This window comes from Atractosteus spatula, chromosome 6, assembly GCF_055471065.1.
Source record: "Atractosteus spatula isolate fAtrSpa1 chromosome 6, fAtrSpa1.hap1, whole genome shotgun sequence".
NCBI lineage: Eukaryota > Metazoa > Chordata > Actinopteri > Semionotiformes > Lepisosteidae > Atractosteus > Atractosteus spatula.
This window is the reverse complement of record NC_142711.1, coordinates 982,728-1,107,469: the sequence shown is the minus strand read 5'-3', so window position 1 is coordinate 1,107,469 and position 124,742 is coordinate 982,728. Positions and strand designations below refer to the sequence as shown.

The window sequence follows — 124,742 nt, the reverse complement described above, 5'->3', positions numbered from 1 at the left end:
AACACAGAGTTTCTTCTTCTGCAGTCAGTCTGCAGTAGATCTGCTTGTATGTCGAGGATCATAAGATTATGGCATATTAACACATCACTGTCCTTTCAGTAGCAGAGCCCAAGATGTAATCAGCCTTCTTTTCCTCTGGTGGGTTTTTTAGGGACTTGTGTGCGGGTTTAGTACTCAGACTGGCTTGTGTTTTCAGATAGATACTTTATTGATGCTGTGAGGGAAATTTCACCAACTTTTCCGCAGCTTGTGGTCTTCTGACCACCCCCTTAGAATATAGGAACTATACTGTTGATGTATCCTTGCTCTCTCTGACTGCAGAGCTGCAGCTCACCAGAAGTATGAATGAGAAGTTGCTGGAACTAACATTATGGATGCTGTGCAGTTTCTATGGTAATGCCAGATTTAGAAAGGCATAACCATTGCCTATGATTGCAATTTCATGACGTTCACAGTCTAGCCTGAATCTCACGTTTAACAGAGGAAAATAAGGAAAAAAAACCAGTGGTTCTGAATGTTAGAGTTACAAAAAATGGGAGAAGGTCTTACTAGCTACAAGATTAGGTACAGGGAGACCCATTATTGATTATCAGTTTTCAAAGTACAGGACAGAAAAAAATTCTCAAGTGATAAATAACATCAAGTGAAATAACATCAAGGAAGGCAAAACAGTCTGGGAATTTGTTGACTAGATCCAAACCATATTTTAACTACGTATAAAAACATGCTCGTGAATAACTGGTTTAGTGTTTCAAACAACTGATGCCAAAGTTCTCTCTCCCCATTTTGCCTGAGCATAGACATGACATATCTAACTTTTTTGGAGTAACTGCCAGGTAATGACCTAGATTTAAAGTTATCTGTGAACAAACTTCTTATTTGTTGAATTGAAGAGACCGAGATTTTAACATTGGACAGCAGTATGGAGTAGTGGTTAGGGCTCTGAACTCATACCTGGAAGATTCTGGGCTCAAATAATGGATGGGATGATTACTCTTGTAAGATTACTCTGGCCCCGATGCTATCCCCGGCCGTGTTCTGAAGGCATGTGCAGACCAGCTGGCAGATGTCTTCTCAGACATATTCAATCATTCTCTAGCTCAGTCTATAGTTCCTTCCTGCTTTAAGAAAACCACTATTGTCCCTGTTCCTAAGAAACCCAGAGTCAGCTGCCTGAATGACTACTGCCCTGTTGCACTCACATCAGTTATCATGAAGTGCTTTGAATGGTTGGTCAAAGCATACATCACTGCCTCACTGCCTAACACCCTAGACCCACTGCAATTTGAGTGTCGCCAGAACAGGTCAACAGAAGATGCTAAGATGCTATAGCCATTGCCCTCCATACTCCCCTCTCACACCTGGATAAGAAAGGAACATATGTGAGAATGCTGTTTGTTGATTACAGCTCAGCATTCAATACCATAGTGCCCTCAAAGCTTGTCATCAAGCTCCAGGACCTGGGACTGAACACCTCCCTCTGTAATTGGATCCTGGACTTCTTGACGGAACGTCCGCGGGTGGTAAGGGTAGGCACCAACATATCCTCTACCCTGACTCTAAGCACTGGGGCCCCCCAAGATTGTGTGCTTAGCCCTCTCCTCTACTCCTTATTTACCCATGATTGTGTCACCAGGCATAACTCAAACTCCATCATTAAGTTTACAACAGTCATCAGCCTGATCACAGATGGTGAAGAGTCTGCATACAGGGAGGAGGTTGAAACCCTGGTAGCATGGTGCCAGGAGAACTACCTCTCTCTGAACATTAGTAAGACTAAGGAGATGATTGTGGACTATAGGAAACACCAGGGAGTAGATCACACACCTTTCCATAAAAATGAGACTGCAGTGGAGAGGGTCAACAGTTTTAAGTTCCTGGGAGTTAACATCACAGAGGACTTAACCTGGACCCACCACACCAACATCGTGGTCAAAACAGCACGGCAGCGCCTATTCTTTCTCCGCATACTAAAGAAGTTAGGCATGCCGTCACATATCCAGGCCATCTTCTACAGGTGCAGTATTGAGAGCATCCTGACTGTTGGCATCACTGCCTGGTATGGGAGCTGCTCCACCTGGGATCGCAAAGTACTGCAGAGGGTGGTGAAGTCAGCGCAGCTCATTACCGGCTGTGAGCTACCAAACATCGAGGATATCTACTCAGCTACTTTGATTGAATGATCGATTGAGCAAGATACTTCACTTGAATTGCTTCAGTATGATGCCTTATGTCCAGATGTACATTTTCTTGGATAAAAGTGTCAAATTATTAAATTAGTGGTAGGAGTACAATATATAGCTTTCTTAGTATTTAGAGTGTTTTACTAATTAATTTAGATCACCCTGAAGTCCATCTAATCAGACAAATCAAGAAATTTGTTAAAATGGCTTAAAAGTTTAGGCAAAAGTAAATCTGTTTCCCCCCTCCACCATGTGATTTTTCTTCAGTATTTTTGTTACAGCTTATAAGCATTTATATCATCACAACAGCTCTTTGTGCTAAAATGATACAGTCCTCTTCCTAACAATGCACAGGAACTGGCCTATTATTCAGGAAGGTTTTAAAGATTTCTGTTTTTTTCTGGTTGACATTCATTTCATATGAAATATTTTAACTATAAGAAATCAACCTTTCTAAATTATGCAAACTAATTTTTTTGGATGCTAAAAAATTGAATTTTATGATCTTTCAGAAAATAGAAAAAAAAATATTTGCAACTGCATAGTGTTAAAATATGTATAATAAACTGCACATGCATTAATATCACAATTGCAGTTGAAATACTTCATATTTTTATTAATTAAATACCCCCCACTCTATTAGAATGCAAGAGGTTATTTTCTGCCATGCATATTTGCTGTTATACATGATAATAACTCATCACACCCTCATTGTGAAGCATGTTACCTTATCTGTGACATCACTGTTCTTTGGCTTCTGGCTATGCAAATTACTGTTGAAATCATGCTAATTCTTAAAGTCATAGCAATGTAAGAGAGCTGTAACATTGTTGCTTTATTCTTGGCACACTTCAGTTGAGGAAACACTGGTATAAGCATACTTTTTTTGTTGGCAACACCTTGCACTTGTATTGTTTATGTAATCTAATTGAGAATCAGTTTGATGTTGTTAATCTTCTTAAACCTTTTAACCAGGTCACAAGTAATACATCTTCACTTTCACACCAGTATGTGAATGAATCCTTATTATCATGGAGTGAACATTGTATCATATGTATTACACACATATCAGGAGTATGCAGGGTTCTGATAATGAATGTCCCTAATTGAATCCAAATTTTGGGGAGACCACCCAGATGGACATTGATGAGGTGGGGAGCAGACGTGAAGAGCAATAATTCTTGTACAGCAGAAAAATAAGTGGGGAGGTTTGAGTAGTATGCTCTGGGTAGGAGTGTCGAATAGCTACAGAGCTCCACATGTTGTGCTGGATGTAAACCTGTCTGCACAGTGCTACAATTATCAAGTTCTGGGCCTTCACTTGTCCTTCCTGCTGTAATAACATTCCAAAATGACGACTCATATTCTTTTTCTGCTCAAATAGCAAGATATTTCTTGGAAAATATGAATGTGACGGTTATACCCTATTGCACATATACTATGTGGTATAGCCTGAAATGATGCATGTCATCAAGGGCTCAGAGACCAGGGAACAAGCACATGTTTTACTCAGCTCCACTAGAGGAATGGGATGAAGTCCCACAACACAGCATGTGCAACCTCATGCAAAACAAGTGTCAAAGATGTCCAATTTGTTTTGCTTCTAGTGGTGCTTATTCTGACTTTTACAGTGAACCCCCTGCTGATGGCAAATATTAATCATCATAAAACAATGTACCTATGTCATGTCTGCTCCCTAAAATATCAGTTCACCTGCTACACAATATTTTGTAAATTTCCTGACAAGGGCTTTGTAAATTTCTTGAAGTTACGAGGGATATGTTTATGTTGATATCAGTATAATTTTCTAATGTTTATGGAAAAACACACATCCACTTTTTACAAAAAAACAGCACACATTGAAAAAAATTAAACATCCATATCAACAAAGTTTTACAACAACAGTAGGTCAAAATCTGGTCATTTTTGGAAAGTTTCCAAAGTTAGAGCTGTGCAATACTTAGTGAACACTTAGTTTGTATTTTGGAAGAAATGTCATGAGGCAGAATGCAGTTCAGCATGAAGACTCTGTGCTGTGCTGTAAGTTGCTGTGCTGTGTCTGTGTTGTACTGTAAGTAGCACTTTCAACCTGAAACAGGCAGTTTAATACGATGAAGACAGAGCCACTGTTTTCAAGCTTCATCCTCTGCTCGATGAATTAAAGTGTCTCTCCCTTCTCTAGCCTGGAGAATGAGTCCCTACAGGGGACTTCACTCGTGATGAGAATGCAATGCATTTCCTCACCCTGACTGTGCAGCTCCTCATCCTCAGCAGGGAGAGTACGTTGCCCCCCAAAGAGAGGGAAATTGGAACTTTATGTTTCCCACAGCGGATCTTATAATTGAAGTAAGAATGATATTTTTATGCTTGAATTACAAGGAAATTGTAAGGAACCATAAAATGTATATCTGGGAATATTCATGCCTCAACACTCTGTTTGCTATCTTTATTGCAGTATTAAATCATGTTTTTTTTAATCTATTGCTCCCATTACCACAGTAAAATTTGCACATAATTTTCAATTTTTACTTGTGGTCTGTGCTTATTAGAACTAGTAATGTGTACAATACCTTTGCATTCATTGCAATCATTGATAAATATTAATGTTTAATACAGAAAACTGCTTTCAGTCTTCTGTCACTGAACTATAGGAGACTCAACTAAACACTTTGATCTCATGCAAACTAGGGCATCAAGAAACAAGATTCTAATGCATTCTCTATTAATCTGATCTGATCAATAATTAATAGAAACACTCCACAAGATAGTTTCATCTCTGAATTCTTGATTAGATGTGCCATGGATTATTGTAATTTGAAATGTGGCGATAAAGTTGTTAACGTTTTCGTGTTACTAAATCGGCTGTACGATTGCATCTAAAAAAAATCTAAAAAATGGTAATATTCACCAGAACTATATCTAGAATAAATTGCTAGGATAAGATAACTTTATTGGCCATATACAACTTCTTGTATTACGAATTTGTCTTTTCACATACCCCAGCTTGCCCTCCATGAGACGCACAAACAGGGAGAGAAGCTTGGAGTCAGAGAGCAGGCTCAGCCATTTATACGGCACCCCTGGAGCAGTTGGGGTTAAGGGCCTTGCTCAGGGGCCCAACAGAGTAGGATTCCTCTGCTGGCTGCAGGATACAAACCAGCAACCCTCCAGCCACAGGAGCAGATCCTGAGCCACAGAGCCACTGCTCCGGCCTATAAATGTATTCAATTTCCCTGTGCCAGCCGGGAATCGAACCCAAGTTGCAAGAATGGGAATCTTGTATGATACCACTACACCACTGGTGACAGATTGAGTAAAGAAACTTTTTTTGGATTTGCCATGTGTAATGTATAATGTGATATGAAGATAGTTTGTCCAAAAATTGTAATCCAAAAATATCATTAAAAAAGTAAGCAAATGCATGCAGTTTGACATTCACATTGAATTCAATGATTTAATTATGTTATTAAGGATAAACAACAGTTTGAAAAGTATCTTTATACCCAGTTTCAGCATATGTTCAGTGTGACATCCTGCACATTCAATCATATTCTGCAAGTGTGCAGATAATTTCTGCGTTACATTTGACAAATTGTGTCAGGTAAAACTGAAAGAATGCCTGTGTATGTTCAACACTGTGTAATATTACAGCTCTCCCAACAGGTAAAACTCTCAAAGATTGGAGATCTTAGGGTCAAGTAGCCAACCACACCGGTGATATAATTTCCTTTTCTTATCATATAGATATTTGTGCTCAACAGTAATTTAAAGATTAAAAAGAAAAAAAGTCTGAATGTAAACCTCATGGATTCCTTACTACAGTAAGAAACATGAATACATATTGAATATTATTATGGAATTAAATTGTTATTGCACAAATTTAAAAACATTTGTGTATTTTATAGAACTAAATTATGCAAAGCACAGAAACTGCTTCAAATAATGAAGGCATATTGCGGGTCAAATGGGCAATAAATCTGCCGGTCCTTTGAAACAATATGGTTTATTGCTTCCACATACTATTACTGAACTTCACTGCATGGGAAATTTCCTGGTTACCTGTGTTGCAGGGAGAGACCTGGAACATCGCCACTTCCTTTCCTTTGTCTGATGGCTTTGGACAACAGGGGTGAGGGAGCTTTCTGGGAGAAGCTTTCCAATCTCTCTTGGGGAAAAACAACATCAAAGCCAAACCTTTTTCTTTAGAAAATGGACTTCCACTCTCCTATGGTAGAGATTTTGGATAAAAAGTGGACTTAATTATCTTTTTAAAGTCTCCTTTAAAAACTGTACATTGTACTCTTAATATGTAAGTAAGGTTTAAACTTTTCTTTAAAATCCTGATTTTTCATCTGCTCATTAAAGCCCCTCACATTCATTTGCAATAGGTGTTGTCAGTAGTGGCCACACCTTTTTAGAAAGGATTTCATCAGATGTCTGAAATCCATAGAGAGCTTTGTTGAGTTTGAAAGTAAAAAGGTCACTTTCTCCACTTTGTTTTTAGTATTTTGTATTCAGACAGAGTTGAAAAGGAATTAAGAGTGTCCTAGACCAAGGATACTGTCTGTCGGATAAAGATGAATTGGTTATGGGCCATGAAACTCTATGTTGAACAGAGTTACAGAAAAGGAAGGAAAGGACTAGAGATCTACTAATTTGCAATCTCCTTTAGTGTCTGAATGATTGCCTTTCACATGAATTACAAAATAATCAAAGTGGAGAATTCTCCCTGAAGTTACTTTTTCTCGGCTTTGTTCCCATCTTTTCTCTCTGACTGAGCCCATTAGAAGACTATTTCACATAATTATTGACAATATAATGTATGTGAACATTTTCCCTCATAGTATTTTATTTTTCTCTTCCTTACATTCCCTTTCATCTGTAATCATTAATATCCCATGTTCCCCACATGTGCCGTGCACATGACTTGTTCTGGTGCCATGTATCTTCAGCTCAGGAGGCTTTTCACATGCTTTCTTACTTGCTTTTTAGCATTTTTTAATTTCAGTTTTGCAGACAGTGTTCCATAATTATATACTGTGCAGTATTCAGTATTTTACAAAAGTACTCCAGCTCAACTGAATAAATTCATACCTTGAATCTCATTCATAATTTTTCCCAAGGTCTTCAGCCAAAGCCTCTATTAACAGAATGGCCATTCTACCGAAAACTTTTATCTAGACCCACCAATCATCCTATACCACCATACTACCAACCACATAATGTACGCAACCTGTTTCTCCACAGTTCGAGTGGGAAAAATGCAAGTAATAGTTGTCATCCAAGAACTTTTTGCTTTGGCAGAAATGTGAGGATTGCCCCGAGGGTGTCATGATTCTCCAGCAATCTCATTTATTAACTTTCTTGCAGAAAATTGTCCTTCCATTTACACTGGGGAAATGGGAAAAAGACTGGCTAGGGAGCAGATCTTAATATTGAGAAGCAGAGGTTTGTGATCATGATTACATCTCAGTTTGAGAGCCCAAAATCATTCTTAGATTGGCATCGGACATTTCACAATCAACCTTTTTTAATTCTTCCCTTTCCCAGATTGTTACCTTCCACACTTATTCATCTGTTTCGTTCTTTACTCACTGTTCTCTTTTTCAGAACTTTCTAGCCATTCTCATCTTTTCTTCCTAATCATTACCCACTCCACCTCTCTATCACTTATTCCTTCTTTCTTCCTCTCTACTCACCACACTGTGTGTTTTATTCTTTCTTTTTACTTTCTACCAAGGAAATGTTACTACAGTTCCTGAAGCATCACTCTATTCTAAGCTCTGTATTGATTTTAGGGCTCTGTTATTTGTGGAATGGACGTTGCTGAATTCTGTTCCACTTACCTTTGCAAAGAGTGTTTAGATCAGGAAATTAAAAAGAGAGGGAAAAATGGAATATACTGTAACGCTTACGGCCGACAGGCACTGTGTAAGAGCCGGCGTACCAGAGCAGGTGATGTCACCGCCCTTCCCTGTGATAGCAGGACCACAGCTACTGGGTTGTGAAGAGATCTCTCTTAACTCACGGGGCTAGGTCGCTGCAGAGAGACGCGGAAGTCCCGGGTTCGAGCCTCAGTCGGGATGGGGCCAACCTAATGCGGCAAGGGTGCCCGCCTGAGCCCCCGTTGTGTTACATTGGTGTCAGAAGTGGGGTGGGATAGCCCTTCGCTGGGGATGGTGATTTAAGTGGGGGAGAGTGTAACGCTTACGGCCGACAGGCACTGTGTAAGAGCCGGCGTACCAGAGCAGGTGACGTCACCGCCCTTCCCTGTGATAGCAGGACCACAGCTACTGGGCTGTGGAGAGATCTCTCTTTAGCTCACGGGGCTAGGTCGCTGCAGAGAGACGCGGAAGTCCCGGGTTCGAGCCTCAGTCGGGATGGGGCCGACCTAATGCGGCAAGGGCGCCCGCCTGAGCCCCCGTTGCGTTACAATACATTATATACTGAGCATTGCAAGAAACACATCATGATGGAATATTCATTATACACTGGGCATTGAAAGAAATTAATGAATATTTATGCAAGTGTGTAGAAAAATAAGAATTTCAGATAGATTTTTTTGATTGATTGTCTATGACTGACCTTGAATCACTTGAGTGGCTTGGTTGCACAAACACTTAACTGAGGCTGATTAGGCACAGGGGATGAGGTGATCTAATCTGTTGAATTTCAAGTGTGGTAAAACAAAACACATACTGGAACCACAATGCCCTATTTATTACGAGTGCAATGTCCATTGTGTTCTTTCAACAACTGATTCATTTTATTATTTCCTCTGTGAAAATATCAAAGTCTGTACAAAATAATATATGTACTATAAGTCGTTTAGTCTTCATCAGCTTAGCTCTGTGCAAGGGCATGAAGGTTCTCAAGGAAAAAGATGCAGCAGTCATGACTCTCGAAATTCGATGGCTCAAATAACTGAAGGAAATCCCCCCCAGTGGAACTGGAGATTTTGGCTTTGAAAGCAATGCCTTGAATACTTATGGGGAAGTGAATGAAGTTTCCTAAATTATATTATTAACATACTGTATAATGAACCAAAGTTTTCCATCAATGATTTCAAACAGCCCTCTGTTGGTGGTCACAATTAATTTGTTTGCGTTATGACCCCAGGTGTCTAGAGGTAAAGGGATGTAACATTTAGCATGGATTTGCATGCAGGAGGGTTTCTGGTGAGGGACTCAAAGTTCGGTGTAAAAATTATTTATTTAAAAAAAGTGAAAAAGTGACTAGTACTTATACAGGACACAATAACATACAGGGGAAAGGAACCTGAGCAGTTCCAAAGGAAAGAAAATAACCAAACCAAATGGATCTAGCTAATACAGTGAAGTCTAACCTACAGTAACTAACCCAAACAAAAATAAAAGGGTCTTCGGGGTCTTCAAGCGCCCTAACTTCCCTACACTGAACTAACCAGAACCAAAATACACGAGTGGCACATACCCCTAACCTAGTTTGTCTAGACAGAAAACAAACCTACGTGTGCACAATGTAACCCGATGACCTTCCCTTTATCTTTTCCCCTGGTGTACAAGTTCACAGTTAACGAGTGAACTAATTGCACGATTGTGGGAAAACGGGTAATACTGAAGAAAATACACGAGCAAGGAATAGGGTAACAAATGAGCACAAGCAAGGTAAAAAGGAAAGTAACAAGTGCGGGCAAGGTAATAACAAAACACAGATAATCAAAACAAACAAACTAAACAGAAGCTAAAATGGACAAACACGAACACTAGCGAGAAAATGGGAACACGAGCCAAAGCAAACCGAAGTTGAGCAAAAAGCTGACCAAAGCCGAAAAGCTCATTGAGTTGAAACTTCTTCAGGTATTTGAACTGTAGATCTAGTTGCTGATTGGTCGGGAGTTGGTAGATGATAACATCACAACTGCTGCAATGGTGTTATGAAGGACAAATGGGGGAATCTGAATACAGGCAGTGGAAAAAACTATACAAAAATAGGGACACGCATGGGGACGTAACAGTTTGATTAACACATTTGCAGGCAATCTATAGCTTCATGATTTCATGTATTTTTTTGTCTTCATATCCATTTAAGAGTTCATTGCTGCACCACTAGGAAGACCATATACGGAACACAGTTTTGAACAAGTGAAAATTGTGCTGATAGTTTTTGCTATACACTTTACAATCTAAGGCAAAATGGATTGACCTTTTTGCACACACCGAGTATAAAAATAATCCAGAATGTAAGAGATGTCTATATTGCATTAATGTTATTTCACAGATGTTTGGAAGAAGCTCTCTAATCTCACACTTCTGCTGCCCTGCGTATAATTACCTGCTGGCTGCCCACAGCTCAGCATAACTTTACTAGTTCCCCTCCCTCTACCCCAACTTCATCTTAGCAACTGCCTCCCTCGTTCATTCCCTGTGAGGGGAGTTGTGACATCACTGATCTTCAGCCAGCGCAGTCAGTTAACACCAGAATATTAAATACACTAGCCCTTCGTGTATTATATTTGTCAACTTGTTACCTTGTCATTCGAATTTGATCAAACTACTGAGCCGTATTATAGTAAAATAATGATGGAATAGAGCTTGAGAGAATCTTTATGGAAATTTTGATTATTTTACTATTGAAGATAGTGTTAAAACCAATGTGTGGATCCATTGAATTCTCAATCAATTAGATTTAGGGAAGTATTATCTAACATATTACAGAGATAAACATTACATTTTAGTGGAAGGCCTCAATTTAATTTGTTTCTTTCTTAGTCAATTGTTAGGGAAAAATACAAAACATATATCAAAATATTTATATTTTAGGTGAAATTTCTTTGATTTTTAAATATTAGTTATGGCATATTTTATAACCAATTATTTATGCAAGAAAAAAAGAAGAGGTAGACATTCATTACTGCCTTTATTAGTAATTCTAGAACTTAAGGTATGCAATAATGAATAACAATAAATGTTTACAAAACATTATTTACTCCAAATTCGATCTACTCCAAAGCAAAATAAATTATTTTAATTTTGTTTAGCACCAAAGAGTAGATGTGCTTATCATTGTAAACTATGATCATTTTCACTGAGCAAAACAAAAATATATTCAGACATATTCCTATCAACATAAGTAAAGATTACAGGCCTTCATAATAATGATCTATCAGAAAGAACTAATATAAATAAAATACTGCAAATACAGAAAAGATAATCAGTTTAGGTGAATTTTATACAAATGTTTTTTGCAACAAAAGAGCTGTACAGGCAATAAATTGAAAAGGTGATAATTGTTTCAGTTACAGATTTTTAAGAGTTACTGAACTACATGAAAAATGTCTGATTAAAATGAAGTTAATCTAAATAATGCTAATAATTGCAAATGTGCTTGAAATGATGGCTTTTATTTTTTTATCAGTTTTGTCTGGAAATATTGGTGAGATATTCATTTTCCTTTGAAATTTTAGGCAGTGACTGTAGTTGCTTCAGGCATCTTTGTATTTAGCTTGGAGTGAGTCATTTATTTTTTATTCTTAGGTAATAGAATAATATAAAACTGGGAAACAGCTGAAACATTTCTCAGTACAGCTTCGAGCATAAATAAGAGTTGTCTCTGTAGGGTCTTTTCCATTTCTGTATTTTTTTAACCATTTCTGTGTGATTATGCAAACATTATTGATACCCTTCTCAAAAGTAATGAATTTTCAAAGAAGAATAAATTATACAGTGCTCTACTACAATACAATGTACAGTCCCCCATCATAATTTAGACTTACTGTGTATTTCACAAGTAACACCAGCACCCAAGAATTAAACATGAAAAATGTTGTAATTAAAAACTTAAAATAGCATTTAAATGGGCATAGTTATCTCAGGCTATTGCATTGTTTTAGGTGAGGCATGTTTATTATTTTTTTTATTTCCCTAAGACAAATTAAATGACAATATGACAGAAATACAGTGATGTACTATAAGTAAAGGCATCTATCAGCGTTTATGGGCTAGATGGACTGAATGGCCTCTTGTCTAAAGATGTTTAAGTTCTAAGGTTGTTGCTGTCAATGGTTTGCCCTGCTCTGCAGTTGTTGGAGCAGTGTCTGAACGCCCCAGTGTTTGGGGACTTTCCCTTAGGCAAAGGGATGACTATGCCTAAAGGTCCCTTTCTGTCCCAGCAGGAAGCCGCCCTCACACAAGGAATAAAGATGAAGTCTGCAGGGTGAGATCCCAGCACCCAGAGGGGGAACAGCTGGGAGAGAAACAAGAGGCCTAGCAAGGATCAGAGCTCATAGCAAGTGTTATTTTACATTTGAGCATGTGAGTTGATTTTCTTCAAAATGTTATTAGGATGTGCTGCTTCCTTCTGATATTAAGGCATGGGGGGCAAACTAAACTATTTTTTTAAACACCAGTATCTTTATTGGTCTGAGTTCTGATGAAAGACATCTGTATTGCTGATTGAAAGGCCTGACATCAGCAACATCATTCACAAATGGGCATTGTCTAACCAGCAAAACCCTTTGCTTCATTTCTGGCTTAATGTTTTTTAGGCGTTCATTTTAAAAGTAACTATCCATCCCTGTGATAAGCCAGGGGTTAATAAAACGTGGAGGACAGACATAGTTCGAGGCAATACGGTGTACAATAGAAGTCTTTCAATAAAACTATAAATACATTATTGGTCGGACCTGCTCTCCTCAGGCGTGTTGTGCTTTGTTTTCGCTCCAGGCAGGCATCACTTATGTTAAGCTATGCACTTGCCTCAGGCTAGAGCACAGGCTTAGTCGAATGCAATACTTCATCTATTCAAGCTCAGCCATGTGAATCAAAAAGGTGTTTCATTTTTTTCAATAAAGGGATAGATACAGTAGAATCTTGAAACTAGATATTATGAAAAAGGATTTCTAATGATTTAAATTATTTTTGTGGTCAGGTACCTAAAAGTAAGCTTTTCATACAATAACAGCTCATCACAAGCCTATTGGCTTTAGTCTACATTTTAATGGTGTAAGACATTTGTAACGTTTCTACTGTATTATACTAAAGATGTGAATTACAAAGGAAAATGTATCGATTTTAACTGATTTATTTACTTGTCATACTTAATTTAAAATAAAAAAGCAGTAGCCGTAGTAGTAGAAGACCTCCAAATCTAGGTTTCGTAAGAAATCTAACACTTCTGAAAGGTTAATGTCTGGAGTTCATAACCCTTCAATGCATGGATGAAATTCACCCACCTGATGATGAGTAATGTTCTTTAAATATCAGTAGTACCCAGAAGGGCTGGTTACTTCAGAGAATATGCATAGCCCGTTATTTGGCGATGTCTGCAACAGGCTCCTATAGTGGGTGCTTTAAAATGAGCTTCTGTTGCACGATTATCACAGAGATAAATAATGCATTTGAATTAACTCTAAGACAAAAACAGAAAAACATTATATTCATCTCTCTAGTTTCATAATCTGAAGTATTTGGTGTGCATCAAATATCCTTGTTTTGATTAAATGTGACAAGGGAACATTAGTCTGGCCTTCTGGAATACTACGTTGTCATGGTAGTAGTCTTACTCTTTGCATTCCCCAGAAAAGTAAAATTTTTCTGAATTAACACCTCACCTTTATTAATTCTATCAAATTCTTAGTTTTACAAATCAGAGAATGATCACCCGAAGGAGCTAGTAAATTGTAAAATCAACATACTGTAACAAAATCAGTTATAACACCAACACACTATTTTAAGTAGTTAGGAGCTACAAAATTTTTAATCCTATGGGTAGTTAAAAAAGTAGAATCAATAAGGCAGTAGAGATATTTGTAACATTATAAAATGTAGGCACTGTTCTGTATTCTAATATATAATTTATCTATAAATAAACATATAAATTAAACTACTGTTTAAGAGTAGCATACTTTGCACCAACTAAAATATAGAGTGGGATAATCAACACTCAAACATTTACAATCCTCAGTTGTCAAGAATATGCAGAGAATATACCCGAGTAGAAATATTGGTTATGCCTTGGTATTGGATTGCATCTCTACATTTTGGAGCCCTTGCTCTGACGGGAAATCGTGAGCTCCAACATGTACCAGGACATTCTGGCCAAAAACCTACTCACCTGTGCCAAAAGGCTCAGGTTTCGTGGACATTCCAGAAGACAACAATAGACATTCCCACATACTGTATGCATATATAACCCTGCCCTAATGCTTCCCAATACCAGGCAGTAGTGCTAGAATATCTTGACTTCCCCTGCTCGTGGATTTACATAAATTGGTGAGAGCTTGGTACTGAAACCGAGTAGTAGAGTTTGCGATGCTGCATTGCCTATAAGAACTACACTTCCCATAAACACAACGTCCTGAAGCATGTCCATGTTGGCCCTGGTGGCTTCACCGGTAATGGCCTATTGTGTCAGGAACGGGCTGAGAATCAACATCAAACTTATTTAAAGGGTTCTTTTCTAAAAAGAGAAAATATAATGGGAGGGTTTCCACGCATTTTCTCAGGATGGTGCAGGACACAGGTACTATTCCCCATATGTCACGTTCTCCAGTTTACAAACTTTCACATATACTATAATGCACAAGATCTTGACATAAAACAATAATTTATGACATTACAATTATATCACACTTGACTCGCATCAAATATTATCACCCTGACGGCTTAACATAACTAACCAACAGAGTTCAACATTCACGTGACCCCATCCACAGCCTCCCATCTGTACGTTTTTCACATCCAAAGCACATATAAACACTTAAACCTTAACCGATGAACCAGTGACATTGCCAAACATAAAATTACAGACATGTAAACAACTGGGCCTGAATAAACGGTCAGAAATTTTCCCTCAGAAGTGTGAAAGATTCATCCTACATGAAGCACAGTATCTTGTCAGGGTAATCGATGGAAGGAGGATTCACAAAATACAAAGTACAGGAGTATGAATAGAAATTGTCCCTTGTGTTTTCTGGACTTTATGACAGATAAAATACTTTGCTCTGTTGCTCTGTAATCCAATTAACATTTCTGTATAACATAATACCTGATCTATATATCTTTATGATATGGTATTTTTTCTCTCTGTTTAATTAGTGGTATGAATATATTTATAGGGCACTACATTTATACCTACATATAATATATGGCACTGATACAAAATCACTGCTCTCTAGCTCTATTTCAAAAACAACTGAGAGGTGCTTAAGCTATGGTGGCTGATATTTTCATCCATAACGTTCAGGAGTTTGGTTCTAATTTTGACAAAACAAGCCAACGCATATGAGGAGGTAGCGTACTTTGCCATGAATTCACCTGGCTGAGGAAATGACAGTGCTGGTCAATGATCAGCACTGGTACAACCTCTTAAAGGGATCCCTGAAGCACCAATGCAGATTTCAAAAATTGAGCTAAAGGAGAGTTGGTTTAGCTAGAATATCTCACAGGAACCAAGAGAGAAAGTGTGCATAGCATGGAATGAATGAGAAGTATATATGATGAGGTTTGAGCTCACTTGAATGACTAAGTTTGGATATGCAATGTTTTGGAGGAAGACCGATGGGAAAATGAAGTCAATGACAAGCATGTATGATGCAAAGTGGACTAAAAGTTAGCACTAGCAGTGGCTAGCTTGTCATAGGAACTCTGTGGTGGGCTGCAGAAGAGAAACAGAAGAGGACCCAGACATGGGATTAAGAAGAAAAGGGTAGAGAGTTACTGTTTGCTGAAGTTGAATTGAATGGATGAGGATGTATTACAAGCAGAATCACCACAGGAAGAAAAAAAAATTAGCAGCATTTGCAGGTGGAAACTTTGGGAGGGGATAAAGTTGAAGGCTACCACTGTACCAGTTGGACACCAACCAACTAAAAGGATGAGGGGAGAACCCATCACTGTTGCAGGCACGACAGGAGCTGCAATTTAGCACCAAGGGTTGGCAAGAGCCTTGAACAAGGAGGCCTGGACCCAGTGCAGACTGCTGCTATGTGCTTGCCCGAGAGGGTTTCTATGGGGACGTGGACAGGGACAGGGAAGAGGAGGACTGGGGAAAGGAAATGAAACAACAAGTATAGGCTGGGACCATAGGTGCAGTTGGATGGATGCTCAACTAGACATTAGATATTAGGATAACGGAAAGAAATAGTGTTCTAGACAGTTAAGGGGTATTTATATGTAGGGAGTGGAACTACAACACCTACAACACCATTATTCAAAATTATATTAACACAGCTGGACTGTACTTGTTTCATGCAGTTTCTAAGCTGCTAGGCATAACAATATAAAGTTACAAAAGAAAGGACATGTATAAGGCATCATCTGGTTCACTATACCATAATGATGTTAATCATGGGACTTCATCAGGTCATAAACACACAATAGGAATTTGCCATCAAAAAGTAACTCATTGGGATTTAGCAGTAAGGTTCTGATAGGAGACGTGTTTTCTTACTAAACTACTTTTTTCTTGGATTCATTAGTATGAACAGTCATTTACATTGTCACTATAATTCCAGAGACCGGGCAGAGAATAAATAGTGCTTCATATGTCCATTTGTTTTAAATTGATAAATTCACAAATCTTTTATGCAATTAAAGTTTAAAACATCTTCATTCATATAGTGGTCATTTAAGCATTTTATTAATACTGTACTATTTACTGCGAAGCAGAAAATAATAAAAATGGATACTACTTAATGAATCAAACACGACCAGGAGGATTAGGAGTTCTAACGGGCCAGGTTGTAGATTTTGAGGTGTTTCAGGCAAAAAAAAAACCTCCTTTTCTTGGCTCCTTATTGTATCTTCCTTATCAGTATCTTATTCCTCACTGGAACAAGACAATAAACATCTAAGAACTTCCTAAAACAAATCAGTTCACCCAAATTTACACAACCACTAACTGGATAACCATAAGCTCTTTTTATTTTTACCTTTCTTTATACCATCTCACCCAGTAAACCAGCTAGAACTGAAAAGCTTCGGTTGTTTTTTTATAACTTTGGATTTACAATAATTCCAGATCGATTCAGGAAATTTCTCATATGTACGCTCACTGTTTTGTTCCAGAAACTCATAATGTGTATATTTACAAAATAAATTCAGTATTGTATTCATTGACAAACTTTACTTTCAACTCTTGATCTCACTCTTCAGACCCTTTCGGGGAGATGGCCCTCCCTTGCCAAGAGCCTCCTTGCTCCCACTCACCTGTAGCCTTCTGCTCCCCCGTTGTCACACACTCCACAAGGGCTACGGCCACTATGCTCAGTCAGGCCTCAGACTTTCAAGGTCCTTCTCCAGTCGCCAACGTCGTCACCTGATGCCACCAGGCCGGCTGGTGTCTCACAATCACCAGTCTCCTGTGCCTCCCTCCTGCACTGAGACTTGAGCTCACTCAACACCAAGCCTCACATAGCACCTCCGTGCAGAGACTCAAAATACTTTCCCTATTAAAACTGCTCACACAACTGCTCCGACTTCTCACTCATGTGACCTAGATTGCGTACTCACAGGTGCTGGTGCACTGTTTCCTTGTGTCTGATCAACACTGCGCTTCTCCACCACACCATACAGCATCGGTAGCGCCCTCGCTGTCACCACAGCACACTCGCCACCAGAGGTTAGCAGCCAGATCTCTGCTGCATCTCACACTCTGGTACTTGCGCTAACAAACACACATGAACACTCATTCAGCAGACTTCCTGCACAGCCACTCAAAACAGCCTGCCCATCCCTTTAAATAAATGGATCTTAAGCTAAGTCCCTCTCTGAAGGCTCTCCTCCGCCCCTTTTCGAGGATTAGCTGCAGCCACTACTCTGCCTTCTCCTTCACTTTCATAAGGCAACCGCTCACCTTAAACTCGCACATCAGCAGCATCTCACACCCACTCTCCCCTGCAGCCAGCTCAGGACTGATGTCCTGGCTTGGGCTCCTCTGTGGGGAGTTTTGGCCTGCTCTAAAAGTCCTCCCACAGCTGAGCTGAGGCTCATCAGCACTCACTCCTCTCAGGTGAGGTTGCCAACGCAACATGTTGCTCTATCAAGAGCTCCACCTCCACACCAAACACACCCTGTGCGGTTCCACATCAATGTCCCATAGGAGAGGCTATATTAGGACATCGCAAAATACACCTGTTTTAAAAATAACAAAATTTGAATTGCTTTCATAACAGTTATTTTAACTTTTCTAAAAAACTTCTCATCAGAAAGTGTACACAGTGCCTCTGTCTTCTAGAAGGTAAAAATTGTGGGAAGTAGAGAAAGACACAAGTAAAAACTTGCAAATTTGTAAATTTTAGTACCACTGTTGCATTAAAAACAAAAGAATTTGATTATGTGTAATTCTGTTTCATGAATTATCCACACAAATACCGGCATGGAATTATTCTTAAATTACTCTGTGCTGAGAAAGAGTGACCTAAAAACAAAATTCTAGCTTAGATTAATAAAATCCTTTATTTTAATACAATATAAAACCATTTTAAGCCCATATGCTAGGCATATGTTACAAGTACCAAACTTATCATAGCTTAAGTGTAAAAACTAATAATTCAGAAATACAAAATGTATTGTATTGTTTCCAGTTGCTAGTAAAAGATTAACAAAATTTCCCTTACAACACTGCAAAGTTCCAGCAACCTTGACCTCTTCTATGTAAATATAAAAATATATTCAAGACTATTAATACAAATCAATATATTACTTCTGATTTTGTAGTTAAACTATGAAAACGGAACAGAAAAACATCATGATGATGTGCAGTACAGTTGTCTGTAGCAAAGGCAATATCTCTTGTAAAAAAATCTTAGAAAACAGTTTATTCAACACAAATTTTAAACCCCAAAATAGATTTCAAGTGCATACTTCAGTAATTGATAAACTGAAATTCATAAGACTAACAAAAAAAAAAATATCAGTTCTTGAATTAACAGTGAACAGCACAAACACCACCACTCCTGCGAACACAGACATACAAGAGTAGTCTTCCCTGACATGGAAGAAAAAACAACAAATAAAGTCTAGAAACACCCAGATTTGGTTTAAATAATTGTCAAAGTCTAGATATCATTTCAGGAAGTTGCTTAACATCTTAACATAACATTGCTAAACATCAAGCAGTTAACTTTTAACACGTTAAATGACATCATTCATAGTAATTAACAATGTTAATTTCACCTGGGTGAAAGTCTTTTCAAATATTCCTGCAGCACTTTCTCATGTGAGAAAAAAGGAACAAATTCAAATTAATTAAATCGCCACTGAAACGTTTTTGTTCTCGTACCTTATGTATATCCTTTATGGAAACACAAATAATTTGTCTTCCACTGCCCAAATGGGAGCCATAATTCAGAAATAATCTTAACCTTCATATAATCTCTATTTAACAGTGGGTCAAAATAAAAAACAAACGATGATTAAAATCCAAAAAAATCATGGGAAACAATCCTACAATTTATAATGAAATCGGTATCATTTTCTTTACAGTATATATGTAGTCTACTAATACTATGCAGGCACTGCTGAATTTCTTATTTTCTTTGACTCACAATACTTTTAAGTTGTAAAAATGGACAAAAATATTTTAACACTGATTTAAAAATCCTCCTTAAAGATATGTTCAGAAACAAAGGTCCAGATTATGACAGGAATCCTGATCATCTTGAACAATTAAAAAAAAATCAAATCTGAGATTCGAAATATTGATGTCTTGTAGAGCAAACTCCCCACTGCGAAAAGCACAAATTCTTTCAAAAAATCAGTGTTGCCTCCTCCTTATTTTACGACTGAAAACAAAAAAAAAGTATCTGAGTATTTCGAGAAAAGCAAAGCTTATACCTGCATAATACCGAATGGACTTGCTCTTCTGCATAGAGCAGATACAATCTTAGTTAAAAAAAAAGCTTTTTATCAAGTTACATGAATAGTATAGAAAACAAAGTGAAGTCATCTTGTACTTGAGACATATTCAAGATGGCAAAAGAACAACAGAAAAACAGCTGCAGACACTGTGCATATATTGCATGTAAACATTGTACAGCATACAAAATAACAACTGGAACTCGGAATAGTGCAACCCAGCTGTTTAGCTCCGTTGGCAGCAGCTGTGCTTGAAAGTTGCTACTTGAGCAAGGCACGGTAGAGGGTGAGTGAGTGCCGCAGTGATGGCTGTTGCTCCATGCAGAACAGGAGATCCCTGAGACTGGACCTTGTAGTTCGCTGAAGGAGCCAAGACTTTGGAACGGCAGACAGCCCGGAGGAGCCCTGGAGAAAGAGCAGACGCAGACAGGAGAACATTCAACCAGGCATAACAAAACGTGATTTGGACTCAAAACAAAAAAAGTGACTAATCATGAAAAACAAAACCCATTATACCACTGAAGTGAGCTACCTTATCCATTAGCAAATTCGAGCATCATCAGCGGACATTGCTTTCTTTCAACTCAATGCTCCACGCTATTCGATTATTATAACCAATGGAGACTCTCCCCCCTGAGAGCAGATGTTTGGTGAGTGTACTGGTGCACTCTGGCTGCCATCGCATCATCCAGGTGGGGCTGCACATTGGTGGCGGTGGTGGCATTTTCCATTACCTGTAAAGTGCTTTGAGTGGAGTGTCCAGAAAAGCTCTATATAAGTATAAGGAATTATTATTAAGACTTGTAGTATAAAATCCATTGACATTTCAGCAATACTTTAATAGATAGTCTTCTGGTTGCTTTTGCTGAGTAAGTGAACGTTCAAAGAAATCTTTCTTCTTGGACTCATTCATTATTCATCAATGTAGAGAACCGACTACCCTGAACGGTCAAAATACACAGACAAGAATTAGAAAACACAGCCAAATGTTGCACATGGAAGTACATAAGGCTTTATCTTTATCTTATCTGTTGTGTACAGTATACATGAATATAGCCTCTCATAAAAAATGAATTACCAACTTGTACACTTCCAAAGCATCTCAGTAAGTCTCTGTATCATTCATCAGTAAAAATGAAAGCCCACAGCAGCTGTGCTCGTTTCATGGCGTATTGAAATAGAATATCACACGGCTAGTTACATTCTCTCAGGAGTATTTTATCATTTGTACAAATTATTTCTTTTAAAAAATACTAACATTAAATTATGCATATATGACAAAGCGATAATTATATAATAATGTCGGCCCACACGTTAGCGTCCTGGTCCGAATATTTCACACATTCCAAATCGGAGCCCCCTTCAGTTTCTGCTTGGTAGTACAACTGTTTAAATCTATGATGCGGGACATGGACAAGATCAGCTGGGCTCCAGCTTTGTCCCAATGGAGCATGCAACTGAAGGCGATCCTGAGACAGTACTGTACTAGCTAGTACTCAGCTTCGTACGCAGCTCCGTACTAAATCGTAAAGTTCTTTGCAATTGACCCCGTTAATTTTAATTATGCTTCAAAAACAAATATCATACAGCTATTTCTTAACTCGAGACACAGTACAGTGTGCCTCAGTTATAAAGTACATCTTTTTTCTTCATCTTAGTGACAAAACCACATCGGTCGAGAGCAATACAGAACCTGCAGCTACCTCTTTCAAACTTTCAAACTGGCAGCACTTTCCGAGACCAGAATACCACCTTCCTGACGGCAGCAATTGGTACAGTTGTAACTCTCCGCTGTGAGAGGACGGGGCCCAAAGTGCTCCTCCTGCCTGCAGTCAGGCCTCTCACGCCTGCTCTGTCACAGACTGAAGCCCAGCCCGCAGCCTTCTGGGAAACGTATGCTTTAGCCTTCAGCACAAAAAAACGTTTGGGCACAAGTGCTGCAAAGCCATCTGGGTAATCTTGTTCAAAGGCTTTGGGTAATATTTGCAGTTTATATAGGCAAAAAGTAGTACTTAATTTCCATACCTACAAGCCTCAAGGAAATTTAAACCATTAATTAGAAACTAATTAAACTAAACTAATACAGAAAATTCCACATTTTTCTGCTTTTGTTTTCTTTACTCTTCAGATGCTTGATTTTTTTTCCTCCTATACATCACTGTCATAAATAATTTAAACCCGTATGGAAACAAATTAGCTCGCATGTGTTTTCTGGCTATCACAAATGCAAGAAATCCCAGTGAGAGGGTGACAACTATTAAAAAGACAAACTGAATTCAATACAAAGAGTTAAGAAGAACAGCTGTGTTTATTGAAAAATTGAGCTTATTATTTGCAGGCTTCCAAAGTTGTTTAACTTTTTTTTCAGAAATTAGATTTACCAGTTTTGGACACCCAGCAGCAATATGCAATAAAGACCATTCACACTTAGAGCCAATCATGGTAGAAACTGCATCAAGCAATCAGTTATAAAGATTGCTCAAATTAATACCAAAAACCAGTGAACCCCTTATATACGTAGTATTTCCATTTCCGATTTACTTATAAACTAATGTTTGTTCTTCATTTTGTTCCAAGTATTATCATGTGCCGACAGAGATTAAACCATTTTAATAATCACAGACCGTCTTGTAAAAGAGAAAGTAAATGAGAATCTTGCACTGCAGAAGTGCTGGAAATGTGCAAGCATCACCTTGTGATGCAATTAAGGACAGCCACAGAAGGCATATCCATGCAGCTCTAAGTGCATTTACACGTGCAGGAGAGAAAGACAAGGCATTCGAGTTCCAGATAAATATTCCACAGAAGGAGAACTTGAGTAGTTCTTTCTTAACCAAGCATGCCATCTTGATGGTTGCTTCCTTGATGCCTGAGGCTCCGTCTGATCATCCCTGCTGTGTACAAATGTGTCAAGACAAACCTGATCTGATCTAAGATCCTGACAGGCCATTCCAAGCTTCCCCTTGCCTTTTAAAACCGCTCACAAGGGACTGAAATATACAATTGAAAAGGCTTCATGTGTATTAATATTTCAATGTCAATGTTCAAATCCTTCTGTGTTTTCATTGGAAGCATGTCATGTATACAAACACTCAGAGTCGATACACTGAAGACACCACGTAGAAATAAAACAAAAGCACACTAAAAACTGATTTACATTAAATATATATATGCAAAACATAAAAATAAAAGTATCTAGATTCAGACAAATGGTCAGAATTACAACTGTCAGATTACATAATTGGAAAATGTGGAAAAATCTGTTTCTGAAGGTTGCTTTTTTTCTTACTGCATTCTACAAATAAATACTTCTCGGTGCACAAATTACATTCTTTGGCTGTGCCTAAATGGTGCAATACTCTCGCACTGCACATACACAGCACTCGGTACTGTCTCCCCAACAGACACACACGCAGAAAACATCCCTCCAGGGGCTGGGGGAAGGGGTTGCACACCGAAAGATGGGAACATTTCAGAGGGGATTAGAGCCACTTGGATGTGCCTTGTGTGCTGAGTGCTTCATTACACCCTTAAGGGCATATCTCACGATAACCTAACCCGTTCCTGCCCTACTACAAAAAACAATCCGTGTTAACGTGTAGGTTTTGCCTCTACCCAATCTTGCCCAATCGGAAATTTCAATCTTAAATGGTCTTTTGACACACGGTCCCCTTTGCATTGTTTATTTACTTCAGAAATGAACTAACCTGATGGAAGAATACATCCCTGGAATTCAACAGAGACTAACAGTCCTCAGAAGAGAATTATTCACTTTACTAATTAACACAAGTGGGGTCGCTGTGAAGATACACAACACCTAGGAATAACAATGTTTCTCTAAAGACAAGATACTGAAAGGGGGAAACGTGAGAAAAGATGATGGTGCCTCTACTTTGACGTTTTCAGCTCTTAACCCACCAGCAATAACCAAGACATCAACCTTAATCCATGAACCAAACCATCAACCTTGGCTTAAATTTATGAGTAAAGACTCTAAAACAGTTTATTAATACCATAATACTTTGCCTTCCAAGATTTCAAACATAATCCTATGATCTATGATTCCTATACTAACATTTTTAACCTTGTCTACAAACTCCAGCAGTACAGAAAGCAAACATTTTCCCCATGTTCAACCTTTTAAAGTGATGAGCTTTGATTATTTACAAAAAACATTACCTAGAAAAAATGTAGCATCTACATAAGCGGTTTTATGGCTTAATAAAATAAACCTTTATTTAACAAATTTAAGAACAAATTCTCATTTACAAAGATGGCCTGGATGCTACCCATGCAGAAAACAATTATTTTCTGTTTGGGGCATCAGAGTAATGTAGCCTGCAGAAGGACAGTAGTGCCCTACCTACAATTTGAACCAACAGCCTAGCAGTGTGGATTCAGGGTTTATTCAATGATAAATCTTAAATATCCAAATCTGTGCTACCAGATATGTTCGGGTGTTTCACCAGAATGACTATTAAACCAAAGTGCATGAACTACAGTATTTGCATCTATTATTAAAAGCATCAAAAATAAATCTCTGAAGCTTCACCAGGTGCTGTATTCTGTAACTGCAATGGTTAATGTCAGCAATATCACTTCACCACCTGACTAAAGAAAAGTACCACCGGACCTATTTGAGAATGTGAACAATGTAGTTAAAGATATATCTACTGCATAAATGAAGATTTCCATCAAGCTACAAAACAGAAAAATAAAAACCCATTGGCTTTTCGAAGGTTAACTCTGTGCCGGTGTGAAGACCACAAGAGAAGAGAGAAAACTTAATTTCAGAAATAAACTTTATAAGGGTATTGTTCCTATGGATGCATCTTGCCCGTGGCCTAGTTTCCACGGCCCAGGTCCACACAGTAGTTCCAAAGGCCCGCGGCCCGCGGACTCCAGCCCCAGTGTGCCTGATCCGGGCAGGTTCTCTGGGTTTCAGCTGAACCATCATGGGAGTCCAGTTCGCATCGTTCGATGTCTGGCTCCTCACCTACCACCAATTTTACCAAGGGTAACCCTACCAGGAGCACAAAGCCCCCTGCATCTCTCTCTCCGCTGGCCTGGGGGCTCCTGGGAGTCCCTCAGGAGGAGCTGGAGGAAGGGAAGTCAGGTCTGCGCTGCTCAGCCCGTTACCACTGAAACCCTCTGGTTAGAAAATGAATAGATGGATGTTTCTAGTTACTGTATAATGTATTTCAATAGGATGCATATAATGAAGAAAGTCAATAATTCAGTTGTGTGCTTGGAACCTGCTATCATCTCCAACACCATCTGAAACTCACCTTCTGCATGAAACTCTTTTAACACATGGTGCTTGAGAACCTGTGACAGTCGTGTGATTCCCCATCATAGACTAACCATTATAAACGAATCAATGCAGAAAGCTGGCTCAAGTGCCCGAGCGCCAGGTTGCAATACCTCATCAAGCAGAGGAAGCGATTTTCTGTTTTCTGTCTGACCTCTTAATCCAGCCCCCTCACATAAATATTTGCTCTAATAACCCTCTTACACAATTGGAGAAAAAAAAGTATCTGCTGCAGACCAACTGGAATAAAGCCCTCAGCCAGCCACTGATGTGTGACTTCACTGCCCTCCGGAGGTACAGAGGACCTGTTTGCTTCCACAGAGAACAGCCTTCTATCTATTATCTGCAATTAAATCCCTAGGCAATAGCTTTTATTCTTCTGTTCTTCATAGGAAAATATCCAGTTTCATCAGCTCAAACACAGGTACACTGCAAAGGCAACTTCTGATAAAAAAAACACTCATTATGGAGGAAGAATCACTACTAATGTAATCTGAGAAGGAAGGACGGCGGCACTTAATTTCTTACTCATTAAAATAAAAAATAAAAAAATGAGAGGCAATAAATTAAAAGACCAGAATGAATAATGTCTTTCACTCAAGACATCCAAGTAACAATTAACAATCGAAGGCCCCTTTTTGCTTTCACAGGCCAGTAATGGTTTTGCTCAACTAAGACTGAGGCCCCGTTGCCAAAGTAAAAAAATAAACGGCAAGAAAATCCGGGCGAAGCCGCGTCTTCACCCCTCCCGGCTCCGCGCAAAGAAAAGGGCAGTTTGTGTCCCGGTCCTGCGCGGCAGGTCAGAGTTCGCGAGAGTCACATGGCCGGCCCGCAGGGTCTGGGGAGGAGAGGAGAAGGCTGCTCCGCAGTGCAGCTGCCAGCTCCGAGTTGAAAAGGAGGTCAATTCAACAGGATGCAATGGAAGGGCCTGAGGCCATGTTCTAAATGAAACAAACCCCTGGGGATTCGCAGTAACCCAGCAGCGACGTCCTTTATAATTCGCAGGAACTTGCGGGAGGTGAAAGTATGCCTTTTATGTAGTCATTAGCCTAGGAACCTTTTATAAAAAAAATAAATAACTCAGGAAAAAAAATCCCCTCTAGCGGTGTTCAGTACTAAAATCCTTCACCTTCGTCTCTCGGAAATAAAAAGAAGCTTCTATCCTTCCTTCCCTTTTAATGAAGTGCTTTACGGCTTGTCAAAAGGAGCTGATGCGCGGATACAAACTAGCAAGTTTACTTTTCATTTTTACATCATCATAAAAAAGTGTTTTTTTTATACTAACTCCACGGAGAAAAAAAAAAGAGCCAACGTCCGCAAGTAACGGCAGAACAGCTCATTAAACAAAAAATAACCTTAAACGAAGTCCCTTTAGGGAAAAAAAAAACTTCATTAACAGGTTTTGAGTCTGTCTTTCAATGTTAAAACTGGCAGAAAGTGTTCTATTAACACTTTCCCCCTTTCTTAAACAAAGCAAGGAGGTACCCATCTGTTATACTATTATATACATTTCACAGCATGTCTGCATTAAGTAAAAATCTAAGCAGGATTATAAACATGATGAAATGTGGCTGTGCACATGATTAGATCAGGCCTTGTGATTAGAAGAACCAGAAAAAACACAAATGAGAGGGGAGATTTGGCTGGTTTACAATAGGCAAGTAGGTAAACATGCAGCTATCACTTTGGTATGTACAGATCACAATGTTAATTAAAAAATCACCTATCAATGCAGTACATGGACCTTATTTCACTTATTAGGACTAAAACATGACAACTATTAACAAAGCAACTTGATGTATTTCTTCTTCTTAAGCGTAAAATACCAGATGTAAATAATGGGGGTAACCATATCCTATTAGTATTATAAAAATGTAATCAACACTTATTAGGCAGGCTCAGGAAATATATTTATAATGCAGCTGTTATTGTTGTTTTAATTTGTTTACAGATATGTGCCACATGAGAACAATTGCATAACAAGTATTTTCAATACCTTAAGACTTTATTTGGTTTTAGTTACCATGATTACTCAATTACTGTTCTAGCATATAATCAACACTTTATAGTGGAATAAATGGAGTGTGTGTTTCTGGGCATTTCTCCATAAATGTGTTGCAGACCACTTTCTTTAAAAAAAATAAGCAAATATGGCACAACTAAGTGACTGATAGTATATATTCTATTTAAGGGACAGGATTATGACTCATCTTCAGTTATTATAGTAGATGAGGTAAAAACATATTCCAACATTAGCTATGGTTACAGATTCTGGTGAACATTATACATACAGCAATAAAGGCTAATAGTGATTATTCACACCAAGGAAAGGCTAAATTCTAGTTTAAAGAAAATGTAATGCTGTAATAACACACAGTGTCTAATGCATGGTAACATGTCTGTGCTTATTCTTATCACAAGTCTTTACATTTAAGATATGAACTCACTGCACAATTTCTAGAGAACAGTGTCCATTCATGCAGGGGTGTGTCAGACAGAGAGTAACCTTGAGGACATTAGAGCTGCTGGATAAGCTACAACTACATGTGCTTCAATCAAGGTTCAGAGAAAGGCCATTTACTCAGGCTGCTGCCAGCCATATCAGACAGACATCAGCCTCAAAGACAGCATGTATTCATAATTACATCTAGAGTCAGGTGTGATAAGCTTACAGATTCAAGAACTTGCCTGGGTACAGACAACGAAATGAAAAACCAAAACCACTACTTCAGTAGTTAGATACATCAGTCCGGTTCTTTTTGGAACCTGGGTATTTGTTCTGAAGAACAGTAGCATCCATCTGCTTTTGGATGACACCTTCTGAGGAGCAAATCAAAAAGCAACTCACCGCCACAGAAACTCAGGAACATAAGCTCTCACCAGACACACACATTAAAAGTAAAGAACAACACATTACCTTCATTGCAAATATCACTCAAGGACTGCATATGAAACACACAGAACACAAGGACTTTCATGTGTAAATTTAGGAGCCTCATTTGAACACTACCTAAAATCGAAGAAGTTATGTTGTAAAACCATTTTCTATCACAGGTTGAAAATTCTGCACAATCTTGGATGTTTCTTACTTCTTTGCTTTCTTAAACTCAGATATAAGGTTATCACTTCAGAATTTAAACACAGTGAAAGCTTAGCTATGATTATCTTATTCTTGTGTAGAAAGGTTTACTCTGTGTCTTTAGATCACATACTTAATCTTTTCCTCAAGGATACATGAAAATAAGAGTGCTGTACCCTGGAATCTTGTGTTTTTTAGCATTAAACCTGTCTGGCCTTCAGCATTGTTCTAAAAAAAATCAGCTACACTTATCTATGGCTCATGTCTTCACAACTTATTCTGCATCTTCAGCTGAGATTAAAAATGTTAAGCCTAGAGTCACAGTATGTCATTTATTTTGCTTCAGCTTTTTTCACACAATTACCTCTGCAATTAAACAAATATTTTTGCTTGTAATCATGTATGGCAAATAACTGGCATCATTATACTTTAATTTGTCAAGTTAGGAGGAGACAGAGCAAAAATACCTTTGTCAGTGCATTCACAATTAAGCAACAGATTTCTTCATTTCTTGGCAAATTGTAGCCTATTCTTGAAAATTGTCTTGAAACAATTTTAACAGGATCATTTTTTAGGATTTTTCAGGTATCATGCATTGTAACATGCACTGTAAATTACAGACACTGCAGAATATATTTCAAGGATACAAACACTATTTACTGCTATTAAATTAAGCAAGGATACTTAGTATCCTTAGCAATAGATGCAAAAAATGCAACTGAAAACTGTAATCAATATACCCTACATACACACAGTATCTGCAAATGTTCCACACATTACTTTGACAATTTATCAAATTTATCATTAAAAAATTTACAAAAATATACTGTATTTAATAGTATAAGTATTACAAAAAAAGAGGAGGCTATTTGACTTATTTAGCTTGTACAATGGTTAGTATCTAATTAATCCAAGGATCTCATTTCCTGAAAGAAGGAAGGGTACAATCTTCAACAGTATGACTGTGCAGCTTGTTCCCTACCCCTACAACTGTTAGGGTATAAGAGTGTCTCCTGTTCTCAGTTTCAAATGAACTTTTACATTTTGTTCTGTGGATCACTTTATTATCCATATACAATTTCTTGCATTAGGAATTTGTCTTTTCACATACTCCAGCTTGCTCTCCATGAGACACACACACAGACAGGGAGAGAAGCTTGGGGTCAGAGCGCAGGGTCAGCCATTGTACAGCGCCCCTGGAGCAGCTGGGGTTAAGGGCCTTGCTCAGGGGCCCAACAGAGTAGGATTCCTCTGCTGTCCGTGGGATTTAAACCGGCAACCTTCAAACCACAGGCACAGATCCTTAGCCACAGTGCCATCACTCCGCCCCCCAAAAATATGGAATGCTTCACGAATTTGCGTGTCATTCAGTTCAGTAAATGCACTGGACTGAAGCTGCTGATGCCACTGAAGATTTTTGAATTCTTGTATCACGTCCCCTGTAGTATTTACTGGTCAGTTCTTAAAAGGATCAGTCACTGTCAGTACAGGACATTCCTTCAAGCCCTGGAACGTTTCTGGTTGCTCTTCTCTGCATTGACACCAGAGCAGCGACATCTTTTCTATAACTAAAAACTGATGACCAAAATTATAGAAAATATTCCAAAAGTGGCCTTATTTATACCATAGACAATTTTAGTTCATAACTCTGGCACTCTGGCTGCTTTCGTATCATCCAGGTGGGGCTGCACATTGGTGGCGGTGGTGAAGGGGATTCCCATTACCTGTAAAGAGCTTTGAGTGGAGTGTCCAGAAAAGCGCTATATAGGTGTAAGGAATTATTATTATGATTAATTTCTTCTTTACTATTAATTAATGTCTCTATGAGACAACAGCTGACTGCAGGAATCTTTAACTGGCTGATCTTCACGTCTCGGCACCCAGCTACTCGGGATAGTGGTGTTTGTCGAAAGCCGAGAGAGCCCAGGTCGGTTCTTCCCGCCCGAACCTCAGTGGCACTCAAAACTGTGTCTCAGTCACAGTCGGCTCGTGACACTGCCCAGGCTTGAGTGCACAACGCAGGGATTGTGGCGAGTGTCTTTACCAGCTGAGTCACTCTGCAGGCCTCTCATACCCCTCCGGCTCTATTCCTGCTCGCTTACCGATGACCCCAGCACTTGCGCTTACATCTTTTAGAATACGTCTCTCATCCACTATTGCTGCTCCCGCTGCAACTAGAAATGCATGTGGCATTTTTAAAGACACGTTACTTCTATATTTTAAAAGGGTGACAGTTATGTGTTTTTACATTGTCAAAAGAGTGTATTGTGAAATAAAAGCATTTTTTAAAATTTTAACTCAACTAATAAGATAGTTGCATAAAAAAACCTCTTACGTCTTCCCAATGCTTTAATTCTATCAGTCATTTAGGGAAGAAACACAATCTGCTATGAAGACGGAATTTTCTTGTTTCAAAGCTAACATTTACTTCTATATCTTCCCAATGTAGTTCCCAAAGTGAACAAACCTTTCAAATATCACATATTTACACAAAGAGCATGGGATAAAGATTTACACAATTTACCGTAGCTCCAAATGCAACAAATCAAATCAGATACAGCAAACACCTGCATACCTCAGACTCTGAACAGCTAGTGCTTGTTGCGTGTACTGCCACAGCTGCTTCCTTCTCAAACCCAATGAGTGACAAAAATGTAAGCACCAGACTACAAAAAATATAAATGTTGAATATCTGCTCTTCATGTGAGGAGAAATTTAAGAACATTGGATTTTTAATTTAAAACAAACTAAGGTCTACTGTGAAGTCAATTCCATTTTGTTTTAACTACAGGAAGCACTCAAACGATATTAAATTATTTCTGACGTATCAAAATTGAAGTATTAAACACTAGCCGATGTACAGTAAAAATCAAAGAATCCCGTTTTGTGGCATAACTTTAAAAAAAACTGTCCTTTAAAATGATGCTTAGAACACCACCTCCTTATCTCAAAGGAAACTATTATCTCGAGTGTCTCTTGAGTCCTTGGTTAGGGCCAGAACTTCCAGTTCCCCACTGCTTGTTGTGCAGAAATGGAGTGGTGCCAATATGTAAAACTTAACACCTGTGAGCTCCCATTTTCAGTCCAAGTCTTGTCTTTCCAGAAGGTGGCACTGAGCAGTATTAAGTTTACTGCCGCAGGCAGCTCATTGGATAGGCATGGCTCAAAACAAAGGGGAAATTCAGTGTAATTGATGTGTTCGTCTTTTTCTTCTGCCACAAGTCCAGGGTTGCCAAAAGGACTGACAAAGCAATTGGTACAGGTATTACAATAAGACATAACAACAATAACAACTGTAATAATAATTCCTTGGGTTTATACAGTTGTCTTTCAATACAAACTGATAACATAAAAATTATTTTCATTAACCGGTACTGTGAATATTTATATTTTTCCATCACTGACTGAAAACATTCAAAATGTTTTGCTAGTTCCATTGCCTCTGGCATACAAAAGAAGTTTGTAATTTTTACTTTGCAAATAAAGCAATGACACCCAAAGAACAGGAGCTATATTACTAATCTACAGTAAAGTACGTTAAAAACTACACTGTTAACCAAACCAGTAGACTTGCTGCTTCCCTTGGTCCTGTCTTAGCTCTATGTATGTAACAGCAACCAATGGAAAGCAGCTATATGCAAAATGTCCTATCTAGACATCTCAAAGCTCTTTACATTCGTGATGAATCATTTGAAATCAGGTAGAAAGAACATGCTGAGATGAAGAAAAAAGCAGCACTTCTGTATTAAAAGTTAGGAAAGGCTAGTCTGAGGAAATGTGTTGTTAAATGGTTTGTGAAGTCATAAAGTCTTTCTCCTCATCAAATAGAAATACATGCTAACTGTCTATATAAACAGAGTAGTGCAGAATAAGCTGACTCTTCAGTGAACTATCACGTTAGAGATGCAAAGAACTACTGCATGAACCAAGAAAGCAGATGGGGATACAGCAATGTCCTTGAGGATTAGGGGGGGGAATGAAAAATGCAAGTGGAAAGGGGAGGTTAATCAGACTAACGTGAACAGAACCCCATTACCAAAACACAGGGCTCCTGAGATCCAGCCCAACTGGCTCGTGCCACGTAGATTTAAATACCAGCAGCACGCAAGACAGCAGAGCTGCACAAGAGGCACGCATGAGTAGGTCTGAACTAAAATGCAGAGCAAAAATGGAACAGAGGATTTAAAAACCATCTTGCTATGAAGGAAGGAAAAAAAATCACTTGTTACAATGACCTACTTTAAAGGTTTCATGCGTGGAGAATGTTTTAAGCAGACACTAACTCAGACATATAAGAAAAAAGCATCCATGCAAAATAGCACTGGCTTTGACTTTCTGCGTCCTTAAAAAAGCACATCGTCCATAAGATCCACTTTGTATTAGAAAGAAAAAAGGTACAGGATTCAGACAACCATTACAGTTAAATACATTATTTTTCCCACAGTAATTTGTAAAGTAGCTGTGCCAGAAGGATAAAGTATAAAACTGATTGGATATTTGTGTGACCAGTGTTTGTTTTTAAATCATACATTAAATGTATATTATAAATAAATATTTTAAGTAGATTTCCACAGCATTACCAGCTTGTAGCCTGATCTTTTTATAACTTAAGGTAAGCAAGGCTGGCCTAGTTAGTTGCAGGATGGGAGGCTGCTGCTGCAAGAGGTGACGATAGACCAGTAGGTGTCACTCTTCCCTTCGTACCAGTATTTCCAAAGCACAGGGGCGTTAATCTCAGTGACCTGCCTAAAGTCCACTCTGGGTTTGTAGAGTCTGATCTACTCAAAGTTCCCCCTTTATTCAATTGATGAAAACTTCTCACTTCTCTGCCTGATCTGCTGTGTGTTGGGGACACTGGGGCCTAACGGCTGACATTTATTACTGAATAACACCAGATTAGTTTTTAGAAAAAATAAAAGGACTGAATATTAGTGGCAACTGAACATCTGTGATCAGCAATTGTTTTAAATTTGTTCATCATTCTAAAACAAATGATTAGATAAAATGAGAGTATACTAAACAAAATCATGCAGATCCACTTAACAGTGAAAGAGACGCCACTTTTATCAGAACAGTTCATGACGATGCATTTACTACCTCGCTTCCAGATCCATTGACTTGAGAATCCAGGGGCCGCTTCTTCCTGGGCCCAATAGCTGCCAGTGCTGTCAGATTTGCATCTCTCTGCTGCATCTGAGCCAGTTCCAGCTGCTGCATCTGTTGTTTTAAAAACATAATTTGTTAATAAGCAAAGTGTCCAGTGTTTCATGTAGGGTCTTTTCACTGGTTGCAAAGCTGAATACTGAGATCATGCAGCAGAGGCTTAACCACAGCCAGTACTAGCAGACTTACTTCTGACCTGTCAAAGTGGTGTAGTTGCAACCCCATATATATATTATACAAATATCTTTCACTTACAGACTTACAAACACATATTACTGACCAAAATAATTAAAAAGCATGCTGTTAAAGATCACCTAAATATTTTCTTTTCAGAAAAGCTAAAGTTCTAATGAAAATACATAACAGCTTAAGGAAAGAGTGGTTTATTAATGCTAGAAATACTGAGCTAGTGTCATAGCCACAGCTGTGTTTGTTACCCTCCTGTAGTTTCTAAGCATGTGTGTTTCCAAAGCATTCTTCGCCACTGTTCCAACAATCCTGTAATACAGCCTGAGATCTCTTCTCCGATCTTGTGTTTATAGTTCTCAACGTGACATCACAAACACAGAGCTGCCATCTGAGAGAGCCGCTCCAGGAGCACAAACATTCCTGCTCCTTTTACACTTGTAAGATATCTAAGAGAACTGAGTCCAGTCCAGGGTGTGCCCTGCTTGTGCCTGCTGCTCACCAAAATAAGGCCCAGCTCCCCCACGACCCTGAATTGAATTTTTAACGTTTAAAAAAAAAAAATGGATGGAGGTGTTATTCACATATATGAAGATAAAATAAGAATTGCACCTTTAAATGTAGATATTTACCTACAAACTATTATCAGCTTTAATTAATCTTGAAAGAAGACCTCTTTTAAACCCTTATTTTGGATTGTGCACAGTGAACAGTCATTATTCTGAAGTTCAGAGATCAGAATAAAATAAACATTTTATATGTGCAACAGCATAAGTGCACATCACAAAAGAGTAAACATGAAATAGGTTTATTCCATGCTGAAAAAAAGAAGAAAGAAAACAACGTTTCGGTTGTGGAGCCTTCTTCAGGTTATCCTTCTCCATGGCCGAAACGTTGTGTTTTCTTTCTTCTTTTTTTCAGCATGGAATAAACCTATTACTTGTTCCTTTGCAGCCTATGCATGCTGACGCAGCTACCCACCTGAACTAAAGAGTAAACATGTTGGGTATTGAGTAATCATATTTTGAGATTTGCCTTTTGTATAGAAATATACCATTGCATAAGTTTAACACAAGAAAACAGGACCTCAGAAGTGCAGTACATGTAACGCTACAGTTGCATACTGTATAGCCTTCATCTGTTACTGCATTTTATCAATTTCATTAGTTTTCAGTGGTAAGGAGAATAAATACCACAGATCCACAGCAACATGTCACTAAAATACAAATAGACAAAACTAGTCTCGCAATAACACTTGCTTTTCTCCTATGCAGCACACAGGAATCGTACACAAGCTCCCTCTCACATACACTCACACCACCCAATCTTACTCAGACGCGCACACACACACATCCAACCTCAGGTGCTTTCATTTGATTCTATTCCCCATTTGCCAAGGGCCCCAGCTCTAGCTAGCTCCAATATTAGGCTCAATTAAAATAAGCTCCAATTAGTGGAGCTTTTTCTCTAAGGCAAAGAAAGTCAGGAAATGGATATTGGGAAATGTAAAAGTCAGCTACTGTGAGGAGGCAGTCGACGTAAATGAACTTATTTGTTGATTTCTACAGTTGCTATGTGGAGACCTCTGGGAGTTAAAGCTTAACTAGTCTAAGCTATAAAATAAAAAGCCCCCGAGCTAAACATGAACTGTGTGAAAACAAGGGCTCCATCACAGAACAGAAAACTGCTGGGCCCAGAAAATTAAAAGCCAGAGGCATTTTCCATTTACAACTAAATCCCAGTACCACCTTGAAGCCAAAGAATTATAAGCAGTATCAGATTTACAAAATGAACAATTATCCTGAAAAATTGTAGCCTATTGTAGAATCCCCAAATACTATACCTCAAAGTTTTAATAAAAACTTAAATGCATTTGTTACCAACATATACATCTTGAATTTATTGAGCTGCTGCCGAAGATGAAACCGTGTCGAGGACTGCCCTTGCCTGGAGCAGTCCATGTCCTTCCCCTGGGCGACTGGAAATGATATGCGATAGCAAAGCAAACCTTGACCTAATTGCCAGGAGACTGCACCCATGCCCAGGAATAAAACAAAGGAAGCTGCAGTGTTGTCGTCCTTTATCCCTACCTCTTTGGCTTTCTGTTTCAGCCTCAGCTGCTCTGGATCTTCTTTATTGGACCGACTCTGTCAAAGAAAGAAGACGCAAATCCTATAAATATTGCAGGTTTTGCTAAATACTTACTATAACAGCCTCTGAAGTATTGCTTTTGAAAGTCTTTGGAAGTGGACATGGACGCAAGCTTTTAGCTTCCCGGCTTCGTTCAGCTGTTTGACTGGCCTTGAGGAAAGCGGCACCAAAAAAGAGTCCTTAACGTTCTCAGCCAGGTCGAGCCACTGAACCACGCCTCTTGGGTCATCTCTCCAAATGACAAACCGGGGAGCTGTTAAATACAACTGCACTTTTTTTTTTACCAAGCAAAAGTAAAGTTTGGCTCATTCAGGAAGGCACAGCCACTCCAAGGCATGAAGCACACAGCAGAGGCATGACCGTGCAACCTTTCACCCAGCAGACAGACAAGCCACCTGGATTCCCCCAGCCGTGAAACGGAGGTCTTACTCTCGCAGCTCGTAGGAGCACTTCTCTTTCCTCCTCATCTCTCTTTTGTTTCTCCAAACGGTCCAACTGCCCCAGAAACTTCAGCTGAGAACGAGTGTCACTCTGTTGTACATATCTGTCATCCTAGGAAAAAAAAGGTCACTATCAATGAAGGAAAATGTATTGAAAGAAAGGATCCATCCAGTTTCGGACAAATTCACAATCAGTACACAACGAGAAGGAAATGGGTGCAGTCTAGGATTAGAGGCTATAAGATTAAAATTAATTAATTAAAGCTAGGAGGCAGAAAGGTAGATGATCAAATTAACTCAACAGAATCTGACTTTTAGGAAAATTCAGAATGTGCACCAATAATCCAGAACACATAAGGGGTAAAATTCACAAAGACATAATGACAGGTCTATAGGTTTTATAAGCAATAAACAATCTTTAGTCATTTGTCTAAAAATGAAGGTGCTCCTTGCTCGTATCCCAAAAAGCAGTGTTCACTGTACACATCTCCCATGCAAATAACCCATCTGTGTGTTTTTTATTAAGAAGAGGGAAAAAGATAGCTAGTGGTTTCTTCCTCAAGTGTATTTTTGATATGAACATCAAATTGTGGAGAGAACTCTATGTACTGCTTGTGTTTAGAAATAGTTGACTGCTGTCACAGTGCAGTGTGTGAACAAATTGAGGAATTAAAGGAGGCTTTTAATGAGCAAAGACACAAAAGTAGACAGAATGAACTTGGCAGCTGCTTAATGCCATATAAACAAACACCTGAATTTTGTAAACTGGAAAGAGGCTTTCTCTAGGACTTGATGTAGAAAGTTTTGAAGCCGTAAAAAGGTTAAGTTTATAACTTTTTTTTTTATTGAGCTATTGTCTACTGAACAAATCTGAAGTGGTGAAAAAATATTCTGTGCATCTGGTTATTTCTTAATATACTAAGTATTTCCTTACATAATCTGTGAAAAATAATACATTATCTGTGAAATAGCCATGATTTTTTTGTAAAAAAATCTGGAACTCTGCTTCTCTTGAACGGTTTTAACTTTTCCTGGCAATGCCAAAGATCATTTAAAAAATACACAACTAGTTATATTATACGTTTTTATTAAGTTTATTCAAATTCTGTTCAGGTCTTAAAATACAGACCTTTCAAAACGCTATCTTATTTATCTTTGTTTTTATGCCAGGTGTGATGTTTAAAGTCTGCAGCATTTGGCAAGTTTGAACAGCAGACAAACATTTCTATGCCATTCCAAATAAAATACTTTCCACTAGTGTTTGTCTGTCAGTAGAGCAAATATAAGCCAAATGCTAATGCACAGTAAATGTGCTAGGAAAATATCTGTATAATTGACCCACACATGAAACCAAGTTTTCTATTTATGCACAGTACAAATGAGTTTAGAGAACTTCATCCACTGTCTCTCTTTTCAACAGTAAAAGGCTGCCATAACTCTACACGTGTAAAGGATTGCACTTTAAAGCAAATGCTTCCCGGACATCGAATGACTTATAAATAAACAACCAAATGCACTTTAGTTTTCCCAAGTTAAGTTACAATGATTCAGAGAAAGTCAGTGTCATCAAAAACCTCATTTAGAGTTTCTGATTTGTATTTTAAGTATAAGTTAGACAAGGACAAATGAGAAGGGTATTTTAAGGCAATAATCTGTTGTATTCTCATAGGTATCATTAACCTTCCTAGGCTTTCACCTTAATTTCCTTACCATTTGCAAATTATATTTTTAAGCATGTTGCCCTGTAATATTTTAAGGTAAAGGCTTCACAAGATTATTGAGAAACCTGAGCAAAACAAGAAATATGTAATATTTACCTATGGTAACATCAGGCTTAGGATCATAACCACTTTAGACAAATATTATAAAAACATGCATTAGAATTAACACAAAATTCTAGATTTTATCTAGAATGCAATGATAATATTGAAAACATTAAAATTAAAAAATAATGTGAATATTTTAATTCAGCCTATTGTGATTATGTCTTAGTTCTCTAATTCATAATGCTTTTAAATAAAAAATGAAGGAGAAGGTGGTTATAAAAATATGTCATTTAATTAGACATTTTGGTAATTAATCCATTGTAATGACAGATACTATTTATAGTAAGTATCTGCACATGAAGATTGTTTCACATTGTCATAGCCTGATGGCCAAAAATACATTTTAAACAATATTTTAAACTTCTGAACCTTATTTTATAACTATGCACAATCATAATCATAGCTATGCTCACCTTAAGGGTATTTTACCACTGATGTAACCATGAAGGTATAACTGAAGGCATTAATAAAGGAATATGAAGGTACTGATCTGGTCTTGCTTCAAGAAAACAGTACACAGGTGGTCACCGAGTTGCGTAGTACACGACTTACATGTACTTGTGTAGCCACCGCTTCAGAAAATAAAAACTTGGTCACATATAATCTACGCACTTCGCACAATGTAAGATCACGTAACGTGTTGAGTAGAGGAGCTGTGTGGGCCGGAGAACATTCGGCCTGTGCTGTACTTGGCATTGTGCTCTTTATAGCTAATTTATTTAATTTTTACTCTAATCATAGCCAGCAAGCGGACTTTAAACTGATGGGGAAGGCGATACTGGTGCAGCAAAGAAGCAGTTGTATCACTATTAAAGTTTTAAAACCTTGCACCTTAAAGCAGTAAAACAACTGCACCAGAAGCAAAAAAAAAAAATATATTAAATACGAATGAAAAGGGTGATTCATTATCGAAGACTGCAGCTTGGAACATGCTAAATCATCTGGCTTCCTGAAATCAACCATTACAAAACTAAGGAGAGAGGAAATGGGGAAAAAAAAATAATTTGTGGATAGAAGATTAAACACAAAGACACACGCCAACAAGCACTGCCTCTCATCAATTAAGGTATGACTGATCAATTTTCTTTTTCAGTTAAAGTTTTTTTTAATACTGTATACAGTTTACAATGTTTATATACGGTATTATCATACATTAATTTTACATACAAATGCATTAAATCATGTTTGAAATGCATAGCCTTAGTATGTATGTCATACATACATGGTGTCAAGCAGAGTTATCCTTATGATCATGAAAACCTCACTTTGTACTGAGTAGTTAACTTTCCTTTACTTGAACAGAGTCTTCAGAACAACTAAAGCACAACAGATAGAACTCTGAAAAACACTTATCGTTATTCCCCCTCAACAGCAGTAGGTCCTGTGGAATTAAAACATGCAACACAGGTTCCACCTATATTGCTGGACACAGTACCACCTGCTATAGAATTCAACATGTTAGTGCTTATTCTATTTTTATGTGAAGTTTTTAATTTATAGATAATATTGTAATTTTATGTACAGTATAAACTCATTGAATCATGTCTCTAACACAGAGGTTTACAGTAGTTCAGGTGGGTAGCTGCGTCAGCATGCGTAGGCTGCAAAGGAACAAGAAATAGGTTTATTCCATTCTGAAAAAAAGAAGAGAGGAAAAACAACGTTTCGGCCGTGGAGCCTTCTTCAGGTGTGTCAAGCCTTCAGCCACACACCTGAAGAAGGCTCCACGGCCGAAACGTGTTTTTCCTCTCTTCTTTTTTTCAGCATGAAATAAACCTATTACTTGTTCCAGAGGTTTACAGTAGGACTTCGGCTCAATACAAAGAGAAATCCTTTAAGTATACTGTAAAAATACGAAAAAGCAACTTGCATAGATTTTGGGTTATGTAGCAGGTTCAGGAAGGAAACCCTACATAAGCGCATTACATCTATATGCTGATGAGAAATATTTGCAGCAAAATTCTGATAAACCATTGTTCTTCACCAGAGTATTTTCTTTTCTACTGGTTAAGAAATTTGAAAATAAATTAAATATTTGTTTTACTTTCTGTCTTTCTTGTGCATCGGTAAGAATTCAGTGGAGCGCTGGTATATTTATGACTGCCACTTGCTTCTTCCATCTCTCTCTCTTTGTGCAAGGGCATTCATACACAGTTTATGTATACACACACTCATAGGTGCATATTTATTCTGGTTGCAATCTTATGAGTGATCATCAAGCTCAAATTACATAAACACACAGAAAAGCAGATAACAGTTACTCAGATCACAGAGTATAATACATAACCGTGGCATCTTTGTAAATTTATTTTTAAATATAAGTGTTGAGACATTTCAAAAATGTCTGTATGACATGTATGTATTTTTGGGAGAAAAGACGGAAAGATACCTTGTACGTTATCTTGCGATGATGTGCAATAACTGTCAGCTTTTCTATCAGCTCCCTCAGGTGCTCCTGTGCGGCATGGGAGACAAGACTCACAACATCCAACGTGACATCCGAAATGCCATATTTCTTACCTGAAAAAAAAAACAACGAAATCCATAATCCATATCTGAGAGATAGCACATCAATGAAATAATTAGCACAGCAGGTATTCTGTTCCCCTGGAAGTCATACACATTAATGAACAAAGGTAAGAAAATTAGGATTTTTCTCATAAAATCACAACTTCAAAGATCTCAGGCATTACATTAATAAAACCTTGCCTGCAGCATCAGAAAATATAGACACCATTTCATTTAGCCCCCAGAACTCCTTACTCCTTGCAAGGTCATTCTTAGGACAAAGACAACAGGAACACAAATCAATGAAAGAGTCCAGAGCAAGAAAAACAAAACTAGAATTTGTATGAATACCACAGACTATTAATATTTATTAAAACATTTATTACATTATGTGATAAAAAATGTACTTCAGCTGAAATGCAGCACATTTTTTCATAATGTATAGAGCCTTTAAAATGTTTCCCAAGAGGCTATTTCAGGGACAATTATTGGAATAATATGTAAACTCACTTGGACTGTCTCATAAAAACCTGTAATGCAGCTGATGAAAATGCTCAAGCAAAATCTCCAAATCTCAATTTTTGCAAGCCTAATTATTGCTGATGAGCACTGCTTTGCACTTTCAACAAGCAAGAATTCTGGGCCTGTATTTCCATTCGCATTAAAAAGATGAAGTCATGATTATATCTGAACAGGAAGTTAAACCATTTCCATAGTTAAATATAACATTTAAAAGCCTATCCCACCCTAAAAAACACAATGACCAAAATTCTAGAAGGGCAGAAATGTATTCATTCGTACCACTCTTCAAGGTTTACATTGATTTATTTAAACAGCAATCAAGATTTTAAGATGTGACTGAAAGTGGAGGAAGTGGAGCCTTTTTCAACGTTCTATTTATCCACTGAAAGACTAATCAAACTCTTGGCCTAAAAATTCAAGCACCTGATCAACAAAAACTGTGTAATATTGAGCACAACTTCCTAATGCTCCACGTGCTCTTTTGCTAGTTTAACCAGCAAACCTAATCTTCTCACCTACTAATCCACTAGTGCCCTAACCAAAATATTCAGTCAATTTTCCATAAGGCATCAAAACACATACACAGCTGGTTGTGTAACAATGGAGGTGGAGATAAGTCTCAAACTTCTTTCGTCAGACCTCATGTTTGAGACTTTTTCATAAGCCCAATTAGTTGTATTGCACAAACTATTTCTAAACTTAAAAAAACACTATGACTGTTTGAATAGTATGTCACACTTTCTAAAGATCCACAATTTGGCCTGTAAAACCAGGTCCCATCAACTTGGGCATGTACAAAAACAGATTTTAAAATGCATAAATCAAATGTGCATGCATTTAAAAGTGAGACTGAAAAGTTACATATTTTGCTAATCAAGGATCACACATTTTTAAATAATTAACCAGGGAGGCAGGCAGGCTGCAGGGCACAAAGGTGAGAAGAGCAGTGGACTTCCACCAGATTGATGCATCTACATATTTCTTTATTAATTTAGAAACACAAACTATTTTAAATAGGCGGGCTACCTTTTTTCAGTTTTGAATCGTAAAATTGTGAATTTATATCACAGTTCACAGCACCTTCTCATTCTGCCATTTCTCATTCCAGGTTCCCAGAACTCCTGACACGCAGGCAGGTTTCTCTAACTAACTCGTCTATTCATTTTACGACGCACTGCAGGCTTAGCAGTGATGTGTAAAAGCTTCTGCCAAACTGAGGGCTGCTACATGCCCCCCAGCATCACCTCAAGGCTGCGGGCCCAGGACCGTGATGTGCCTGCAGTCAAGCCAGTCCTGACCGAGTCATCCAAACCCAAACTCTCGTGGTGCCAATTCTTCACTGCTGCTCAGGGAATAAGGCCTATATATTTTTTGTGATATCTAAAGTTAGGGCTTCAGAAAAAAAAATGTTGTAATGACAAAGCTTTACAATTTCTCCATGTTCATATATCTTACAAAATTATCAGAAGCTGGAAATGTCCTTGAACTATTTCACTTTCAGAAACTGCTTCACAAGAAGCTCATAATTCACTACTCCTTTTATACAAGAGATTCTGTCAATAACCATCTGTTTTTAGTGTGAGGTGGAAAAAAAAATAAGACTGAGCAAGAAAACACTGGGGTATCAGTGAGGCATAAATCTAAACCTCAAAACCAGCCTTGGACTGCAACATAGAATTACAGGCCTCAAATACTGAATTAACAATATACCTTGACTGGTAGAATTTTTACTTTTGTACATTTCTAATACGCATGACCAATTTATTTTGCCTATGGGTTATAAAGGCCCTGCAGCCTCAGACTGTCCTACAGCCACACCAGCTGGAGGAGGCAAGGGCTGGCACACGTGTCTCCTGTTCTCCCAGCCGGGGCTCCTCGGAGCTGAGACTGGATTGCCAGCCTGCCTCACTGGGGCCCACAACGCTTCTCGCACTCGGTCTAAACTCGGTACTTTACTGACAGGAAACTTTCGGAAATGTGCAACTAACATAAAAAACAGACAACTGAACTTTAGTCACAGCAGATAAAAGAGACGTTGTTAACAAGTCCTTTGCTATCAGATGTCTTCTGTGTACTTTTATCACACACACCTCTGGAAAAGAATGTAACAAAGAAAAGTGCTTCAGTTCGCTTCAGACCTTAGTGATACTTCAGGTGAAGGCCTAAAAAATAATCTACGAAAACAGAAAAGAGCATGAAGGAACAATAAAAAGATTTCCAAAACTCATTACAGTATAATCTTGGCCCCTTAAAATAGGCACTGTTAGTATTTCTATTTTTTAAAGTAGCAAAATGCATGAATGAATTTCCAAATTTTACAGTTATTTTAGTCAATTTCAGTCAATTTTACAAAGATTAGCAAGAATTTACTCTTTCATTTCAACAATGCCACTATTGTGTTTAGTGGGTCCCCAAGTCCACCCTCTGGTCTTCACCACGCCAACTGACACTGTGTAATGTAGGGTTAGCACTGACAGTGAAGTGAATGATGACAGAAGCTACAGCAAGAGGACACTTTCAGTCTCCTTGGTTTAGATCCCGTTAGCTCAAGGCCATCTTCTTTCAAGATGTGTGTGGAAGCTAGCATGCAAAGGCTTCTCCACAGTTAAAGATACCTAGCGCTGGAGTCCTCCATCCCCAGCATGTTCTCCAAGACCTCCTGTAACAAAGCTTCATAAAGTGGGCGGAAAAGTGATGGCTGGAGACTCCTTCGCATGATCTGATAGAAGCAACTGTTAGAAGACGGGCATCAGTTATCTGGGTTGAGATTAAGTGCATTTTGGCACCAGGGTGCTCTTTTTAGGATTAATGTTGCTCAGATCTCTTCTCTTGGGGTGGGTGTTAGAAAACCACCTCTAAACCTAGCCTGCTTGATTGGATAACTGTGTGAGGAAAGACCACCCTTTTTCAGTAAAAAGTCTTTCGGATGAGACGTAAAACCGAGGTCCTGACTCTGTGGTCATTAAAAATCCCAGGGTGTTTCTCGCAAAGAGTAGGTATGTAACCCTGGCGTCCTGGCCAAATTTCAAATGCCTCCTAATAATCCCCCTCTATGAACTGGCTACATTACTTTGTTCTCCTCCCCCCCCCCGATGGCAGGCGGAGCGACGCACCGGTTGGAGTATTCTCGGTCGCATTTAATGGCAACGTCAGCTCAAAGATTTGGTTCAAACCACCAAATGGAGACGGGCGTGCCGACAAGCAGACCCTGCTGATGCGGGATTAACGCTAGGATGAGAGGAAAGATTATAGTATAACAATTTCAGATATTTTTAGGCAAGACATTATCCAATCCGTAAAAATATTTGTATTTCTTTTCATTCCCATTTCATTGTGTCCTCCTTATTTCTTCACATACTCTGACTTCAGAGACAACACTAGCTTCACGTGCCAGAGAAAGTGGAGGTTCAATATTGGTCTTGCTAGCAACCCTGTGTTCATGGAAGAGCATAATTCATTTTTGACTGCGAAGAATGGCAGAATTATGAATGCTTTAGACTGATGTATCTCATGATCAAGATGAATTATGTGTACTCTCACACATCTTCCAGCAATACAATATAAATTCTTTCATGAGCACAATTCTAAACTTACAGACACTGAAGACAAAAAAAAAAAGAATACAGAAGTACCAACGATGGGACAGTAGGAGAAAAAGCGACCTGAATACTGCCACTTTTTGGTTTTATGAAGCAGGAGGAGGACCTCCCCAAATCCTCTCTAATGATTTAAAATGACAGATGTTTAACCAGCAAAATATGACAGACAGTGATAAATGAATACAATTAAACATTGATAACCAGAACACAAAAATCGGGTGGAGGGATATCAAACAGGTTTAATAAACAGGAATGCATTATGCAACTAGGGCACATCCCTAAAACACCAAGAGTCTGTGACAGAAAACGTGATCTGGAGACACAAACTAGCACCAGGTAAAGCTACAGGAGTGCTTTGTCCCCAGGGTTTTGGTAGCATTAAATTGGGACTAGAATGATCTGGCTCCCAAGTCTTAAAGCCTAATCATTTCGCCACACTACTCCTCACAGGTTACAGTCGAAACAATAATTCATAGCCTTTCCTTTGTACTGAGCCTGACAAGCAACACGAGCGGCAATGACAAGAACATTCATCTTGAAGTATGCTGCGACTACGGTGAAAGTGTATTTACCCAGCTACATTTAACCACTGGCATTGTCAGCCACCCCTTGCCTACACTGCAGAGACAGGAAGAGGGGATTTTCTCAACTTCATGCCCTCAGAAGCTGGCAGCACTCCTGGCATGCTGCTCAACAGGCAGATTTTACCATATATAGCCCGTGGAGAGAAGACCACTGAATTGGTTCTAATGAGTCTAATCAGGCTCCCGGCGAGTTAAGATGCAACTGGGCAGTCTGCAGATTACAGCACATTTCTTAGAAATTGTGAAACCGAATGAGCCTTGTGTAGAAAGCACTCATTCCGTGTACTTTCCAAGTTAAAAAGGTATTTCTCTCTCCCAAGATCACACTACAATAACTAGAGCTCCTTACGTTTCTGGATGTATTAGCATGACGTGACTTACCCGTGTTTCATTGTGAAATCAAATGCGGTCACTCCACCCAATCCAGTTTAAATCATAATTAAGTAGCTTTAGCAGCACTTTAACACTAGTAAATTCTGAAATATGACCACATAACAGGGGCTAAACGATGCAATGAAAATGTGTAACAAACTAACAAGCCTTCCCTCGTGGTTACGGGCCAAAATAAATGTTAGTCATTAATTTTACATGGGAATGACTAGAACTTCCACTTTATCTCCAATACATTTTTAAAACTTCTATTACTAGTTCATGTGAGTAGTACCTCCAGCTCACAGTGTTGAGATCGCGGGAGACCCATAAACCTCATCATGGTACAGTGCCTTGCGAAAGTATTCGGCCCCCTTGAACTTTTCAACCTTTTGCCACATTTCAGGCTTCAAACATAAAGATATAAATTTTTTATTTTATGTGAAGAATCACCAACAAGTGGGACACAATTGTGAAGTGGAACGAAATCTATTGGATTTTTGAAACTTTTTTAACTAATAAAAAAATGAAAAGTGGGGCGTGCAAAATTATTCGGCCCCCTTGCGTTAATACTTTGTAGAGCCACCTTTTGCTGCGATTATAGCTGCAAGTCGCTTGGGGTATGTCTCTATCAGTTTTGCACATCGAGAGACTGAAATTCTTGCCCATTCTTCCTTGCAAAACAGCTCGAGCTCAGTGAGGTTGGATGGAGAGCGTTTGTGAACAGCAGTTTTCAGCTCTTTCCACAGATTCTCGATTGGATTCAGGTCTGGACTTTGACTTGGCCATTCAAACACCTGGATACGTTTATTTGTGAACCATTCCTTTGTAGATTTTGCTGTATGTTTGGGATCATTGTCTTGTTGGAAGATAAATCTCCGTCCCAGTTTCAGGTCTTTTGCAGACTCCAACAGGTTTTCATCCAGAATGGTCCTGTATTTGGCTGCATCCATCTTCCCCTCAATTTTAACCATCTTCCCTGTCCCTGCTGAAGAAAAGCAGGCCCAAACCATGATGCTGCCACCACCATGTTTGACAGTGGGGATGGTGTGTTGAGGGTGATGAGCTGTGTTGCTTTTACGCCAAACATATCGTTTTGCATTGTGGCCAAAAAGTTCGATTTTGGTTTCATCTGACCAGAGCACCTTCTTCCACATGTTTGGGGTGTCTCCCAGGTGGCTTGTGGCAAACTTTAGACGAGACTTTTTATGGATATCTTTGAGAAATGGCTTTCTTCTTGCCACTCTTCCATAAAGGCCAGATTTGTGCAGTGTAAGACTGATTGTTGTCCTATGGACAGACTCTCCCACCTCAGCTGTAGTTCTCTGCAGTTCATCCAGAGTGATCATGGGCCTCTTGGCTGCATCTCTGATCAGTCTTCTCCTTGTCTGAGCTGAAAGTTTAGAGGGACGGCCAGGTCTTGGTAGATTTGCAGTGGTCTGATACTCCTTCCATTTCAAGATGATCGCTTGCACAGTGCTCCTTGGGATGTTTGAAGCTTGGGAAATCTTTTTGTATCCAAATCCGGCTTTAAACTTCTCCACAACAGTATTACGGACCTGCCTGGTGTGTTCCTTGGTCTTCATGATGCTCTCTGCACTTTCAACAGAACCTTGAGACTATCACAGAGCAGGTGCATTTATACAGAGACTTGATTACACACAGGTGGATTCTATTTATCACCATCAGTCATTTAGGACAACATTGGATCATTCAGAGATCCTCGCTGAACTTCTGGAGTGAGTTTGCTGCACTGAAAGTAAAGGGGCCGAATAATTTTGCACGCCCCACTTTTCATTTTTTTATTAGTTAAAAAAGTTTCAAAAATCCAATAGATTTCGTTCCACTTCACAATTGTGTCCCACTTGTTGGTGATTCTTCACATAAAATAAAAAATTTATATCTTTATGTTTGAAGCCTGAAATGTGGCAAAAGGTTGAAAAGTTCAAGGGGGCCGAATACTTTCGCAAGGCACTGTATATGGATCAACCTCACTGGGCTGCACAACCTCGGAAGACCAGATGCTAGGATACCACTAATATCTACAACCTATAAATCAGTCAGCATCATAGATTAGCCTAAGTTATCCTTTAGTCCCATAGCATTAACCTGCTTAATATGGAGAATTGATTGTATATTTTATTTTTTCCATCATACATGTATTTTATGTATCATGTACACCAATGACTCAATTTCTTCGTTTTTTGTAAATTGCAAAGATTACTGAAGCTGCTAACTCGCATGTAGCTTTATATCTTGTACCTGCTGCAAACCTATCGCCCATCATCTGGGACAAGAAAAGAACTAAGCAAGTAAGTGGAGTTTACAGCTTAATTTAAAAAAAAGGGTCTAACCTTCCATTACGCCAAAATAAAAAATAACATCAATGGCAAATGTTAAATCTAAGAGCCAGTTCACATTGTACAATTAAGGACAATCCACATTGGTTTCCTTTTTAAAAACATATCAATTGCTACTTTCAGGTAACACCATTTTCAGAACTTTCCTCTAAAGCCACTTTATCATTTCTGTTGAAACCACTGGAAGCACTTGTGCTCTGGATTTTTCAGCCTTTGCATTAAATGATCAAGATTTTGAAATATTGTGGTCAAAGATGAAACATAAAAATTACTCTTTTTTGAAAGGTTGCCAATTCTTTCAGATAGGTAAACTGATACTACCCCCTGACTGAACCCGGTAGACAACTGGGACGTAGTTTCCAAGACATAACTCATACACGTAACCCTGTGTGCAACTGCAAAATTCACATCATTTGTACATAAAAAATATTACAAATGATTACAAATCATTAACAACTAATCCATTTTACAGGATGATCCCTCCATCAGTACCCTTTTTTTCGACCACCCAATCTACATAAACTTCTTGTTCACAGCTCCCTCAACTAGACTCGGCAATCATCCCCACCAGGCACCTTCCCCTGCAACAGAACTCTCTGCGTCACCTGCAAATACATATCTAACAATACGCTCATTCAGGGCCCCTCAGGTCAATTCCAGATCACCCAGATGACATCCTGTATCTCCAGAAACCTCATTTACTGTATCTCTTGCAAAAACAGCCCAGCTATCTATGTTGGGGAAACTGGAAGGAGACAAGGAGACCGCTTCAGAGAACATGTTAGGGCAGTGAGGATCAAAGATTTCTCCAAGCCCATAGTTTCTCATTTCAACTCAGACGGCCTTGTTCACACTGATCTCTCTGCGTTCTCAAAGAAGGGTTTCCTCAACTCCCACAGCAGAAAGACAACAGAAACTAAACTCATCCTGAAACTGGGTTCACACCTTCCCCCTTCTCTCAGTGACAGACATGTTCTCGTGTGATCTTCTCTATTCTCATGCAGGTTTTGACTTCACACCTTTCTCCACCCCTCTCCCCTCTCCCCTCTCCCCTCTCCCCTCTCCCTTTCCAGCTTTTGTTCTTTGCTATTTAATCTTTGCCGTCTACTCTGTCTTTCTCACACCTGAAGAGGGCTCCACAGCCAAAACGTTGTTTCCTTTCTTCTCTTTTCAGCAGGAATAAACCCGCTACCTGTTCCAATGCAGCCTATGCATGCTGACACAGCTCCCTAGTTGAATTTATAAAAATATTACAATTATATGATTTACTTCTAACAGATTTAACAAAGATATCCCAATATTAACAAAAAAAAGCAATTACATTGTCATTTAAGGAACTGATTTATGTGGCACCAAAGTAGAAGATAAAAAAATTAAAATACTTTAAAAATAGTATTTTTAACAGCTATTGAACAACAGCGAGATTATTTAATGAAAAGTAAAAATGACAGGAAATACCTAAACTTGTAAGATTACTTAAAGCAGGACTGAAGTTTTCAAGAAATCCTTAAAAAGGAGGAATAATGTCTCTAACTGTAAGCACAAATCTTCTTGTCATATTAGTGGCAAACAATGATATAGTGAATTAGCAAGGAAAAGATTTCTTAAATTTAAGAGTTAGATTGTATTTTTTTTACCCTTTCTGTCTGTTCATTCCCTTTCATCCAATCCTTAATATGTCAATATACAATTTAATGTGTGATATTGCTGACATTGATTCTGTAATAAGATAATATCACAATTTTGTTGTAACAATTTTACAAAATGTCAATATTAATGAATAGACATGACATTCTGGAAATGTTCCAATGACTCTATTGATCTGAAAAATGAATGTACTACATGTCATTAAATTTTAGCCAAAGGGATTAAAAGTATTCTCTTGTTATACAGTATTACTAACAAGCCACTGAAAACAGGCAATGAACACTTAATATTCTAAATCAACATCCAAGTATTGGACAAGGCTATTGTTCAGGGTGTTTAATTAGAATATTAATTATGGAATAATGCAACATCAGCATAACATTGCAACCTTTTTAAAACACATACTGTACATTTTTATTTGAAATAATAATATTAATGACAATGAAAGCAGCTGGGTAAACTGCAATTTCATGGCACATATGAAAGTTGCCTATCATACACTATTGTATTAAATAAAAACATTTCTACAATCATGTCTGTTTTTTCAATTCGAGGAAGCCTCCAATAATCAAATTTCTTAATTTAAGGCAAAGCTCCAGGTGGGCACTGGTGTCGCCCGTAAAGTGTGGGAACGTAAGAACAGTTTCATATCAGGTGATAAAATACAAAACTGTTTTTCCACACTTTAATACAACACTAACATTATTTTACCTAAATTGGGATTGTAGCCACATATATGAAAGAATTCTTACATACAGAACCGACTCCTTTTATGCATCACAACCTGCCTGTATAAAGGTAGTTGACAGATGTGTGCCCACTGCTCTGCACAATGGCAGTTAAGTTAAAACCACAGAAAACCAAATATACACTGTAGCCTGTTTAGAGATTACACAATATATTTAATTAGAAAGACAATTTTTAACCAACTACAAACCTGCTCTGACCATGAAGAATAGAGAGCTCAAATGCTTAATAGAGCTTTAAATGCTTTCTGCCAGATTTGTAAACTACCAGGTGCCGTTCATCCAGTTCTATCACATTACATATACTGTGTTCTCCAGTTGTGGAGAATACACATACGGCAGGCTGTGTGCTCTGCAAATTAGCCAGCCTGTCTGCTGCAGCAGATGTGTAAGCTAGCAAACACACTACAGAGAACTGTAGATGCCTGGCGATTCCTGGATTGCGAAGGTCTCGCGTCTCATTTGTGACATCAGACACATGAAAGACTGTAGGAATATCACATTTTGCTGCAGGTATGGTGAACAATTGAATTCCCAAACTATGAGGAGAGGTGCTGACAGCAAATTAGATGCAAATGCTTCATTAATAAATTTCTCTGTTACAGGATGAACAAAAATAGAATTACTTTTGATTCATCATTATTTGCTCTTATTTTTTGGCCATGTATAGTTAATTAAACTAATTTACTGGGCGGGACTAACTTATCATAGGCTTGTATTATTGTTAGAAAGTTGACCCAAACGTAACCTACTACAGGGGTCACACATTTACACAAACATTAAAGTTAAACTGCATTAAAATAAAAAGCATGGTTTTAACCGAGTTATTTCCAAGTATGATCGACTGGAGAAATGGCCGCTGTGGACTGGCATGTCTGTCAGGGTGTATCCTGCCTCGTCACCCACTGCCCGACGCGGGATTAGACCAGGTGGCAACTGATGGAGGATGGAGGGACCACTGGGGAAGACGAGGTTTACATGGCTAACTGCAAGGACAGTTGCTTTACCTACACAGCCCAGCAGGCCCACTGCACCACCTGCTCTGAAGGAGTCCCGCAGCAACCGGGAAGAGCAGAGGGCTAGTGACTGTCGCTGTGGCACTAAGACAACGTGGGCTTTTATACAGGTAGCTGCTAAAAACGAGAAAGGATACAGTTTTACCAGGGAGATGCAATGGAAAGCAAAACAAAAACCAAGAGCCGGACTGCAAACTACTTTCTGTAATCTCGCCTGCTTCCCACACATAAATTTATAGTTGGCAAAGAAAAAAAGACTGTTTTAAACGCTCTACAAATATGCCAAAAAAATAACTTCATACTACTGATAAAGAAACACCGCATATACTCTTCCATTAAACAGAACCGATTATTTGTCATTGATTTGTATTCCCTCTGATGAAGGCAGTAAATCCACTGAATTATCAGATCTTGTTTCAGTCATCCTTAAAATTTAAATAAAAATAATTTTGTAGAGGAGCAGAATGTTTGCCTTCCGGAAGACTGATTTTTTTTATTTATTTCCAAACGGATTGGAAAGGGAAAATAATGCAGAACTGCTAGTCAATAAGTGCTACATAACATTGTTTATTCAGATCATTTATTCAGGATTTTGCGATAAGTGTTTTGGATCTTTATTCTGGACTGTATAAATGTCTGTTCTAGACAAAGAAATGAGTCTTTAACATTCCACAAAGGAACCTCCAGTAAATGACAATTTGTTCACTTTAGTTAGAAATTAACATTAAAATATCTAGAAAAATGTGACAATGTAATGCTATACACGTTTAACACACCTTTTCTAATCCAGCTAAATTTTAAAACCCTTCACAACCAACACAGACAAAATACTACTAATCTGTGCTTTCCTTATAAAATTAGTTTCCTTTCCTCAACAACTTCCATTATGAACCCATTTCCACAGGCTAGATATTTTTCAAAACTGCTGTCCCAGGTGTTTTTCTTTCTAATCACTGTTTGTTTATTAAATTGGCACTTTTGAACAGCCACAGTCATTTTAATCACATTTAACTAACATTTTTCCTTTCCACCGAATTTAGACTGAGCTTTTTCCCCAGTCTCCTTTATTTACCTACTTTACTTTCTACAACATTGCTTTTATAAACCCTCCTCTGCACGACTTTGCCCTGAAGCTGCTTTACCTTCCTTTAGCTCGATCATCACAGCACACTGGATTCCTGCCACATTGGCAAGTTTATTCAATATCGCCTATTATTTCCATATTGCTTAACAACAGTACTGCCATCTGCAAAAAGATGCAAATGGTTAATACAATGACTTTTGCTGTCTTTTGTAAGGACAAAACATGATAATTTTAGTACTAAAGAAACCAGCATCTCAAATAATGAGCATGTGTGCCCAGGAGACAAAGACTCAGTGGAAAAAGTCAGTATGCTTTCTAAAATATGGTATCCCAGGAAAGAAAAAAAATGGTTGCATAGCCTCTAAAACAACAGGAGGATTTATCTTACTTCAGCATTAACATCAATATTAAACCTGCCATCCTGATTCCCCAATTCCTGACTTTAAGCTGACAAAGATGGGATCTATCATATAACAAACTCCACCCCACATTTAAAATGAAATCATTTAGTCCAGAAACAGTTTTTATCATCTGTTCTCAAGCACACTGAAATTGTATTGATTATACAAATATGGATCAAGGAAGGCATTAAAAGTCTGTTAAAAGCAGAACTAAGCCTGCACACTGCTACTCGCCATTTGGGTTGTTCACATCAAAAACCATCCAACTTGGCAAGACATTACAAACACAAATCAATAAGCAACTGTCTGGGAGTCGCGACTCCTCAACAAGACAACAGGAAAGTCCAAGTGTTAATATCTGGGCAGAAGCACACAGCTGCTTCGGAACTCCTTGTACTCATTGATGGCAAGCTGACTGCACTACATTGATCAAGTCATGATGACTTGCTGCTCATCCTGACAAGTCCTGCTGGAATTTGGATCATCTTCATGCTACTAGTACAAAAATGGCTTTTTTGCAAAATGGGAATGAGACAGTTCTATGAATGTAGTGGACACACTACTTGCCAGAACTGCGAAGCATGGAGCATCTTCGGGACATGCTGGGATGATGGGTCATTGAACAGAAACAGTCTGGTGTGTTTCTGACCCATGTGACTCACAGAGGCTAAACAAGACATATCTGGAAGCTAGTGCAAAGCATGCACGCAGATGTCTAGCCTGCCACACACAAAACTTGCCTAGGAGGTCCAGAGGTCTTCCACATTAGACCCAACATTTCATGAGAGATGTTCATCACCATTTTATAATTTACCGGCCATGCCCATGCATTGCAATCTTAGTGGCCCTGCTGCAAGAAAGACATTTGCGAGAACTGTGTGACATCGTTGCCATTAAAAGTTATAATTTAGAATCCTGCAAAATGTCACCTAGTACTGACAGATCTGTGTGACTTCGGGGAAGGTCTAATTGTTCCAACAAACATCAAAACCAACAATTTTGAACAACTATGATGTTGAGCCACTAAATGTGAATCAAAATCTCTGTACCTTTTTATAACTAATCAGGAGATGAGGATAGAGATTTACACCTATAAATATGGACTTTTCCCTGTACCGCACTGGTGGGCTCTCCTGCAGTCAGGGTACAAGCCACAATGCCACAGAGGCTGCTAGAGCACCTCCAGCAGGAATGTTTCAGCCTGCAGTTATCAGGCCAGGAGGCTGGTTGATCCTTGGGGAGTCTGTACGTAGGAGACAGATCAACCCAAACCCCCCAAAACCACCCGCTCATCATAAAAAAAAAGGCTTCTGCTTTGTTGCCTCTGAAGCACAGAGCCCTGGAAAGGAGGATGTGGCATGAGGACAAAGGAAAGAACAATTCTGTGTCATTCCTCCCCCTAGAGGACAAGAGACACCGCAGGCCCCGTTTCAACACTCCCTGCAGACATCCATGCAGATGCTTTTATTTACTTTAGCTTTTTAATTTATTTTTTATCACTTCAATCAATGCACACACATCCTTTATCAGACATAATGGGGTAGCTATTTTCAAGAATCACCGTGTATTTTCTCTGTAGGTTAACAAGGACATATACATACAGAATCGAGGTTTAATATTTCATGACTTCATAAGTGGGGAATTGTTTGACTCTGCAGGAAATTGTGTATTCAGATAAATATTCCTGCCAGCTGCAGGACATATCTGTAAAGTATCTGAAAGGTATGTTTCAGGACACCCAGAAAATAAGGAAAACCATATCAATCACAACAGGCAACTCAGGTCGACTTCAGAGCTGTTTAGGTGTTGAAAATCAAGAAAAAAAAGCTTTTTCAACCAGACAGAAAAATAAGCCTTCATGTTTTTTTGCTTACTTCAAATGTTTTCAGGGTAAACCAATTTAAAAAATCCCAAATCTTCAATGAAAAATGAAAAAATGTTCAATATGTACAATATATGTAAAATTAGATGTAAATAAAGATACACAATCACTATCTGAAAAACCGCTGTAAGGGAATGACTTTGGTACCTCTGGAGGCCTAACACTAGGTTGAAGTACAATTAAAATAAAAACATTTACAATTAAATGTTCTGCACAGCCTGCATGAAAGTGAAGCGATCTGTGAATAATAAGGCACAAAATCTGCTCTGCATCTGGGCCCGTGTTCTTGAGTTGAGACATCTTCTAACCAGCACAACCAACTGTGCAACGAAAGTGTTTAACAGAAGGATTATTTTTGGCACATGATGTCAGCATTTATATTCATAAATACATATGCATGCTACTGCGGAGAAACAGGACCAAGTTCTACCTTTGAATAATTATGGAAACATTTAAATAATAATAATAATAATAATAATAATAATAATAATAATCATAAGTGATAAAGAAGAAGGGCGGGGGTGGAAAATGGGAGCCGTGGGAACACAAGACTGTTGCCTGCAGGCAATCAAATGATCGCACGGACCAACGGCTTCGCCTTATGTGCTGACATTTTCATGTAACATCATCCTGCAATGTTACATGATGTCTGGGAATGTCTAACGTTCCTTCCCGGGTCCCAGGAGGGCTCTGGCTTCAGGGCCAGTATTTCATGCCCCACAGCGTTCAAGGGCTTAGTGATTAAGTTTTCATCTTCATGTCCTTTTTCCTATTCTGCAAGCAGAATGTTTATTGTTCGACAAGACGAGAACCATGAGGTTACTTAAGCACTGTAACTCAAACCAGCGCCTCCGTCAAATGTTTACAGAATAAATACACAATTACACTCAAGCCAGGCTTTGCGACTAAACAAAAATGTTTTAAAATGACAGTGCGCTTGCTTTCCCTGCCCAAACACAACTCTGTTTAGTGGCTTTCAACTCGTAAAAATCTATAGGTTTGCCTGTGAAGACACACGCACAAGCAGATATTCTACATAATAAGGATAATGGTAATAATATATTAATAAAATTCCAATAAAGGCTAAATAAATCAATGGCTTAAATAATTTTAACCACTTCAAAAGATAACATAACTAACACCTTAGAACTGCCTTTTGGGTCATCTACTAACATGAAGTTTTTAGTCTGTAGCAAAGAGTACATGCACCCCTAGAAGATGGAAAGAGCTTTGAGAGACAGGACAGCTATGCGAGAACATGAAACAGCCCAGCAGACCATCCGCTCAAGCAAGAGTTCCCAAGACAGACAGAAAGAAGTGGTGTAAAACCAGTCAGTCACCGTGGTACCAATAAATCCACAATCCAAAATTTCCACAATCACCAAAGCTGTCTTCCTGGGACAACTTGGGTGATTTGGGTGAAGAGATTAAATTGTTCCATTTTCAATTAAGTTACATTCCACACAGCTAGACAAATTGCAATACAAAAAATAATAACGTGCACTTATATAGAGATTTACATTACAAGAACACCAAAAGTACATTGCATGTAGGAAGGGATCCATTTTTACACCACAAGTCACCTTACAGAACAGGTCAGACCGACGTGAGACATTGCTTCACCTCTTGAATAAACAGGGAAAGTAGGAACCCAGATTGGGATGATCACATCATGTAGCCAGTACACAGGGGTTAACACCCCTACACTTACAAAAGTCCTACAGAATATTTAGTGACCAACAACAGGACCTTGGTTCAGAGGCTCATCTGTTGAAGGGCACCTTCTACAGCACACTGTCCGCTGTCACCATACTGGAGCACCAGCATGTAAAATTCTCCTTCAGCGGGGAAGTGCAGCCTACTGGTCCACCAACACTTACAGCAGCGCCATCCACCCTTTTCCAACAGCTATATCCAATGCAGGGTCCCAGGGGAGCGGGAGCCTATCCCAGCAGGCAATGGGCACAAGGCAGGATACACCCTGGATAGGATGCTAGGCCATCGCAGGGCACACAGACTCAAAAACACTCGCATCAGGGCCCATTTCCCCCAGGAGCCAATTAACCTAACAGTACGCCTTTGGACTGTGGGAGGAAAGCAGAGCACTCGGAGGAACACCCACATGAACAACAGAGCACCAAAGCCCAGAACTGAACCCGAGGCCCTAGTGCTGCGAGCCAGCAAGGCTAACCACTGCGTTACTGTGCTGCCCTTGGAATGGGTAATGTTGCTCTGAAAGTAAACCCAAAATGTGAATGAATCTGGAAAGTGACGCACTGGCTGCCTCAGTCACCTCAGCCTTAAACAGGGGGTATCAAACAACTCCTGGAGGGCCTGGCATCTCTTTCACCAAACCAAGTAGTGTATTAAACAATTAACCTAATTAGTTTCTTAGACCCATCTAGTATTTTCTTAAGGTCTTCTGCTGTTGATTACTCAGAACATTCACTTCTATAGTTAACATAACCTCTAATGAACTCAAAGACTGATTAGAAATATTACAAGCATGCAGTTAATACGTTCCTAAAAGTGCAGGTGACAAAACACAGAAGAACTCTATGAACTGAGTTTGACACCTCTGCCTAAGCCCAGTGAAATGTTAAACAGAAAAACAAGGCTGCAACCAGCATACATGCATACATTCAAGGAATGCTGACCTGATGGCAAAAATGACTACAAAAGTCAACTGAAAGAATCCCCAAAACTGAAGAGGGGTAATATTTCCAGTCAACAGTTTGTGTTGATTCTTTGCGTCTGTTTTAGTGCAGATTTCCAAAGCTCCCACAGTTTTGATGGCCAGAGTAAATGGCGTTCACATTTCTATACATCAGTTAATACATGACCTGGACTACAGTGGCAGGTAATCAATCATTCATTTCATAATTTAAATAAATTGTTATATTGAGGGAAGCCTTAAGCAAACCGTGTGCATGAGAAACTGTAATATAATGAAAAACATTTTTTGTGTGTGCAGTGCTGCATTGCTGTCAAGAATTGCTGGTTAACAATGTATTATATTTTCTGAATATCTACAATACATTACATAAAATATATTTGGAAATGAGAAAAACAACCTGAGATTAACCAATATCAAAAGTCAACAAAAGCTAATATTTTACAGTTTTCTTCTCTAAATATACATGAGCAGAAAAGGTTTTGATAGGGATGTTATGTTATTAGTAATTAATGATCATGAGGACCAATATTAAAACATTGGTGTGGTCCTATAATGCACTTCATATACCGTGGTTTATGAAGTAAATGATTATTCACAGAATACAGCTTCTTACAGTAAAACTGTCATTTTGTTAAAGAAAATTACAAGTACAATAATGAAAATGACTAAGGTATCAGACAAAACAATGAAATGGATGTTAACCATAACACGAAAAGAAAAAAAGACAATAGCAAATGAGACTGAAAGTGAAAAGGCCTTAATAACTCAAGCTGCTCAAGCAACAAGGAAGAACTATTGCTTGAGGCAATAAGCTGTATTTGAACAACTTTTAACAAAATTACATTGGGGAGTTAATCTTATTCCAAAAACAAAACTAACGCTTGGCTTTTCTGCTGTTACAGATTATAAAAAAACATAGCAACAACAGCAACAAATTCAGGATATAGCATGTTCTGTACTGTCTTACTGTGTTGGTTATCTATGCATGAATCACTATACTGTATTACATGTAGACAAGCCTTAAAAGAAAATGAAAGAATTGAGGTTACTATTGTTTTTATTCAACAGTGCCACCTGCTGGAACCATGCATTCATGACACACTGCTTAACCAACAACTGCACAGAAAACAACACACAAATATTTTAATAAGAAATTCATCTTGTGTGCATAACTGCAGCAAATGAACATCTGAAAAAGCAGCATATAAGTAACATCCCCCAGAGAGTTCCTTAAGTACAGCCCTTTGGTAAAGCACATGGAAATCCCACCTGATTCTTCTTATTTGAAGAATTAACCAACTGCTGATAATGATAAGTTAAAACAATTTAGGCATACACGACAGTGCTGGCCAATAGTTGCTTTGTTTGATAATGAAATTAAGTACGGCAAAATAAAAATGAACCCTTGCATTTGCCAACTTTCATCAGCTCCACACCCTTATAAATAGAAAGCATTCAGAATTCTAAAAAGCCCTGACAAAAACCAACCTTTCAGACTTCAGACTTCAAGACAGATAATGAAACAAAAACCAGAGGACAAACATGGAAAGACAAACAAGGAGGAGAGACCTTAATAACGAGAATACTGGGGATTTTTTTTTACATAAACTCTTATGAGAGTCTGTAACAAGCTACCCACCCATGTTGTTGAAGTCAATACTCTCGCTGCCTTGGAACAATTCCCGAGATCAATTCTCTACTAAGCAACCGAAGGTTTACTAAACCCACTCACTTCAAACTAAAGACATTTTACAGAAAAAAATGCTCTACAAAACAGAAGTAAAATAGGGAGATAGAACAAAGTTAATATTGTAATAATTAAAAACAATCATTTTCCGGACATTACAATGAAACAAAGTTAGGTTTCAAGAGATGATGTCCACACAGCCCATGTTAAGAAGCTGGTGGTCACTCCACTTCAATAATAAACAATGAGGGGAAAACAAAGCCCATACCAATATCACCTCCCCAGTCAGTAGTTTAAAGCAAAGGGGTGGTCAAGATACACTGACAGTATTGCAGCATTTCATCTCTGTATTGCACTAGATCCCTAACTTTTGAGCACAGCAGTTTGATGCTGTTGATGGAATGGAGAATGAAGATCCAGCTCATTATTAAACTTTTGTTAGGATAACTCTTCCCCCCCCACCAAACTCCTTTCTGCCTGAATTTGAAACCAACACTGGATTAAGCCTGAAGACCTTAACATTCAGTTTTAAATTATTCATTTATTCCCAAGGCTAAGTGTTCTTGTATGTGAGCGACTTGGCGACTTAATGTGAACCATCGCTTTCTCTACAGCCCCGCTTCAGAGCCTTTCCTTGGGTTGTCACCACCGGGAGCGGGCAGGGCTTTAAAACCAGACAAACCACTGCAGGTACTTTTCAAACACAGTCATGCAGTCACTGCAAGAAAAGCACACCTCCTGGTATGAACTGCAATCACAATGTATAAAGATCAGATTTTGTTCAATGCTTTGCAACACTATCAGCCCACATTTCAATGTTTTGAATGTCATCTGTAGCTTGTAAAGAAATATTTCCATTTTAACAAATCTGAAATTCCACAATGCTTCCTAACAATCACAGCTGAGATTCATTTGCAGAATAGTGGATTTACAGTAATAATAAGCTTACTTATTGTTCAGAACATGCATGCCGTCCAGAAGACACACAGAAAGGGGTGTGCAGTGTTTATAAATTAGTGGACTGAATTTACAGCGATAGAAACAAGATCATAATAAACACTGTGGATACTGCTTTTTAGGTAATGCAATCACAGCTAAAATGACCTGCTGTCTGCACATTATTTAAAAATTAAACTGTCAGCGCTGTCATTTTCAGTAATTGCTAGCCGTTTTAAGTAGTATGAATGAGCATGAAGCTGCTTCTCTCTGGACAACACCAAGCAAAATGAATAACAATACAACCCCCCTGATGCTGTCAGAATGGGGTACACATGTCCAGACCAGGTCACAGATATGGAGAAGTTAATACTTTCATGTGTGTAAATTGTAATGAAACTCAGTCTTTACTACAGAGTTTCCACTCAGTTTGCAGTTATCCAGCTTAATACAGTCTGTAGGTAGTTTCTCGGATTCAAAGTCGAAGTCAATATTTTAATTACTGCATTACAATGTCGAAGTAGCTATTTTATGTCTTCATGTTAAAATGCAAAGAAACAAAGGTAAAAAACATAGGTCAGAAAGTGCCACAGTTGTTAATTTACTCACTTGGGAGGAATGCAACAGATTACAGATGGAAAGTTGCTTCGTATTCCAGAACTCTTCCGACTGCATGAGAACCGGAATCTTGGTGTCATGACAAACATGACTCATTTCAACAGAATGACTTCAAATGTCAGTGTCAGCAGTACATTGAAATAAATTATAATGAATTACATACTATAATAAAAATAAAATATCTATAAATGAAATACAGCAAGTACTTAATTTGTCATCAGCATTCCTAAAATAGCGTAATACCCTATAACAACATACAAGGGTGCACGGGCAAAACGAAGTAGTTTGCACATCCACCATTAGGCAATAAATGTAACCTCACAGACATGATCCCACTGGTGTGAAACACCTGTGGAATGTTATTCCAAACACTGAGCAGCTCCATGGAGGAACTGGTGACCTGACTAGGTATCGAAATGGGCCAAGAACCTTCTTAAAGAAGAATAACTGGGTAGAGATTGTTATCTAACAGAGCGTTAGATAACGGCGTGTAATCTGTCACTATTGCATTGCCATCAATGATCACCAGCTGTGTCCTTTGAGAAAATAATGCTTCTCCAGATGCACAGAGCTACCAAACCAGAACCACCATAGTGCTGGTCACAATGGTACTGGTGCACATGGTCAGCTATAGCTGTGCTGTAAGATGTATACATGTCAGTGAAGAAGTTATCCCAGCAATAAAACTGATATAGTATGTAGTGAAAAGGTACAGCCTCCTAAAATTTTACAGGGGTAAGACATATCTGACTTTTACCTAGTCCTCAGCAAGTCCTGATATCAGATTGGGGGTGGAGCGGTGGCACTGTGGCTAAGGATCTGTGCCTGTGGCTAGAAGGTTGCTGGTTCAAATACCGCGGCCAGCAGAGGAATCCTACTCCGTTGGGCCCCTGAGCAAGCCCCTTAACCCCATTGGCTTCAGGGGTGCTGTACAATGGCTGACGCTGCACTCTAACCCTAAGCTTCTCTCCCCGTCTGTGTGTCTGTGTCTCATGGAGAGCAAGCTGGGGTATGCGAAAAGACGAATTCCTAATGTAAGAAATTGTATATGGCTAATAAAGTGATCTTATCTAGATAAAACTAACCTCATTTGACATGTAATACAAAAATTATACCGCTATTACTTGTTCAAAAAATAATTAACCAACATTCATTATCTTTGTGTGAAAAAGTAAGTGCAAAACATACCATCTCAATTAAAAGAGTATATAGAATCAGGTGCAAATCATTAGTCGATCATTATGAAGCAATTTCCACCTGTATATAAAATCAGAAACTGCTTGGTCTTAAGCACTCAGGTTTGGGGTAACACATCATACCCAGATCAAAAGTAATCCGTCACAGTAAAGAAATAATTGTCACTGCTTATCAGTCCGGGAAGGGTTACAAAGGCATTTCCAAACAATATGAAGTCCATCATTCCCGGGGAGAAAGAATCTGCAAATGGAGAAAATTTAAAACCGCAGGAGTGGCCATCCTACCAAATTCATTCCAAGATCTGACCATGTGGCGCTCCTAGAAATCTCAAAGAGCCCCAAGGGTACATCCAGGGATCCTCAGGCCTCTGTAGTAAACTTCAGAGTTCGCAAGTCCACCACTAGGAAACGACTGAATAAAATGTGTTCCAAGAAGAACACTGTTGCATGACTTTCACAGAACAGCATCCGAGTGATCAACAAGACTTCTGGAACAATGTGCTCTAGACAGATGTAAACCAAACAATGCCTCTGACCAGAGCCATCAAGCAGGCTGGTGGTGGGCTGATGGATTGGGCCTGCTTTGCTCCCTCAGTACCTGGACACCTTGCTCTCACTTAGCCCACCATGAATTCCACACCGTTCAAGAGTATTCGAGAGGAAAACGCGAGACCATCTGTCCGACGGCTAAAGTGGATCATGCAACAGGACAATGAGCCGCTCCGTTATAGATTTGCTCGTGTATTCTGGATCAGAAAGAAGAAAGTCAGGATTTGGGAAGGGCCAAGTCACAGCTCAGATCTAAATCCCATAGAGATCTGTGACAGGACCTAAACGAAAGCCTTCAAACATCGCAGAGTTGAAGTATTTCTGTAAGGAAGAGTGGACCAGAATTCCTTCCAGGGGATGTGAGAGATTGACCAAGTCTTACAGGGAATGTTTAATTCAAGTTATTGCTGTTAAAGGGGCTGTCACAAGCTAATGAATCAAGCGGTGCACTTATTCACCACAAGTACTGAATCCACCACTACAGACATGTTTTGAGGAAATTAAAATTAAATCCACAAATATAGTCATAGGTACAGACAATTTAAAATATTCACAATCTCCTCCAAATGAAGTAAATGCTTATTCAGATATTTTTAGAATACAAATATTCAACTTTAAATGATTCACATAATCTGACAAACTGACCATGAAGAAGGTTACTTTTGCCTTTTTGTTGAAGGAGCTTTCAAAACCAATCAGGAATGAAATGGTAGAGAACACAGACCACTGAACTCAAAGGGATAAGTAACTTCTTCTGATGTCTATCAACAAGAAGTGGAATATGCATCACACATCATGCCATTTTTCAAGCTAAGCAGCCATGCAAGCAGGAAAATAAAATAAATAATAATAATTCCTTGCATTAATTTAGTGCTGGTCATCCCAAAGGATCACAGACTGCTTTCAGAATGGTTAGGGCAGTCCTTGAGAAGCTAAAAGTGAATTTGAAAGATTTGCAAAGTTCTAGATCTGAGCTGCCAGTCACTGTTCACATACAGTATCGACAACATCCCAGTCCCCACACACAGCTGGCCAGCATGGGTGAGTGGCAAGAAAGACACCACTCCTGCAAAAGTCACCTTAAATCTCATGAGACGTACTGCAGACACATGACAGGAGGCGTTATGGTCGGAAGAGAAAAAATTAACTTCCTGGTTTAAAGGCACAGTGTCTTGCTGTGTTGGTGCTGCACCAGATGCATCATCTAGAGTATGTCAAGCATGGTGGTGGCAGATCACATCACGCGGAAGCTTCTCATTGACGGGGACTAAGATATTTGTCAGGAATAAGGAAAACAAATGCACCAAATGAAATGGTGTAAAGTACAGTGAATCCTACAGCCTGCTTGACCGACACAATCTAAATGTGAGCTGAAAATTTGCACCGGAAACTGACAATGACCTGAAGCACAACTCCACAGCCACGTTGCAGTGGTCTGAGAAGAATAGGGTCAATGTCCTTGAAAGTTACAAAGGACAGGTCCTGCCTTGAAACCAATTTTTTGACGATTTTAGCCTTTGTACTAATCTCTAGGGAACTTCTCAGACCTAGAGCCATTATCCCAAGAACAGGGACAACTGCAGTGTCCCACTGTGCAAAAGCTGGCTGAGATCTATCCACAAGTACTGGCAGCAGTAATTGCTGCAAAAGGTGCTTCCACCAAATAATTAGTTATTGGCAGCGGCTGAATACTTTTGCAAGGTACTGTATACATTTAAAAAAATAAGTGAGTGCTTATAGCATAATTCACAAATTGTAAAGGTAATTTATAATACTACTGTGAATATTTAAACTTTAAAGAAAATGTTATATCAAGAAAAGGGATTGAATTTCGGTATGATCTCAATAACATTTATACCAAGTAAAGCCTGTGTAATAGAAGAATCATAACAATCTTAGTAAAATCAAACAATTTATAAACAGTTTCATCATGCTCTTTTAAATTTTCACATCCATTATAGCACTTATAAAAAGCACCCAACAGCCATTTTGTTTGTCAGTGCTTGAGAGAAACTGCTGAAAGTTGTACAGTTTAATTCTTACACTTTCCAGTATATTGGCAACATATTTTAAAGTAATATATTTGTGCCATTGCAGAAAGTTGCAAATGTACTGAATATGCAGATACCACAATTTAATAATTAAAAGTTTACATCGTAACAATAACAACTCAAAGAAGGCTGTAGCTTAAGATATTTATACAGTACTGCTGGGTGCCAATTTCACTTTCATTTGAATTTTTAGATTTGCAAAGCTGCCAAATTATTCCTTGCCTCTAAATACTGGTAACAACTTTACTGACATTTTACAACTGGTAATTAAAAGTGTGATCAAATAACAAAACAACTCACTGACGTATTTCATCTTCACTTTATTCCCTCATATTTGTCAAATTTTTCATACTTTTATTAATGCTTCATCTCCTTTCTTACAGGAGTCCTGATGCAATATTTGTGAAGGTCAGATAAGGATATTGATATAATTCTTGTATAATAAGGCGTGAATTATTTTCCCTACTCCTACATATTACTTTACTTACGTTCCCTGCTGGCTAAGCCTTAAGCCTTACTTTCTACCTGTCATGTGCTTCATTGTGTTCTAATTTCTTCGGAAGGAGTTAAAAGTGCACCCGTTATCCGTTACATATTTATAGATCTCTCATCAGCCTTTCACACAACCCAACCACACTTTAAACAGATTACTCTTCCATTTTTATATTGTAAGTTGGATTCTGGACTTTTTGGCCAACAGATGAGAGGCAGTGAGGTGAATGGTTTTATATCCGAGCAGCTTTGTTCTTCCACCAGGTCTCCTGGGGGCTGTGTGCTGCCCCCATCCTGGACATTCTTTACACAGACAGCTGCAGAAGCCCCCTGGGGGGCAGACACATCATTACGTTTGCTGATGTAGATGTAGACACTGACCATGGGCCTGTGTCATTTTGCCGAATGGTGTAAAAACTTCATCCTTCCCCTTAATGTGTTGAAAACCAAAGATCAGTTCAGTGACTATAGAAAGCAACCACTAACTGCAAAATCAACTGTCTTTGAAGAACAAGAAATTGAAACTGTCAACAGATTACAAGCTAACCTTTGAAAAAATGTGTACGCTGTAAGCAAGAAGACCAACAGCTGTAACTAACAGCTATTGTTCTTCCTGGGAAAACTGCTCTTTTAATGCATGTCGTACAACGATGACTTTATTCTATGGAACTTTTACCAAATCTGTTCCAACATTCACAGAGGTAGCCTGGCTTAGTAACCTTCACACACGCAATAAAAACAGACCGAACAGAACCGTGAAGACAGCCAGCAAAGCTGTCAGTGCACAACAGCGACAGGTGACAGAAATCTATACCAAACAAATAGTGCAGAAGGCCAATATAATCACTGACTGTCATGACTGCCCCCTGTGCAGTGAATTTGAGCTCCTTCCATCAGACAACTCAGCTTTAAATTAAATAGAACTAAGTTATCCTTTATTCCCTATGACTATTAATCTGTTTAATTTGGACAAGTGATTGTATAGTAACGCAGTTGTCAGCATGGCTGCCTCACATGGCTGGGCTCAACTCCAGACCTGGGGTGCTGTCTGTCTGGAGTTTGCATGTTCTCCCTACTTTTCCACCTGGTGCTCTGGTTTCCTTCCACAGTCCAAAGACACGAAGGCAAGTTAATTCACTTCTGGGATAACTGGCCCTGGTGTGAGTGCGTGTGGCTGTGTGTCCTGCGATGGACTGGGACAGACAGGACCCGGCTCCTCTGCCAGAGCCTGAACTGGAAGAAACTGTTAGAAAATGGGTGGATGGAGGGTTGGTACTTTATCTTATTTACTCATCATGCATGTATCTTATGCATCCATCTCACATACCAATAACCCAATTCCTTTGTTTTTGTTTTAATTGTAAAGATCACTTAAGCAGCTAACTTGTTCTCACATCTTATTTATGCATGTTTTATGCATGGGTTCACATTGTGCTAAAATGTACTGTATTAGGTCTTTTACCTGCTTGCAAAGCAAATTTCTATCTCTGGGTACAGGATATATTATTTAATGTATTTTGGAGTTATGGATATGGATTAAGAGCTGCTGCATCACCTGCAAATCTATATCTAGTAGCACAACTACACATGAACCCTCTGGCCACGATCATCCAGAGAGAATCGTGTGTATCCAGCAGTCTCATTTAATGCACCTCTTACAGAAAGGGCCCTGCCATTTACTGTACATCTGCAAAACAGGCAGAAGACGGCTGACAGTTTCAGGAACATGTCAAAGCAGCAAGGTTCTCTTCAAGCCCATAGTTTCCTATTACACCTCTGCCAGCCACAATCACACTGACCTTGCAGCCTGCGTCCTTTTACAGGAGCTCCACAGCTCTTATCCCAGAAAGACACCAGATGCCAAGATTATCTGTAGGTCTGCATCTCGACTTCCACAATCTCTCGGGGATGGAAGAATTTCTCCATAGCTTCTCCATTCATCTGCACATTTCCAGTTTTCACACGGCTTCCTCAATTTTCCATTCGCCTGGACACTTTCTCTCCTGCTTTCTCATTCCCTGCCCTTTGTCCTCTCTCCATTTTATAAACCTGCAACACTTCACTCTTACCTTCACATCTGAAGAAGGCTCTAAAGGGGAAATGAAGATTTGTTTTCTATTTTACAGCATGGAATTAACCTCTACTTTTTCTCTGGTGTCACTGACAGCATCAAACCATATTAAAATTTATCTAAAATGTAATGCAAAATATAACATTTTAAAATGGCATTAAAAGTGCCAGACATGAGACACTTCTTCATATTGTGAGTTTTAGTTTTTGCATGGAATAAAAATAAATTCCCAGCTAACTGCTTAATAATCTAAAAGAAACTTACTACTGTCAGCAAGAGCAACAATCAGTAACAAAGTCACATCATGTCCTTGTCAGTGCAAATTTTCTTTATCCCTAGGCTACTAGTTAGTTCTGAAATCTGATATTCAACTCACAACCTGTATTTCAAATTCAGACTACTTCCATGAAGGGGAAAATAACGTCTGCACATGGAAATTTCTTCCAGCATGCTGTTCACTAATACTCCCGATGCAATATTTTTGAAGGTCAGATAAGAGCAATTTTCTCTCTTTAAAGACAAAAGCCTATCAGTTTTTATTTTGTGTTTAATTTATTTCTTTGTTACTTACTGAGTGTTGCTGCTGAGATTGTTTATGCGGAAACAAAAACAAACTTAATAGCAAGCAGGTTTTGATGATTATCAGTACTACCAAAGCCGTAATTTACAACCGAGTGAAAAAATATTACGTTTTTGAAGCACCAGGCAGTTGGATTAAAAGAAAATAGAAACTGGAAATAGCAGAAGATCAATAAACCTACAACAAGACAAATAAGTGTATAAATATAATTATAAAATGGAAACAATTCACAAATCACCTTGGACATCAGATGAGTTAAAAATAGTAAGTAAATGAAAAATTACCAGTTTCCAAAATCCTCTTCTGTAGGATAGCCGTTAGCAGAAAGGGCTCATCCCTGCAGGATCTTATAATCGATCCCACAAGCTCGGAATTGGTCGCTAAGATACGAGCGTTTTCCTCACTGAGGTTGACGCCAGCCATTGAAGCCACATCATTAATGTCATCTTCATCCCTGAGAAGAGAAACCGATAGAGCAGCTTGAGCAACACTTCAGACCTCGGGACGACAACGGGTTAAGGGCTGTTCGGTCACATTTTGTGAAATGTGAATCTTTAATCTATCTCCCTGGGGCAGAACACGGAAACAGTACAGCATGACACTATTTTGGCTCACCAGCAAATTCTTTTTTCCCCCAAATTTTCCAATTATACTGTAATTGGAAAGCTAATTCTAAACGGGTTAAGTAATTCCTGTGCCTTTTAAAAGGGGGGGATGACCAAGCTGCTGAACTTACTAATGTGGCGCTCAAGAGATACCTGAAAGTGGCCGAGCTGTTCTCCTTGAAGCTGGTTTTCTGGACAAGGGAGGTTTGCACATTGATGATATTCGGTTTCTGAAATAAGGCCTGTTTTACAACAGTACCTGCAGATAACCAAAAAAAATAAATAAATAAGGTGCCCAGGAACGGAATCAGAGCAGACAGCTATAGAACTTTGAGGCACAAGTAAAACATGGGAAACCACACAGATAAAAAAAAATGGAACAACCTGCAGCCTTCCCCCCCAATAGCTCAAACATGTATTGTTTTATTAGAAAAAACAAACTAAAGTGCACAAATGTGTACATTAAACCACAAAGAGTTCCAATTAGTAGAACGAAAGCTACAGCAGTTCACAGATAAGCAGACCTGACTAAAAGTCACAGAAAATTAACAGTGTGTATATTTTGAAGATAAAAAGCAATCAACTTCAGTATTCATAACAGCTCTAGCAATAAAGGAAGACAATGCAGGAAGAGTCATGTGCAAATTGCTACTGTGGGCTTTCAGTGAAATTCTGGCTTATTATTTTGCTTAAGACATTCTAATTTGTACCTCATGTGCCTGACAACATGCCAACTTCACAGGAACAGGATTATTTTACCTATGAGGTCTTAATAGATTCATGTATTAAAATGAGAATATTGCTTTATAAAAAAGTTAATCATTATTCCCATAGTCACCCAGGAAGAAAGAATGCCTGAAGACATGCTTGTGACCCCCCAAGTACAGAATTATACATCCATTGGCAGCCTCCAGCATCAGAGCATATTTGCTTGCAGAAAACATATCCTCCAGAGTTTCTCTCTCAGAACTGACCTCCAGAACAGCGATTATTTTATACATTAATGACTAGATGCATAATACGATTTGAGCAATTCACTCTGTCCTGAGGCAGATGAGGACCGATAATAAGGCATCAGACTCCCACAAGCACTTCTAATAACACTGAGAAGCTGATCAAAAATGAATTTCTTTCCCACTGATAGCAAGCAAATTCAGATAACCTCTGCCTCAAAGAGGATTACCTAACCCCAGTGTGACTCTGTAAATTTCTGAATGGCTTATTTTGGATTACTTTAATACAGTCCACCCTCTCAACAGTGCACGTATAAACTCATCTCAATAACTTAACCAGTTACAAATGGCACCAAACAAAGGTTACTGAAGTAATAATAACCTTTTAAATCATTATATAGCAAGTTACAAGTTATTGTTTAATTTTAATTAATTGTATTTTATTTAAATTCCTAATGGATGCGTCAGGTTTCTTAAGTAGCTTAGCGTTCCAGATTACTGAATAAAAGAATGAATGGGACGGTTATTGTACAAGACCTTTAATCAACAGCCTATGAAAGACCTGACTATCATGCGTTCACCTCGGAAAGACAGAAACAGCAAAGTTTTACTAATGCAAAGATTCCAGCATTAAATATAGGACTTGTAAATATCCACTCAACCTTTTTAATTAGATTTACTGTTCCTATCGTACCATTCCCGGAATTAAACTACAAATTACATCACTTAATTTAAAAATGAATCTCTTGAGAAATGAAATCTCAGAGGTAGTGACATTACAAGCCTTGTATCATCCCTAATGCATTAGTCTGTTATGCTTTAGATATCCTTGCGCAAGGAAATGTTTATGTTTTGGAGTAATTATTTTATCATTGTTGGAACTACATGTCCGATTTTTAAATGATTCTACTTTTGTATGCATCCACTATATGTTTATTGGGCACAAACTGTGTTTAACGTAGAACACTTTGTTATAGTTATTTTTCCTTTACAGATCCATCCATTTTTTTATCACTTTGTCCAATTTAGAGTTACGTTATGGGGGAGCTGGAGTTCTTCCCAGCAAGCAGTGGGCGCAAGGCAGGTTACTCTGTGGATGGAACGCCAGTCCATCACACAGGGCCATGTAGGTTTGGATTTTTTTTTCCCTTAATAATAAAAACCTTCATTTAAAAACTGCATTTTGTGTTTACTTGTGTTATCTTTGTCTAATATTTCAATTTGTTTGATGATCTGAAACATTTCAGTGTGACAAACATGCAAAAAAAATAAGAAATCAGGAAGGGGGCAAACACTTTTTCACATCACTGTATATATAAATACATGCAACACGCCAGGGCCAATTTTCTTAGAAACCAGTTAACCTACCAGTATGTCACTGGGCTGTGGGAGGAAACCAGATCATCAAATGAAACCCACGCAGACACAGGGACAATATCCGAACCCCACACAGATTGTGCTCTAGGTCCAGAACTGAACCCAGGGTCCCAGCACTGTGAGTTGGCAATAATAACCACTGAGTCACTGTACAACCCTTCCTTCAAAAATGTTTAAAAAAAATAAATCTGCTTTATTTCACATTTATATCCATCTCTGGTCACCCTTAAGATTAAGGGCAGAGTTAATAGTAGACAAGCGTTAGTCTTAATTCTAACATTAGAGGATGAAGACGAATCGGTCACGTGACTAAGAGCAGCAGCATGGTCCTGAGAGGGCTGTGCTTCAGGGCTGAAGTCGTTAACAAAAACTCTGTTCAAATTGGAGTGAAAGTAAAAGCTAGGATTACATGTAGGCGTCACAAAACTGCCCCTCAGCCTATAGTGACCTTTCTCCATGTGACTTATGCTGGCCTTGTCACATGACTTCCTGGTGTTTGTAGGGCCTGGCACTAGCCTGACGTGTCTCCTTTCTCCACCGATATACTCTCTAACTCCCGCAGCTCTCACACCGATCCCCCTCCAGGAAAGAAGAGACCCTTTCCTTCTCCCAATCCTGCCACCTTCTTCTCTTACAACTCATTACCTTTCCCCCACCAAAGATGTTATGTCTTACCCACATAGGACTCTCTTCACTGTCAATCAGGAGTGCTCTCTTAATCTTTTACACGTTTGTCTTCCCTTGGAAAACCTTCTACCCTATGCAGAGCAGTACTCTAGCATCTAGCCCCCTTTCTCACAAAAAATAGCTCTCAAATGTTACAATAATATAACTTTCTGAAAATATTTCCTTTCACTCGTGAGAAGGCTCACTTGCCTCTTGCAAACAGCACTTCTCTCCTTCAGTCTGCCCTGATCCAGCAAGTCACTCCAGTTCTTCAGCAATGCATGTCTTCACCACTGGTCCTGGGGAGTGAGCTAGCATGCAGCCCACCTGTCCAATACCCATGATGCCCCACAGTGTGGCATCCTTTTCTGTACCTTCGCAAGTACATTAGCCAGCTCTACAAAGAGCCTCCATCTATGGAGCACTAACTCTCTCTCTCTTCAGAGCTGATCCTGTTTGGCCAGGACACCTCTCCATACCAATCCCCTAACTCGGCAGCTGGTGGCTGGAGATACCAAGCAAGTTGATTCCTGAAGCAATTCTGCACATCACTTTCAATCAGGGTTCAGGAGCAGATCTGGTGCTAGATGTCACCCTTCATCAGTACTAAAACTTAATGTAACATCAAAAACTGTAAATGATTGTAAAAGTTCTCTCTTGACTACCTGCACTTTCATTATTCATTAGGGACGTACTCATGATTAAGTTACATGCACAGAATGAATGGTAAACAACTGACAGGACTATACTTTTGTATTAGTGGGTATTAATTAAAAGGGACAATGAAAAAGAAACTGAGAACATCAGTCATGGGTGTTCAATAAGCAGGAACATATAGGTTGAGGATTTTACAATAGCAGTACTTGCTCTCCAAGCTGTGGCAATTAAAGAAAGATGTGGTCTAATGTGCCTATTATTACTCCCCAACTCAAATGTCAGATGAATCACACATGGCCGACTCCATAGCACCGTATCTTGACGGGTCCCCTCCCAAGTGTACACTGCAAATGATGTAAGACACCAGTGAATGATTAGGAAGCTGCCCAATATTGAAATGCAGATAGAATCTGAAGATATACAGCGACTGTTAGACTCGTGCGCAGGTAAGTGCTCCCAATGCACCACATCTCGAGCTTAGAAGACCAATGAATCTTCTAAGCAGTTCAGCCCACACCCTCAACAACACAGTCAGGCAGGATGCTGGTGCCACCAGCACGTAGTTAACAGCACCTACCTTGTTTCCAGCAGGGTATTTCACCCAGCTTCAGCAGCGATTCGGTGCTCAGTTCTCACAAGTTATATTCTCGACTTGGTGCTTATGTCTCTGCGTTTTGTTTACTCCTCTAGTTCTGACTACCTGCCTGCTGCCTCGACCCTGGATCTCCCACATGCTTGGCTACTGTCTTTCAATCCATTTATGCTGACATAATACAATACCTGGATCTTGCCAATGTGTTACAGCAGAAACAGGATGTTGATTTGCAGTTAAAGGTGCTTCCTTCATGCTAGCGTTGATGGGTGAGTATAGATAGTAATGGATCCAGGGATGGGCTGTGGTCACCCTGGTTCATATTCTTTCTGGGAACCAACTCAGTTATGGTCTCTCTGGCGCATCAGTATGACAACCACTTGGACAACTTCATCAAGGTTATCAAAGCAGCTATGAATACCAATATAGACCGGGCTTTTAAAATCACAGAACCATGTTGAGGCTCTGGAAACATAATTGAAAGGCTGTGGGTTCAAATCCCAGATGGAGCGCTGCTGTTGTACCTTTGAGCCCAGGTACTTCATTAAAACTGCCTCAGTAAAATGCTCCATTGTATAAATGGGTACCAAGTCATCAAGGGCCAACAGACACAAAGAATGACTCATTTTAGTGGGGACCGCTGAGAGTTGATTCACTAAAACTCATGTTTATAAAATCAAGTAAAAATCAATGTTAGGAGAAACCGTTTTCAATTAAAGCCTATGGCAAATTAATATAATTTGACCGCTCTTCTTCAGTTTTGAGGTGATTAACACTTTGGCAGGGTTAATCAAAAGCCATCAATGCAAACACTACTAAACAACCATTTCAGATCTGATACCCATAACGCAACAGAAAAAAATCTTCCGTATGTAATCGGATGAACGCAATTGTAATTCTTATCCATAATAAAGCAATCACATATAAGGGCTGGGGCCTGCCTTTTACCCTCGAGACACCTTTATGAAGTACAGCATTGGCCCTTTAAAGACTTTTGGATGGTAGAGCTTTTTAGAAAACCAAAGTGCTTTTATTTCACTTACCTGTTTGTTGCAAACTTGTCTGAAATGCTGCAGTCAAAGGAGGCTTCTGAAGAACTCTAGTTTGAAGAAGTGCAGCTGACTGTGGTTGTACAGTGGCAAATGGTTGCTTTATCACAACCCCTCTAGTTTGCTGGAGCACCTGGAACACAAAATTGAAGCAGAAAAAAGCTTCAAAGCACCGCCTTGGCATGGAAAATTATTAATTTCTATCAGCACCAATTAACAAGCATTTTAACAACATATTAACAACTCAAAATTAACTGAAGACATACCATCCACAAAAAGATGACAAAAGCAAAAAACAAATTGCTGATTTCCGACTTAAAAAAAAGGAATATGCATATCATTGCAGTGTGAAAATTGACAAAGTGATATAGTATGTTACTAAACAATCAAATCTCAAAAGAAAAATGTTTTACTGCGCATTTCCTGAAAATGATAAATGGTGAGGCATACAGTACATATCATTTAGAAATCCAAATGACTGCAGTGCTACTCAAATGGTCATTAGTCACCTTTCATAAAAATCCAAATCCAATCAAAACTAGCACCGATATAAATGAAAATAACACAACAAATAACCAATACCTTCAAACAACATAACACAAAACTGAACTAAGACAAACCTGTGAAAATACAAAACATGCAAGTTCTACTAGTGCAATTTTAAGCACAGTTTTCTTCCATCCCGTCACATTAAAAAGGTCTTTCACTACTGTTTTCTCTATCAGTCAGAACTGAGCTGTCACATAGTTAGCAAGTGGGTTATTATTAATGAAGTTTCAAGCTCATCCATCTTGGCCATAACTGTGAAAAGTTGACAAACACAGAATGACTCCCCTCCCCCCCGCCGAAAACCATACTGCTGACAAACTAAAGTCATAGCTGTCACTTAGTCCCAAAATCCTGCCTTCAGGAGAGGACTCTAAATTAAGCTTTTTACATTCACCATTATGTCTTTCTTAAGAGAGCTGGAAGACCTAGAGGCAGTGCCCCACTCTAATATACAGTACTAGTTTTCAAAGAGCTCCAGATTAAAGCCACTGAAGTTTCAACTGGTTTAAATCCAGTTGCCAGTTAAGAATCACCCCCCCTTGTAATTCTGAATGAGCAGCTATAGTCTGGGGGGAAAACGGAGAAAGCATCTAATTGGACTGAAATCAAGCTGGACCAAAAAGGTTCACAGTCCTATTTTGAAAGTGGTGGCATAGAAATCCTAAAAAAAAAATAACTGAAGGCAATCAAGCTAAACACTGAGAACATGCCATTTACTTTTTCAAGGAATTTTATCAATTTAAAGATTATGGCTCTGTTGTATACCTAATTTCCTAAATTTCTACTTTTCCTGGTAGTCTTGTACTAATTTCACATGCCTAGCTGGTATATGTCTTATATTTATGTGCATGTCTCGATCTCAGCATTGTTTCAAGGTCTCATCACGCATGACCAGATGGATCCTCACTGCAGATTCTAGGGGCTGAAAACTTAAAACTTTATATTGGTACTCATCTTTCAGGTTCTGGACAAACACAGAACCTCAAAATACTCAAAAAGCCTCAGAAGCTTGTCAAAAAACATTCAATGGAAATACCAGCTTCTGCCTCATTTATCTTACAACTATACATCATTAAGGTACCTACGTAGGGCTGTTGCGATTGCCTAATGATATCAGCAGTATTCTTGGATAATCTTCAGCAGAATTATACTTGAACTTTTCTGTCCAAATCGCTGAAATGGAGACTATAACCATGTACCTCAAACATTAATTGTTGGACTTCAGTAGCTGACTACCTTTCTTGATCAGGAATTTAACTACAGGCTCAACTGCCAATTGAGTGTGATTTTCCGTAATTTCTGGGTTTTAGGGTACTAACCTCACTCCACAAGCTACCTTCCAGCCAAGGAGATCTGGAAATGTTATTCAGTGCAAAGTCTTAAAGTAATAGTTACTATGATTAATTTACATGCATTGTTCTATGACCTTAAGCCACTCCAGTGCTGCTTTGAAACTGTTTTTAATTAACTATTCAGGGAACAACACAGTAGCATAGTGGTCAGCATTGCTGCTTTGTAGCTCTGGAGCCTTGGGTTCTGTTCCTGGGGTGCTGTCTGTGTGGAGTTTGCATGTTCTACCTGGGTTTTCTCCAGGTGCTCCTATTTCCTGCCACAGTCCAAAGACATGCTGGTGGGTTAATTGGCTTCTAGGAAAACTGGCCCTGGTGTGAGTGTGTGTGGCTGTGTCTGCCCTGCAGTGGACTGGCGTCCCTTCTAGGGTGTGTCCTGCCTTGCACTCACTGCATGCTGGAATAGGATCCCGCTCCTCTGAGATGCTGTACTGGGTAAAGTGGTTGGAAAACAGACAGATAAATGCATTTGGAATGCAAGAAAGCAGCCTCCTATTCTTTGTACGATGGATATGGTGAACATTTACAGTATACGCGAAGGAAAAAGATATAAGGAAAGTGAGGGCAGAGTTTAACAATGCAAAAAAACATCAGGTTGTGGACCAATGAAATTTGGTTCACATACAAATACAGTTGCTGGCACACTTGATACGGCACGCTCCGGTGTGTTCGCGAAGAACTGCAGTTGTTTGAATAGATCGTATATGTATATGCATACATGGACACAAGCCCCTTGATTTTAACAGTAATTAACAAGGTGCGATAGAACAATAACTAAGTAACAGAAAATTCAATGCAGTGCATAAATGAGTGAATTGATGTGTTCCATTATTGGGAATAATCCCAGATTAGTGGAAATCTAAAAGATTAATGAGAGGAACGTTGTATAAATGAATTAGATTTTGCCCAGGGCCAGCTAAGTAAATTAAGACAAATATCTTAGAAAGCCTAACTAAAATTAAAGTAGCTGAGCTTATTACACTATACCATACTGTATGTAAAGCATTTCTGGAAAATGGTATTGGAATATGCTTAGAAAAAAATAATTTAAACAAATGCAACACAAACTTGTCCTGGAGAGCAACAACCTATACGATCCTATAATATATCCATTTGTAATCTCTTGGCACGCTTTTGAACAGGTGATCTGTTCATGTAAATAATGTAGCTATCACCCAAGATAAAATATCAAGTCCTCTAACTTCTCAAGGACTACAGCTGTCCATTTCCACATTAACTCACGAAAGTGATCAAAACTCAGCAGGTCCAAGCTGTTACAAACTGAGAACTTAAGGGTGACCTATGAGACCTCCACAGATTCCTTTACAGCAACAAGATTACAGTAGTTTTGAACAATCACATCTCCGCAATAATTCTTACAAAGACAACTTTCTGTGTACTTAAATTATCTGTAATATTAGTAGCAAACATGTACTTTTGTAGCTATTACTAAGCTGAATTTACATTTATTATTGGCCTAACATTCCCTTTGCATACCTAAAATGGATAAAATACAAACTCTTGGTAATCTTGCAGATGAACTGAAATGAATAAATTCCTTTAAACTGCCTTCATGATATTTCCTTGATCCTGGTGTGTGCCTCCAAACTTTCTCACAGGCTCTATATTTTGGAGTACAAAGCCAAATCCACGTTTAATACTCCAGATATGATCTACCTAGGGAACTGTACACTTTCCACAACCACTAAAGTTCCTTGCTCCTTCCTATGAGCCAGTGTTCTGAGCATAAATTTAAAGCGGTCAATTCCACTCTAGTTTTGAACCACTGATTCAGGGACAGAGCCAATCCTGCACTCCAAATTGACAAAGTTAATAAGGCTTGACTACTCTAACTCACTGAAACATTTAAAAGACAGCATCTGCTGAAGCAAGTGTGATCTTTCCCAAATGAACAAGTTACTGGCTTCTCCAAGTACTTCTCAATATCAATTAAAACGCGCTACATCAGCTCTGAACCAGACACTGGAGTTAAGGTCCCATATGGTTGCAGGCCTCAAATAAAACTCTGAACTCAAAGATAAAGTAAGAGAAATATTACAGAGCTTTTTCTTGTGAATATCAGAAACATATTGCAAACTTCTGGACAGAGAAAATAATTACAAAATCTACTTAAAATGACTTCTAAACATTCATTTTACAGGGGCTTTGGTACAAATACTCACAAAATGCTAAATTGACTTTAAACATCAGCACTGAGGATTTACTCCTCTCCATTCTGTGCAGCAAATATGGAATCTGAATTGAAGAGCCCACCACTCAATTCTAAACCGCAACATCTGCTGTAATATTCTTACAAGTTACCTGCCTGGATATGGATACTGGTCATGCAAATGTTCCACACAATAAATTAGTTAAATCCTCTTTCCTCGAAGCTGACTGCTAGAGTCAATCTAGCCGTGTTCAAATTCAGATCTCTGTAAAGAAATATAACCTGACCCGTCAGGTTAACGACAAGCACAGCTGAGAGAGGTTGCTTCACCAAGCAGCCCATGTGCCACATATCCAGGAGGAAAGGAAGTGCAGAACACAAGCAATTAAAAAGGCAAGACACAGACAGTTTTATAGCAGGATCAAGTAATAGGTTTATTCCATGCTGAAAAAAAAGAAGAAAGAGAACACAACGTTTCGGCCGTGGAGCCTTCTTCAGGTGCCTTCTTCACACCTGAAGAAGGCTCCATGGCCGAAACGTTGTGTATTCTTTCTTCTTTTTTTTCAGCATGGAATAAACCTATTACTTGTTCCTTTGCAGCCTACGCATGCTGACGCAGCTACCCACCTTTATAGCAGGATTGTTTCTTTATCTAGGCCTTTCTTCCTCCTGTCCCCAGAGTTTCGCAGCGAGCCTCACTTGGCCTACCCTGAGACTGTGTGTGGCTTGCGAGCCACAGTCTAGACATCACTACCCACACCACTGTCCTCTCATTGCGGGCGTGCCACACGATTTTGCGTGAATGCTTAGAGCTGCATAAATGCAGATGCAACACTTTTTGGTTTCCTGACCGAATCAACAAAGTATTTTTTTTAAAAAAAAGCCTCGGGCTAGCCCCAAGGCAAGCTCCTAGAGCCAGATGGAGCTGCAGGCTGGATTCACGGGGGCTGCTCAGGCTGAAGACGTGCTCACCAGCGGGGCAGGCTTGGCGGGCGGCGCGGGAGCCGGTTTCACCGCCACTGCCGGGGGAGTGACGCTCGCCGCCTCCGGCTTCTGCTGCTCGCACTGCTGGATGAAGAGCTGCGAGCTGGGCGTCAGCTGGCGCAGGGCTGGCACACTTCGCTGGAGGAGGAGGAGGAGGAGGAGGAAACAGAATCACAGGGGACAGCTCAGAACAGTGGGTCAAAACAGCTCTGGCTCATTCACGCTGAAAACCACAAGACCCTCAGCAGCCCCAAAAAAGTTCACCGATAACCGATTACTCGGTTACAGAGGATATTGGAAACCTTTTTAGACTTTTCATGTTATGACTTAAATGACATGCTTTGGGTTTTTGATCACCACTCATTTTCTTTAAAATCAGGAACTTGAATTAATCGTGTTGCACTTCAAGGTTTCGAGGGGGGAGGGGGAGGGGAGACCATACCTTGAGAAAAGGCACTAGATATCCCTGGGGAGAAGACTTCAGCTCAGTGTAGAGTCGTTCTGTGAACTCCTCCGGCTCAATTTTCCCATCCTGACAAAACAGAGCATGTTAAAGCACTGGCCACGCGGCGAGACAGGGTGGACTTTTCTGCTTTGGCAGCTCGTTCCAGTCTTGGGTGCACAGCTCCCGCCCTGGAGAGGCGCGTCCGAGCAATATCATTCTACCCAAGCCCTCACAGTGGTGCTAGAAAGTTTGTGAACCCTTTAGGATTTTCTGAATTTCTGCATACATTTGACCTAAAACGTGATCAGATCTTCATCCAAGTCATAAAAATAGATAAAGAGAACCCAATGAAACAAATAACACACAAAAGGATATACTTTTTCCATTCATTTATTGATCAAAATGTTCCAACATTAAATGTCTTTGTCAGAAAAGGTATGTGAACCTATGCTTTCAGTAACCAGTGTGACCCCCTTGAGCAGCAAAGATGTCAACCAAACGCTTACGGTAACGGTTGATCAGTCCTGCACTTCGGCTTGGAGGAATTTTAGCCCATTCTTGCTTATAGAACTGCTTCACCTCAGTGATGTTGGTGGGCTTTCTTGCATGAACTCCCCGATTCAGGTCCTGCCACAACATTTCTGTTGGATTGAGGTCTGGACTTTGACTATTTCTATGACTTGGATGAAGATCTGATCACATTTTAGGTCAAATTTATGCAGAAATACAGACAATTCTAAAAGGTTCACAAACTTTCTAGCACCACTGTATCTACCTAACTGATCTGATCACTGTATTAATTGGAGATTTAATGAGTGATACAAGACCTGCATGACTGTGTCCCTCAAAGGACTGGTGCCGTGCACCCACGAGACACTAATAAGGGTAGGACAGTGAAATACAAACACCTACAGGCACTTTTATCCACACATGTTGCACTTTAAAAAATAAATTTCAGAACACTGTATAGCAAAAAAAAAAACTTCTACAATTCAACTAAAAAAAAAAAATCACTATTCAGAGTCAGGGCTGGTAAGAGCATGTTAAATTATTCATGTTACCAGCAGATCTTTCACCAGCTCCTTGACATTCTGTGCCATTTCTGCAGAGCGAGCTCCACCGGAAGACAGCTTAATTAAGGTCACAAGAAAGTTCTTGCACTTCTTCACATTTTCCAGAGTCTCCTAGGAAGGGGAAAAAAAAATGCTCATGCACATCTCAAATAACTGAAAACAAAACTAAAGCATTGTTTAGTTTTATTAGAGGCACCAAACGCTTCAGTCATATACTACATCACCACAATGCTTTGGCACAATCCGTTCTTTAATTGTTCTAATTAAATCATTTACACAACTAAGGCACTGTTCTATCAAAGAGCTGCACTGGATTAGACTGGAATCGGAGCTGTATAAAACCAAACCTAAATGCCGAACATTTGTGCCAACTGCATTTTTATTAAAAATCCACAGAACACAGGCATTGAATATTATTCCTAAAGCATGTAGCACACATTTGTACATCATTTAATATTTGTTGCTACAAGAAAGTACGATTAGAGAAATTAAGTTGCCACCAAAATCTGTTTTGCAGCTTTCTTGCAGTATGGGTAACCATGCACGTCTCCGGAAATACAAAAACAATGCAAAGGGATAATGAAAGAGCAGCTTTTCCAAGATACTGCTGTACCAAGACCTCATTTCTGCACTCTTGTGCCCACAGGTACGTAGAGAGATAATGAATGTCTGGTAACTGGCTACATGTTCTTTGAGTCAAATCCAGGGTCTTCTTATGTAACTCTAATACCCTAAAGCTAAATACTGAAACCTCAGGTTAAAGGGGAAGAGAATAGCTTACAAATGTTGGAAAAAAAGCATTAAGATAAAGAAAACTATTTGGGAAATCTTAATGTGAAGGCTGATAAATGTCCACTACAATCTACCGTCACAACTGTGTTAACAGACTATACATCAGATCTTCTTACCATCTCTCCTTGACACACCCTTTTACTACTATACAACCTGTGCACTTCAAAATATGCAGGAAACCATTCAAATGAGAACTCAAAGATGAGAGTAGCAGATTAACATTGTCTGGCTTGAGCTGTAAATGTGTTGGAAGCATGAAGGATTTTAATGGATGAAGATTTCTGAAAATAGTGAGAACAGTCAAGGGGCTTCTAGTTACATCTTCTGGCAGTGACTAAAAACTTCCTTCTCAATCCGAAGTCTTTTTCACATGAGGTTCAAAGAGTATTGCTAGCAGAGTGTGGATCCAAGTTGAAAGAATAGAAAGAAATGCATTTCAGCTGTGATGTCAGCTTCTTCCAGTGTGGATGTCCATTAAGTAGACTATTTCACCGTGAAATATTGCACAGTTAATCTACAAAGTTACGCCAGGCAGCACTATAAGAAAGTAGTAGTAGTTCAAAAATTAAGATACTCAAACATTTTAGCAGAATAGATATTCTAGCATTTAGAACATAAGGGGCCCTCATAACAATACAAGCTGTCATTTAACCTGCTCATAAAATACCATGGTAATAATAAAAATAATAATAATAATTATTATTATTATTATTAATAATAATAAAAATAATAATTGCTTACACACACATATATATATATAGTGCTTTTCTGGACACTCCACTCAAAGCGCTTTACAAGTCATGGGGATCCCCTCCACCACCAGCAGTGTGCAGCATCCACCTGGATGATGCACCAGTCCGCTCCCCACACACCAGCTCTCAGTGTGGAGGAGACCAAAGTGATAAAGCCAGTTCAGAGATGTGGATTATTAGGAGGCCATGACTGGTAAGGGCCAGTGGGAAATTTGTCCAGGATGCCGGAGTAACACCCCTATTCTTTTCGAGAAACACCCTGGGATTTTAAATGACTACAGAGAGTCAGGACCTCATTTACATCTCACCCGAAGGACGGCACCTTTTTACAGTATAGGGTCCCCATCACTATACTGGGGCATTAGGACCCCCACAGACTGCAGGGTGAGCAGCCCTACTGGCCCCACTAACACCACTTCCAGCAGCATCAAAGCTTTCCCAGGAGGACTCCCCTCCAGGTACTGACCAGGCTCACACTTGCTTAGCTTCAGTGGGCTGCCAGTTGTGAGTTTCAGGGTGATATGGCTGATAGTTTCAGGGTGATATGGTGATATGATAAATTTAAAATCTCAGTCCATTTCAAACTTAATATAACAAGGTAAAAGTAATTAACTGCTCTAGTTAATAAAGACATGACACAGAATCTTTCCAGTTGTTCCATTGTAAGGACCCCTCCACTATCCCACACTGGCAGAGCCTCACTGAGTCCCTGGTGCGTCTCAGCAGCTTCGATCCCGACAGCCACCACTGTGGACGCTCTGCTCTGCCAGGTGAAACCTAGGACTTGCTGACGAGCTTATAGGATTATCTGTGGCCTCAACAATTTCCACTAACAAAGAGAAAAGGGATAAACAGAGGGAAACTAACATGGTTAAAAGCACGTCTAAAAATAAAACACTGAAGAAGCCTTACAGCTGAAAAGGTGCTCTGTGCGGCTGGGGTGGGTTTGGACAGCTCTGCTTTGAAAGCCGTGGTCACAGGGACAGCCGGTGGGGCAGGCGGCGTGGGTGCTGTGGGCCTTATTGCCTGAACCGATGTAACAGCAGCAGCGGTGCCCCCTGTCGACTGAGACAGATGGAGGGAGAGTGTGAAAACAAAGCATTCAGCAGTTTTGCAAGATGAAGAAATCCTAGGGTTTACTGGTGCTGTTGGTAAAAGCTAAACCTGTATTTACAGCACCTTGTAATCTCTGCTGCTTTTATTAAAAGGACTGAAATGACTTTATATTTTAGCCTCACATCCATTTCAAAACACTACGAGCAATATGTCCTCTTGAAACAATGGAAAAATAAATTTTCTTCTGCAGAACACTGCACTCCAGCCTGGAATGGAAAGAGATGAAGGGAAAAAAAAAACATTCAGAAAGGCTTTCAACCTGTAGCCGATTGAAACAGCCTTATCAGAAAAGTGCATAAACTTTTGGATACAACAAAAAGTAAGGAGGTAGAGATTAGCTTTCACTTGACATACGGTGAACTGGAACAGTAACTGAAGTTTTATTTGTACAATGTAAACACAATAGAAAAAGCTATACTCCTACCTTTATGAGTGGAATCCTCTGTAAGGAGGTCACTGCAGCCCCACTGTGCTGAGGCTGGGCTTTGGCTACAGACGCAGTCTCTGGCTTTCTGATGATCGCCGTTACAGTGGTCTGCTCAAATACAAACGTTAGGAAAATACAATCATTTCAGATGGTTACTCATTGTACCCTTGGTCAAGAACAATAAGGATCTTGTTTTCAGAACGTGGTCATAGTAGAAATCAGAGCATAAATCATCAAGACTGACAACTGCAAATGATTCAAAGTGGAAGAAACATAAGGGTCAATTTCAGTCACCCTTTATGACTAAGGCATTGGAGGGGATTAGAAAGTAGGAAGAAAACTGTGATGGATAAACAACTGTAAGGGTAGAGAGGTTTACACAAGTACATCTACATAAAGTGTCCTGGGTGGCCTTTTCTGCATGACTAGCCGTGCAGTGTAACCCCAGGGTAGGGGCTAGCAGCTGTAGCTGACACACACCTGAGTCGCAGGTGCCCTGGCGGTGGTAGAGCTGGTTGAGGCCGCTGTCCTGGGGAGCCCCAGCCCCTGTGCTTGAGCTTGGGCCAAGGCCTGTTGAGATACCAGCATGAGCTGCCCACCATCGCTTCTGATGAGAACCATCCCTGCGCAAAGAAACACAGAACACCAAGGGACGCCATAGTGCACTCACTCCGACTGTTCACGGGAAAGACTGCAATTTTTAATTTGGGTCCATCTTTTTCTTAATCGTGACCAGAGTCTCAGGAAAAGCCAAGTAAGGCCAAGTCACTAAGGAAAGATATTGGAAATATGTATAACACTTGGATAAGGATATTTTTTTTTAAATTATTTTGTTCCATGGATTGTTCCGATGGTCCTGGATTCAGTTCATATTTGAGTGGGATCACAAGTCTGGAGTACTGCAATGTACACTGCTGTCTAAAGTCTTTGCACATCTCAGAGACGATCAGGAGTTACAAGACATGTACAGGTAGCAGACAAGAGCATGGAAACACCAAAGTAAAGTCACTTCACAGGGCGCTGGGTCTCTACGTGTGGCCAGTCCGGCCTCTATGCACTCAGACAGAATCTATCAGTGTGTAGAATTGTACAGGAGGGATGCAGCACCATTCACCCATGAACAAGTTAATGATCGTGCCGTAGATGACAGAGGAGTAAAACCCTGTCTCAGCTGTTGTTCTAGAATATCCCACGATTGTTCATTTGGGTATATCAGGGAAGTGAACGGTTGGGGCATATCTTTAACATCAGCATCATGCGTCTTGCTCATCAAACCCCTGGGTGACCACACGTCCTGTGAATGGGAGCACTGTTATCCTGGAAGACAGTTCTCCCAGCGGGAAGAGATAATCACCCCGTGATCATTATTAGCAATCAACCTGGCTTCTAAGACAAGGAGTGCACCCAACCTATGACAGCAAAATGTGCCCCAGAACATTACAGAACCACCAGAACCCTTTACCACCGGAACCAAACCCTCAGGGCTAGAGCATACCTTAGGGTAGCAGAACACATGCTCATATCCATTTGTCAAGAACAAGTGAAGAACGACCATATTGCATTTCTTCACTACTTGACAGTCCATTAGCTGTGCTCTTTGCACCACTGAGCTCACAAACGTGGACTGCAAGGTGTGTTGAGTGCTTTGTGTTCCGAGATCTTGGTCTTTGATTTAATGATATCACAATCCCACAACCCTGAAGCATGTGCTTCTGCCCGCTGTTTCCCCTTGCTGATCACAACACCATGGAAATCCGAGGGAAAGACATCAGCTTGGATGCCAATGCTCACGAAACACCAGCAAGGTGAGCGGTCTTGGTCACTGGAACTCCTGCCAAACTCACCCCAACAATCACCTCTCTTTCAAAGATACTGAGGTCTCCTCTTGCAGCCATGACAGTCAGAATTATAGACAACCAGGTCTACGCAAGTTGGCCTGTTACTCACTTAATAAACATGACCCACACCTCTGTGGAAAGTCTTGCTTGCAATACATTTGGTGTCCCTCTTACTGAGGTGTTTCTGTTTTATTTTGTCCACTACCTGCATGACATGAGCATCAACCATTTTCTCAATGCCTCATTAGTGTTGTCTTCACAAGCAATATCAAGACAACACATGAAAGAGCAGTCAATATGAAGTGCTGGCAGCTTATTTTGATGTCTTCCTTTTCCATTAACAGTCATTTCACATTCTGCACATAGCCAGAAAGAGAATACTAAGGAACAAGTACTGAAAGGAACCTTTACCTGTTCCTTTGCAGCCTACACATGCCGACAGCTCCATACTTAAACTTCTTCAATATAATACTAATACTACTTTTTATTCTACAAGATCTTTCTTTATTCATTTACAGTATATTAAAGTGGCTAAAATCTCAGTTACAATCAGAGAACTGTTTTTATTTTGCATGAGTATAGCAGCATACAAAAATGTTACTTTTGCACAGCACCGCACATCTTGCAGGTATATAAATCACAAAAACTATATGAATACCTCCACTGGATAAATTAGCAACAATACAAAGGCTTCAACTATTTTCTGTAAAGTAGGGAAAAACTGAAATGACAGTTTGCAAATCCAGGAAACATTCATGTATAGGGGAAAATAATGTCAAAGGACACCTAACAAAGTTAATAACAACATTGGAAGACAAACACGATCTTATTTAGACCAAAGCTACGATCATAGTGGTTTGTTTATCCAAGGGGCAGCCCTGTGCTCTGGACCATGTGCAAGCCTGTGAAGAAAGTTGCTCCTACCTTGAGGGATCTGGAAATTGGCAGGCAGCTGGACAGTCGTGGTCTGTGGAGTCCAAGGTGCTCCATTGGCCTTCGGTGTAGCTGCTGCCCCTTTCCCTGGTGTCTGAGTGAAGGTGACAAGCCTGCTCACTTTCGAGGCAGGCGCCCCAGAGGTCACCGCGGGTAGTCCGGGGCGAGGCGCAGGCGCCCCAGAAGTCACCGCGGGCAGTCCGGGGCGAGGCGCAGGCGCCAAACTGAGGGTCACCCTGGCCTGGCTTGGGGGGCTGACCGTAAACACGGGCTGGTTGCTTATACTTGCCACTGCAGAGCTGCCTTGAATTATTTTAGTGCTTATGACAGCCGGTGAGCTCATGACAAGCTGGCTCGCACCTAGCGCTGTCTTGGATGCTGTGCTGCTGAGAGGTGCTTGCACAGCTGCAGAAGGATTTAAAATATTCAGAGTTACCTGGCTAGCGGACTTTTGTGCAGGGGCCGAGTGCACTACAGAGGCAACAGGTGTAGGCTTGACCGCAGGCTGTGCTGTATTGGTGCTGGCGGCAAGAGTCTGGCTAGGGTTCAAATAACTTGTGACAGGCTCTGCCTCTGCAGGAGCTGATGCAGCAGCTACATGCCCATTCAAAACTCCTCGGACATCAGCAGCACTCCCTAAGCCAGCAGCATCTGGAGTCATCTGGTTCGCCTGCACGAGCCCAGCTTTGAACCCTCTGACATTAACGTTTCCATTCGACTGACACGAAGCTTCATTCCCTGAGATGCTAGGCGTCACGTCGCTGTCACCCTGACTTGTTTGGCGTACTTCCGCTTGGATCTTTGTTATTTCCAAGTGGTTGACTGTCACATCCGAGGTTGTCATCTTCTCGTTTTTCATTTGCTGAAGTAACAAGAAATCCGTTTACTCGTGTGATTACTAAATTAAAAAAAAAACAGATACAAACGAAGATCATGAACACATCTTACGTCATCACAACAAGTGAAGTGATAAAAGTACATTTCAGTATAAATGCGCATCCTAAACTCAGGTAATGGGCCGGAGTAAAAACAATTCTGGAAACGAACTACGCCACATGGCTTAGGAAATTGTTTCGACTACAATGACTTGTCATAGAAAGTTAATATCCCTTATCTCGGGACAGTTCCGCGTTATACCACGACGTACAGTAGCGTCTGCCCTCTAGAATATAGTGAGTAAGACCAATACTGCTAGTCTGTCCAGGTCCAGTATATGGAGGAACGATTTACATGTAAATGTAGTCTGGTACTCTGCGAGCTAGCCCCTCAAAACACATGGTCATGGGAGCAACCGGTAGGTCTCAAGACCACATGACTTGACACGCTAAGCTAGATCTGAGCCCACTCGGCCGCTAGTCACGAGAAGAAACCGGAGAGTGATAGAGCAGAAGCCCACGCCGTCACAGTCGATCAAACTTTACCTCCCGAAACCGCCCGTCCGCCACTGCCCACCCGCTGCCGGCACGGCCATGTTTATATACTGTAGCCATGTGGGAGCTGCGCAGACGCGCCGGCCCGCGGGCCCGCGCCGCGACTCCCCCGGGGGGGTCCGAGGAGCCGGGCGCGCTGATTGGCTGCCCGGGCGCGCGGCAGCGCGCGGAGCCGCGTCCCGCTGGCCGGCGGGCACGCGCCCGGCCCAGGCCGCGCGCTGGCGTGCTGGCCAGGTGGAGGTGTGCGCTCGCTGTGCTCGCCGTGCATCGCGTCTGACTTCACCTTAACAGGAAGCCGGCGGGACCCTGTTTCATTTTCAATATTGTTTTGCGAGACTCAAAAGGGCTGTTCAACGCTGAAGTTTATCTTGAAATTGGGAGCGTGTCGTGATTGTAGTCCGAAAGTCTTAAATTACTCACCTAAACTTGATTATTCGACAAAAAACCTTTTGTTTCATTATATAGTGGAGATATATATATATAAAATATACAGACACGGGGGAATTGGTTAGTCATATACATGGTAAAAAGAGGAAACATTCCCTCACAAAAAATATCATTTTCTTTTATATAGCACTTTTAAAATTATCTCAAAGTGCCTTATAGGTGCAAAAAAAGAACAAAAACAGTTAGAAGAATAGCAAATTATAGAATAAGCATATACAGTAAGAAACACAAGAGGTGTGGCAGGGGATCTGTGGCTCACAGAAAATGGAGCAGACTCAGACACTAAGTTAAAAAAAACCTTCCTGAGAAGAGCTTATCAGTCTGAACTCAGGGCAAGTGTCTGTCTACTGTTCTTGGAGATGGAACTCCAGCACTCTGGGGTGCAGCAGGAGAAGTGTAGCCGAGCCCGGGGGACAGAGAGGTGACCAGAGTCAGAGGAACGGAGATTGCGAAGGGGGCAGCAGGCAGACAATAAGTCAGACGGGTGCTGGAGCGCCAGCTTCAAAATCCCGTAGGAAATGCGATTCCTGTACACTGGAATGTGAACATGGGCTCCAGAGTAGTGACTTTCAGGCTGTGATTATTTTAGGACAGCCTAGTTTGGGTTTCGCTGTGGCAAACCACACAGATCTCTCCACCTCTGCCGTATTCCCCATAGCGACCCTGGAAACAGTCTCCATAATTTCCCATAGTTACACAGCTCTGCTGGCTGTGATGGATTGCCTTTATATACTCTATATGTAGATTTGATATATTTTAGAACAATGATACACATGATAAGCTTAGCACGTCCATATTACAATACTTTACTTGTAGAAATAGGCTTCTTCCATGACTTAGTACAGTAACATGACTAATACAGCATACAGTATTAGTACCCATTCATCCCACTGAGCTCTAACGTTGAATGTTCGCAATGGTCTGCTGCCCGGAAATTATTCTAAAAAGCAATACATTTAGATTAAGTTCAATAACTGAATTCAAAATAGTCCAGTACAGAGTACTGGTGCACTCTGGCTGCTGTCGCATCATCCAGGTGGGGGCTGCACACTGGTGGTGGTGGAGGGGATCTCCATTACCTGTAAAGCGCTTTGAGTAGAGTGTTCAGAAAAGCACTATATACTCTAAGTGTAAGGAATTTTTATTTTTATTATTCACTACACCTTTGTAGACAGGGTTTGAACACCTATTTTATGACTATTGAGTTGCACTGAGTTGTCAAAATATTTCAGTACTACTGCTATTCCTAACTGCTGGTACCACTTTCCTCAGTGAATAATGTGACCTAGAAGGGATATCAGTCAAATAAGTATTTTAACAGGATTTAGTCAAGTATCCAGCCATCCATTTGCCAAGTGCTGTATCCAGTTCAGGGTCACAGCCTATCCCAGCCCCCTGTCCCTCACAGGCACACAGGCTTTCATAAATTTTTGGAGATATAATCTATCAAAACTGGTGAACAGAGAAGTTTCTGGTTTATGGCTGTCCTATTCCTGCAATTATAAGGAACATTTCTATAACACATTACCCGTAATTAATAGCCTTATTGATTTCTTTACCAATTATACAGTACATCAGTACATCATGAATACTTAAGCTCTACCTCTTTTTGTTAATAAGCAGTGGTTAATGATCTGTTATTTTATAATTCTCTTACCAGGACACAAATCAGCAGAGTATGCAAATGCTGTATCTCAACATTATCAGAAAATCGTCACTTCTGTGCAATAAATTACAGAAACGAACAGTAAGCAGTGTTTCAGACGAGAGGCCATTTGACCTGTTCAGCCTATTTGGTTGCTTGTAGCCGAACGATCGGAGGACCAGCTGTTTCAAAGTAACCAAGTGTATCGCTTCAACAACACAGCTGGGTAGCTTATTACAGACTCCATACCATGTCTGTACTCCTGTAAATTGTCTTGTTCTTAGGTTTTTTTTTTCTTGTTGTGCCCCTGGGTTCACTTTCACTGTTGATGCTGAAGAACTGCACTGGGCTTATCATGCCTAACCCTTTGATGATTCTTTAGGTCAAATTCAGGTCCCCCTGCAGTACAGAACATCCTCAAGAACAGAAAATTTTGCGGTACTTCTTAAAAGTATTTTAAGATATGAAAAAAACACTGTAGTGTTCTTTTGGTTTAGAGGTTTAAAGAGTAATTGCTCAAAAATGAGCGTCACATATATGCCATTATGTGTTTAGATTAACTTCAGGATGTTTTGTTTAGAAGCAATCATTTAGAAAATGCTAAAGAAACTCATTAACCACTGAAACTAAGATAATACAAACAACCAAATGCCTTTATTGGATGCAGCCTAAAGTTCCTGACATACAGAGCAGCGTAGTGTCCAAAACCACATTAAGTCATATTTAAGAATGACAAAAGGGGAAACCAGTCATGGAGTCAATACAGAACTATTTGACCTTTCTTGCAGCTTATTCATCAATAACAATACTGTAGACGTCTAGTAAGCCATGTATAACATGTGCCGTCCAAGGTGTAGTGCTTGTTCCTCTTCAAAACTAGAGCAGAGGCCTCAGAATTAACAGTCCAGGAGACTTAGGTGGCTTTCTTCTGCTTCTTTTTCTCTGCCTCTTCTTCCTTTTCTTTCTCTATTTCGGCAACCAGTGTTTCTATCTCTTTAGACTCCAGTATCTTCATTTGAAAAATCAAAAGGGAAAGACAATACATTAGATTCTCACACCACTGAGAAAAACAGTCTACTTCTTAACACAGGTACAGCCAACAAGTCCCAACAGCTATTGCTCTATATTAAACTTGCAGTTAAATTAAAACATATTTCTCATTTTTCACCACCTGAATAATCAATAATTATAAACAACACATTTTAGTTATGGGGGAAAAAAACAAACATTTATCGAACAGTTCATGTGAAGTGTTGATACCTCAACTTGTACCGAGAAGACATGACTCTTTGCTGCAGTGGACTCATGATAAATGTCAGACTTTTAAAAGGAAACTTTAAATAAATATTAATCAATTCACTTACACAGCTTCCAAAAACAAAAACCCAATGTGGGTCAAAGATTATATTTTGTCACCTTTCAAGGTTCCCGAGATTTGATACAGTAACCTCGCTCTGCCTGGTCATGCCACTGGTGTAGCATGTAATGTCAGCCTCAGCCAGCACTACAGCAGCTCCTTTAGAACATCAGAAAGGTTCTATGTTGCTGCTTCACATTGAGGCCGTTTACCTGGTCTTGTGAACTGATCCAAAAATCTTTAACCAGCTCTTAACTGAGGAGAATCTGGGCTTCAACACTGTAGCTGGGTAACATGTCCCAGACTCCTAAAACTATTTGTTTAAAAATAAAAAGAGTGCTCTTTTGTTTTAAAAGCACTTCCCTTAGCTTCCAGTTCTGGATTCCTCTGGTTCATGTCTCAGGACTTCAGAATCAGCAGTATGTGTTGCCTTTGTCAGAGCCTTTGAAAATGTTGAACATATGTTCAGATCTCCCTGTACTTCTCTCTTTTCTGGAACTAAACAGATTTAGTTCTTTAGGCCTGTCAGAGAAGGATGTTCGTTCGAGTCAGGTAAAGCACCTGGTTCCAGTAGTGCTAGTAATGCAGTGCTTCCAGAACATTGTCTTTTTGACAGGTTTGCAAAACTGATGTTTAACTCACTTGTGAGGACTGCGGAGCTCACAGTATGGAAGTGGCTCATGGAGACACATGGACACATTGGAGAAGCATGGTGCTTGCATTGACAATTACACTTTTAATGACAAACTCTCCTTTCGCAGAAAAACGCAGCAGCAGCTGGTTAAATCTCCCATACTCATACCTTTAAGGGCTGATTCCTTCTGATGACAGCAAGTTCAATGTTCTTTCCACCAGACTGCACGACCTGCAAATAAAGGTAATTTATTACAAACCTGTATAAGCAAGATTATTGTGCTTTTGTTAAAAAAAAGAAAACTACAGAACAGCATCGCAGCACCACGCAAGGCTTGCTTACCTCAAGCAAAGCTTTGATTGCAAGCTTGATGGCATCATTGTCAGTCGCAATAGCTTCCTCAGTATAATTTTTTTCCAAGAACTCTCTCACTGTCTTTGCACTGCGGCCAATTGCGTTTGCCTATCCACAGAGGAGAGAAATGTTACAGAAAACTGTGTAAACAAATCAAAATGTTCCAGTGTTTTATTAAAAATATGAAGACAAAACACTCACAATCCACAATCACAAAACATTGAAGTTTTTTTAAAGTCAAATGACTATTATTGCACCATTTTTTATTGTTGTATTAATTTATCCCCTCTTTTCATTGCAAGTAAATATCTCATTTCAAAGTTCCACAATTTTGTTTTCTACTTCCAGGCCCCAGCATATTTATTTTCTGACAAAATGCATAGAAAAGAATAAATTGGGGGCATAAATGAGGTTCCTTTGATGAGGTAATTCTACCTTGGGCCTTGATTACATGAAAACACTAATGCCTGTGAACTGCAAACACTGAAATCAATGCTCAGCACCAGCTTGCTGTTAGACAGGAAGCCACTTTCAACATGTAGGTTCTTCATATGTGACAGTAGATGACAGAAGTTTTGAGTTCATTTGAACCACATGATGTCCTGCTTTAATTACTCATCAGGGAAAACTTCTGTTATTTTCTGCTTTTTTTTCCCCTCCAACTCTCCTGTTCTCCTATCTCTTCCCTCCTGCCTGTGCAGGACCTAACAGGGCACAACGAAACAATCAGGGCTCAACAACCTGCACAGAATTCTATACAACTACTTTTACATGACATCGCGAGAGTATGCCAGACTTCACATCACAGCCCATGGCTCTTCAAAAAACCGCAGATATATTCAACAGTGAACGGTGTTAGAATAATTAGAAACACCATAAACAGGCTCAAATGGTAGAAGTGCTGACCTGAGCCCAGGCTGAGCTTATGATCGTAGATTAAAAGCTGAGTCATGTCAGTAAGAAAGGCAACTGTGAGCCTCCAAGAGCAACACGTGTTTCACTGTTTTTTTGGCTCAAAGTGACCCAGCAACTACAGGCATGCAGTGCTGCTGGCAAAGGAGGTACCTCTACTCAAGTCAGGGCGGTGTGGCCTGTGTTTGGAAAAACTAATGGCGCAAAGGCGAGCTGGATGGAGCAACCTGCCTACAGTTCCTCATTTTCCTGTGTGCGGTTGTGTGGTTCACGGTTATAGCCAAGCTGTGAACAAACAAGTGACTGGGTATAACAAGAGTAATTAGGGATATGTTTTGTCAAAATGCAAACTATTATCCAAACGAATAGCATTTGCAGAGGTTTTTCATGACTCTCACTACTTGTGCCACTGTGAGCTTGTCCCATAATTTACTTGTGAAATAACCTGTAAATCAAAAATCGTAATATAATGCTATAGAATAGTTTATAAATTAAGGTCACACAACGCAGAAAAAAGGTCCAGGCTGTACATGATATGCTTACCTTCCAAGCATGGTACGTTCCTGAAGGGTCAGTCTGATACAACCTTGGAGTTCCATCATAATCAAACCCCACGATCAAGGCGGAGATGCCAAACGGCCTGCGTCCATTGCTCTGAGTATAGCGCTTAAAAGAAAAATATTTAATCCATTTTTGAAGACTCTTGCAAACAATACAACAACATAACTTTAGTTTAAAGCAAGAACATCTTTATGTCTTTGACTACTTGCAATAAATGAAATATTAAAATATTACACAATGATGAAACATGAGGCCATAGTCATAAAATGTGTTCTGCAGCACAGAGGTAACTATTTTTTTTTTAAAGACGCAAAAACTTCTAATCTTGTAAGATTCAGTTTTTTTCTTTATGTTGTTTATACCAATGATTAGAAATCTGTACAAAGACTAACCTTGCTGTACAAATTAAGTTTATACCTGTTTTTGCTTAATGGAGGTGAAAGTGTTTCTCTACAAAGTCCTCTGCACAGTAAAATGTATCGTTGAGGCCAGCTTCACTCATTCAATTTCTCTAATAAATGACTATAAAATTAACCAGGAAGTGGCAGTTGATATTTGCTTGTTTATTACTTAATAGATATTCAATTTATTTTGACTGCTACTTTGATTAAATCACAGGTGTGCATTAGGGAAAAACAACCTTACAAGCGAATATCAGAGAAAGAGGTAAGAAGGCCAGTTTAATTCCCAGCCTGCTGTTGAGGAGACACAGGTAAATTATTATTCTCAATTGCACAGAACTCTCCTGGAGGTGTCCAATTCTGAACAGACACACAAGGGAAAAAGACTTTGAATACTTCAAGAAGTATTTTCTGGTGATCAGACTGACAGTTTTTTTATGAACAAATGTGTTAACTTGTGTTTTACTGTTATTCTTGAATACAATTATGAAAACCATGTGGAAGGAATTTAAAATTGAGAGCAGAAAGCTATTCTTTACACAAAGAGGGAAAATGGAACAAGCTTTCCAGCTATGCTGTTAAAGCCAACAGCCTATTTTATTTTGAGAAACAGTTGGACATGATCCTCAGATGAATTAGCTAACCTACCACCAAACAGGCAAGATGGCTACTCATTTGTAACCTTTCTTACGCAATATTTCTCATGCAGCACATACTGCAAGTACAATTCAGTTTGTTGTGAGAACTGTACACTTTATATTAAGTACAGTTATGTTCTAGGAAATAGTTAAATTTATGAGTGGATAAAATGGTATATTAAATGGTATAGTGAGCTTTCCGTTTACCTGTTTCAGGGTTGCGATGTAGCGAGTGATGTACTCCACTGTAACCGGATCCTCCACAGTAAGCCTATGACTTTGGCATTCAACCCTTGCTCTGTTAATCACTATGCGCGCATCTGCTGTCAAGCCTGGAGTAAAAAAAAAAATCACTTAAAACAGACCCTGACACCTTCCACAAAAAACATTTAGAATAAGCATTGGAGTTTTAACATGGTGAGCATCTGAAACATTTGCCCGTGACCCGATTTTGAACAGTTTGATTGCTTTTCCCCTGCCCAAACACAACCTTTCTAATGCACGATAAACAGTTGGAGAAAGATGATTCAAGGCTACCCATAAGCGTTCCACAACAAGTCCAGGGAGTCTCCTGCTGTTACGTCACTGACACTTTGTGACTGTGTACACAAATATTCCCTGACTTTATGCCCAAAGGACAAACTCCACTTTCAAACAGTAAAGTAAAAAAGGAGAGTAAAAACTGGCAAATTTATAGTAAAATCATTGCAAAATAGTGTAACAGCTATAGGTGGCTAGAAAGTATCTCTAAGAGTTTAGATAAAATGTGACCATTCGCAGTGGAACAACAGATCAGACTTCAAAGCGGGAGGGATATTTGCAAAATGTACCTTGGTTTAGCTAGTTAATTAAGTTGTGAGCAAATGACTGTCAATGAGCAGTCCAGAAACAACCACATAAGATCATATTAGGACCACAGAAAAGGGAGATAAAGGAGAGGAGAGAGAGGAGCCCAGAGGTGTTGGAACTTGAAGTTTGCGCCAGGCAACAGCCCCTACTTCACGATCATCCAAACAACACCCGATTGGAGCTGAGTATTTAAACCCTGCTAGAGAGAGCTTGCTATTCTATGTTTTTAGGGAATTTGGTTTCCTGAGTAAATGATACCTCAATTAAAGATGGTCTTTCCTGCTTGTTGGTGCATTTTTAGAATAGGGAGAGAGGCTCCCATTTATTTTGTGGCATCTAGGTTTGCAGAGAGAAAGAGAATTAACTGCAGGTTGTATCACATTGATTTAGAAGGCAGTGTATCTCTTATTTTGGCCTATACGTATATGACACACTTCTGCCTGACACCAGAAGAAGGCTCCACGGCCGAAATGTTGTGTTTTCTTCCTTCTCTTTCCAGCATGGAATAAACCTATTACTTGTCTGTTTAAAAATGTTCATCACTCACACAAGCCCTCTCTCTCTCATTGTTCATTTTCAAACCCCTAAGTGTTTCTAAAATGTTTCAAACAAGCTTAACCTACATTTTAATTGCTCAACAATGTGTCATTACAGTAATCATTCTAAAAACTTGAAGTACGCTATTGTAGACTTACACTGTTGTGTCCTGGAGCCTGATACTGTTAAAATACATGGACTCTTAAGTGCAACATATTGTTCCTGGTCCCCATGAAGCCCTATCTCCATTATTTCCTATGGGAAACAATTTCCCACTTAACATTGTTGTTTTATAGTCCCTATCAAGGACATTAAACGGAGACCCCCTGTATTTCTTGATTTTAATTTTCTTACAAACTTATTAGAATTGGAAAAAAAGCAATTGTGTACAGTCCTTGTGCAGGCATGAAACACCTTTTTCTAAGTTACATTGTTTGGGTACAAGAAATATTTTACTGTTGAGTAACAGTTTGTTAAACACAGCTTCAACTTAAGTAAGCTTCTGAACACAACATTGTCTCGTTAAATTATCTTGTTAGTCAACTGTTAATGATGTCATACCTGCGAAGGCCATACAGACGTGCTCATCAAGTGCACAGATTTTGCGAACAGTTCTTTCCTCCTGCAGCTTGGCAACGGATTTCTTCTCCACACCAAGAACAACTATGTCTCTGCCTCGAATTCCAACCTGTAAAAAATAAAAACAGTATCACACTGCCGCATTTCAGAACATGGTATTCTAACTTCATGCAGTTCGCTCTCCAGTACATTAACTGAACACAATCACACAAGAGGAAAGAAATATATACTGAGTTTTTGAGGTATTAAGACAGGCACTCAAATATGAATTTTCTAAATACATTAAATCCCATAAAACTAGGATGTTTGCGGTGTATATTTTGATTAATCTAAATTTTCTGATGGTTACACGTATTACAATAGAGGTCACATAACACTAAGAGACATTCCTAAAGGCAGACAAAAAATTCTTTCAGAGCAGTTCAAAATAATCAGTACCCTTAGGCCACAGTCCTACATGTTTTAGCTTTTAAACTAAATTCAATATATCAGATGCCTCAGACCACAAAATTGATGTTCAATTGACTCAATTAAGCTAATTCAATTAAGAAGCAAGCTAAATTAGAATGAAAACAGTTTCTTTTCAACTTCCAAAAACTGGATATAGAGCCAATAAGTTTTTTTACAAAATTAAAAAAAAATCTAATGATACATCTAAAGGTCAAGAGAAAAGTACTTTTTGAATGGTACTAATTCCCATCTTTTAGAGTGATAACAGTATATTTTAGTCTTAAATCCCTTACTGGGTGCACCTATCACAAACAGGATAGGTCACAAGTGGACAGATAATTAAGCAAACCTGTAACAGTCACCTCCTCCGACACTAGAAAATCTAGCGTCCCACCAAGAGCAATATCCTAAACCTCCTCAGGATTCTTAATGGTGATGAAAGAATAAATGTAAGTAAGCTTTTCACAGGGAACTTATCAGATACCAAAAGTAAGAACATCGAATTGCTCTGACCCTGTTCTTAAGATCAGGGTGTATTTGTTTGGAAGCAGGACTGGGTACACTTCGCCTGTCAGTCTGCTGTCCGAGAGTAGATCAAAAACCGAAAGTTTACAAAACCTGCAAGAACCAAACAAAATCACTCTCCACAAAAAAAAAAAACACTTGGTCTGTACTCACATGACAGTCATTCACAACTGTGTAGACTAACAACAGAACAAGCCACTCACGTCCTGGCTTCTCTCACCAACACTAACTTTATCCCAGAAACACTAACATCAAGGATGAGACGATGACAGGTATAAAGCATAACAACTTGCAGGAACTAAGCGTCTGTGCTCTGCATTTGAAACAAAGTCGCTTCAAGCAAAGAAAAACAGTTTAATGCAGACCACCACAGCCACAGAATGATACAATTTCATGTGGGTCAGAACAAAGTACTCCCTTTTCATGATACGTCATGCTCGTAACATCATCGCAAACTAAAACTATCGCAAACCCGTAAAACCTCTCTCTTACGCGTACCACTATCTATTCTTTTGTTTTGCTCCCAGAAAAAGAAATGCATCATTCGGCATGTGGTTATTTTACGGTTAGATACGTGAGCAATGCTAACGTTAAAGGCCGTCAGCCTTTCCTCCGCTGAGCATCCAATAACGAACGAGAGACGTTTTGCTCTCTGGGGAGTAAATTATCGAGCGGGAAAAGGAGTAACATGTTCAATTATGTCTTTACCTTTCCAGGCAAACCTGACTGCACTAGCACTGACCCAACACCTCCTCCAGTGAGCCACCAGCAAGAGCATTAGACGCACAAAGCAAAACCTCCGTCTTGGCCCGAGCCTGCACGCTAGGCCTCGGAGTTCCCGCAATCCGCCTTCCTAACGCCTGCTGTTCCAGAAAGGCAGATTTCCACTCTTAACTAACAAGAAGTCAAAAATGACGGCCTTGTGTTTCCCGAATTGACGGGGGGGGAGTGTTGTTTTGTTTGTGGAAGTAACCCGAGAGCTGTTGCGGCGCCCCGGGCCGTTTACAGCGAAACTCACGGCGGTAGATCCCTTCTTCACGGCCTCCTGCGCGTACTCCACTTGGAAGAGGTGGCCGTCGGGAGAGAAGACCGTTATGGCTCTGTCGTACCTGGCTGCCATCCTACACTGATAAATGCGGTACCGATTCTAGCAACATAAAAACCACCAGCGGCCCGGCAGAAAGCGCTCTCACTCACACCGGCGACTGCTGACGACTGGCGCTGGTCAGGGCGGCGCTCCGCCCCCGTGACCCCGGGCGCTACCACTTCCCTGCGTGACCCGGGGGGGTGAGAGAGGAGAGGCGGCGAAGGAAACTTTCCTGCAGCTATTCTCCACCGCGCCGTGGAGAGGCGATTGTTAAAACAAAGTATATTGGACTGTTTAAAATCAGCACGGCGCCGACTGCTGAACGACTTTCGGGATATCCCAAAACCCTTTGCGAAACGTGAATATTACGCTCCCCTCTCGTGAAACGACCCCGTAAATCCAGGCTTCCAGCCGAGCGCAGATGCCATTTGAGGGGAGAAAGTTTCGGGGACCCCCCTGTAGCACCCAGAGATTACTGTTGTTTCACAGAAACTGGGAATACCTCCCGTTAAACCTAGCCTGCAAATCACTGTTAACGCCATCAGGTATTCTTCTAAATTAACCATCTGATCGCGACTTTAACCGGTAGCTACAATAACAGAAAGAAACGCAGAGGAAATAGGCGCTTTGCAGCGTTAGTATGATTTTAGACGCCCCCAACGCCCGAGCGCTGCCTGTAGACACCCTGGACATGATGCTGGCGGGACTATTCTTCCCCTCTCTGACTTGGGTGGCTGTTTCACTAGAACAGACGTCGGATTAAATATCACAGAGGCCTTCATAATGAACGCACAACGCTGTCGTGTATTGCTCCGGCTGTGTTTAGCCCTTGCTCGGTGCAGCAGGCTGCTCACATAGTGCCCATGAACCCCCTGTGGGGTCGCACTGCACTGCAACCCCCAGCCCGGGAGCACACCATTCGCACTGCCACGGGGGGGGGGGGTGTGCGGTTTCTTTTAGAGAAATCAAACATTGATCGAATTCTTTTCAGTGACTTATTTCGGCGAACTCGTTTATGTAGAGGGGTAAACTTAAAAAAAAATTCTTTCGGTGCTTGAAATGTCGAGGGTTTCCCCACGTCCTATTTCTCGTGTAGTCGCACCCCCCCGCACACGGACGGGCGCACTGTAGAATCTCCTCCAGTTCTCCCGAGTGGTGAGGTCTGAGCTGCGTTGAATTGTTATTTTTGGGGGGGTTTCTCTCTCTCTCTGTTTTATTTTTTTTTTACTTTTGCCCTTTTGTTTTTATTACAGGAAAATCATCATGTCGGTGGCTTTCGCAGCTCACAGGCAGCGGGGGAAGAATGATATCACGCCGGCGGCCATCCAGAAGGTAAGGCAGCGCTGTTTGGCGGGGCAGGGGGGTGGCGATGCCTGCAGGTCGAGTCGCAGGAGGGAGAGAAATGGGTCATAATGTTGCTGAAGCGAGGCGCGGCGCCCGCAAGAAAAGCGCCAGCGATGGGGGGTGGATTTAAAACCAGCCCAGATGCCGCCCGGAGCGGGCCGAGGAGTGCACGAATTGGGCCGGGGAGGGCGCAGGCCTAGCCGCTCAGATGGACGCTGTCTGAGCCTTTGTTGTGAACTGCTGGCCGCGCTGTACGTGCGGACGGGAGCCGGGGGGTGTCCTCCTTGCCTGCTCGGGAAAATATCTGACCTCATATCGTCATATTCGCCCCCTCTTAAAAAAATTTAACCGCAAAGCTGCCTCTGGGGAAAAAATGCGTAATCTACTCAATTTAGTCTGTTCATAATAAAGTTTTAGAAAAAAAAAACCTCTTTCCTTTCAGCGTGGAATAAACCTTTACTTGTTCCTTTGCAGCCGAGCAGCAAAGCTGCCGCAGGTACTTACTCGAGTTTTCTCAAGTTTTAAAATTGGAGACACTGCAGTACTTGGATTTCGGTGTTTTTGTATCTAATGCCGTTAGTAATGGTCACGAGTGTTAGGAATGTGAGATGTTACGAATGAGACACTTGCTCAGTTCGGCGCATTTGTTTTCGAAGTAGCTAGCTGATTCTAGGACCTTGGTCTTCCAGGAAGGACCCCTTGGAAATTTGGCTGGTGAGTGTTTCACACTCCTGCAACCCTTTTTGTAGAGAAGTGGCTTCTGCTGAGAAGCACTTCCTCTTACTTCCTGTTTGTGGCCCAGGTCAAGTCTTGCGATTTCGATCCTGAGTATTTCCTTTTGTTCCAGTTCCTCTGAAGGGCTTGAAGTCGTTGTTTGGGTTACCAGTTACTTTCAGGATTTTGAACAGCTTTTTACTGTTCCAATGTAAAATTCCAACCTTTTGTCCTCCTGATGCTGGTCATACCTTCCAGTCTGGTTCTTTCTCTGGGTCTTTTCTCTTGATTCTTCTCAGTAGAACAAAGTCATGTTTGAACAGTTCAAGCTCAGCTTTCCCACGTTTCTCGACCAGTCTGTTTGTCTGCGTGGCCACTGTCACAAGCAACACGAGCTGGCACGAGGCTGCAGGTCCTGCCCTGTAGGATTCTGTCTGGTGTCCCTCAGAGAGTCGGGACGTGTGTGTCCCTGCCTGCTGGTCTTTGAGGCCTGGCATACCCGAAGCACATCATCCCAGCTCAACCCACACGTTTTCAAAGGGGCTGAAGTCTACAGGGTAGGGCTTCCATGGAGTAAGTGTGGGACGTCAACATGAGGATGTGAGTCCTGCTGGAATGTTGTCATATCCGAAGGATCCCTCAGGAAGATACCAAGTGAGCTTCTTCCAGAACCAGCTCATTGCAGCACTGAGCAGTTTTTTTGCCTTTAATCTCGAGGAGTGGGGCTCTGTACTGCCTAGACACTCCTGCCCAGAATATCGCATATGGACTTGCCCATCGATCTGTGGTCTCCCGTCACCGACAGACTGGCTGTAACGTCTTGCCGGATTAGAAATTTCTGGCTGTGAACAGAGCCGAAGATGATTGCCATTGTGCTGACTTAGTGTTGCATCCAACACTAAGTGTTGCATTTTCTTGATAATGGGAAACATATTTGTTTCCTTCTTTGTTTTTTTTTTTATTTTCACTGGGTTTTGGCATTCAACAGGTTATGTGATTTCATGACCAGTCCACTCTCAGTAATGTTAGTATTTTCAACAGTCTGTCACTGGAGTTTATCGCATTCAGAGCGGTTAGTATGATAAATTAAACAACATAATACCAACAATATTTAATCAATATCCAAAAAAAGTAGTCATATTTGGCTTTCATTTTTAGCTTAAATGGGGGAAGCGATAACTCTACACTGCGTGTACTCTCCCCACCCACCAGCTCTCAGTGGGGAGGAAAACCGAGTGATGAAGAGATTTAGAGATGGAGATTTTTAGGAGGCCATGATGGGTAAAGGCCAGGGGGAAAGTTGGCCAGGACACTGGGGTAACACCCCTACTCTTTTCGAGAAAAGCCCTGGGATTTTTAATGACCACAGAGAGTCGGGACATCGGTTTTACATCCCATCTGAAGGACAGCACCTTTTTACGGTCACTATACTGGGGCATTAGAAACCACACACACCACAGAATGAGCAACGCCTACTGGCCCCACTAACACCTCTTCCAGCAGCAACCTTAGTGTTTCCCAGGTCTCCCATCCAGGTACTGGCCAGGCTCACACCTGCTGAGCTTCAGGGGGTTGTCAGTTGTGAGTTGCATATGGCTGCTGGCATAAAGCATGAATGATATCCCTTTCTTTGCACAGCAGTATGGTGGATGTATTAAATTCTCTTCCATGATAATGTCATAAGATATTGGCCCTTAGTTAAAAATGCTCAACTGCTGCATGGATATGGGAAACATAAGGGATAGCAATGAGTAAGGCTGCCTTCATGTTGGTCTGTTTAGATCACTTTAACAGATCTTGAGCTGGGTCAGTTGGCATTAGTAACCTGGTTGGATGGTCGGTTCTTCAGTAAAGAGCACCATATACTCAGTCATAAATCAACATGTGAATAATATCCATTGATGTTCGGATTGGTGGGGTATGAAACAAGTTATCTTCTAAAGAACAAAACCTCAGATGATGATTACTCCTACATAACAGTGAAATGATCACCTTGAATATCTTTTTCTGTAGGATTCTCCAGGTCAGGTCTGTGACAGTTTGATGGCATTCACAGTTACATACAGAAGACTACTCAGTATCTCTACATTAAGAGCTCTGCATGCTCTGACTAATGTCTTATGCTTTGAGTTCTCGATCCTTTATGAAGCCTAACGTGACAGTCTTGTGCAGCATGTTTTATTAATCTCGGCTCAAAAAGAGTTAAGTGTTTTGTGGAATATGAAAAACAGTATTGAAAACATTAAGAGGTTTTTCACACCTCTTTCCTATTTCTTAACACCATCATCTTAAATTTCACATTATATTTATTGCTGACCCTGCAATAATAAAACTGAATTGCTACCAGTTTTTGTATCTTGTTTGATTGCGATGCTCCTTGGTACCTTTACAAATCAAGCACTAATGGGGCTTTATTCAACAACTCAGAGACCTATCTTCAGTACAAAAGAATGCAACTTATTCGACCTTGATCAGTTACAAACATGTTAGCTGTCAAATACTGAAACAGAACTTTAGGTTCTGTGATGTAGTATGACATGATCATAAGCAAACTAAAAATAGATGTGTTTTTATATAGTTTTTATTTGTTTTTACAGTTACTGGATGAGAACAATCATCTTATTCAGTGCATCATGGACTTCCAGAGCAAAGGAAAAACAGCAGAATGCTCACAGTAAGTATTGACATCATGGAGTGTGTAAAAATATTTGCCTATCATTAAGTTTCTGTTAGTAAAAAGGTTTCACATTAATGGAGAGCTTTATGATGTTGTCTTATAACCATATATAAAGTTTTTGTGTGCCTCCTGTGTTAAGCTGTATATTTTGCACATTTAGTTTTCACTGTGTCTCCTGCGTAATTCATCCTTTGTCATTTCTTTTCATAGTAAGATTGTAACTAGGCATGATTTGAGAAACAATTAAAAGAAAGTCAATATAATAATCTGCAAATGAAATGTATCACAGTTATTGTAAATGTTAAATAACACCTGAAGATGGCTTCAGAGCCCAAATATAGTGTTACTTTGCTTTACGTTTCAGCATGGAAGAAACCTTTACCTATTCCTTTGAAAAATATTCCGAATGACAAACTCTTCTTAATATGATAAAGATAAACTAACCCTTCATCTTCATGTGCCATGAGGTGAAGAGAAAAGTATCATAGTCTTACCATTAATGTGTGTTGGGAAATTGTGAAATACACACAAGAGCACACTTAGGATAATAACAGTCAGGTCTTGAACTGTTTTGTGTGTTTTGGCGTTCTCTTCCATGAGAGGTAGCTAAAAATCTAAAACAGCTGATAAAGAATATGCAAAAATAAACTGTTATTAGACCTGTTTAGTGTCATACAAAGATGGTGATTGGGTCTACTATAACCTGTATAATGTGAGCAATGTTCAGATTTTTTTTAACCTTAATCTGGAATAACACAAAAAAATCATTGCAGCCTTCCCACAGTTTCCAATAAAACAGTATTCAACAATTTCAGATGAAATACTGTTGTTGTCTTTATATGGTTCCTGAATCAGATAGTGATTTTCAAGTACAAAGCCAATTCAATCTGTGGTGAAATTGATCAACGAAAATAAGTGTGATATACCTTCCACGTAGACACTGCTTAAACCATGCAGTGCCTCCAAAGAATGAGCAGCTGAGCAAGGAGCAGAGTGAGATCAAACCTGGCTTTGAAAGCGCTGCTACAGATAGGAGGAAGCCTTTACTGGAAAAACTCAAATCTTGCATGGAGTCTGTTGCAAAGTACTTAAGTTATACATAAGTCTACTAAAGACCTAACACTGAAATAACAGAAATGAAAACTCACCTTTCAGCTGGGCAGTGAACCTGAGCACAAGGCCAAAGCTGTATATGCAAGGACAGTGAATGTCCTTCAATGGTTTAACGTCCTGACTTGGACCTGGCATAAAATCTGTGGGAACACTAGAAATTTTGGTCTGTTGACCATCCACAACTTGACAGAGCTTGAGCAAATTTGCAGTGAAGAACAGGCTAACAATTACACCATGCCAGTGTGCAAAGAAGGTAGGGATGTATCCAAAATGATTTGTAGCTGCCAAAGGTGCTTCCACCAAGTATTGATGGAATTTGTCTAGGTTTATAATGATAACAGCAGTAATTACCTTATTTATAAAGCACCTTTACAAACCTAAAGTAGTATGTAGTGAAAAGGATAATTTAAAAAATAAATGAAACAAGAACATACAAGGTAAACTGTAAAGCAATCAGACATGGGACGTAGTATAAATGTGAGTTTTAAATTCAGATTTGAAAAGTTTCGGAGGAAGGGCGGTCCATAACGATGGAGCACTGACAGAAAAGGCACGGTCATCAAAAGTCGGAGATTTAGATCTGGGGACAGTGAGCAAAGGACCATCCTCAGCTGAGCAGAGCCTACAGCAGGGAGTGTAAACATTGAACCACATTATTTAAAGCCTGTAAAGTCAGTAAAAATATGTAATATTGAATCATGACTTTATAGACAACCAGTATAGCAAGTTTAGTGTAGCAGTGATATGCTTAGGGCCCGGTGTTAATATAAGTCTGTCTTTTTTAGAGTATAATGTCCCCATCACTATACTGGGGCATTAGGACCCATGCAGATTGCAGGTTGAGCGCCTCCTACAGGCCCCACTAACACCTCTTCCAGCAGCAGCCTTAGATCAAGTGTGATTCTCCCAGATTCCTAACTATGGCTGAGGCCTGAATAGGGAAGCCATGATGAAAGGGGTTGAATAATTTTGCAACCAACATATTTTGATTTTAGGTGTTTATGGAGTTTGTGCTGACCATTTTCTTCACCCATAGAAGTGTTCAGTTTAGTATTTAAATTCTGGTTAAAAATATTTACTTAAAAATGTGTATTAAAACATGGAACATCATTGAAAGGGAGTGAATACTTTTGCAAGGCACTGTATAACTGTGTGCCAGATATCTAAGTTCTAGAGAACCATGTTGATATGTTTAAAGTATTGTAGGTGAGGAAAAAAGCCACATCTTCCTGTTATTGATGGTTACTTGGAACTATTTTAAGTATAATAGTGTGATACATTAATATGTGCACATATATAGACACTTATTTTTTTTCCCTCTTAACAGGTATCAGCAGATGTTGCACAGAAATTTAGTCTACCTGGCCACAATAGCAGACTCAAATCAGAATATGCAGTCTCTTCTGCCTGCTGTGAGTATTGGTGTAGAAGGAAACCACGACCTTCAGCTTTTCTTTTAAACTAGCACTGTTAAAAATATATATGCCTGCAAACATCTTCATCTTCAGAACATGAGGTTTGTTTACTTGCTTTTATGTTTTTCTTTCAGGAGACTGAAAGAAAGTGCCCTAGGAAATTTCTATGTCAGCATTAGTATTGATCTGGATCCAGAATAACCTGCCTGCCAGTCTGCAGTGCTATTTCACTAAGTCTGTATAACCAAAGACAGAGCCAGGCAAAAAAAACAGATCCATTTTTTAAAGATCTTAGCTTACCAAAACAAGGACAGTATTTTTGTCCTTTATTTTTCTGCAGGTGTGAATCAGTTCTGCAAATTCTCAAATGTCATGTTTTTTCTATTTCTAATTTAATCATTTCAGTACAATAGTGAATTATAAACCATACACTTATTGTAAAATATGTTTGAGAAACTTGTGCATGTGTTTTCCGTAATTGTATCAAGTGCCAAGATTAGGATTCAGCTACGTAAAAAAGTTTACAAAACAATGAATTATTCTGTATAGAATTTCTGTAAGATTTAACACAACAAAAATTAAAATCTATAGTCTTCAGTTCATCGATATTTCTGTAGTCTTGAAATGAAAAATTGTCTGGTTAAAAATACTGTTGAACTTGATATCATCTGAAATTTGATCAATTTTAATAGTAACAGTTCTCAACAAGGCTATGGTCTTGCAGAGTGCTTAAAAGTGCACGTCAATACCAAACACAAAACTGACCAGGCAGTCTTGATGGGATATAATAGCTTGTCTTTGGGCATCATGCAGAGCCTGACACCTGTGGTGATTGAGAAGGCTGATTTTAAGACCCTGTGCAGAAAAAAACATTTGCAGGTGTACCTTCATCAGTCAATTTGTAGAATATAAGTTGCATATCTTGTACCTTAGGTTAAATGAAACTCCGCTACAGAAGTGGGTTATTGTATTTAACATTTTGCCTTATCATTAATTTCAGTTCCACATACCTTCTCTTGAAAAAACAGTTACTTCAGACAGTAGTTTTATATACTCAGTTCCAAAAGAATTGCAGTACAAATAAAAGCCCAGCTAACGTCCTGCAGTGTTGATTGGGATTAAATATTTCAGTTATGAGGCGTAAACATGTAGTAGGTTTTTAATCTCCAATTGGCATGATAGACAAAGGCAAGACCTTATTTTTCTGGAACATTTCTATTTTGAATCGGCAATTGTTTTTTATTACCCACCCTGTTTGGGAATTGTTCAAAAGAAGTATTTCTCTGTTGAGGTTTGGAGCACATAGATATGGTCCTCCAATGCACACATGTAGAGCCATTTCTCACATTGAGATGTCGGCAGTGCTTGAGTGGAGAGTTGGCACATCTCCCTCAATGGTATCCCTGCATGTCTGCAGGTGCCAGGGCCTTCTCAGGAGTTCAATGTGCTCTCAGTCCTGCGAAAACCCTGGCTACTTTTCTTGCCAGCTGTGCACAGCTGTTGCTAGAATCCTAGTCAGAATCAGCACCGTGACATGACCTGGGCTTCTTGTGTAATCCGGGCCACAGCGCAGAGCTTCGGCTAGCACTTGCCCAGAGGTTGGGCTGCATGGGAGCCCTCAGGAGCCATCGCTTGTAGATACAGAGGACTGCCAGCTGTCTTTCAAAACCACAGAGCAGCATGGAGCAGACGTATCGCAGCGAGCGCTGCATTGATGAAGTAATGCAGTTGTCAGGGAAAAATAACTGTCAGCGGAGTGCTTGCAGACATTTTGTGGTGCTGGGAAAAGCAACTCCCAGTGAAGAACAGCTCTCTAAACAAATACACAATATTTCTCTCCAGAAAATCTTTATTGATAAAAATATGCGATGCTTGTATTTAGTGCACTTTCTGAAGATCTGTTTGTCATTTTTATTTTTTTTTCCAGCATAATAATGCAAACTGCGTCATTGTAGCATGCCCGGCACAGAGCAACGTTTGGAGTGTGAAATGGTCCACATGCCCAGACTTATATCTAGGCTGACAGTAGTTCAGTATATACCAGCCAGGGACCAGCTGTGTCAGGAATTGTAGAGCAGTTTCATCAATATGAGACGTGCCTTTGTTAGGGACCTCTTTCAATCCGTGGATTGATTATGTGCCTTTTGTTACAGGTGGTAATGAAAGGCACCAGTAATCCATAGTGTGATCTTGGAGTGATGACGGCAACTGTCGGCGCACTCTAGAGCAATTGAAACTAGCTGTGTAGTGTGTTAGTACTAATGATTTACATGACCTTGGAAAGTGAATTTTTAAAATGTAAATTTCTAAGCTATTTCTTGAAGTATAACATACAGAAAGGTATGATGGAAAGGCAAAAAGGATCAAGACTCCTGTATCTGTCAGCCATCAGACAACACATGGCAATTTCAAAAATGGATTGTTTCTTTTGGAATTGAGTATACATTAAAAGTATATATTGCAATGTGTATGAAGTGCACAGTCATACAGTTGGCAGTAGTGAGAATGATTGTGGACGTAAAGGCAAAATCTGGGATATAATGCAAAATATACTGTACCAATATACTTCAAAACATATGTAATTCAGTTTTGGCCAATACTGCTTCTAAAGAGCACAGCAAGTCTCAGGTTATCCTTAAAATCTCTTTTTACGAAGACCTGGAACATCTGAATTCTGCTCAGTGTCGTAAGTGAGTTGGTCGGGGAATGTCAGAAATGCCCAACTAGAGTACTGGAGAGCTGCAGAGTGCTGGCATTTTCGTTTCGGACGATCTTTAAACTGCTTAATTGAACAAATCACTTACTTGAGTGGCCAAAACAAATTTCTTCTGGGTGTTTAGAAATAGCCGAGTTAAGGTGACCTGTAAGATCTGCTGGATCTAGGAAAAGATGGCATGGTGGATTGGAGCCTTCACGTACCTGGTAGCACTCAGGTCTCCCTCAGTTTTATCTTAGTACCTGACACTCTTGTCTGAGATCCACCATACTTCACTGTGGCTGTTGCACACTGTTTTACTGCTTGATACTCTGCCTTTGGAAAAACCTACTGTAGATTATTGCCTAATAGCTCGAGCTTGTCTTTAAAGACCATCTTTTTCATGTTTGTTTACTACACCATTTCACTTCAGAGACGTTTTCTGAGTAGCTACAGGTCCTTTGAGATCATTTTGTGTTAATGTGCATCTTTTATGTTCTTGGAGAAATGCTACCTCTCTGTACTTGTAGCAGGATCATTCACAAGATCTGTATCTCCTATCGGGGAGAATGTTTACTCTGAAGAACATGACATCAGATTTTGAAAGCTTGGATTTCCTTCCTCTGTCTCTTTTGTTCGCAAGAGTGCCAGCATCGTGAATTCTGCCTGCCTTTTTACATACACCACTGGGGGAAGCATGAAGTTGGCCTGCCATCTGTTGATAAGCGAACCCTTCATTACCTAAAGTTTACTGTTAAGCTGTGGTTTCTTTATACCTGACGTGTGAGATTTCCTTCTCAGAAGCCACACTCTTCAGTATACTTAAATCTATGAGTGTTAGCACTGCTTAAGTGTAGTGGCATTCCTAACAACCAATCTCATTGTATCATGTTGGTAGAATACTGTTTATTTAACATTTTCATTTTTAGAAACAAATAACAGATCATGAATAATTTGCATTATATTTCCTTTTTTTTTCCTTTGTTTCCATAATAACCTCACTACAATTATTTACCAGTGGTTGAAGTAACAGAAATGTATACAGTAAAGTTCAGTTACAGTGTAATTAAAATGAAATGGTAATTTTGAGAAATCAGAACATGTGACTAGGTAGTGGTTTACATTTGTGGTCAGTGTCAGTTTTTAGGTGATTCTTGGAAAGGTAGACTGGACTTTTATCATGTGGGTATTGTTTTTACATTTAAAAATCTAATTGAATTTAAAACATTTTAATTTGCAATTGTAAATTGTTTTTAATGAACTAACTGTTTATTCTTGACAGCTCAAGAAAAAATAGGTTTGATTTTGCAACTTATCCAAAGTGTAATACATAATGTTTATTGAAATATTACTGTATAAAACATTTTTTAAGAGAAGGTATTTAACATATGAAATATGTAAATTTTTAAACCTCTTTTTTTAGAAAGAAGGTATGATGGAGACTTTTTAGTGGCCATTTAAGATTCCAGAAATGTAAAAATCCTTCAGTGAGTGATTAAAACTAATTACATTCTAGTACAATGAGCAATGCCAGTTGTTTGTTGAAGGTTAGTCATTCATCTAGATTTTCTGTACTTGATTTCAGAGGTCTGAAACACCCACCACAGAGGTAAAGCATGAAGTGAGTATCTATATCAGGTTTAATGATGATAAAACTAAAATTTTTGACAGTAGGTACAGGACCTTCAACCACATTGGGGAAACATTTTACCAACTTAATTAATGAAAAGTGGATTATATGCCTGTGTACTTCATGCATGTCCTTCAGCTTTCAGCAATTCTTTAGAGTCTTTATTAAAATACTGAGAAGTTATCCTCACCGTACAGGTCATTCATATATGCTGGACAGGGTTTTAGGAATAATTTGCCAGAGGGAACGAGTAAGCACTTAACAATTCATTAAGCAGGTGTATCATTTGAAAAGATTAAGAACTGTAAATTGGACATTTTAGGGTTAAGTTTATTTTAACAGTGTTTGTCTGCTTCAGCTGGGTTTTTTTTAAATCAAGGGTTCCTTTCCTGTTTTATTTTTCATTTTTGGAGGTTCTTGGGGATTTTGGTACATTCTCTGTGAGGATAACACCGATGAACAACTTCTCTCTACTCTTCTTACATGCCATCTCATCTTTATCTTTGCAATTATTTGTGAATATTTTTCATTTGCAAATATTGAATACATCCTGCAGCCCTTTGCTCCTCCAACATGGTTCATCCATTGGCTGGGTTATTTTTAGAGGGTATGTTTATATCATGTATAAACTTCACAATTCTAGTTTTCAGTGATTGTTCTTTGGAATATAAAAATCCTTGATGCATAGCTTTGAAAACAGTTTTCCATTGTCCAGTTTGCTGTTTGGTTTTCTAAAACAGAAAAGCCCTAAAGAGAATTTCAAGGCAATGGGCAACTAAAGAGCTGTGTTGAGAAATGGCTGAGAAACTCACCTGTTCTGAATCAAGTAGTCATTGATTCGCCTATGAACAAAGATAGATTGACAGGCATCGGCTCTGCTCTGATACCTAGACTGTCTGGACATTAGTGTCAGAATTATGCATTTCTTTTCATTTTGGGACGTAAGTTTGCACAAAGTAAACAGCACAATGTTTATATGCAGGGAAAAAATCTTGAAAACTGAAGCCTCCCAGATGGTGACGGATAAAGAAATAGCTTCTGCGCTAAACTTGTTTCAGCCCTGCCATGGTGGGTGAGAGAGAGAGACATGTGGCTCAATCTATGATCAGTAGTTCTGATTACGGTTGCCTTTTTATAAAATAAATAACCATCCGCCTTGAACTAATCCCGGACCACCAGATATCATTTCTCCGAAATTGAATGCAAAGTGCTGCATTGAGCAGTGTTCTGCTCCGCCCAGCTCAGTCAAGTGCTTGCTTCTTAGTAGCTCCCTCCTGGGCCATTATTTACAGTTTTGCTCTGGTGATTACCTCTTGCTCGTAGAAACACCAAGAATTAAATGGTTCTGATAATTGAAGTGCATTCTCATTCCTTGGAGGGCGCCCCCTCAGGGCAGAGCTGAGATCTGTTGGATGATGTTTGTAGTTGCCTGTATTTCTTGACAGCATTGAACGCTGCAGCCCTGCTTGCCCTTCCACCTACATTACTCCGTCCCATCATGCTCCCCCATCTTCTCTCTGGCATGTTCTCTCTTTAATAGTGCTCAAAAGTCCATTAAGTCTTCAAATCAAATGCTTTCTTTGTTTCCCTGTTGTTTCTCATTTTTGTGTGCTGCTGCTGCTAGCCCCCCTCACAGAGTATGCCCATGGGCCCAGGGGGCATGAATCAGAGTGGCGCTGCCCAGCCCCCGCATGGCCACAGCATGCCCTCAGAAGGGATGGTTGGCAGTGGGCCTCCTGCGTCTCACATGCAGAACCAGATGAATGGACAGATGCCTGGTAAGTTCCTCTCCAGCGGCTCTGATGGCATGGGGGTCGCCTAGCAACCCAGCAGTATCCTGGGCCCCTGGGGGGGCTACATTTCTGATGACAGGTCTGCTCTGAGTGTTCCTAAGGGAAGATGCGCCGTTTTTTTTTGTGTGTGTGTGTTCGCTTCAGTCCTACGTGACCCTTGCTCTCTGTTCACCAGACTGCCAGTGGGCTTTGATTTAGCTGAGACATAACATTCCTGTGATGAGCAAAACTGGCTGTAACTAGTCTGTGCACAGGCTCACAGTAGGATAGGCTAAAGAGGGGTTTTTTTTGGCAAGAATTGATGAGTCCTTGAGATAATGAATATTCAGCTGCTTTATCCTCCTGCCTAAATATATCAGAGGGCATTATAATGTTGGAATTAGCCATCGAGACTGGATGTGTCCTTTTTGGACATGATACAAGGGGAAACTTTTAATTACTTTTTCTTCCTTTTGCTTCACGGTATAGAATCTTTATCTGCATTTATGTCTTTGTTATTGAGAAGGATAGGGTGGAAGAGTTAATGGTTGAGCATAAATGTTAAATTGTGAGTCTGCATGCTTAATTGTTTTACATATATCATCAACAAAAAAAGATGTGTTCTACAATGTAACAAATTGGCGGCTCTGTATTCAAAACATTTCACTGCTTAAATCTCCATCGCTTCCTATGGAGATGATAAGCACCCATGTTGTCTGAATACAGGGCTCTTTGACTTTTTTTTCTGACTGTGACTTTTATCAGTCACAGATGTCGTGTGAAGACTGCTGCTGATCTGCATACAGTAATTACATCATTTTCTTGCCATGTGTAGGAGTATTGACAGGAAGTTAAAGCAGCAAGTCAATTGTAACAGTACTGCTTGTGAGAATTCTTTCTATTCACGAAACTCCAAACAAATAAGGATTACTGGTGATGCAGCAAAATGCGCAGATTGGACATTTAAAGTGAATGAAGCATGATGTTTGAAACATCAAGTATAAGAATCGAGAGCTTAAACTTTTGTTGGAAGATGGACCTGTATTGCAACAAAATTTTCCATTTTGCTGTTAATAATGTTCGGTAAAGGATGTTAAAAATTAGTCAGAAGTGTAGTGTGATGAGACTGTGCACTGTTGCTGGCACATTATATTTGCTGTTGTAGCCATCAGCACGAGGGTCTGTGTTGTAAATTCTGACTGCGTGCTGCTGCTGCTGGTGTAGAGATTTTAATTGGGTAATTGATTTTTTTATCTGTCCTTGCATGGACTAGGTGGAGCAGAAATGGAGCGCAGTTCAGCTATTGCTGGTGTCAGAAAAACCCAGATAAAGATGCCCACAGTCACTTTGATTGTTGTAATGATTTTTTAACACTTTTCAATAGGTAACTTTGCAGACCTGATGCCTGATTTTTTTTTTAAATGAACGTTTTTTTTCATAATCATCTGGTTATCCTTCTGCTGGGGCAATTGGAGTTGTTGGCTCTGGGGAATGACCAGGGAACACACTTTGAGCCTTTCACTCCCCAGTGCACCAGTGTTGTTCTTTTTCCCTTACAAAATCATCTCATGAGGAATCTGCATTCATCCGACGTCAAGACTTTACGTGTTTAGGACTAACGTGTGGTGCTTTCTTCACATTAGGAACATTCCAAAAGGCAGTTTTCAGAATATCAGTAGCATCTCTGTAACTCCTCTTGAATGTTTCTCGTGCTTTATAAGATTTGTATTGTAGTAAGTTCACTATACATACTATGAAAACTACCTTTGTAGTGAAGATAAATGTGCAATATATAACCGAAGGTTGCTGTTTGCACAGATGAAAAAATTGGATTAAATATGTATGCACTGCTACACCTAGATAAAGAAGGAAATTATTCAGAGTACACCAGGCTGCAGGCAGTTGAAAGCAGAGGAGTCCCTCTAGGTGTAAAGCTGCTGTAATGCTTCTTCCTTTTTGTATCATTCATTACATACCCACGTCTGTTAATTATGCATGAGCTTGAATATAACGTTTATTTATTTTAAAAGTAATCCTTATCTGTTTAGTCTGCTTAAAAGGACTGATTTAATGAGGCATTTGCATATTACACCCTGTCTAAAATGTGGAAATAGGTTTCTGTACTGTAGTTCAGTGGAGTAACTGGTACTCTTATGGTGGCCTATATATTTACAGAATGTCAGCTATACTGATGTAAAAGTGTGTGTTATCTGTGGAAGTATTTTTTTAAAGGCCACTGAAAGGTCCCTTAGTTTCTGTTTATAGGAATCATGGGTATCCTTTTCAAGTTAAAAAAAAAGTTATGCTATCTTTATATTTTTATTAATTTACTGTGAGTCTTAGCTTTTGGGAGAAAAACCATACCTCCCAAAAACCCAGAAGGGCCTAGATCACAAAGGGCATGCTATCAGATAGAATCTCTGTGGGGGAGGGGTTCTTGCCATTTACACCTGGGTTTTATTGATGAGGTGGAAGAGAATCTTGCTTATTTTTCATATAAAAGAAAATGGCTGAAAATGTGATGTTAACATTAACAGATCAGAGAAACACTTAAAGTTAAAGGAAGCTTAAAGTAACCTTTGATTAAGATTGACACTGACTTAACTGTGTGAGTGTAAAGCACCACCAGTTTATATTTAAGCCTTTATTTTCTATATTCAGCATTTAAACAACCAGTATTTCTTTGTGCCACTGTATATGGCACCAAGCCTTCTGTCACACAAACACAAAAAAGCAGAGAAATATAAGTCCCTATATTGATTTTTACGTACAATACCTTTTTAGTGCATGTCAGTAGCAACACATAAGAAATGTTTTGGGGTTTTTTTCCGGTCAAAGACAAAGCTTCTAAGGTCTGTTTGCTCTGTCTCAAGGGCCTAATCACATGGCCATGCAAGCACCTGGACCCAGCCAGCCCAGCATGCCCAACAGCTCAATAAACATGCCGCCCACCAGCCACGGATCCATGGGGGGCTACAACCACACGGTTCCTTCCTCACAGAGCATGGCCGTGCAAAGCCAGATGAGCATGAATCCGGGACAGCCGATGGGTAATTATGGCCCTCGACCCAACATGAACATGCAGCCTAGCCAAGGTACTCTCTTTGTTTTTCGGACTGAGGAAAGACTTAAGGGGTTTCCTTATCCAAGAATGAAACTTGTGTAAAACTTGCTTTTGTGAAGAATGTTTTTTTCTTCTAAAAAAAAGTATTGGAGCTGATTCAATTTTGGGGGGCTATCGGTGGTAAAAAAAAAATCTCCTTTTTAACGTTTTTTCTGTCTTTGTGATGCAAAGGCTACTGACTGCTCCTTTAGCTTGCTCAGGTAACCACGTCAACGTGAAAGATTTTCTAGTGAACGTTAAATGCTCAGTGGAGTCTCAGAGAGGTGATGGAACTGTGGTTATTTATGTGTTTCCAGGCCCCATAATGCACCAGCAGCCGCCCTCACAACAGTATAACATGGCTCAGGGAGGGGCACAGCACTATCAGGGCCAGCAGAACCCCATGACCATGATGGGCCAAGGAAACCATGTCATGGGACAGAGACCCATGCCTCCATACAGACCACCTCAGCAAGGTAAACCTGGCAGGGGTTCTAGGTCCATTTCTGTGGGTTTACTTTCCTGTCTCTTTGCTGACTGTTTCACCACGGGCCCTCATTTCTTAACAGCTGCTTTATACATAAAGCATCAAGTCTTATTCTTCTGTGTGCTTCGGGACAAGAGCATTCACAATGCGTCATTTTTGCCTAAGGTACTAATGATATCAGTTGTAGCACACATCATATCCATGAGCACTGCACAGTGTGATACATCTTAGTGTGTTTCTATCCCCTTCAAAATCTGAATTGCAAACAATTTGACTTTGATTCGAGATTTTTCAATGTGTACGGTTTGAGTGAATGTCACTGTTATGATTTATCATTAGAGTGTCTGTTACACGATTTTACATTTCTATTTTGGAATGCTAGACTTAGAAAAACATATTAAAGTGTGATATCCCTGAAATGTACATACGGGCTGTGTAGGTGGAAATATGAACCTTTTGATGAAAGTAACATTAAACCAATATTCATTTGGATTTCTAGGCACCTTATCAACAGTATGTTACACAGTTGTCACAGGGCTTATTGTCTTTTCAAAACTATTGTTTCCATGTGTTCCTTGTTTTTTCTCCCATCAAGAGCAGATCAGCTGTCTGGGTCAGGGTGCAGGCCTGTCTCAAAGGCATGGTTACCTCTCAGGCTCATTATTACACAGCTGGTTCCCAGCAGAGGCTGTGAGGGACAACTGGGCCAGAGTGGAGGTGCAAGCAGTCCACAGAGTGCTCGGAGGGGGAAGTTGGATCTTCCTGCATGGTGTTAGGACAGGCTGCTTTCACATTTAATGGGGGGAAGGGGGGGAATCTAAAAATGCAGGTGGATGGCTAACATGTCACACCACTCTCAGTCAGCAGAAAACGTTATAAAGTTATGTAGCACTTAGTATTTGCTATTTACCTCTGCCAGCTACAATATAAGGAATGCATGTACTGCCATTATTTGAGCGATGTCCTGTTGCGCAACTTTATTATCCCCTTCACTTCACTCTGTGTGCAGGACCACCTCAGCAGTATGCCGGTCAAGAGGATTATTATGGGGAGCAGTACAGTCATGGTGGACAAGGAGCTCCAGAAGGTGTGAATGCACAGTATTACCGCAGTCATAACACAGTCATCTGTTAATTATTGAGTTGTATGTGCTTGTCTATGGAAAGTATGATCTGAATCAGTAGCATAAATTCAGATAAGTTTTTAAATTTAAAACATGCTACTAAGAAAACACTGTACTGATGCAGTGGATTACTGTTAAAGTCATTCGTATTGCCACTGGGACAGATATAGGTCAGGACAGCTTATGACTGAAAGGAATGTTTCTTAAAATCTGTTATAAGAACTCTTACTAAGGACATTTCGTGTTTGAGAGAAAGTTAAAACTCACAAACTACACTATAATACGTTAATCTGGAACGTACAATATGTAAATTGGATACCACACTATGAAATGCAAAGCGGTCAACAATGTATTTCTGATCTTTTTCAGCGGTACTCTCTTAGTGGTGTGCCTTAAAGGAAATATAGTTTAGATTGTCTCAGAGTTCCAAGAAGAATTAGACCTACTTTCATAAATGAGAACTTCATTTATGTTCCCGAGGGTGTCGAGCAATTTGAGAGACTAGAGTGGCAATGCGTATGCAGAAGAGTATTAGAAGATAGCTTAAAAGGTCAATTTTGGCTGGACTTTGTATATAATAAGCCAAAATTAGTAGTAGTAGTGCAGTGTTTGGAGATGCAGGTGGTGAAATAGATGATTCCTGTCTCTTTAGTAGAATTTTGGACCCCATGATGGATGCTTTGAAACTTTTCTTCATACGATTATATTTATTCCATTCTGGTTTTTTTCACTTTGGTGGATGAGTTACTGACGGAAAATAATGGCACCTTCCTGCTGCGGGAAAAAATACAAATGAAGTTCACATTCATTGAATTTTTCTCCTGGTTATTTTGGAACTGCGGGACAAAATAAACTTCAATAGAAATTAAAGTCTTTAAATCGGGTTGCAGCACACTTATTATTTAGACGCTCCATCCCCATTCCCCCAAAAGCACGTGAAGAATTTTGATGGAAACCCTGCCATACTCCATACTTCATTTTCATTTTTTGATGTTCCAGAAACGTAAAAACAAGTCATACCTATGCTCAATACTGGTAAGCAGTCGGTTTTGCATTGAGGATAAATACATCAAAGAAGTCACTAAAACATCTTTCCAGCATGCATTCCAGTTTTGTATCACAAAAAGATGTAAGCAAAGAGCTTTTATCTCTAATGATGTTCTTAATGGGAGACATGGAGAATTTTTTTTACTTTTTAAAAAAGTTGAAAACATGAAAACAATGTTGGTGGTTACATTCACACATTGGTGTACGTTTTTGTACTCTGAAAATATAGAAATGGTGTATATTTTAATGTATACATTTTTTTTTTACTTTTGACAACTATTTTTATTGAATTTTATCTTTCAACCGTTTTAGCCGAGGGCATTAACATTTCTTCCTATCTTCTTGTCAAATTGATGTAGGTCATAATGATTACGGTTATCAGCAACCATCGTATCCTGAACAAGGCTACGATAGGCCTTATGAGGATTCCTCACAACATTACTACGAAGGAGGTATCTATATACCTTCACACAAATATGCACACACACGCAAAATTGAGCATTAGATGCAAGGACATTCACTCGCAACACTGCACAGGACAACTTTTTTTTTGGTTTTACTACTCCTGCAGCGCTATTGTAGAATTCTAGTTGCTGGCTGTCACAAGAAATTTTGCAGCAACTTTTTTTTTTCTGCCATGCTTAAAGTAGAATCCTATAACATTTCTAACCAGTAATCATTTTTAAAGCTTTAAACAGATGAAAGGACCATAAACATTAACAGATAAACACTGATTAGACCCTACTTCTTTCTCATTATCTCAACTTCTGTATGCAGCTCTGTTTAAGGAAGATGAAACAGCTTGCTGAATTTGTGTAGCTAGTTTGTGCTCATTGTCGCTGTTTTTTCCCCTCTTACGCTGTGCGTGATTTTTTTTAATGTTCAAGTTCTTGTAATGCTCGTTTGGCAGGGATGCTAAAAACGCTGCAGTTCCAACTTCCCAATAATTTAAAAGCATTTTGTGTTTTGTTGTCACTGGGCTTCACTGCAGTTTTGTTTGGCCAGGTCTCTTCTTTTCTTCCCCTCATTGTTTTGTTTGATCTGTTTTACAATGAGACCCCTGCATTGTCATTTTTACTGTGTTCTTGGCTGTGCTAAGTTTTACTGTGAAGTGAGGGAATGTTTCTGGCTCATATGTTTCTGTATTGTCCTGTAGGTAATTCACAATACGGTCAGCAGCAGGATGCCTATCAGCAAGGACCACCGCAGCAGCAAGGCTACCCGCCTCAGCAACAGCAGTATCCAGGGCAACAGGGTTACCCAGGGCAACAGCAAGGCTATGGTAGGTGACCACATATACAAGATGCTTGCCAAAAATCTAAGCATAAGTGCTTTTCCTCGAAGGATGCACAAAGATATACATGATAACTAAAAAAATATACTTTATGCTTTAACTTTATCCCTCATCATTGCACAGTAGTACGTTTTACAGGATCACCACTGGACCATCAGTCTTAACAATTCTGAATACAGCATGTGAATTTCTGTTTAAAGGCACTGTGTCTGGAATCTGCAAGTTTTACTTGTGTCACATACTGTCTTGATATGAAGGAATTGCTGTAATGTGATTGAAATGTTTTCATTTTTTTCCCCTTTCCTTATTTGTTGATATCGCATGAAGTGATTGCAGTAGGTCACTGCCGGACTACAGGTCTTTCACTTTAAAAGGAGATGAAGGATAGTTGATAGGTAATGGCTCAGGGCAGTGACAGTGTGGGACTCATCTTCTTTTTTAATCCTGTCAGCTTCCCTTACATCTCGCCAGGAGCGTTTCAAGTCTCGATAATTAGGACTTTAGAAGAGTAGGACTTGTCGAATCAGCACCATCTGGTAGTGTATGTGGAGTACCCACAAGGTTAATATACACAGTTCTTGTTTTAAAGTTCGTAACTAGATCTCGGGGAGCCGAGTGAAACACTGCCTGTAAAGGTGTGTGTTTAGAAACCAGTAAAGAATCTGATACTCTGCTTCATACATGTCCAGAGCTGGCTTCTGTTGCCTACTGGGGATAGGAGAACGCTGCACTACCTTTTAGATGTAGCTACTGGATATGTTTGCCTAAACTTTTACAAATTCAATGTACTTTTTAGAACGCCTTATCCTCACTCAATTGTAGATAAACACTCTGAGATACTGATTGCCAGTAAATGTTTCAGAATATGTGAATTGGTCATTATGTAGATATAATTGAATATACATGCAAAAGTGTCATTGTTGTATGGACAGTAACTTAGGTGTTTGATCAACACACGAGAAACTTGCTGGATTCCCCTATCCCATTTAGTAAAACCAGATTATGTTCAGGCAATTGCGTTCTTTGAGAATTTTTATATTCATATTCTTTGTAAATTGCTGATATTCTTCATTGAGGTAGAAATTAAGGAGCATGCTACAACTGGATGTTACAATGCATAAATGGTAAGATTAGAGGACCAAATCATTTTATTGTCACTTGTAATAATTTCAGCATATTTTAAACTATGAGAATATTTTTAATGTTTTTACTTTTGATGTAATACATAATTTCCTATGAAATATGAATTGCAGGAAGTCACAATGAATTATTGGATATTTTTATATGACTTCCCATATTCCACAAGAATGAAACATGAACTTTAATTGTGTGTTGTAAGCAGGCATGGTTATTGGGAACTGGGTGTTAAGCAGCTCTGGTAATGCTGCATGCAAAAGTATTGACCCAGTTCCCCCTTTTTTCTTCCAAGGTCCCTCTCAGACTGCCCCGGGGCAGTACCCCAATTACACCCAGGGGCAGGGGCAGCAGTATGGGGGTTACAGGGCTCCACAGCCCGGCCCCCCTCAGCCGCAGCAGCAACGCACCTATGGTTATGATCAGGTAAGAGCAGCATGATAGGTAAGCAAACCAGCCAGAAATCAGTAATTGGTGTGTTAGTCTAAGGCTTACTTCAGTACTGCTGTAATAATAACTAAAATGATCAAAGCTAGAGGGTATGTCTCAGGTGGCCAATGTTGTTGGGAATCTTTCTGTGCATGCAACCTTCAGTTTATTGTTATGGAGGTGTAGTAATTAAAATGCAGCGTCTTGTTAACAGTGAATGGTCCTGCCTTTAGTGTTGCAGCCTGGAGGAAAGTAGCTCGAGGAGGTCGAGAGATCTGCCTTAACCCACGCAGTGAGTTGGCTGAGCTTAGCATCGCTTGGCCCTTATGCCTGTGCCATGCCCACTCAAGGAAACTGGTCTCACCGAGTATAAAAAAGCACTGGAAAAGGACAAAGTGTTGCCATGTATTCAATGTGGTCCTTAGCTGAGGCCCAGCCTTTTTTTTGATATCTTTATTTTTGAAATTCAGGCTCTCATGAGGAAATAAGGACCGGTTATTTGAACCCCTGACTATATCTTTAAGACATGAAGGTAATGGTAATCGTGAACCCCTTGAAATCAAGTCTAGTCTTTTTCTAGCCATGGTAATTAAAAAAAACAAATGAACAGTTTTTACATTGCTTTGTAATCAGGGGTCGAAATAATATCTTGAGGTCCTTCAAGAAGGCAGATGGCAAGGCCACTTTCCAGGCAAAGGATACTATCAAATTAAAACTGTTGTGTGCTGCATAAACCAAAGGAAAAGCTGATATTTTAGCCGTTCTCCTTCGCACTTTTTAAGTGTTCAAATGGATGAAAGTATTGACTTGATAAAGAAGGCTGTTCTGTTCCTTGATGTGGCAGTTACTCTGGAAAATAACTAATTCCTGCCTTCTTTCCTCACTGGAAATTATGAAGCCAAATCAGACTGGAATGAGTCAGAACAAATTTAAAATGGTTGCTCTTAATTGCTTTTTTTCTATTAATTCTTGGAACTTACAAACCCACCTGGCTACTGTAGGAAACAAAGCAGTTTCGACCCCTGTTTAGAAATATACATGTAAGTGCTGAATTGTCATGCATATTTGAAAATGATGAACAATTTTTACCTATCAGATAAACAGTAATTTTAATCTCGGTATCATTTGCTTTGTTTCTTTAAAAAAAAAGTGCTCACTTCCATTTGTCATGTATAGATTTTCTCTCATAGAGCCATGCTTCCATCTGCTGGTCTGTTAGAGTATTGATCTAAATATGATCTTGAAAGAATCATCTGATTTAATTCCATTGACAACATCAACATGCCATTGAGGAATTTCCTACACATTTATTTTTAAAACATATAAAATGCATTAATTTAATAGCAGACAAATTGCATTAACACGGACATTTTTCTTCACAGGGTCAATATGGGAATTACCAGCAGTGAAGTACAAAAGTTACATTCCATGTGCAAGGTCTCCTAGCAGCCACGTTCTGCCCTCAGGACTGGAATTATTTCAGTAATGAGAATCACTAATTTGCCCTTTTATGTTTTGTATCTGCATAATGGATGCTGCTGTTTGAGTCTTCGTCTGACAAGATAATAAAGAGATGGCTTTGTGCATTTATCAAGCCTTCTGTTTTCAACATGCTGCCTACAGATGGGGGTGCTGTACACAAAAAAGTGGAATGGGTTTTTTAAAATGAGAAACAATCCCAGTCTGCAGGGATTGCAAATCATTCTGTGTTTACCCCCCCAGAGGGAAACCGAGTTAGTGAGCTAATTGTAATGTTCATTCATGATCTGTAACGTGAATTTCAAAACTAAATCTCACCATGTCACTTTGGAAAATCTACAGTATTTGAACATGTTATGCTCATAGCAGTGATGCCTTAAATTTAGTGCAGCTGTGAATTTAGCAGATATGTCAAGACTTTGTCCCAAAGACCCTTTGCCTTATAACTTACACTTGACATAGTCAAACATTGGCAAAAATTTGTTTTTGGAAATTATTTTTTAAAAAAATTCAAAAGTATATTCAGTTGCTCAGTCATGACCCTTCTAGTGCTAATTCTTTTATAAAGCAATAATGATAAAGTTGTGGGCTGGTGAGAGAGTGGATCACCTTACAACATGAAGCAACTACATTTTGAAAGGTGATCTATTTTTATTAAGGTCAGAATATTAACTGATGTACAGATTGTATTTTATGCTTTTAAGTAGAACAACTGAATTTGTATAGTGCTTTGAATATTAGCATAGAGGATTTTGTGTCTATTTCTTACTGAGAATGGTACCATAAAGACAGGCTTTTTAGTTGGTTGTTTGGGATGGGAGAGAGCTTGAAATGTATTGTATTCCTTGCCATTTTTATTTTCTGTATTCATAAGCTATAACCTTAACATTGCACCAGCTTGTATATCATTAGTTTGTACCCTGTACTGTTCTGCAAGAATTAATCCTTTTATGTTTCCCAAATTGTCCCACTATTCCATCTCTATAATATATATATTAGTCCACGGGAAAGAATAACCAAACTTCGGAAGTTAAAGAAAACGTTTCTAGTGTGGTTAAATTACGACAAAGATACAAAATAACTAATACTGTCTCCTGAACAAGATGAGAGCTGTCATACCTGTTTTCTCAAGAGTGCCAGCGCTTGATCTGAGAGTGTTTAGCGATTGCAGCTCAATCAGTACAAGTCTTTATGGGTACTGTACTCTCGTGCCTGGAGAGGGCCTTTTTCACAGCAGCACTCTGAAGGATGTTTCAGGGTGCTCCTGTAAAAATGTTCAGACACACTCTCTTTTGCTGAAGCAAGGAGCAACAGCTTCTTCTCTTCTTTTCTTCAGTGAAACGTTGGGAAATTGAAATTCTGATATCAAGAAATTGAAAGTCAGTCTCATTATAATTGGGGCGAAAAACAGAAACAGAATAAAACAGTTTCCGCTTGTGCTGGAGAGCCGCTGGCGTCCTTTACGATTACCTCTGTAAGTGTCATTCTTAGGCCACAGCACAGCATGTCAAGCCAGTCTATAAGGAGGGAAAACAGGAGGGGAATGTAAAGCAGGAGGATGTTTGTAAAATACTGAAATAAAAGGTTAAATACATTTCATTATGTTTGTAAAATTCAGAAAAAAAAACAGATTTTGAAAAATATATGCAGTCCTTCTTTACTCAAAACCTTTATGATAATTTTCCTGCTCTTTTGGGAGGGATGGAATCCTTTACTCTGAACTATGTGCAGTTTGGTAAACTGTATTACTGTGTATGCAGGACTGCCAGCTCTTGTAGGTGCCATGCCAGCCACAGCCACAGCCACTGTGTGTTCATTATTGCAGTACAATGTAAAGCTGTATTTCACTGGACTTCAGCAAAAAATAAATTATTGTGATTTTCATATTGCTTTGTTGCATTTCTTTGCTTTCTAAAAAGGGACATTTTTGGTCATCCATTAACACCTGGAACACTCCGTAAATATTTGAGTATTCTCTTTTAATTCTTGAGAGGCCTCTTATGTTCCCATGATAATTATATAAGAATGATAATACTTTATCTTCTTTGAAAGGTGCATGACAGGATCTACAGACTCGATTATATTGTTTTTAAATGAATGTGAAATGTGTGTAAAACAGTGCATCAGTTAAACTATTCATGTATAAATGAACTTGTGTTTCTTTTAAGTTCAGAAAACATTCTTAGTACTGCCAAAAGAGTATAATTTTAACACTAAAATAATCTGCAGTAAACTGGTTTAAACTGGTAAAAAAGAACTTAATTAGAAGGTACTGCATGTATACATGAAACAGAAATATGAAATGTATCTCATGAGATTATAGGCTTTCAGATCCAATACATATGGGGTTTGTTTGTAACCCATCTGTGCATATCTTGTTTCTGTAGCTAATTACTTGTTAAATGTGAGCCCCTGTGCACTTTAAGAGAAAAGCTTATTGCAAAGTGGTTTTTGTATCAGCAGTGCCAGGTGCTTTCTGGCAGGGTCTTTGCACACCAGCATGGCTCTGCGATTGGTGGCAAAAATATGTGCAAAGAAATTAGGAGTGATAACCTACTGGTAATAAACCTCAGGCTACTGCTTCCCATCTGTGCTCTAAGCGCAGACATAATGGTGTAATTATAGTAGTGTGTTCAAATCAATATGAACTGAATGGCAGAGCAACTTTGAAAAGTGTTTTTTCTTGTTAAGAAAAGAGAAGACCTTATTAAAATAGTATTTCACATGAACATTCACATGATGTTGTGGAAAACCACATTGCTTGATTTGTTTGGGGGTATTTGGTAGTCTCATTAACAAAAT

At 39.6% G+C, this 124,742-nt stretch overlaps 3 protein-coding genes across 30 annotated transcripts; 1 reads left to right on the top strand and 2 right to left on the bottom strand.

Annotated features, from left to right (window-relative positions):
- Positions 1–18,614: 18,614 nt before the first annotated feature.
- On the bottom strand, positions 18,615–87,549 carry LOC148831671 (transcription initiation factor TFIID subunit 4-like). Of its 2 annotated transcripts, none has more exons than XM_088919231.1 (16): positions 87,500–87,549; positions 86,070–86,976; positions 83,788–83,930; positions 83,305–83,415; positions 82,677–82,829; positions 80,209–80,331; positions 79,145–79,234; positions 78,691–78,840; positions 73,645–73,783; positions 68,510–68,615; positions 68,036–68,205; positions 40,566–40,696; positions 36,340–36,462; positions 35,850–35,906; positions 33,508–33,627; positions 18,615–20,425 (listed from the first exon to the last, which is right to left on the bottom strand). In XM_088919231.1, the coding sequence occupies exons 2-16, from the start codon at positions 86,935–86,937 to the stop codon at positions 20,282–20,284; spliced, it is 2,628 nt and encodes an 875-aa protein (XP_088775357.1). In that variant the 5' UTR covers positions 86,938–86,976; positions 87,500–87,549; the 3' UTR covers positions 18,615–20,281. The 2 variants fall into 2 exon arrangements, with proteins under 2 accessions (XP_088775357.1, XP_088775358.1); XM_088919232.1 differs by having other exon boundaries at positions 86,070–86,940; positions 87,500–87,514.
- A 2,686-nt stretch (positions 87,550–90,235) lies between these two features.
- On the bottom strand, positions 90,236–98,918 carry LOC148831670 (proteasome subunit alpha type-7). The gene is made up of 7 exons (XM_088919230.1): positions 98,416–98,918; positions 96,405–96,531; positions 94,665–94,789; positions 93,401–93,523; positions 91,934–92,053; positions 91,760–91,822; positions 90,236–90,609 (listed from the first exon to the last, which is right to left on the bottom strand). The coding sequence occupies exons 1-7, from the start codon at positions 98,515–98,517 to the stop codon at positions 90,514–90,516; spliced, it is 756 nt and encodes a 251-aa protein (XP_088775356.1). The 5' UTR covers positions 98,518–98,918; the 3' UTR covers positions 90,236–90,513.
- ss18 (SS18 subunit of BAF chromatin remodeling complex) lies at positions 98,905–123,824 on the top strand. 27 transcript variants are annotated; one of them, XM_088919216.1, is made up of 14 exons: positions 99,559–99,639; positions 99,738–99,816; positions 103,140–103,216; positions 105,660–105,744; positions 110,028–110,063; positions 111,697–111,850; positions 114,718–114,894; positions 115,265–115,423; positions 116,444–116,521; positions 117,964–118,056; positions 118,761–118,886; positions 120,328–120,458; positions 120,932–120,993; positions 121,844–123,824. In XM_088919216.1, exons 2-13 carry the CDS (start codon positions 99,748–99,750, stop codon positions 120,947–120,949), a joined length of 1,203 nt encoding a protein of 400 aa, XP_088775342.1. In that variant the 5' UTR covers positions 99,559–99,639; positions 99,738–99,747; the 3' UTR covers positions 120,950–120,993; positions 121,844–123,824. The 27 variants fall into 27 exon arrangements, with proteins under 27 accessions (XP_088775329.1, XP_088775342.1, XP_088775339.1 ...); XM_088919215.1 differs by having other exon boundaries at positions 99,581–99,644; XM_088919207.1 differs by having other exon boundaries at positions 99,593–99,644; positions 114,718–114,939.
- Positions 123,825–124,742: the final 918 nt, after the last annotated feature.

Excerpts from the sequence above, each read along its gene's own strand:
- LOC148831670 (XM_088919230.1), bottom strand. The coding sequence starts at position 98,517 with ATGGCAGCCAGGTACGACAGAGCCATAACGGTCTTCTCTCCCGACGGC. Across the intron at positions 91,823-91,933 it reads CAATCAAAGCTTTGCTTGAG|GTCGTGCAGTCTGGTGGAAA; the intron begins GTAAGCAAGCCT and ends CTTTATTTGCAG. Across the intron at positions 90,610-91,759 it reads GAAGGAATCAGCCCTTAAAG|ATACTGGAGTCTAAAGAGAT; the intron begins GTATGAGTATGG and ends TTTCAAATGAAG.
- LOC148831671 (XM_088919231.1), bottom strand. The coding sequence starts at position 86,937 with ATGAAAAACGAGAAGATGACAACCTCGGATGTGACAGTCAACCACTTG. Across the intron at positions 83,931-86,069 it reads CAATTTCCAGATCCCTCAAG|GGATGGTTCTCATCAGAAGC; the intron begins GTAGGAGCAACT and ends TTCTTTGCGCAG. Across the intron at positions 83,416-83,787 it reads CCAGGGCACCTGCGACTCAG|ACCACTGTAACGGCGATCAT; the intron begins GTGTGTGTCAGC and ends GTATTTGAGCAG.
- ss18 (XM_088919203.1), top strand. The coding sequence starts at position 99,748 with ATGTCGGTGGCTTTCGCAGCTCACAGGCAGCGGGGGAAGAATGATATC. Across the intron at positions 103,217-105,659 it reads AAAACAGCAGAATGCTCACA|GTATCAGCAGATGTTGCACA; the intron begins GTAAGTATTGAC and ends CCCTCTTAACAG. Across the intron at positions 118,887-120,327 it reads AGGGCAACAGCAAGGCTATG|GTCCCTCTCAGACTGCCCCG; the intron begins GTAGGTGACCAC and ends TTTTCTTCCAAG.